General features: G+C 37.5%; 5 protein-coding genes across 10 annotated transcripts in view; 1 reads left to right on the forward strand and 4 right to left on the reverse strand.

The window, feature by feature from the left end:
• Window positions 1–6,447, forward strand: part of si:ch211-247j9.1 (rho GTPase-activating protein 24) — a 22,146-nt gene extending 15,699 nt beyond the window's left edge. Inside the window, exons 1-7 of one of the 3 annotated variants that reach the window (XM_048167138.1) lie at window positions 1–559; window positions 852–1,059; window positions 2,707–2,839; window positions 2,993–3,066; window positions 3,274–3,395; window positions 3,562–4,555; window positions 5,100–6,447. The exon at window positions 1–559 is cut by the window's left edge and continues 1,276 nt beyond it. In XM_048167138.1, the coding sequence (XP_048023095.1) occupies window positions 466–559; window positions 852–1,059; window positions 2,707–2,839; window positions 2,993–3,066; window positions 3,274–3,395; window positions 3,562–4,555; window positions 5,100–5,337 (1,863 nt within the window). In that variant the 5' untranslated portion in view covers window positions 1–465 and the 3' untranslated portion in view covers window positions 5,338–6,447. The remainder of the gene's footprint in view (window positions 560–851; window positions 1,060–2,706; window positions 2,840–2,992; window positions 3,067–3,273; window positions 3,396–3,561; window positions 4,556–5,099) is intronic. The other 2 variants (XM_048167136.1, XM_048167137.1) reach the window with 2 other exon arrangements.
• Window positions 6,448–6,883: 436 nt separating this feature from the next.
• On the reverse strand, window positions 6,884–34,093 carry mapk9 (mitogen-activated protein kinase 9). 3 transcript variants are annotated; one of them, XM_048165412.1, is made up of 12 exons: window positions 33,798–34,092; window positions 23,272–23,423; window positions 22,520–22,649; window positions 19,426–19,484; window positions 18,876–19,014; window positions 16,851–17,016; window positions 16,689–16,760; window positions 13,479–13,661; window positions 13,237–13,361; window positions 13,036–13,099; window positions 12,693–12,764; window positions 6,884–10,011 (listed from the first exon to the last, which is right to left on the reverse strand). In XM_048165412.1, the coding sequence occupies exons 2-12, from the start codon at window positions 23,385–23,387 to the stop codon at window positions 9,872–9,874; spliced, it is 1,266 nt and encodes a 421-aa protein (XP_048021369.1). In that variant the 5' UTR covers window positions 23,388–23,423; window positions 33,798–34,092; the 3' UTR covers window positions 6,884–9,871. The 3 variants fall into 3 exon arrangements, with proteins under 3 accessions (XP_048021369.1, XP_048021370.1, XP_048021371.1); XM_048165413.1 differs by lacking the exon at window positions 33,798–34,092 and adding an exon at window positions 33,521–33,774; XM_048165414.1 differs by lacking the exons at window positions 22,520–22,649; window positions 23,272–23,423 and having other exon boundaries at window positions 33,798–34,093.
• An 11,819-nt stretch (window positions 34,094–45,912) lies between these two features.
• On the reverse strand, window positions 45,913–76,012 carry gfpt2 (glutamine-fructose-6-phosphate transaminase 2). The gene is made up of 19 exons (XM_048166049.1): window positions 75,810–76,012; window positions 74,726–74,833; window positions 74,275–74,370; window positions 74,055–74,180; window positions 71,029–71,087; window positions 68,979–69,113; window positions 66,928–66,989; window positions 60,478–60,557; window positions 58,579–58,696; window positions 58,161–58,324; window positions 56,164–56,259; window positions 55,697–55,794; window positions 54,299–54,419; window positions 52,208–52,365; window positions 50,282–50,396; window positions 50,050–50,177; window positions 49,779–49,946; window positions 47,936–48,097; window positions 45,913–47,044 (listed from the first exon to the last, which is right to left on the reverse strand). Exons 1-19 carry the CDS (start codon window positions 75,814–75,816, stop codon window positions 47,000–47,002), a joined length of 2,046 nt encoding a protein of 681 aa, XP_048022006.1. The 5' UTR covers window positions 75,817–76,012; the 3' UTR covers window positions 45,913–46,999.
• Window positions 76,013–89,432: 13,420 nt separating this feature from the next.
• kiaa1191 (KIAA1191 ortholog) lies at window positions 89,433–99,409 on the reverse strand. Of its 2 annotated transcripts, none has more exons than XM_048165778.1 (9): window positions 99,221–99,409; window positions 98,595–98,716; window positions 95,900–96,008; window positions 95,505–95,698; window positions 94,456–94,567; window positions 93,916–94,040; window positions 93,674–93,777; window positions 93,428–93,588; window positions 89,433–90,431 (listed from the first exon to the last, which is right to left on the reverse strand). In XM_048165778.1, exons 3-9 carry the CDS (start codon window positions 95,925–95,927, stop codon window positions 90,220–90,222), a joined length of 936 nt encoding a protein of 311 aa, XP_048021735.1. In that variant the 5' UTR covers window positions 95,928–96,008; window positions 98,595–98,716; window positions 99,221–99,409; the 3' UTR covers window positions 89,433–90,219. The 2 variants fall into 2 exon arrangements, with proteins under 2 accessions (XP_048021735.1, XP_048021733.1); XM_048165776.1 differs by having other exon boundaries at window positions 93,407–93,588.
• Window positions 99,410–104,249: 4,840 nt separating this feature from the next.
• si:dkeyp-72g9.4 lies at window positions 104,250–113,711 on the reverse strand. Its single transcript, XM_048165468.1, is given in 4 exon segments — window positions 104,250–106,300; window positions 110,602–110,661; window positions 110,664–110,728; window positions 113,623–113,711. Coding segments are annotated over 4 exon segments (1,032 nt in total). The 3' UTR covers window positions 104,250–105,482.
• Window positions 113,712–123,537: the final 9,826 nt, after the last annotated feature.

The raw sequence follows: 123,537 nt of genomic DNA on the forward strand, positions 1-123,537 counted from the left end.
CCCTTCAACTTCTGAATTTTCAGAACTGAAACTGAAGGAACACTTTTACAGAAATGTGCTGAAAATGAGAGGTGTGCACTTGAACAATGTCTCCTCTTTCAGAATGAGGACTGTCATCTGATTTGGAATGCTGATATATCCGATAAGCACGCATATCTGAGCTAGAGGGTCAGTGTTGCACATCAGCAGGAGAGAGAGAAAGAGAGAGAGAGCTTCTCTTCAGTGCACTAAGTCTTACCTGCAGACAGGAGAGCGAGAGAGAGGGAGGAGGAAGAGCAAAGGGAAAGGAACATCCAGTTCTAGACTAAACAAGTTTTTAAAACATGAGCAAAAGGGATTTTGGTTCATTGAAGACATTCATTCTGTGCCAGTTTCGGGATTGCTACTAAAAACAAGGTGAGGTCAGGATAGCGGATGTGTGTCCCCCCAAAAAAGACAGAGGGATAAAGAGACAGATGAGAAAAGATGCCTGAAAACAAGCAGACAATCCAGCGGACTGGAAGCTATCTGTCTCACTCTGCTTACAGGAAGATAAAAAGGGTGCTGAGCTTCAGAAGACGTGAGTATTAAATATTAGGCAGGGAGAGGACACACCATCACACACAGAGGTAGATTTTGGTGCAGTGCAGCAGCAGCGTGCATTAATCCTAAAGCCATTTTTTAGCAGAACATTATTATTATTTGATGCATTTTTCTGCGGACTCAACAGAATCTTTGTTTACGCTTTTGAGGTTAACTGCATTTATAGTGAGTTCTCTCACTATTTCAGCACATATCCATTGACAAAATTAGATAACAAGCTAAAAGAGGTCTGTCGCTGACAGCTCTATACTTGTATTTTACCATCACAGGTGTGTTTGGTCAAAGGTTGGAGGAGACAGTCCTGTATGAGAGGAGGTATGGGGATCACATGGCTCCTCTGGTGGTAGAGCAGTGTGTCGATTTTATCAGAGAGCATGGGCTCACGGAGGTCGGACTCTTCAGGCAGCCCGGCCAGGCCACACTGGTTAAAGAGCTGCAGGAAGCTTTTGATGCTGGGGAGAAACCATCTTTTGACAGGTAAGAGATTGACATCAATGGGAATGAGGTACAGCAGAGATCATGTTTAAATCAGCATGATGTTGGGTTTGCTTAAGAGAGCAAGGTTTTATCGAACATAAGGCAAAGTGAACAAGCTACCTGAAATGAACTATACATGCTAGACTGTGTTTCATTCAGAATGTTTTTAAAATCCCAATTGAATTAAGCAAACCAGATGCAGAATTCACATTTGAATTTGAGGAAGTATAAGAAATAAGATGTTTTATAGGCCTTAGACAGACATATATGTATGAAGTGTCATCTATAGAAATTTGTACCTAAAGTTATGGACAATGGTGCCAGGTGGGAAAACACTTGATTTCCCAAAATGCAATTATCTGAAGAATTTCTTTTAATCGTAATTCAGTAAATTGCACATCCTAAAATTTGAATTTAACTTCATGTTGGACATTGTCAATTCAATTAAACTTATTAAGAATGTTGATTCTTCAAGTCTAAATTTTGCACACCGCTGCTACATACTAAAGTCAGCAAAAAAAAAAAAAAAAAAAAAAAAAAGAAGCATCCCCTCACTTTCAAAAGGTTTTATTTCCAGAAAATGTCTTGACATGTGTAAATATTTGTATGATCAAATAGCTCTGTAGCTCTGTCTTAGGCATCTTACAATACAGACATTATTGCCCTGGCCACATTTGTAGTCTTTATGTCGCCTTCCAGCAGGCCTGTGGCATGTTCACACAAGTGAGCAGGGACCTTGGGCATCTTTCTTCTGGTGTTTTTCAGTCAGTAGATGGGTCTCTTTAGTGTCGTAAGTTATTGTAACTGTGACATTAATTGTCGACCATCTGTAAACTGTTAGTGTCTTAAGGTCTACTGTTCCATAGATTGATGTGCAATAATTGTTTATGGTTCAATGAACAATGACAAAAACATTGTTTAAACTTTTACCAATAAAGATCTGTAAAGCTTATTTGGATTTTACAAAATTATCTTTAAAGTACAGTATCCTGAAAAAATGGATGGTTTATATGTGTACAGTTTTAGGACAAGAAAGTTAGGACTGATCTGGTTGGAACTCTGGCTAAATTATTGTCAGGGATTTTTCTAATTGTGTGTGAATATTAGTAAGTAAATTTATCTCTACTTATTACACGGCTCTGTGGAATACTTGATTCTGATTGGTCAATCGCGTCATCCAGCGGTATGTTATTCCCAGATAACAAACAGGCATGATTTTAAAACAGTTCCATCTCAGATCAATATCTCTTATCCCCATTATTATTTATGTGGCAAAATGCCATTTATCAAGTGGTGCGACTGTACCGTATCCTTTAAACGTCTGTCTAGTTCGAACTTGCCGCGTTAGCAACTGCTTTATTCGGCATCTCCGCGGAAGCTTTGCGTTTAAAGAGCTAATGAAATATTTTGATTTAGGTCAATATTTTGTATCCAATTATTTACTTGCATGCCAAGTAGCCATGTAATAAGCGGGATAATGTACATCCAGCCGGTTGATATCTCAGAATAAAGCCCTTCAGGCTGATGCAAGACCCCTCCCTGTCGGGCTTTATTCTGAGATAACAACCGGCTGGATGTACATTATCCCTTACAAATACTTGTGTGAGTGAATTTACTCTTGTAATGAATACACATTTGCTCTCTCAGCAGCACAGATGTCCACACAGTGGCATCTTTGCTGAAGCTATACCTCAGGGAACTGCCTGAACCTCTGGTGCCATTTTCCCGCTATGAAGAGTTTCTTATATGTGGCAAAAGAATCCCCTCAAACAGAGAAAAGGTATAGTTAACTATATCACTTACTTCAAAAAAGAGCACATGATGTTATTTGATCAATTTAAAAAAAAAAAAAAAAAAAAAAAAAAAGATTACATTCTGGTAATTTAAGGGCTGACAAGAATTTTGTTTCATATAATCTCATCCTGAACTTCAGGGTTTGCAAGATTTGAAGAGTCTCCTTTATGAGCTGCCTGTAGCGAACTTCAATCTTCTGAAATACATCTGCCAGTAAGATCATTTTGATTCAACCAAAGATCATCTAGAGATTTGGTTTTCAATATCTAGAGATTGGCATTTGGAGCTTTAGCCTAATTTGCCATGAAGTGTCTAGTTTTTTTTTTTTTTTTTTACTTTTATTTAAAAAAGTGTCTAGTCTTTAGTCATGTTTAGTCATGGCTCACGTCAGATAACACCGCTATGACCCATCTTTACCAGATTCTTAAACGATGTTCAATCATACTCCAATGTCAACAAGATGAGTATCCAGAACTTGGCAACTGTTTTCGGGCCAAATATTCTCCGACCTAAAGCTGAGGACCCAGAAAGTATCATTGGAGGTGAGCAACATTTAGGTCTCCATAAAAAGGGTCTGAGGCAATGGGGTGAATGGCTTGACTGAGATGAAGACACATCTTAAGTTAGTGCATGTTCTCATATGCTTGTGACGCTGTTTGCCCCATGGCTGTAGTCCATGTACTTACACGTCCCTCTTATCTACACTAGGGGCAGCAGTTGTGCAACATCTAATGTCTGAACTGATTCGTGAGCACAGCTTGCTCTTCTCCAGAGAGAACTGCAACCCTCCTGAAACGTCTCTGCAAGCTGTCCACCCCATACAAAGACACAGTAATCTTGTGGAATGGGTGCATGAACCACCTGCCCACCTGAGGGAGCCTCTGCTGAGCAAAGATCATGTGACCCTTCCAGATCAGACTGTAGCCTGTTCACGTAAACACTCTCTACCGTTAACCACAGAGAGGAGAGGGTCTTTTCAAAGCCCTTGTGAGAAAAACATTAACAATCATCTATCAGACACAGAGGACACTTCACCAACCAGCTCTACTCTGATTTATGACAACCACAGTCAACAGAGCTCAGCACAAGAATGTCTAAATACAAGACAAGTACCTATACCCTCCACCACTCCAACTGCCTGCTCTTCTATGACCAAAGTGCTAGAAGCTGGGGTTGAAATTTGTGTGCAGTCAAGGAGCTGGCCTGACATTGAAGAACCCAGCTGGAGTCCAGAAAGAGCATTAGGGGAGAGTAAAGGCAGCAGTGAAGTCCAGGATAGTACCTTATCTGTCTATGACAACATAGTTACTGAGGAGCAGGGGGAGCGAAATACAGAAGATAAAGAGGCCAAAGGTACTGCCAGCATGGCTGAGAGCAGCAGCACTTGGTCCTCCTGTGAGATTGTGCCTTTGGATGGGGGCAGTGGGAGCGGTGGAGCTGCAAGCCCATGCCATGGTTCCCCAGGACAGTTCCCCTCATTCAGAATGGACTCTGGTGAAGACGACCTTCGCCCTAACTCCCCTGCCTCATCATCTGCTCCCACAGATGCCCCTTTAAGCACCGGCAGCAGTGAAGTCTTTTTGCCAAATGCTCCGCAAGAGCCCTTAGGTTTTCCAGCCTCCCATGCCATGCAGTGCCTCATTGCAGGGCTTCGTCAACAGATGACCAGGCAAAAGGCAGAGTATGAGGCAAAAATTAACAGGTAAGATCACTTCATCAGTTATCTTTGTACCTGATACCATAGTATCAATTGTTTTGTAAGACAAAATTGCAAATCTCTGGCACTGTCACTACATTAACACAGAGGCAGAAACCCTGCTCCTGAAGAATTACTGTCTTGAAGAGTTTAGCTGTAACCATTATCAAACACACTAGAACCTGAAAAAAACATGTTTGGGATGACTTCAAAAATTACATGCAGGTGTGTTGGAGCAGGGTTGGATCTGAACGGTGCAGGAAGGTAGCTCCCCAGAAGCAGGGTTGGCTACCCCTGCAGTAATGCAGTGTTTCCCAACCCTGCTCCTGGAGGCATGCCGACAGTATACATTTTAGACTCTTCCATTTTAGATGGAGTTTTAGGTTAGGAATCTCTACTAACAAGGCGATGAGTTGAATCAGGTAGGTTTGATTAGTTTGAAAATGTGCAGTGTTGGTGTACCTCTAGGAACAGAGTTGAGAAACACTAGATTAATGAATGAGTGTGCATGAACACAATAAGTTTACCCTTTTGTCTTCTCTGTCTTTAGGCTGGAGCAGAGGAACAAGGTACTTCAGGTTGAAGTTGCAGGGCTGCACTCAACTCTGGAGCAGCAGCGGCGCTGGGTCAGTGTGGCTGAGATCAAGATGCGAAATGTAGAGCGTGCCCGTGCAGATGCTGACAGACGGAACGCCACTCTGCAACAGGAGATGGAGCAGTTCTTTGAAACATTCGGCGAGCTTAACGCAGAGGCTCGGAAAACCAGTCGCATTGTTCAGAGTTTTTGAATTCACATGCTGTTTGTGATTCACGTGCTGTGCTACAAATCCAACCTTAGCAGCCTATGAAAGGTTTCAATGTTTTAGGGCACTGTTTTCCAACTGTGGTCCTGGAGTACCCCTAACAGTACGCATTTTGGATATCTTCCTTATCTGATACCCCCCCATTTTAGAAATAAGTCTGGGAGTTTCTACAAATGAGCTATTGAGTTTACTTAGGGAGACATACAAAATATGTAATGTTGAATACTCCAAGATCAGGACTGGGAAACACCAGTTTCAGAGTAATAAAGGTGTTAAAATCAGGAGTCTGTTTCAGGGTTGTAGAAATGAGGATGCATTCCCGAGGGAAACCATTGCCCCACTTTTAAGTACAATTCTGTTGCCTGAACGACTGTACAGACCAGCATGTTCAAAATAATATTAAAAACAATTTTTTGCCATTAAAGTGTTCAAAGACAATGGAGTGACCCAAAAGTAGGATAAAGTTTAATGATGTAGACTAATGCTTTGTCTAAGCATGGATGCCATATTTGAGAAAAGAGATTCTTATGAAAACTAGTCCCTAGGGATACTCTAAGACAGGGGTGTCCAACCCTGCTCCTGAAGAGCTACCATCCTGCAGATTTCAGCTCCAACCCCAATCACACCTGAACCAGCTAATCAAGGTGTTCAGGGCAGAGATTGTATATTATAGGGAGATGAGAGGGTCTGTATCTCTTACCATTGGAGAAAGCATAACGGCTAACTTAATCATGTGCGGCACCTCTCAGCCTATTGTGTAATGGCAGTGACATCAGTGCCCGTCGTTCAAAACTCCTTCCCTGTGTACCGCCACAGCTGGAGCCTTAGCATTAGCCGTTATGCTTTTTTGGCTAAAGGTTGCAGGCTTGCCTTCCAGTGGCTTTACACAACATCTATTGTTCTATCTGTTAAACATTAATGTGGCACATTTGCTGTTGGTAATGCCGTAAATGAGTCCTACCTGTTGCAACATTCTGCCTTCTCTTAAAAAATAAATTTTTATCAAGCTAAAATCTACATATAGTTCCCAACGAAAGTATTGTTTAGTGTAAAACATACTGAAGATTAGCAAACAGGCTGTCTATTAATTAAATGATTAGCCATTTCCCCACAAAAGCTGTTTAATCAGCATAGTGAAGCCTCTCGACATCCATTCAAAAAATGGCCTCTGGTCTCCTTCCCAAGCCGTTATGCTTTTTTGGCTAAAGGTTGCAGGCTTGCCTTCCAGTGGCTTTGTTCAGGGTTGCTTGATAATTACAGACAGGTGTGTTGAAGCAGGGTTGGAACTAAAGTCTGCAGGACAGTAGCTCTCCAGAAGCAGGGTTGGACTTGGACACCCCTGGTGTAAGATAAATGAGCTCAGACTTAAAAAGTCTCTCTGCCCTGGCTGGGGGTCACTGTACATTATGTAATTGAGTCCTGTGTAGGTAACAAAATGCTCATACCTTGTACATAAACATACTGTTCATACACTGAATGTATTTGTACCATATGAAATAAAATGGGGGAAAAAAAGAGAAGACAACATGACTTTAGTTTGAGCTTTTTATTTGGCCAGTCGTAACAGATGGTTGTTTTTTTCTTTTCACAGAGAAAAGAAGTCTCACTCTATTATTTTCGATAGAGGATCCCATTTAGGTTTTGCATATGCTTCAGACAGGTTTGTAATTTGGGTAACTCCCATCATAGCCCACTGACAGGGCACCCATGTGTAGCACAACAATACAAAACACATGAAAACTAAACAGACATTACTAGCACAGAGCAGTTAGATATTTATTCCTTATACAGGATTTGATTGAGAAGATTCTGATTGATGATGACAATCATGAGAACTGTTTTCTTAGGAAGATAGTCTGAGAAGTAAATATCTAAGAAGTGAATAATTCTTCAAGTCATTACAGATTCCACCTCTAGTGATAGATTGTCAGTGACATAAACACACCGTTGTTCACAGACACACACCCTCTCCCACAAGGGAAACAGACCTAAAAGAGCAGCCCTTGAGAAAGTGTGAGCCAGTTTTGTTCATTGTCTTGAAGGTCTCAATGCCACGGAGGTCCATCACTAGTGTTCATTACAGGAATCAATGAGTCCACAACAGCAAAACTAATGTGCATGAGGCTCCGAAATGAAAATGGAACACAATGCACTATTGCGTTGTTGTAATACATTATCACTTTGCTGACAGTAAGGTGAAGCACCAAATGAGATTTCACAAGCTCAAGGAGGTTGTGTCATAGTAGCAAACATTCCAGCCTGCCGAAAAAGAAACAAAACTTGAGGTACATTACATTCAATCATTTCGTGATCTCCAGGCCAAGCTGCAGTGTTGGTGTTAGTGAGATGTGTAAGGCATGAATGTTATGGTGATGCTAAGTTAATCCTCCAGGCCTGTCCATCAGTGAAAGACCTATATGCTGATATTCATGTTTCAGTCCATCGGAAGAGCTTGGAGGACCAAAAACTTAACAATACACTCAAATTGTCCTCCTGAGGCTCTCAATTAGTCTTCTACAACAAAAGGACAGGTTTCTGCAATGTCCTCAAGTTTTGGATGAAGAGGGCTTGTGTTTTCATGCATAACAATGAATTTAGGGTACAGGGCACATCATCATACAGTTATCTACAACATTTGAACTGAACACTGGAAGAAGGAAGAAGCAGGAAGGCTGACAAAACTGATGAATGGCTGAGTGTCTATCATGAATACCAGTGTTAAAGGGTTGGTTCACGCAATAAATAAAAATGATCCCATAATTCTAGTTTATAAAGTTATAAATATGGATATTATTCTTACAAAAATGCATTGCTTCAGAAGGCCTTTATTAATCCCTTGGAGCCGTATGGATTACTTTTATGATGGATGGATGTACTTTTATGGGCTTCAAAATGTCGGTTACTATTCACTCCCATTATAAAGCTTGGAAGAGTCAGAATATTTTTCAGTATAACTCCGATCGTGTTTGAATGAAAGAAGAACGTCATATACACCTAGGATGGCTTGAGGGTGAGTAAACTATGGGATAGTTTTTTCATTTTTGGGTGAACTAAGAACAACAGTCCAAAACAGGTCTCTAAGCGCATGGTTAGCCACATTATGTCACTGAATTGCAAGTCTGCACACAGTAAACTAAGGCTGAATAGACAGATATAAAGGAAATGAAATCATATGGCCTTGATAATCCATACAATCATGAAAATTCTTCAGTGTTTCACTGAAGACATCTTCAAGAAGAGGAAAGTAAAGAAATAAAAACCTGCTGACAAGCCTGTTTTTTTTTTTTTTTTTTTTTTTTTTTTTAAAGGAACCATAAATTTGCTTAATACAACATTCTTATGGGCTTTTCAAGTTTTGGAGGAGATTAAAAAAGGCAATGGTTTGCATTAGCTCATGCAATTAAATGTACAATCTTACGAGATATGTCATGAACTTGCCGGCAGTGATTAATTACTCTTGGAATGATGAAGAACAGGGGCTTTGATTGGGATATGGCATCCAATTTGCCATCTCAGATGTAGATGCAAGTTTTTGTTCATTTTAAACAGAATATGCTCACTTTGAAACCTCTATGTGCAATTTTCTTTTAAAATCGATGTCAAGTTCCATCGACACAGTTTTGTTTTACAGTACATATGCTAAATCATATTCAGAAGCTGGAAAAATGTTTCCACAACACAAAGAATGATAATCAGAACATTTACACAAAAATCTATGTACGTATATATACACAACTACACCCTATCCAACTGAAATGCATCATTAGGTTCTCTTTTAAAATGAGTGTATGGTGACTATGTACAGAGGCAGGCACTATTGTTCAGTTTTTTTTAGATGCATTTAGGCATATTTCAGTGATATGAACTTAAATTGTCTGTCTAGTAAGTGTTCTTTGTTATCATGCAGCAATACTTGTAAGTGGAACTTGTTCCAGTTGGGCTGACTAGTTATAAATTTGCCAGAATTTATATCTGTGCTTCTTTTAGGTGATGAAATGAACAGTAATAAAAGCTACATCGCACAGAGAGAGGGGACATAAATGACAGAAATAAATCTAGATATCACACATGCTTCTGCAATAACAATAACTCCACTAGATGGACAAGATGGTAATTAATATTAGTTTATATGAAGTGAAATGTGAATGCATTAATATATAAACCTATTACCTATCTGCCCATTTATAAAGAGAGTTATTTTTAAAATCTAAAAGTAAAACTGTAAAGATGCAGTTAACATAAAAAAAAAAGGATAAAGATTTTTAGCGACAGAATTAAGTTGATGTGGGTGAGCTTTAGCCGAAACAGACATGCCTAAAAGTGAATATTGCATGAATGTTTGTTAATGTGAGATGGGACAGAGGGGAAACAAGCAAGAATGAATGATTATGAGTGTAAACTTGCAGCCGTATGAACGTGCAGCCACAGTTCTCTTCAGTCAAGACCACGGCATGGCCCACACTGGGAGGGAGAGGGATGTGATGAGCGAGAAGAAGAGGGGAGGTGGAAGTCACTTGATTCACTCCTCTAACGGCCCTGTGATTGTGTCGATGCAGGAGCTGTCAGTGTCTGAGGCCAGTGTCTGCTCCGTCGACATGGACGAGATGTCGTTAATAGAGGATGACTGGGAGGCAGTGGTGTTGCTGTTCACTGTACCATCTAATACACACACAGAGCAATGCATCAAAATTAGAGCCCAAAATAATGTGCTATCTTAAGAAATTAAATGTCTAAAATTGTTATATTTATTGAATGCAGATATTTACTATTACATTTTCCATTGTGTTGGATGGAATGATGGATTTCAAAATAGATTTTCAGTAAATGACAGCAACATCCTTAAAGGGTTAGTTCACCTAAAAATAATTAATCATTAATTATTCACCCTCATGTCGTTCCACACCCGTAAGACCTTTGTTCATCTTTTGTACACGAATAAAGTTATTTTTGATGAAATCTGAGAGTTTTTTTTTTATCCTCAATTGAAATCAATGAAATTACCACATCCAATGTCCAGAAAAGTAGTTAAAAAAACTATAGTCAACGTGACTACAGTGGTTCAAACTGAATGTTATGAAGCGACGAGAATACTTTTTGTGTGCAAAAACAGAACCAAAATAATTTATTCAACTATTTTTGCTCCTCCCTGTCAGTCTGTTACGCAGTTGGCGCAGTGCTGCGTTTCCGTGTTTACGTCCGAACGCCGGCTCCTGTGTCAGCATCACACGCATGCCTCATGCTGCTCACACAATCAGGCGTTGGCCAATACTGAGCCGCCGTTCGGATGTAGAACCTGGAAGCGCTGTAGCAAAAATAGCATAAAAAAAATATTGGCGCACAAAAAATATTCTCGTCACTTTATAATATTAACATAGAACCACTGAACACACATGAACTGTTTTAAATATGTTTTTAGTACCTTTATGGATCTTGAGAGAGGAAGTGCCATTGCTGGCTATGCAGGCGTCACTGAGCCATCGGATTTAATTAAAAAATGTCTTAATTTGTGTTCCGAAGATGAATGAAGGCCTTACGGGTGTAGAACGACATGAGGGTGAGTAATAAATGACATTATTTTCATTTTTGGGTGAACTAACCCTTTGAGAACTCTTAAAATGATCATTAAGACATTTGTTATACCATTTAGGATATTTAAGATTTTTTATGACTTTTTATTCACAAGTCATCCCAGATACATTTTACAATTCACATCTATTTTTAAAAGGTGCCCAAGAACATGTTTTCAAAAGATGTAATATAAGTCTTAGGTGTCCCCTGAATGTGTCTGTGAAGTTTCAGCTCAAAATACCCCATAGTTTTTTTTTTATTAATTTTTTTAACTGCCTATTTTGGGGCATCATTATAAACGCGCCGATTTATGCAGCGGGGCCCTTTAAATCTCGTGCTCTCCGCCCACGGAGCTCGCGCTTGCCTTAAACAACATAAACAAAGTTCACACAGCTAATATAACCCTCAAAATGGATCTTTACAAAGTGTTCGTCATGCAACATGTCTAATCGCGTAAGTAGAGTATTTAACTGGATGTTTACATTTGATTCTGCTTGAATTTGATAGTGCTCCGTGGCTAACGGCTAATGCTACACTGTTGGAGAGATTTATAAAGAATGAAGTTGTGTTTATGAATTATACAGACTGCAAGTGTTTAAAAATGAAAATAACGACAGTCTTGTCTCCGTGAATACAGTAAGCAACTATGGTAACTTTAACCACATTTAACAGTACATTAGCAACATGCTAATGAAACATTTAGAAAGACAATTTACAAATATCACCAAAAATATCATGATATCATGAATCATGTCAGTTATTATTGCTCCATCTGCCATTTTTCGCATGCTTGGTAACCTAGGCTGATGATTCAGCTGTGCACATCCATATACTGGCTGCCCTTGTCTAATGCCTTTCATAATGTTGGGAACATGGGCTGGCATATGCAAATATTGGGGGCGTACACCCCGACTGTTACGTAACAGTCGGTGTTATGTTGAGATTCGCCTGTTCTTCGGAGGTATTTTAAACAAATGAGATTTATATAAGAAGGAGGAAACAATGGAGTTTGAGACTCACTGTATGTCATTTCCATGTACTGAACTCTTGTTATTCAACTATGCCGAGGTAAATTCAATTTTTGAATCTAGGGCACCTTTAAGTGAAAGGCTTATACTATAAAACCCTGCCTTGTGTCTGCCGTAATGATGTTTATGCTCAATTTTTGTCGTTGTCAGTCTTTCTGGCTTCAGATCTTTTCTGCTTGTTCGCACATACAGGTACTGATTCTCCCATTGTGTTTGCTGGTACAGTATGGTAAGTCGGTCTCATTTTTCACTAAAACTTCTTTCACTCAGTCATCATCAAACTACACCACACCACACTAGCGTATCTATAGGGGTGGCAGCCAATGAGCATGAGGATTCTCTTAGGCTTTTAGTAAAAAAAACGTGGTTACGTCATTTCAACATGACCCGCACCAATTATAGTTAAAACGCTTTTTATAGAAAATAAAGAGTGTACACCATTTAAGTTGACTTCACAAAAACACAACTTCTTAATGTGTAAAACTACTACTGAATGTACCTTAAAATCACTAATTTGACTAAATAAGACTTATAGGTGGGAATTCTAACAAAATGGAGATATCTTTTTTGCTTAGTATGGCAAAATTTCAACAAATTTATCTGGAATCATTATTTTTTTATCTATTTACAGTCCAAAGTCAAAATACAACCCAATTTCTATCAGTTTCAGCATTAATCATTGTCAACTAGACAGAGACAGCTGGAAAAATACACAAATTTCACAGATTTGTACAAGTGACTCACCTAAACTGTCCTCTTTCAGAACTCCATTCTTGTTCCTCTCCTCCCAGTCCATTACTTCTTTATAAATCAACTCTGTAGGAAGGGAAAACCCCCAAGAAAACAAGCAAAGTTTTGTCTATTTCGTTTTACAAATCACTAATAAAGCCAACACATCCCTTCAGCAGACATTAACTTTTAAGGTCAAGACTCAAATTACCCCATTACTGTAGAATAAATGAGAAAGCAAAAGATCTTGGATAAATGTAACCAATTCCCTGCAGTGATCATTTCTGCTACAGGCATTCATTTTCTACATGAAGCTTATAGCTCAACAGGAGGTAGTGACAGCAGAGGGCATTTGTACCTTTCCACTGCTCGATGCTGTGTTCCCGCTCCTCCAACTGCTTGTCTGATATCTGCGGAGGAGGCTGAACACATAAAACAATCATTACAAATCCTAGTCTCAAAGGAGAATCTCCTTGGCATTGTACAAATGTCCCCTGTTAAACAGTTTTAACTTGACTGGAAAGGACAAAGTGACATGAAAGGATAGGGGTGCACTGACCGCATCTGCCTCGGCCGGGTCGTACCACACGTGAATATAAGGGTGACTGAGGGCCTCCTGCACAGAGATGCGGCTTTCTGGGTCGATTACCAGCATCTTGGACAGCAGGTCTCGTGCTTGACTAGCTACATTAGGAATGATTTACAGAGTCAGATGTCAAAGTAATTGTTTAGTACACCATTAAGACTGTACTCAGAGAGACAGCAAAGAAAAACAGACATGGAAGATTTAGGATGTCTTACTTTTGATCTTGTCGTGCTCAGTCTCTGACGGGAAGGCCCAATCAGGAAAAAGCTCATTTAAACTGACCCCAGGAAACTGAGGTTTGTTCATCACGTAGTTCCTTACAGTCTCCATCAAACGGTTCATAAACTCCATCGACGGGGTTCCCAGTATCTCAATCACCTTATTCCACTGGTCAATATCTGAGATTAACTCAATTAAGGAGGTCAAGGTAAAAGATTCACATGGAATTGAAACTTAGAACAGCTTGAGACCTATTCAGACACTAATTGTTTCTCATAGGGATGTAAGATATTTTCAACATTTACAAGGGGCTAGTCTGTGATTTTATTGCTGTCCGAATCCAAAATGTCAATGTTTTTCTCTCACCACCTGTGTAAACATCCCTGGCTGAATTACCTACTGTTTTTTGCCAAACACCAAGGTCGTGTGGTAATTTAATTGCCGTCCATCCACATCACTGAGTCTACAAGAAGAGATCAATTCAAAACCCACCATTTAAATCAATGCTTCACCTCAACGAAAGAAGAAAGAGGGGAAAAAAGAAATCACATAAACATTTGAAATGGGCTGGTATTGTGGCAGCAATAGCCTATATGCATGACAATTTTAAAGGTCCCATGACATGCTACTTTTTGGATGCTTTTATATAGGCCTAAGTGGTCCCTAGTACTGTATCTGAAGTCTCTTTCCCGAAATTCAGCCTTGGTGCAAAATTTCAGCCACTACAAGCCAGTCCCACAATGAGCTTTCCTCAGGACGTGCCGTTTCTGGGTCTGTAGCTTTAAATGCTAATGAGGAGGAGAGAGGCGGGGCAAGGTGGAGGGTGGGTGTGGCCTTAACCAGCTTGCGGCCACTGTACCATGTGCTAATGTTGACAGTGGATGTATCGCAATGGCTCATAGACGCGCAGACACTAGGTGTTTCTCAATGTCAAGGAAGGATCCTCGGAAGCCAGAATTTCGAGGATGCTACGTCATCGACATCCGTCGAAGGACTGTTCCAATGTCGAGGATCCTCGGAATTTCAAACAAGGACTGAGTCCTTCGTTCGAAAAATATCACATATACAGGAAAGGATGCATATGTGTATCCTTCGCGCTCTCAAATCACCCACAATCCTATGCGCGCAGCTTGTTAAAAAAATTAAAAAGAAAATTTCGGACGTTAGCGCGCAATATTCTTTCAAATGTAAGTATATTTACGTTACCAAACATTTGTTATAACTGTAGTAAATATGTCAGATAAATAATGTTTAACGTTTAAATGCCAGTACAAATTACTACGGTATTGATATTATAAATTATACAAATACAAATTACGTTATTGATGGCTAACTGAACCGGACCGTCATTTAACAATTAGCTTGGTTGCCGTCACCGGCATTTCTTTTATAAATAACTAGTTAAGTTGTCCAAAGTAATTTAACGTTAATATTATTTAGTTTAATATTATTAGTATTATTAATATTATTAGTTTGACCCAGAATCTGATCCGGATGAGGAAGTTGCAACTCAGCGGCTACAGCAGGACATCTCCGAATGGTTAGTTTAAAACATTGTGTCAGGATACGGTACTTTAGTTGGTTTATGTATGCTGTTACAGTTATTATCATGTAGCTAATGCTAGCCTACATTGTTGGCTCTTCATGTTGCTCAGATTTGTATATATATATATATATATATATATATATATATATATATATATATATATATATATATATATATATATATTTATTTTTTATCAGCTATAGACACTAACCAGCGCAACTAAATTAGTCAGACCTCTGCCGTTATTACAAATACCTTTTCGGATAGGTGCCTTTGTGGAAAATGTGCTACCATGCCAACATCATTTATTTGTTTACATATTTTATATTTCATAAATCTTAAAAGTTTTTACAATCTTATTACAATTACATCAAGCTCTGCAATCTGGAAATGTGGATATTGTGTGTGCCAACAGCAGAACGGTTATCCAAACAACAAAGAAATGTAAAACACTCGCGTTACAGTGTGTGTATTCACACACATACTTGATGCTGTCTACCTTTACATTAGCGACAGTAACTAGGCTGTATTGGCCCACGCTGAGGAAACGGTGAAATGTGTGGCGCAGACATACAAAACTATGGGAAGTTACTTTGGGAAGTTTATCGGTGCATTACCAGAGAAAATAAAATTAACCCATTGTTTCTTCATAGGCTCGGATGAAGGGACAAAAAAAATACTAAGGTGTTCATTTGTACATCCAAACACTGAGCAACTGCCATGCTTCGCTCGTTTACAAGCCATGATGTCTCTCGAGGAAAAAAAAAAAAAAAAAAAAAAAAAAAAAAAAAAAATTGTGCTCAAATCTCACGGTAGTAGCTTATTTTCATGGGCGGGCAAAGCAGAGAAAGGGGAGGTAACCTTTCCCCATATGACGACATATAGGGAAGATTCCAGATTCCTTTTCTAGCCACTTGGGGACCATATGCAGGCTAGGGGAACTCATATTAATGTTAAAAAACCTCATAAAGTGAAATTTTCATGCCATGGGACCTTTAAAATGTATTAGGCTATCGGCCTATACAATTATATACATTAAAAATATAAACCAAGCAGCTTTATGTTTACCTCATGTAAATAAGAGGTTGCATTAACTTATTTCTGCTAATTTCCATATTTTTAAAATGACATCCATCATTTTGAGATAAAATGCAAGACAGAAAACCATTTCAACTATAGCGCGTCTATCTACCTATTTTTAAACAAGAGATTTAAATAATTGATAACACTTTATTTTAAGGTGACGTAGTTACATGTTAATACATGTAATTACTATAGTTTTATTACTGACGTGCAATGCAAATTTATTTTTACAGATGTCCACGTGAGAAACAATTACCGTCTGAATAGGGCTTTATCTTTTTTCTAAAGACTAGAATAAACACTGAGATGAAAAAAATAAAGTGAATATTTAAATGACACATTAAGTATGGTGAACTTTGCTAAACCAAAACCAGATAGGAAACATCAAACGTGTAACAACTACGAGTGAACAATACTTTGCAGAACTATCCAGAGACAAGCAGTATGATGTCCAATCCGTCACACCAGGGTTTCACACACCCTAGAGTTTCATGAAAGAACTGCAGGCAGTTTGTGAAAAAAAAAGAAAAGAATACACACACTTTTATACACACATATATCCTCCTCAAGAGGATACGATCAGTGCCCTGGAATATGACGCTCCCTTTGACCATCTCACCCATGATGCATCCGACCGACCAGATATCCACTGGCAAAAACACAAACAAATATTAATAACAATTTTATTTCTATATCTCCAATGGCTTTCAAGAATATTACTGACAAAAAACAGCATTACCATTCTCCTTGTATTTCATGCCCAGGATGACCTCCGGCGCTCTATAATATCTGGTCACTACGTAGGGTGTCATCATGAAGTTAGTGCAGGCGGTTCTGGCCAGACCAAAGTCTAAAATCTTTAAAGTGCAGTCGGACTTCACTACTATGTTACTGGGCTTCAGATCCTGCGGGCAGAGATGATACAGTCTCGTGCTGTCATACTGATAGACAATCTCACACGTTGGCATATTGTAAGGTCAAATGGCTCAGAAACACAGCTGGTGATGTGTCATGTTGGATTTGGCCTTCACTTATTGAAAGAAAAGGTTTGGTACCATTCTTTGAACATGTGCTTGAAGCCTTTATTAGGATACAAATTATACAAACGATCAGAATTTGTAAAACTTCCATCTGAAAGAAGGTCCCCGAAGTTCTTAACTGTTTACAAACACTCTTTTATACCAGTGGCAGTGAGAATATTGAATGGAATTAAGTAAGGGTTTTTTTGTGAGAAATATTACATTTATTGGGTGGTTGTTTTGAATTTGTTGTACGATTAAGAAAATTGTTTGTGTCTTAACGGTGCCGTAGAACGTCTTTTTAAAAGATGTAATATAAGTCTAAGGTGTCCCCTGAATGTGTCTGTGAAGTTTCAGCTCAAAATACCCCATAGATTTTTTTTATTAATTTTTTTAACTGCCTATTTTGGGGCATCATTAAATATGAGCCGATTTAGGCTGCGGCCCCTTTAAATGCTCACGCTCTCCGCCCACGGAGCTCGCGCTTGCCTTTAACAGCATAAACAAAGTTCACACAGCTAATATAACCCTCAAAATGGATCTTTACAAAGTGTTCGTCATGCAACATGTCTAATAGCGCAAGTATGGTATTTATTTGGATGTTTACATTTGATTCTGAATGAGTTTGATAGTGCTCCGTGGCTAACGGCTAATGCTACACTGTTGGAGAGATTTATAAAGAATGAAGCTGTTTATGAATTATACAGACTGCAAGTGTTTAAAAAATGAAAATAACGACAGTCTTGTCTCCGTGAATACAGTAAGAAACGATGGTAACTTTAACCACATTTAACAGTATATTAGCAACATGCTAACGAAACATTTAGAAAGACAATTTACAAATATCACTAAAAATATCATGATATCATGGATCATGTCAGTTATTATTGCTCCATCTGCCATTTTTCGCTGTTGTCCTTGCTTGCTTACCTAGTCTGATGATTCGGCTGTGCACAGATCCAGATGTCCTGCCCTTGTCTAATGCTTGAACATGAGCTGGCATATGCAAATATTGGGGGCGTACATATTAATGATCCCGACTGTTACGTAACAGTCAGTGTTATGTTGAGATTTGCCTGTTCGTCGGAGGTCTTTTAAACAAATGAGATTTATATAAGAAGGAGGAAACAATGGAGTTTGAGATTCACTGTATGCCATTTCCATGTACTGAACTGATAGTTATTTAACTATGCCGAGGTAAATTCAATTTTTAATTCTAGGGCACCTTTAATTGTATGTGTAGAACTTTTGTGTTTTTGAGCCAAAGGAAAATTTCCACATTTGGTGGATAAAGATCGATCGATCGATCAATCAATCAAATCAATGAGTCAGAGGTTATGCTTCCATCACAAGTCAACTTGAGTACGGATGTTTTGTCTAAAGCTGTTTATTATGGTTTAGAAATTTTAAATATGGTTATTTTTCTTATAAAAACCCATCACTTCACTTCATAAGGCCATTATTAACCCTCTGGAGCTGTATGGATTATTTTTATGATGGATGAACTTTTTTGGGCTTCAAAATTCATGAGCACCATTCACTACCATTATGAAGCTTGGAAGAGCCAGGATATTTTATAATATAACTCCAACTGTGTTTGTCTGAAATAAGATAGTCATATACACCTAGGATGGCTTGAGGGTGAGTAAATTATGGGATAATTTTCCATTTTTGGGCAAACTATCCCTTTAATTGCCACATGAGTTGAAGTTACCAATAATAACCTTGCAAAGAGAACATCTCACCCTGTGAATGATGCCAGCTGAGTGTAGATGTCTGATGCCACACAGGATCTGGTAGAGCAGGTAAGACATCCTCTCATGATCCAGGTCCATGTGGATTACCTGACAAAGGCTAGCGTCCATCAGCTCCATCACCAAATACCTGAGAGAAACCAGATTCTTCAGGGTGCCTTATGTCCAGCTCAAATGATCTCTTACATTTCCTTACATGCATAGTACTGACAAGCATAAAACAACCCCAGATCCCAAGCTTAATACACTTGAGTCAGCAATGCTTTTATAAAACACAGCAATAGAAGTGCTGTTGTCAGGAGTTGTAATTAATCTTGATTTAATAACATATAATTTTCTATCCTAAAGCTGTAATTATCATATGCAGGAGTAGGACAGCGCAATTCATCAGTTCCTCTTGAGAGCGCATTGTAGTCTCAGCAAAACTATGAATGTTAATAACCACACCGAGGGCCAAAGCACCAATGTGGCCATACAAACTCAGCTTACACTAATTTACAAGGTCAGCATAAAAGCATGAATTCATAAACTGAAAACTTACAAATCCTGGAACTCTTCTAATGACTTCTGTGGTGTGAAGACGTTAAGCAAACGGATGATCTGGATGAGAAAAAGTGAAGCATGAGAAAACAAATCTGGACTAATCTACACACAATCAGCTTGACAACAAAGGCCAGCGTCTCACTACCTGATTTTTAATCATAAGCAACACAGTCCCTGGAGAACTAGCCACTATGAAATGAATAATTTAATCAAATAAGCTTACTTGTTGCTGATTAATCAATGTGAGCTAGTACTAGATGTACTAAATTCAATATACTTATCAATCCAAAGTTGAAAGATACATTTGATTTATTGTATTTGTGTATTTTCCATTATTATCAACAGTAATTACTGTTAAATTAAATGCAAATTCATACTATACAGTCTTAATGTTTTAAAATACAGATGACTGGACATTTATTTAGAACAGTGTTTCCCAACTAGTGTGCCATGACAGGTTGTCAGGTGTGCCATGGGAAATTAGCAAATGCCAAAAAATAAATAAAATAAATGCTATACAGTTAAGAATATATCATAGCTGTCAGGCGGAAACCTCGTTTAGTCAATTTTGTTTTATTTTATTTTTAAAAATCAATGCTAGTGGTCATCCTTTACGCCTGTAAGTGGGTTTTACAAATATTTAACCAATGAAAAGGATTTAAAGGTGCCCTAGAACCAGTTTTTACAAGATGTAATATAAGTCTAAGGTGTCCCCTGAATGTGTCTGAAGTTTGAGCTCAAAATAAACCCATAGTTTTGTTTTAATATTTTTTTTTTTTAACTGCCTATTTTGGGGCATCGTTAACCATGCGCCGATTCAGGCTGCGGCCCCTTTAAATCGTGCGCTCCCTGCCCCCCCGAGCTCTCGACTATAATACAGTGCATAAACAAAGTTCACACAGCTAATATAACCCTCAATGGATCTTTACAAGATGTTCGTCATGCATACTGCATGCATGCGTTGGATCATGTGAGTATAGTATAGACTGTATTTCATTTCCATGTACTGAACTCTTGTTATTCAACTATGCCAAGGTAAATTAAATTTTTGATTCTAGGGCACCTTTAAAAAAGCTTGTAAGTCCATTGGATCCTCAAACTGTCAGTCAAACCTCATAGCTCCACCTCGCCTCTATCGTGAATGAAGTGCCGCACACAGTATGAAGATCTCTGCTTATTGCAATGCAAAGGTAAATAAAGAAGTGATGTTTGAGTAAGTACAGCATTTTCTTTACTCAAGAAACACTGTCTACAACAGCTAATGTTTTATGGCTGATTAATCCGTGGGATGTTTTACTTATTAAAACTGTGCCATGCCAAAAAAGGTTGGGAAACACTGATTTAGAGGATACCAACTGCCAAGCTTATTTATTTAAATCATAATTTAAAAGCAGGATAAAAGTTACATGGTATTTAAAGCACTCCACAAAGTCATTAACGTAAAAAAATGTGTCTTAAGCAACATTCAAACTGTTTTTTTGTTTATCAAACCCATTCAAATCCCTTATTATTCAGGAATGAAGCAAGTGACTGTCTTTATGAATGGGCAACTGAATCATTCCTTCAACTGTTTTGTTCAAAAATGGCATTTATTCAGGAATATTTCTCTGAGATGTGCAGCTCCAAAAATGTAATATTTAATAATAATAATAATCATAATAATAATTATATTAATAATATTTTTTTTTACTTCATGGAGCAATATTAAAATTACAGTACCAATATTCATGGATGTCATTTTCTCAAATCACAAATGATATATTTTGGCAATTTTGGAAGGTGGCACTTTGACAATAACTGAATATTGGCATGTAGATGTCTTCAGGGCAGGCCAGGACTATGATCAAACATCACATACATTAGCACTTAGCAAAGTGTTGCATGATTTAATGGGTTTCTAGCATGTTTGGTACTTCATGGCATATTTAAATGTGTTTCAGGGAGTGAATTACAACAGCTTCCTGTTTCATGGCAAAACATCAGACTTTGTCAGTCCGCCATGGACACGCCCTTCAATGAAAACTCAAAATCTTTGCAATGTAACATTGCTAAGGCCTTAAGATTAGACTGACCAAGTATGATGTTGATCTGGTTAAATCTCAATGAGGAGTTAATCACAGTGTAAAACATGTAATTTCCTGTTGCCTGCAGGTGGCGCTATGTAACTGAATATAGTCATGTAGATGTCTTCAGGCCAGGACTCTAATAAAACATGTGAAGTTTGAGGCAGATCAGACATTGTACGCCCAAGTTACAACAACTTCCTGTTTCATGGCGAACTTTGTCAGGCCGCCACGGACATGCCTAGATCTTCACAATTTAACGCAAGGCCTTTATAACGCAAAGATTAAAGCTCTAGGAGAGTTCTGGACTACAAAAAAAAACTACAAAAATTTTCCAGAGAAAATTCAAAATATCTTACTTCCTATTGGGTTTTCAGATTTTCAGTCTACCGAATTTCATACTTGTACGTGAAAAGCAGTGCGAAAGGCGCTTGATTGAAATTTTGTAGGTGGTGCTATCGAGCCATTTTGCCACACCTAATTCTGAAACCCATATCAGACGTAAATTTTCACCACTTCTGATGCATGTGCCAAGTTTTCCAGCATGTTTAGGCCCTCAAAAATATGATTCATTTCGGAGAAGAATAATAATTGACCGAGCAATTACAATTACCATCGGTGCTCGGGCCCTAACAAAACAACAACAACTATTGATTATGAAAACCGACATCCCTAAAAAACCTGACATTTTTTACTGGGTAATGTTAGTCCAACAATTACATCTGAATTCAGCATATACCAACAGTTTATGTGGTGCTCCTGTTCTTATTTCTTAACTTCACATTGTTTTCTCGGACAAAATAGGCTGTTCAGTGACAGGCAATTGGAGAGAAATGTCAGAGGTAGTTGTTTAGACCATCACTCCTCTGACATTCTTAACCGGTAAGTGTGCCAAAAGTCTGACATTCCAGCAAAAACAGTCCGTAGGTGTGACAGCCCTGACCAAAATGGAGTTGCTTGAGTCAGTTAGTACGACGCAGCCTCAAATTGTACTTCTGAGTGGAAGAGTGCACCGTTTAGGGTACGTACATTCTTGTGATTAACACACTTGAGCAGAACCAGCTCCCTGTAGGCCCTCTTTGCATGGGTCTGGTTCTGAAAGGGCCGGCTCAGTTTCTTCACAGCAACAGGGATTTCAAGTACAGTGTCCAGAGCAGAGCTTAAATGGGGGAGGAAAAACAGGCACACTAAATAATTACAATCATCATTGTAGTTTGTTTGTTTTTTGTTTTTTTTAACACCATGCCAGCTTCTATGGCTATTTTCATGTCAAAAAAATATGGGAAAACTATATCAGGTTTTTACCATTTCTTTTTGCTAAAAACAAACTATATTTGGTTTAAATTTCTTAAAGAGAGTTTCTCACAGGGTTTAAACCAGCACAACCTAATAAAAAATGTTTCAATGATAAAGAGTTTAGACAGAAAGAACATGTTTTGTCATTGTAGTTAACATTATCATTGGTTCATATCAATATTTGTCCATGGATAATATCATATTGTATCTCAATCCCCTTTTAAATGCCCTTTTGTATGTCATTACTGTATCGTACAGTTTAGTGTCCATCTACTGCACTTGGGTAAACAAGACATGCAGCTGGCTGTAACATCTCTCTTATCACTGCAGCTATAAACCAGGGATCCAAATCTCTAATGAGACATTCAGGTCAATGACAAAACCACATGACAAATGGAGACAGGCGATGCCTAATGGGATGTGTGATGATGACATCATTAGTATGGAGGCAGATAAAACTCTGCTAATTCCAGCCGCCCACTCACCAGACGATACCCTGGGCACCAGATCCGATGGCACGGAGCTGCTGGTACCTCCTGAGCACCGTAAAGGTGGAGTCACCCACCTGCACGCTGTAAAACTGTCCCTCCCCCTCGGTCATGACTCCTCCCACTGAGTGCCGTGAGACAAATCAAACCTGAGAGAGAAGGATTGCAGTAAATGAGAGAGACGAAGAGAAGATGTGAGATGTGGCAACGATGATTGCATACTGAGCTCACTCCCCCGTGTTTACTGCACCGTGTGGGGGATGACATTGCCGATGACTCATCCAAGGAGAATCAGATATAATGCATAGCCATACTGAATGACACGGGATACCTATAGGATGCCATTAGAGAGTCAAGCCAGTGATACAGCACAGAGATAAAACCCTTGGTCCACTGAAAGGCCATTCTTAATGCATTTAAACAAACATAAAAACTACAAACAAGTGATACCTATCCTTCATACGCTTTCCTGAACTTACTAAGCAAAGCTACATCCTTATCTTCTCTAATTATCTACAGTTAATTACAGTTAGGCATTTGAACAAAACATTAGGGATGTAACAATACACAATTACTGTTTGGTACATACCTCAATTTACCAAGGTTCGGTATATTTTCGGTAAAGCGGGGGGGGGGGGCAAAATTGCTTCTTTTTTCTTTTTCATTAAACACTGGTTACTAAACTTCAAATAAAAAGAAACATCTTTAAAGTACTTATGGTGATATTGAAAATGAGGAAAATTAAGTTTTAGATTTTAGATCCATAAAATCCATATTTTAGTCAGAATTATTGCTCTCCCATATGATAGCTCTCCATCTATTTGACTATTCGCATACGTACTCTGACACTCCTTCAGTGAAGTCTGTGAAGTTTAATGGAGACTCACTTGCTGTCGGGACAGGCAAAATGGAAATGCTAACATTTCTAACATTTACAGATAAGTATACAATCCCAAGATGTAAGTTATTACATATACAGTAGGGATGTCAATTACACATTTCCATGATCGATCGTCATTTAAATTAATGATCAATTAATCATTAGGCTTAAAGGAACACTCCGCTTTCTTTTGAAAACAGGCTCATTTTCCAACTCCCCTAGAGTTAAACAGTTAAGTTTTACCGTTTTCGAATCCATTCAGCAGATCTCCGGGTCTGGCGGTACCACTTTTAGCATAGCTTAACATGGTTCATTGAATCTGATTAGACCATTAGCATCTCGTTCAAAAATGACCAAAGAGTTGTTTCGATATTTTTCCTATTTAAAACTTTACTCTTCTGTAGTTAGTTGATTTTCTTGGCCGATATGGCTAGGACCAATACTCTCATTCCGGCGTAATAATCAAGGAACTTTGCTGCCGTACCATGGTAGCAGCAGGCGCAATGATATGACACATCACGTCGCCCGTGTCTGGGGCGAAAACTTGAGCTTGAACACACCGCAAAGAGTACAGCCAATTAGTACTGCCTCTGTAAGAGGAAATAACACTCCAAAACAGCATGTGGGAGTAGTCTGTATTCATCATTCAAAAAGGAAGTCCAAGCAAACAAAGCAAACTAAAGCGCTTGCTTACCATCTTGCCCTCTTCGTCATTTGCATGCTTACATCACTTTAGTTTTTCTTCTCCTGCACTGGCTCACTAAGCTGAACAGTCAATCAGAGTGATCTCTCTCACAGATGTTCTTTGCCAAAAAGCAGTTGACAGGAACACACTGGGAAAAACTAGGCAGGCAGACTCGATGACGGCCTTTTACGAAAAGGTGTGGTATTACCTTTATAAGTGATCAAGTGCACAAATGTTAAAATTCTGTCTGATAATCAATATTGTGTTAAAAAGAAATTTCTAACAGGACAAATGGATTTGTAAAGTTCCCTTTGAGACATCCAGTGAAGACAGCCTTATGTCGTTGTGGCGAATTGCGTCAATGGACATGCCCATGGTAGACGTGGCGTAACAATGTTTTGAGAAACTATGAATCTACTCCTACTCTTCATATTCTGTCAAACGCACTGATGCAACTTCTTTATTCTTCTTTTTTGCGTCATTACCAAACAAACTCACTGTGGGAGTCTGAATCTTAAGCTTTCCTTTCATGTCCTCCCTCTCTTCTGAGAGCAAGAGCAAAAACTACATCACAGCAAGCACTGAACCTTCTGTCTTTTTAGAAGAGATGCCTTTAAATATCAGAAATATCATGCTACCTGGTAAACAGATTCTCCTCTGGGATTCAGTCTTTCTGAGGGATCCTCGATCTGCTTTTTACTGTCATTTTTTATGTAACAAAGAAAAAGTGATTTTTTGCAACTTCCATTGTAACATGTTCAACATCCCTCAGTGACTCATCAGTAAACAGAACCAAGCTGAAATGCTGTAGATAGACAACCTTCACATCAATAATAGACAAAGCTGGCACTGATATACTAAAAAGAAAAGCTTCAACTGTGAGCTGGGACTTATAAATGTTAAGCTGATTTCTTAAAGCCATTAGATCCAATTTCACCGTGGCTAAACATTATCTGTTTAAAGCAGGCCCAATAATCCAATATTGTGATGGAGCAGAGATGAAGCATCAGTGTTTGACCAGACTACTGGACTACAGACTACAAATCCAGACTACAGGAACTGATACAGGAATCAGTCAATGAAACATCAATACTGATGCATGTTTACAATCTGAACCTATAAGTTCCTCATTATCAGACACAACTCCATATATAACTATACCACTATTCATTCATGAAAATTAAAAATCCGACCGATACAGATAACTGGTTTAAATGTATTAATACTTATATTTATAATATTTTTATTCATATTTATAATCTATAATATTCATTATGGATGAAAATATCTTCTAAATGACAAGTACTGTAACTGACAAGTAATGAAGCACTTGCATTAGTCTTGAGGTGGAATCAGCAGACAGCAGAATTAGATCAGGACTTCTCAAATTTCTCTGCTTATATACCATTTACACTTGCACTGTAATGGACTAATAACAACCTGTTCATAGGTTAGACCTTGTTAAAAGAAGCAAAATAACAAGAAATGCAAAGCAACAAGCTGTGAAATATAAATAGAGATGTACCGATTGCATTTTCTTGGCCGATTTCCAATTTGTTTGTTAGTGTGACCTGCTGATACCGATTTTTGCAGCGATTTATTTTAACCTGAGCGAATGAGACGAGTGAGTGAGAGAAGGCAGGTATGTGTCACTTTGTCGTCGGAGAGAAGATTGTGAGAACGTACAGCTGACATTATTGCCTGAGCCCCTGGCAACAAGACGGATCAGCTCAGAATCGGAAAGACGTGAGACTGACCGGCCGGTTACCGATCCAGGCCGATCATGTGGGAAATCGGCTGATTCGAATCCCTGGATGGTCGATCAGTTCATCTCTAAATATAAATAGTGATTATCTATGTAATTAGAAACAGCACTATTTTGCTTGGTCATGTCACTTGATGCAATGCTTTTCTTGCTTGGTTTTGGTGGCACAAATCAAAAAGACTTGACTAGACAGACTGATAAAATCACTGCACACATCAGTTATTTGAAAAATCTTGTGCAAATAGCAAACATTAGGAGCAAAACAAGCAGGTTAATGAGAAAATAGTAGTATATTTTGTTACTAACTGAATGTTCCTGATATTCTCATCAAGTCGACGATTCATGTTTCTGCATGCAGATCCCGGTTTTGAGAAATGCAGTTATGACAATAACAGTGATTTGCTGATAACGGTAAACTGCCTTCATTTATTTTCTTAATATTTCTCTTGTGGCCCATATGTAGTGAAAAAATGAGAAATATTAAAAGGTTAGTTCACCCAAAAATGAAAATTCTGTCATTTATTACTCATTCTCATGTCGTTCCACACCCGTAAGACCTTCGTTCATCTTCGGAACACAAATGAAGATATTTTTGATAAAATCCAATGGCTCAGTGAAGCCTGCATTGCCAGCAAGATAAGTAACACTTTCAAATGCGTACTAAAGTACAAGAAAAGTACTTAACACATATTTAAAACAGTTCATGTGACTACAGTGGTTTAACCTTAATGTTATGAAGTGACGAGAATACCTTTTGTGCGCCAAAAAAACAAAATAACAACTTTATTCAACAATATCTAGTGATGGGTGATTTCAAAACACTGCTTCATGAAGCTTCAAAGCTTTACAAATCTTTTGTTTCGAATCAGTGGTTCGGAGCATGTATCAAACTGCAAAAGTCACGCCCCCCCAGTGGTGAACCGCTGAAATTTCGAAACACTTATAACGAAACGAAGCCTTGTTTACTGAAATCACATGACTTCAGCAGTTTGATACATACTCCAAACCACTGATTCGAAACAAAAGATTCGTAAAGCTTTGAAGTAGGGCTGCAACTAACGATTGTTTTGATAATCGATTAGTTGATCTTTTATTTTTCAAATAAAATCCTACTTTTATTTATTTTAATTTTTTTTGACAAAAATACTGTATTACACGTCCTGCCCATTGTACTTCAAACAAATGTGCCAACTGAATGCTATGAAAACATACAGTGCTTAATTTATTAGACTACCTGTCATAATTAAAAAAGAACACAATTATTTTAGGATTCTATCAAAAACTTGATTAAAGCTAAAAATGGTATTGCCATTTATTAGGAAAATAAACCAAAACAACTAAATAGTTTCTAAATAATATTCACACATAATATCCAAAAAAATGTCTGAAGTGTTTTACTTTTTCCTGCCTTAAAACAGTAAAATCAAAAATGTATGGATAACAACAATATATTGTAGCTTTAGAAATACTGCTGTAACTAAAGAGCTTACACATACTGATGGATTAACCATTACAGAAACATGAAAAATGATTTTAGCACCAATACTGATAGTTTAGGACAGCTGTGGAACAAACCAAACATTGGCTATCAGATGTCTAATAACCTAGCACTGTAGGCTATATAGTGTATATAGTTTAAATCTGTACTCTACATTAAAAAGATAGTAATTAAACATAATAACAACATATTTCAGCTAAATTAATATTTTTGCGCTAAATATTAATCGTCTCCCTCTCTCCCGCATTCTGTCTGTCTGAAGCAGGTGCGCGCGCCGGCGCTCATTCAGTAAAGTTTGAAGTTTAACGCAGACTGTCAGGATGAGCCTTTATGCAAAATGGAAATGCTCACATGAATTTGTAACATTTACAGATAAGGATATAGCCGTAGAATGAACGTTTTGCGCAGTGGATGCACATGCATCTGTCAAAGCGTCTGACAGGGCAAGTTATTACGCTACTGCATTAGCTCGAAACTTCTCATGTTTTGATACATTTTTGTCCATAGAAATGCGTTATTCAGTGTTGTAATTTGACGCGACTGGCGGAAGTCTTCCGTGCACAGTGGGCAGAGCCAACTAATCGATAATGAGAATCGTTGTCGATGATTTTCATTATCAATTATTAAAGATTTTATCGAATAATTGTTGCAGCCCTACTTTGAAACTTCATAACATTAAGGTTGAACCACTGTAGTCACATGAACTGTTTTAAATATGTCTTTAGTAGCTTTCTGGGCATCTGAAAGTGTTAATTATCTTGCTGGCAATGCAGGCCTCACTGAGCCATCGGATTTTATCAAAAATATCTTAATTTGTGTTCCAAAGATGAACGAAGGTCTTACGGGTGTGGAACAACATAAGGGTGAGTAATTAATGACAGAATTTTCATTTTTGGGTGAACTTACTCTTTAAACAAATTCTTTTGAAAGTCGGTGTCTGAAATAAAGCTGTTCTTAATTTTCATTGAAGCCTGATTATTGCAGTGTTCGGACATATTATAGACTGTTATTATAATTTTAATTATATAATTCATTGTATAATAGACCTAAATGTTTTTAAAACATTTTCAATGAGAAGTAGGCTTATCTTTTATTGTCATAGCAGTGCATATTATGGCAGGGCAAATGAATTGGAATATTAATTTAATAACAATAGTAGCCTAATAATATTAATAATAATTTAATATATTAATTGGAAATCATCTTTGATATTGTCAAAAGCTGATGTTTCTGATGATATCTACGGCTATTGTCGATACACAATATCATGGTCTATCAGCACAACCCTAATCTCTGCTCCAGCTAATGTATTCAGCTGATGTTGTGGTTTATGACATGAAAAAGCTTGAGCAACATGGTGCTAGAACACACTCCGTCCGCACAGACTCCACAGCCGTACGGCTCTCAGTGGTACATGAGTCAGCTTGTGCCCAGCCTGAATTACAGTCATGCTGCTAGGCCATGCTGTGCTAAATCACAGGCAAAATGGCCTGGCCTGTTTTAGCATGCTGCAGCCGACAGGACCACTAGTCTGAATTTTATCTCTGCCCGAATGCTGTTTCAGGGCCATGTTTCCACATACGGGACAAAATAGCATTTTGTCAATGCATCCCTGACCATTACAACTGAACTATATCCTGACATGGCAAATGGGCCTTGGAGAGATATGATCCAGACAAAATGGGTTGGATGTTGATAAGATAAAACTAAGTATCTGTATCTTAGGTCCATAAGCAAAATTCTCTAACTAGGTTGCTGTTAAAATACATTCATTAGGTCAGTGCTGCCAGGCTCTCTGAGATTATTTCATTGTATGGTTACAAAATAACAAATGCATATGTCAGTCAAATTAGATACAATAAGATGCATATTCTTTATAACAGTATAGTGTATGGGTGTCAAACATACGGCCCACAAAGGTGTCCAATGCGGCCCGCGGGATGACTAGATGCACTAGTCTACTGGTCATAAATCCAAACTTTTTTTTAGTTTTATTTTGGTCAATCTTTATCCCGGGCTTGCAAACAAAGTGCTTTGTAATAATTTCCCAAAATTGAATTTGTGTGGAAATATTTACGATGTCTGTGAAAAGGACATTAACACAGGCACACGCTGAATACAAAGAGGAGAACAGACGCGCCTGCAGAGAAAATACTCTACCATGCACAAGCTCACTGTTCGCCAAAAATAGGAAGAATAATATAAATATTAAATTGGGGTTGATATGAATGTATCTCTGAAGGGAAATGTCTTCAGAAAAGTTTTGATGGCTTTTCCTCTTCTCCATATAAAGTAGTAGCCTATTTATAAATACAAAGCTGCATTGTGTACAGCGGTGACCATGGGAACGCTATATCACTGCTGTTCCATATGAGCCACCTACTTTCAGAGAGTGAATTTGCATTTCATTCAGTCCGTCTGCTGATTTTGTTTTGTGCAGGTGTCTTATGTAGTATAATTTCACAAAGCTAAAGACAGACCATGCTGTTTTTGCTGTTAATCTTGAAATTATCCAATAATTTTAATTAAAAACAACTGCTCATGTGCATAACATCTTTGTTGAGATTGTGATAAAAATGCAGTGTTTGCCTCTAATATCAAAGAGCTACTTTTGAACAAATAAACAACAAATAAATTTGCTTTAAAAAAAAAAAAATCTGCAACCAGTATCAGAATCGGCCAATTTGCTTCTAAAAAAATGGAATTGGCCACGAAAAATCAAAATAGGTGCATCACTAATAAAAAAATATTTAAAAAAGCATTATTTTAAAAATCTAACAGTTTTTTGCTGTAAAAACAAATGCAGTTTTAAGGAGCAGTGTACTAGTTTTCTTGAAAATTAATTTGTTGTTTATATGTTATTAATGCAACTATCAGCGCACTGTTTTTTTGTTGTTGTTTTGTTTTTTTTTATATTAATTCGGCCCTCACGTTTATTTTTTTCCAATCCGGCCCTAAACCTAAAATGAGTTTGATACCCCTGGTATAGTGACTGATGGGCCGTGACCCGAAAATGGGTCACAGCAGGTCTATTATCACATGGCCACAGACTGCAGAGAAAAACAACCCTACAATACAAATAATAAAATGCACATTATTAGGATGAAAAAATAAATAGGCCTATCAACATTTAAAGCAGATATGTTCCCTATATTCTATATCAAACTCAACAGTATTTCAGCACAAATGCATCTGTCAGTTGGTTGAAGCTAGTCAAATTAAGTGGATACCAACATGGACAGACTGTGTGACTTGGACAATTATCTTAAAGGGATAGTTAAAAAAAAAAAAAATAAAAAAAATAAATAAATAAATAAATAATCCCATGATTTACTCACCATCAAGCAATCCAAGGTGTATATGACTACCTTCTTTTAGACGAACACAATCTGAGATATTTAAAAATATTTTGCGCATTCTTTCACATTCTGCGTACCGGAAGCTAGTTATTTGAATTTATAAACTTTCAAATATGGATATTTTTCTTAGAAAAACCATTGCTTTGCTTAAGAAGGCCTTTATTAACCCACTGGAGTTGTATGGACTACTTTTTTATGGATGGATGCATTATTTTTTATTTCAAAAAGTGGCCCCCCAATCACAACCATTATAAACATTGGAGGACTAAGGATATTTTTTAAATATATCTTTAATTGTGTTTGTTTGAAAGAAGATAGTCATATACACCTAGGGTGGCTTGAGGGTGAGTAAATCATAAATCATAAATCAATACTCACCCTCATGTCATTCCAAACCCATAAGACCTTCGTTCATCTTCAGAAAACAAAATAAGATATTTGTGATGAAATCTGAGGTTTTAAATCTCTCTCTTATCTCTTATCTCTCATAGAAAGCAATGAAATTATCACATTTAAGGTCCAGAAAAGAACTAAAGACATTATTAAAATAGTCAACGTGACTACAGTGGTTCAACCTTAATGTTATGAAGCGACGAGAATACTTTTTGAGTGCAAAAACAAAACAAAAATAACAACTTTATTCAACAATTTCCTCTCTACCCTGTAATTGTCCTATGCAGTTTACGTTGAAGACACATTGCAGAGCTTCCGTGTTCTACATCAGAACGCCGACTTCATACTGGGCGGCTCCTGCGTCAGCATCACACGCATGTGTCAACCGAAGATATTGTTGAATAAAGTCATTATTTTTGCACACAAAAAGTAGTATTCTTGTCGCATCATAACATTGAGGTCGAACCACTGTAGTCACATGGACTATTTTAATGATGACTTACCTACTTCTCTGGACTTGAATGTTTCGTTGCTTTCTATGGAAGACAAAAAACCTCTCGGATTTCATGAAAAAATACCAGTAAGACGAAGGTGAGGGTGAGTAATTAATGACAGAAATTTCATTTTTGGGTGAACTTATCCCTTAGTGGACTAAATGAATGGAGATGTCTGGCATCAACACCAGAAGGAAGACACTGACATTTTGATTAAAAATTATGAGGTCAAATTAAAAAATTAAAGCATACACATGGAACTATATAAATGGAAATAATTTACAATAAGATCAATAACATGTATTTACAAAACGGATATAATAATTCAACAGTTTCTTCTCTACCCTGTCATTCTCTTACGCTGTTTATGCTGTATAGATAGTGCGGCACTTCCAGGTTCTACGTCAGAATGCCGACTCAGTATTTGTCGACGCTGTTCACGTGAGCACCACGATGCATGCGTGTGAGCCGGCCAATAATGAGTAAAACCTGTAAGTGCAGCAGTCTATACAACATAAACAGCATAGGAGAATGACAGGGTAGAGAAGAAACCTTTGAATAAAGTCGTTATTTTTGTTTTGTTTTCGCGCACAAAAAGTATTCTCATCGCTTCATAACATTAAGGTTGAACCACCTCATGTTGACTATTTTAAGAATGTCTTTACTACTTTTCTGGACCTTGAATGTGGTAATTTTGTTGCTTTCTATGGGAGATTAAAAAAAAACAACAACTCAGATTTCATCAAAAATATCTTAATTTGTGTTCTGAAGCTGAATGAAGGTCTTATAGGTTTGGAACGACATGAGGGTGAGTAATTAATGACAGTAATTTCATCTTTGGATGAACTAAGCCTAAATGAACTTGTTTCTCTTGACTGGCAGTATATCAACACATTCCATCTGTTCATGCAACACTTCTGACCTCATTCAGATACCTGCCCACTTCTTAGATGATATATACTGAGTTGTTTGACAATTTATGAATACTAAATACAAATTTGAAGTGTAGTTTCAATGTAGCACAGAGTGCAGTGCACTAGTCAGGTCAGGCTGCTGCCAGGTTGCACTCGCTCCATCACAGCAAGCTAGTTAGTCCTCTAATAGCAAATAGCTACATCCAAGCAAAACATACACCAGTTAATCACTCACACGCATAAAACAAATGTATTTACAGTTACAGACGCTCGTCCTGGGCTCTTTTGCGTGGCTGCGAGTCACACTTGTTTCGGCCTGATCCAGCGCGAGGCCAGAGCTCTGCTGCAGATGTGTCGCGCGCTAACTCCATGTCAAACTCCCGGCAAACTGCCTCTTCGCGACAACACGATCGCAAAAACACGCGCGTTCAAGTCGCTCGTTTGTGAAAACATGAGTGCACGTGTTCATGGTCGCTAAATGAAATAATCGACTGTCTGAGGTGGGTGAATTCTCGCTAGCTCGCTGCGTGCTTACCTCCTCTTCTTCTTCTCCTCGCTTTCTCCAGTTCACTCCCATGCATACATACACACGCAGGCACGCCAGCAAACAGATCCTCTGGACCGCGGAAGTGTCGGCGTTTATCGCTTCCACATTAAACACCGTCAGCCGGGATGATGGTCAAGTCAGATTTTCCTCTCTTTTAAGAGGCTTGACAGTGAAGTCCAGAGTGTGGCATGACTGCAGGGGCGGAGGTTGGTGGGACAGTTATTTTTCGACGCCTCTCTCTCTCTCGCTCGCTCGCTCTTGCGCGCTGGGCAGGGATGACGTAATGGCGCACTCGTCAGGTCAAGTTGTAACTTTTGATGCAGCCTGAAAGTTGCAGCAGGAAGACATTTATTAAAGGGTTAGTTCACCCAAAAATGAAAATTCTGTCATTAATTACTCACCCTCATGTCGTTCTACACCCGTAAGATTTTCGTTCATCTTCGGAACACAAATTAAGATATTTTTGATAAAAGCTGATGTCTCAGTGAGGCCTGAATTGACAATTAACACTTTCAGATGCCCAGAAAGCTACTAAAGACATATTTAAAACAGTTAATGTGAGTACAGTGGCTCAACCTTAATGTTATGAAGCGACGAGAATACTTTTTGTGCGCCAAAAACAAAATAACAACTTTATTCAACAATATCTTCATGAAGCTTTATGAATCTTTTGTTTCGAATCAGTGGTTCGGAGCGTGTATCAAACTCCCAAAGTCACGTGATTTCAGTAAACGAGGCATCAGACTTGTTCGAGATGCATCGGCGCTGCGCAGACCAATCGGTGTATGACATCAAAGTACCGCGAAAGCGATTCAAAAGCATAACAAGTCGTATGCTCTCCAAACTTTCTCATGGTACTTTTATGTCATACGCTGTTGTCACGATACTGGAATTTCCAACTTCGATACGATACCTTGAAAAATATCGACATTCGATACCACTTTCGATACCATGGGGAAAACTGCCATACCGTCATACAGATAATTTGTTATTATCTCATAATTTTTTGATAATTTGGGTAATTTTGTTGTCATAGCTTACACCACAAGGAGGCTTTATTTAAATGATTGAACTACATTTACAAAAAAAGACAAGTAAACAGTCAGTAATAAAATAAGAAATAAACAAATTGCAAACAATGGCACAAATAAATACAATAGAAGAAAGAGACACGTATAGTTTTCATTGTAAAACTGAAATACAGACAGACGCTTATAGCCTAATTAAAGTTACAATAGTTTTTCAGTCAAGAGCAGCGAGTGATTTTATCTTTGTCTTTTGTTCTTTGATCAACATTACAGACAGCAGCAGGTTTATTAGGTTCCTGTCCTTTTAAGAACTTGCAGGGAGGATACAATATACTGTAACACAACATGCGTTTTTATTCTCAACTAATTACGTTCCAAAACTGACTATATTTACCTGAATACTCGGTAAGACGGGCATTTTGACGTAATTTTGTATGTATTTGGCCATTTAATCGCAATAGGCCACGAAAAAGAAGTCAATTTGGTTCTTGCGAGCTGTTTGAGTAGCTTTACGAGAGCACCACTTATATAGATCAGTGGGGCGCACGCTTAGCCTAAATGGTGCGAGCGCAAAACCTGCGTGAAAGACTAAAATTATGCGCAATACAAGCACTATTCAACTGGAGTGAATGAGACGAGTGATGGTGCATGTCCACTGGCGCGAAGCGAGCGTTTTTCGCTCATTCCTATGGAAGTTGAGCTTCATGCTCGCACGTGAGCCTGAAGCTCTCGCACTGGAGGAGGCGGGTGCGTGTCAGTTCGCCGTCAAAGAGAAGAGAGAGCGAGAACGCACAGCTGGTATCGGTGTATCGATACTGCAGAAAAGGTGTATTGGAACCGTTTCAGATATTTCAGTATTGATACATATAGAAATATCAATATTTTTGACAACACTAATGCAGTCTGCACAGCGGCGATGCATTTCGAACAAGCCTTTCGTTTTGTCATAAGTGTTTCGAAACGTTTCGAAATTTCAGTGGTTCACGGCAGTTTGATACACACTCTGAACCACTGATTCGAAACAAAAGATTTGTAAAGCTTCGAAGCTTCATGAAGCAGTCACTAGATATTGTTGAATAAAATCGTTATTTTGTTTTTTTGGCACACAAAAGTATTCTCGTTGCTTCATAACTCTAAGGTTGAACCACTGTAGACACATGAACTGTTTTAAATACATCTTTAGTAGCTTTCTGGGCATCTGAAAGTGTTAATTATCTTGCTGTCAATGGAGGCCTCACTGATTTTATCAAAAATATCTTAATTTGTGTTCTGAAGATGAACAAAGGTCTTAACAGGTGTGGAACGACATGAGGGTGAGTAATTAATGACAGAATTTTCTTTTTAAACTAACCCTTTAAATATATCATGCAAGGTGTAACCATAACCTTTAAAGACAGTATTTTAGGACACTGTGAATATGACTCTACTAAAGACATCTTTTTTTGCAAATTTATATCCACAAATGTAAGTTCACCAACAACAAACAATCTTTCTTGTTTTTTAAAAAGAATTTAAAAAGTATTTCAACACCATTTCATCTTCAGTAAATAAGAAAGCAAGCAGAATGACTTTAATTTGCAATGCATTTAATTTGTATTGATTTAGGCTATAAATAAATATTTTTTTCTTTTCCCTCCTGTCTTTATTTATCTTTTTCTGTCATAAGCAATTTATTATTGATTCAATTTTTTCTCTATATTTTTCTCTGTTGACAATGGGTGTATTGTTGTTAAATTTTGTTTATTATACACAAAAAATGTGTATTATAAACATGTCAATTTATATTTTTGTATTAATAAAAAAGTTATGTCTGCAGATGGATTAGTGTCGATATTGTGTCTCAAAGACAATTGACTCGCTGTATATTGCCTCAGCCTGTACCTTTTATGTTAAACAGCACAATGTATTTTTTCTTTAAAATATAAATCCTTATGATGACATTGTTTTCAATTTGAACAAACTTATTTTCTTCTCCTTATTCAATGAAAATAGCTTTGTGCAGTGCAGGGCCTACTTCAAAGAGCCTTAAGAACTTTTATGCTAGAGTAAAACATGTAAAACGAATAAAAACCCTATGGGGCTTTTCACTGGAAAAAGACAAAGAAACTTTGCAGAAAACATTCTGTATGGCATTCATGATGCTTTCCATGAGTACAGTACACTTTGGTCTCCCATGATTTGTTTCAAGCATCAGACACACAAATCCATGTGTTGCTGTGAGATCTATTAGTTTTGATGATTCACTAATTTTACATTTACATTACATCTTGAAGGACCAGCGCCACATCCTCTTGTACCACTGTTTGAAGAATTTATCTTCCAGAATCTGGCAGTATTCCATATCTGCAAGAAGGACTTTTCAGGATAGGAGATGGACTAAAAATGAACTCCCACACCTTACTGCCAGATTCTGGAAGATAAATTCACTGTAAACCCTTATGCTCAAAATACTTAATTGTTTTGAGTAGGACAAACTTAAATTTAACAAATTAGTTCAGTTACATTAACTGTTAAGAGTATTTAGAACTTTCTTTTTCTTTTGAGTTCACAACACTGACATATTTTAAAGGTGCAATATGTAAGAATTTTGCAGTAAAATATCCAAAAACCACTGTTATTTTGTTCACTTGAGTACTTACAATATCCCAAATGTTTGCAACTATTTGTAAATCATGAGAAAATTGCAATTTTAACTAAGGCTCTGTCCGGGACGTGTGAAGAGTTGCCTCTCAATTGCGTCATCCCCGCGTTACCCTCGGTTTCCGGTTTTATTTTGTAGAAACCATGGAAACACCAAAGATGCTTTAATATATTACATGTTTTAATAGGCAAGGGAACAACTGTTTGGTTACGTTTACAGACAGAAAACTAATTGTTATTATATAGCTCAACATGTTTAGTCTTATTGTTTAAATCTAATTTTCTTGATTTTTTTGTGAGTACCATGCTTTACCATGCCTCAGAGAAAAACACTATTTTGTGAAGTAGCTAACATAGCATAATCAGATGCAGCTTTATTTTTAGTAACAGTAATACAGCATTTTCTCCATCATACAATACATTGTAAAATTAATTGTATGTCATCTATCAACACAAGCCATCTAGCATTTATTAATATGATAATCTAAAATCGATAAGCTTACTGCAGTGTGCAACAGTGTCTCACAGCAGCCGCCGAACGAAAGCACAGAGTAATAACATTTTCAACACACTCAAATGTATCTAATATGATAAACAGAGCTGTGTTACCTCATACTCATGACCGGAAAAGCGGAAGCGGCACCGGCAACAAAAGTTCTGCTGCTCGCAGCATGTGTTGCGAAATCGCTCCAGCGGCCTCGTTCAGCTCCCACAACACTCGGTCCTGCTCTGCTTTTTATTACAGTAACGTTAATAATCGCATCCATGAATATGATTTCTTCCCGAGCCCTATCCCGATTATTTTCCACCGGCCGTTGAGCTGAAACTGTGCTGGGATTTCTATTTCCCAGCATGCTTTGCCCATGGGCATGGCACTCGAAAGGGAGAGTAAATGCTAAATATATATATATATATATATATATATATATATATATATATAATATACAGTGCCCTCCACAATTATTGGCACCCTTAGTAATTATGAGCAAAAGCAACTGTGAAAATAAATCTGCATTGTTTATCCTTTTGATCTTTCATTCAAAAAATTCACAAAATTATAACCTTTCATTTAAGGAACATAATTGAAAGTGGGGGGAAACTCACATTATGAAATAAATGTTTTTCTCCAAAACACGTTGGCCACAATTATTGGCACCCTTTTGTTCAAAACTTTTTGCAACCTCCTTTTGCCAAGATAACAGCTCTGAGTCTTCACCTATAATGCCTGATGAGTTTGGAGAACACCTGACAAGAGATCAGAGACCATTCCTTCATACAGAATCTCTACAGATCCTTCAGATTCCCAGCTCCATGTTGGTGATTCTTCTCTTCAGTTCACTCCACTCATTTTCTTTAGGGTTCAGGTCAGGGGACTGAGATGGCCATGGCAGAAGCTTCATTTTGTGCTCAGTGACACATTTTTGTGTTGGTTTTAATGTTTGTTTTTGATCATTGTCCTGATGGAAGATCCAACCATGGCCCATTATTGGAAATCTGTTGGTATTTGGTAGAATCCATGATACCATATATCTGAACAAGATGTCCAGGACTTCCAGCAGAAAAATAGGCCCACAACATTAAAGATCCAGCAGTATATTTAACCGTGGACATGGGGTACTTTTTATACCTGTGTGCACCAAACCCATCTGGTGGGTTTGCTGCCAAAAAGCTCTTTTTTTAGTTTCATCTGACCATAGAAGCCGGTCCAGTATGATGTTCCAGTTGTGTCTGACAACTGAATATACTGGAGATTGTTTCTGGATGAGAGCAGAGGATTTTTCTTGAAAACCTCCTGAACAACTTGTGGTGATGTAGGTGCTGTTTGATATTTTTTTATCGCTTTCTGAGACTCAAGACTCAACTAATCTCTGCAATTCTCCAGCTGTGATCCTTGGAGAGTCTTTGGCCACTCAAACTCTCCTCCTCACTTCACATTAGGATGATTTAGACACACGTCCTCTTCTTGGCAGATTTGTAACATCTTTAGTTGATTGGAACTTCTTAATTATTGCCCTAATAGTGGAAATGGGGATTTTCAATGCTTTAGCTATTTTCTTACAGCCACTTTCTATTTTGTGAAGCTCAACAATCTTTTGCTGCACATCAGAACTATATTCTTTGGTTTTACTCATTGTGATGAATGATTAAGGAAATTTGGCCTCTGTGTTTCCTCATGTTTATTCTCCTGTGGAACAGGAAGTCATGGCTGGACAATTTCATGTTCATGATCACCCTGGTGTGCTAAAAAATGTGAATGGGAATATACTTCAGAGATATTTTACTCATAAGAATTTCTAGGGGTGCTAATAATTGTGGGCAACATGTATTGGAGAAAAACATTTATTTCATAATGTGAGTTACTTTCAACTGTTTTTCTTCAATGAAAGGTTATAATTTTGTGAATTTTTTGAATGAAAGATCAAAAGGATAAACAATGCAGATTTATTTTCACAGCCGCCTTTGCTCATAATTACTAAGGGTGCCAATAATTGTGGAGGGCACTGTATATATATATATATATATATATATATATATATATATATATATATATATATATATATATAATTTATTTATTTATTTATTTTTTGTGCAAGATTAATGGTAAGGGAGTGATTAATGTTTTGTTGTTCTAATTTAGAAAAGTTTCTGTTAATGTGGGTTTTTGGAGAGTTACCATCATGATGACAAGTGGTGCATGCGGCTTGGTTTGAGAGCAAGTTACATGTTTTAAGTTGCTGTACTCCTTCAGTAAGTGCTACGCCATGCTATTGTTAACATGTTAGCAAATTAGCAAGTTGGCATTTTCTGAATTTTCTTATTAGGGTTTACATTGAAGTAAATAACTCATTTGATTTGGAAGACCTCAAAATAAAAAAGTTAATTAACTAAATATTTTATGTTAATTACTATCAAAGTGTATGAGTCAGCTAACTCAGTACTTCAAGTTAGGAGCAATTATACTACAAACTCAAAACTTGATAGCTCTGCTTACTTAAAATTGGGAACATAACTCATTTTTTTGAGTTAGCCCAGCTTATTTGGGTTTACAATGTTCTTCAAACAGTGGTACAAGAGGATGTGGTGCTGGTTCTTCAAGAGTCACTCTCAATCTGTCTGTCTATAAAGCCTATAAAAAAACAATGTTCATGTATTTTACAACACTTAAGCTTGAGATTCTCATTAAGGGGGGTCATTTTTTTTTTTAGGATTCTTTAGCTAACCCAAGTCTCTGAGATCCTGACTCCTTGCACTTCTGGAGACTCCAGATAGGTTGCAGTTCTGGGAAATGTTGGTGCTGGAGACTAAAGGGTTCCTGATGGTTTCACACTTAATTATTCACCTTAATTCTTAACTATTTTCTTCTCCACCTTTTTTTGTAGAGTCATTAAAAACAAATATCCCTTCCAGACATCACTTTGGCCACTACTGTATGTTATATGATATAAAATTTAATTTGACCTCCTGACGTTGACAATCATCATTTTCTGAAGGTCGATTCATTGGCAGGCATAGTTTGTGAAAAGTGCTTTATAACATTTATGCAATTATTTATTTACAATAAGTATGAATGTAATAAGGGAAAGGCAGGAAAATGAAGTTGTAATGCCCTCTGGTGTTACTGAATTTAGGCGGCTGATATGTATTATTTATTTAAATTTCTGTTGAACCATATTAAAATACATTTTATTGTAATGTTTGTGTAATCCAATCACATACTGATATTAAGATTTTTGAATTTTAAGCTACATTCATGCTATTTCATGATGTAACATACAGATGTTGATAGCAAATTAAACTGAAATCAAGGTTTCAAACCTTAACCTGCCCAAAACATACAAAACAATAACAACTACACAAAAAAACTTTACTAAATAGGATTTCACTGATGTAAAGTCATAAGATCATAAGAATCATTTTTGAGAGAAGCCACCTACTGAGGTTGAAATTGAGTCAAGTGACTCAACTGGTCTTGATATTTCATCATGAAAGAGGTACATTTTCATGAATGAGCCAGTAGGTGGGGGTCCATCCATCCATCCCCCACCCTAATTGTCTCATCAGAGGAACAGTTCTGACTCAGTCCCAGTGGAAACTGAACAAGACATGACGGAATATGATGGGAACGGAGAAATCCTGGGCAAGTATATACTTACTTTAGTAAGTGTGCTCGAAGTAAAATACTAATTTGATCTAAGAATATTAATTATTAAACTTGTAGTATGTAATAACTTTTGTGAAACATTTTTATATGCATATATTGATGGTGTCAGAGATACATTCTTCACATCACAGGTCATTGTCATCTAGGTTTTGTTCTGTTTCCTTTGAGTCCATAACATCACAGTTTGTGATGCAGATATTGACCTCAAAAAACAATGACCTCAACTGAAAAGCATGATTTACACTTTAAAAGAGGGAAAGTGGCTAGACTGCCAAATGACCTTTCTATGCTTGTTGACCTTCTGAGTGATGATAATGAACACACTGCTGAATTGGATTTGTAAGTGGCTCTCTGTACAGCATGATAAGGGAGATTGAAGAGCTTAACCAGCATCCCCAATGGTGTGGTTTCCCTCTGGTGGTTACAATCCTTTAAAAAAGACTGAGCTCTGCCAAGTACTCTTGAATCAACTAAAACCATGATAACTACTGTAAGAGAAATGTCCATGTATTTGCATGTACAATATGAATATCTATGTATCACATTGGTCAATGAAAACATACAGAATGTCTCACAAAGAGAGGGTTGCTCAACATGTCCAAAGGTTTGCTAGACATGAGAGCTGACTAGAGGGAAGTGAAAGATCCCACAATTCCCAACTGGTATTTGATAAGATTTGTGCCAAGTCAGACTGGAGCCAGTGTTGGGGAAAGTTACTTTTAAAAGTAATGCATTACAATATTGCATTACTCCCTAAAAGATAACTAAATAGTAATCCCTAACTAATTGCGTTACTTAGTTACTTTTTATGAAATGTAATGCGTTACATTACTTTTGCATTACCTTTTCTCACCTGGGCTGGGCTTGCCTGTTTGTTTGTTTTTAAAAAGTGTAAGGGCAAATGTAAATGTAAAGGCCCTTTCACATCCAAAGTGAAAAGAATAAGCCACAGGCGGAAGGAAAAGCATATTTATGCCTGTACAGTAGAGGGCGCAACTCAAACAAACCTTTCAGCTGTGCTGCCATTTTGGATTAAAGAAGAATAGGACACAGGAGAAAGAAGTTCAACACTTTCTAAATCTAATCTAAAGTAATTTTTGCTTATTATTATGGTTGAATTAGATCATTGAAGGTCAGCAGCAAAGACATTGATTAATAGAGTGAGATTAAATACATATATTTGTGTAATTTAATATAGTTTATTATGTTTGCGTAAAATTCTGAGATTGCATTTCACTGTTTTTATTCATTTTGAGGAATACTGAATGTTTTTGTGCAAGTGAGATGAGTAAATGCCTGTTCACATTTAGAACTACAATAACCACCATGTTCACACAGCTTTCTGCACTTTCTCTCAACATGAGGACAGGAGAGCTGTCAGTCAATAAATGTGAAAAAGTATATTAAATTAAGATGCATTTTGGTCGATCGGAACAACGCTACATACAGGTATAAACAGGGTCCAAAATATTTTGAGCTTGTCGACTTTCAACCACTTCCAGCGGTAGGCAAAAACACTTTCGTAGTGTAAACGCTTGTGTGATCAAATGCGTTCGAACAGCCACAAAAGACCGCCTATACTCTCCACCCACTGACATAATGCATGAACATTATGGGAGGTGGGATTTAAACTTTGTCAGCTGAAGACTCAAGTTTGGTTTTAAAGCAAAAAAACATACCAAGCACAATGTTCTCTCACCATTCCTGATTTCTAACACACACTCACAGCAATTCGGCCTAGTCTTGAGGCTATCAGAGCAGATCTATTTTTCCGTCATCTCCAGGCGCGTTGATATGTAAATTGCAGAAGCTTATTATGTCCATTAGATCGAAAGATCTGAAAATCCCTCCCCTCGAAGAAGTCAGAACAGAAGTGGTTGACAGTTGACAAAAGAGACGGATTAAAACACTAGATATAAACAGGTATGCCTCTCTCTCCTCATCTACTTGTGATCTGATTGACCAAAACGCATCAGGTGGAAACAGGGCCTAAATTGTCCACAATGGGGAGGGTTGGGGAGAGACCTGGGACCTACCCCGAAAAAAAATATCATAGCCAAGAAAATTCATGGAGGGTCTCTCGCGTATGGCGAGAGATGGCCCATAGAATCACCAAGAGTTGTATACAAATATTTCATGAATGATGAATGATGAATTTATACAAAATGAATATAAATAAACTATATTTATTCTGGGACCTATTATTACAACTTATATAAATTCATTTTAGTTCATTTAGTTAATTAACTAATTGATTAATTGACTAACTGCTCCAAACAATGCTTTCCTGTAGCTCAGTGGTTAGAGCATGGCACTAGCAATGCCAAGGTCATGGGTTTGATCCCAGGGATTGCACATACTCAGATACAAATGTATAGTATAATGCAATGAAAGTCGCTTTGGGTAAAAGCGTCTGCCAAATGCGTAAATGTAAATGTAATGCAAACTGCCCAATTTAACACATTTCCAACTAACAGTCCTCCTTCTACTCCAGCTAGTAAAACTCCAGAAAAAAACAGCTTACACAGACTAGAGAAACATGATCACAGAAAAGCTGTGTATTTATATATATTGGATAACCAGTTCAATACGGACAACCAGCCTTGTAACTTTGAGTGACTGTATAACTTGTCATCTATACAACAGGGGTCGTATTCACAAAACATCCTAGGCTAAAAGTAGCTCCTAAATTGCCGATTTAGGATAAATTCTTAAAAATAATGGGCGTGTCAGTCCTAATTTTAGGAGTCCTAAATTTTTGCTCTAAGAGTATTTCACAAAGCATTTTAGAAACTAGCTCCTAAATCTGTGAAACGTTAGGAGTAACTTAGTCAAGAGGACTCCTAATTCACTAAGACCAAATCACAAACAGTCCTAATCCATCCACAGACACTGTACACCATTGAGGGAATAGCAATAGAGCCTTGGGTGCTGAACCTTTTCTTCATAAATGCAATACATTTTGATTTATAGACTTAAATCTACAATGAGACGCCAAAAATAAATCTTTAACAAGTAAATAAATATTGTCTGATTACCTGTGCCAGTGGTTTTCATGAGTTCACATTTGCAAATGATTGAATAAAGTAAAAAAAAATAAAAAATAAGCGTATTTGGTGTGCTGTCCAACAGTCCAAGGGTATTGAGGGCTCAGAGCTTGGAATTTAGCCCAAACCCAGTTATCCCCGTATCCTCAGCCGAGAGTGAGGAGCGGGGTGGCGGAGGGATGCAGAAAACTGTCGAGTCGGCTCTTGTCTGTGTAACGTTAGGCTATATATTCATCCTCTCGAGCTGATTTGATTCGAGCCGTTTGAATGTGTTTCTCCAAAACTTTGTTTATAAAACATAATTTGTCGTATGAATTTTGCATTCTCTTGAGATACAGACATCCAAGAGGCGGTCCACAATTCACTGTATATACTAGTTTAATTAGTGACATTTAGCCTACATTTTAAACCTTTATTTGAATACGGCAACATTTTTATTAAAAATATTTATTTGAATAGGGCACCATTTGTATTTTAAAACCTTTATTTTAATATGGAAACATGACACCTCATTCTACAATATTTCTATGATTAGATCGCTGACTCCTCCCCCATCAGCCAATCACTGTGTGTATACTCCATAGCAACGAGGTCAACCCCGCCCTTACTCTTAGCTTAAGACTTCTGTCTATTCCTTAGTAAAAGTTTGTCTCAGCAGCTTTGTGAATGGGTTTTAAGAGAAAACTCTTAGCTAAGAACTTTTACTGCTATTTAGGAGAACTCTTAGTGGTAAGATAAAATGTTTTGTGAATACGGCCCCAGATCTATAATTTTATACAATTATTCCATAATATTTATTCAAATGTTTTTCAAATCTTCCAGACATCCTGTCTAAGACCATACAATTGCTACACTCTTAGAAGAAAAGTTTCTATATAGAACCTTAAAGAGGAACCCTTCAGGCACTTCATACATAGAACATTTTATGGGTTCCCATCATGGGATAATTTTATGGATTTAGTTTTAATTAATTAATTCTTTTTTTTTAAATCCATGTTTAACTAAACAGCTCATAAACATACTTTATCACTAGAGATAAAATTGAAATAACCTGTTAAATGTGACCTGGTAAACAAGTATTATGCAATCTGTGAAGACATTTCTCCTTTTATAGAACTTTTTTGGCATAAAGTGCTCTTTAAAATTGAGTCAAGAACCCTAGGGTTTTATACAGAACCACAATAATTAAAAACAAAAGGCAATAAAGTCACAAGGAATGACTGAAGTAACTGACACTGTTGCTGTTCATTTTATTTATTTAATTATTTGATTTATGATTAGTGATCATTGAAATATAAATCCCCTTTTTTTTTTTTCACAGCTGCTCTTCATGTTACAACACTCAACCCATAACTTTAAAAATATAAAACTGATTTAAAATTGATGTATATGACAACTCTGTATACCAGGAAAATGGTGTTTAAACCATCTTTGAAACTAACCACAAACATGAAAAGAAAACAAAACAAGAAACTAACTACAAAAGAAAAAGGGTTTGAAATCTCATTTCGGCACAACATATATAGATCATATAAAAATCACTGAAATCATTCATAAAAAAAACATAAAATGCATGTCTAATAACACAATGATTGTTCCCACAATGAGTGCTTCACAGTCAAAGTAAACGCAAACAGTACAGTAAATCTTCCAGTGGAACCCAGTTATTTATATTTTTTTTTTTTTCTCTAAAGCGATTGAATGCTGTTTGTCAGTTCATGTAATAAACACTTGTTGCTATCATCATATCTGTATCACAGAGAATGTGTGCAATGTAATAACGATAATGACAAATAGTGTTTCCTATCATTGAACGTGATACTTCATTTAAAAACGATTCATACTTGGATTGAACATTCATGCACTTCCAAATCTACTCATCACTTCCTTATCCACTCAACATAACGAAGATCTTTAGTTCCTGCGATTGGTGGCACGTTTCTTAGACATTGTGCAGATTAAAGTATTGCACTTTGGTTTGTCAGAAGTAAACATTTGACTTAGTTGTGATCCTCAGTTAAGAGCTGAGAGAAGGCACAGTTTAGGGGTTCCCTTCATTTGCACTTGGATGCTGAGGCACTTATGGAGCAAAAAGTATTACGTATCACTATCTTACAAGAATAAAATACCCCCCCCCCCCAATGGATCCATTCAGGTTTTGTGGCCTTTAGGGATTTGATCATAATTCATAAATACCCACACTTCTACATTCATACAGTTGCAAACACACATAAACACACACAATGGTAATTGCACTTTGGTGGTCAGTATTCTCCTCTTCTACCTTGATTAGTTCACATTTCCCGTAAGGAGCTACTCCACTGTCACAGATTTGGCCAGATTCCTTGGGCAGTCCACCTGATGGGAATGAAGCAAACATTAATATGTAACAAAAATACACAAAAATTATAATGTATTGATCATTTTCCCATCAATAGTTTAGTGTAAAATTTGGTGAATTTAAAAAATGTTATACTATAATAAAAGTCACTAAAAAGAAAATATAATAATAATAATAATAATAATAATAATAATAAAAATAAATACAATATTCTATTTCAAAAGTATTATTTTAATAAAAAAAAAAAAAAGCAAATTTTTTTTTATAGTTAATAGTGATATTTAAAAGGTAAGTTTGCTACTTTTCAACTAGCTTTTTATGGACCCGTTTCACATTTCGGGGGTTCTCAGAAGCGGAAGTGATCATAGTTGTGTAAATGCCAATAGCGGTGAATGGGATACGACAGCAAATATAATTTTGTATTTGTATTTGCTCTAATAGCAAGAAAAAAAATTTCCACGACTTTCCAAAATAGGGAAAAAATACAGAGATTGATTACAGCAGTCAGAAGAGAGAAAGATGTCAAATTCGCCATCACTCCCTCATTCATTGTGTTAGAAACACACTCGCAGCAACGCTAATTATTATTATTTTTTTAAATTTTCAATTACATTTTGTAAAAATGAAAATATGAAAGCTACTAGATTTGCAATGTTGATAACTGTGGAAATGATTCATCATAGTCCGTGAAAAGGGTCCACTGTTATATCGGTGTCTACGTTTATTTGTCAGCAAAAGTGCATGTGTGCTTTACGTCATCCATCCTTTTGACAGCTCCAGCTGTTTCTAAAAACTACAGATCGTACTTCCGCATTTTTATAGCTCATTTTCTCTGTTTTCTCTAGTAATGTAGCAAAAAAAAAAAAAAAAAAACTTGTAATAAATGATTAATAGAAATGTAAACGTACATCATATCCTCTGAGAACAGCCAGATGGAAAGACATGAGCTGCAGTGGAATGACACTGAGGATGCCCTGCAGACAGTCCACCGTTTGAGGAAGTTCAATAGTCTTATATGCCATTTTACTGATCTCTGGGTCATCTTGGCAGCATATGATGATGGGGCGGCCCTGAAAGACATTCACAAGATATTAGTCATCATTAAATGTTGGATGATTGGTGATATTTCAGAATTTGTAAAAGTACACTACAGTTCAAAAGTTTGGGGTCAGTACGATTCTTTTTTTTTTATTGTGTAATTTTTTTTATTCAGCAAGGAATTGATCAAAAGTGACAGCAAAGACATTTATAATATTACAAAAGTCTGCAAATAAATGCTTTTATTTTGAACTTTTTGTTCATCAAATAATACTGAAAAAACGTGTATTGTTTTCTACAAAAATATTTTTCAACATTAATATTTTTTTTTTTTTCAAGCAACAAATCAGAATATCAGAATGATCATATGATACTGAAGACTGGGGTAATGATGCTGAAAATTCAAAAAAAAAAAAAAAGGCACACTCACTCAGGGTCTTCAGGGTCTCCACAGACCCCAGGCAACAAAATGTAGTTTTGTGATACAATAATTGTTTTTTAAAAAACAAATGTAATTTTATTCTGTTTATTAATGTTTTTACTTCATATTTTTGCAGTTTTTGGAGGATTTCTCATATCTTTTAAATTTATATAAATGAATAAATAAATATTTTTTATACAAAAACAGCTTTTTATGTAAAATTCACCTTATAAAAGACCCACATTTCTAACTTTCATTCATGGGGATAACATGGATAATTTGACATGGTTTAGTGTTAGATACTTGCCCATCTTTTGGAAAATGCAGTTTTAAAAGTAAAAAAATGATCACTTTAACCAGTAGATGGCTGCAGAGCTCCACTATTTGCTATGTGCTATTTGACTGACTGAAAGACATCTTTTCATTAGTTTTTTTTGTTGGATTCATATCTAAATGTTATGAAATCACAATTATAACAATAAAAATTACTTTTTGTCAAAGTTTAGCATTTTTTTTTTTTACTGAAAAAAAGTGGAGTCTCATCATAATGTAACAATAGAGAAAAACAGATTTTTTTCATTACAAAAAATACTAAACCTTGACAAAAAGTAGCCTTTATTGTAATAATTGTGATTTCATAATATTTAGATATGAATCCAACTGAAAAAAACTTGTCTTTCAGTCAGTCAAATAGCACATAGTATATAGTAGAGCTCTGCAGCCATCTACTGGTAAAAATGATAGTTTTTTTACTTTTAAAACTGCATTTTCCAAAAGATGGGCAAAATTCTTACATTAAACCATGTCAAATTATCCATGTTATCCCCATGAATGAAATTTAGAAATGTGGGTCTTTTATAAAGTGAATTTTACATAAAAAGCTGTTTTTGTATAAAAACCTATTTAAAAAAATATTTTTTTAATTTATTTATATAAATTAAAAAAATAGGATAAATCCTCTAAAAACTGTACAAACATGGAGTCAAAACATTAATAAACAGAGTAAAATTACATTTGTTTTTTTAAAAAACAAGTAATTTGTTACAAAATTGCATTTTGTTGCCTGGGGTCTGTGGAGACCCCGAAGACCCTGAGTGTACTTCCCAAATGAAGACCGCATAAGGGTAAAATATTATTTCACAAGGTTACTGTTTTTATTGTATTTTTGACCAAATAAATGCAGTCTTGGTGAGCATGAGAGACTTCTTTCAAAAAAATGAAAAATCCAATTGACCGCAAACTTTTGAACAAATAGCATTTATCACATTATCACTGAGTCTGATGATTGTTACCTGTCTAGCCGTGACCTGCTGCAAGGCATTTTGGCACTTTTGGTAGCAGGCATCCTTCATAATGATCATGATGACTGGCATATGTTTGTCGATCAACGCCAAAGGGCCGTGCTTCAACTCTCCAGCCATAATGCCCTCTGAGTGCATGTACGTGATCTCTTTGATTTTCTACAGTGCACAAAGAACAAGAAAGTGTGCTTTACTACACCAGCTTCTGATTATATGCTTGGTTATAATGTTCTTCTCAGTCTATATATTGCAGTGTACTCACCAGCGCCCCCTCTAGGCAGGTGGCATAGTTGTAGCCTCGACCCATGACCAAAAGAGACTTCTGATGGTGGAGCTCATCTGCAAGGCTTTTGATAACGTCATCAACAGCCAGAACCTCCTTGATCAACTCTGAATGGAAGACAATGTCAAAGTTAATATTATCTTAAAGCACTAATGAGCTACTGCAAAAAATATACAGGCCATTATGACAATTATGCAATACACACACACACCTGGCAGTTTTTTGAGGCCGTTGATGATCTCCAGTCTTCTCTTCTGCATTGAGAGCCTGTCTTCACTCATCATAAGGCCAAACATGATCAGAGACACAAACTGACTGGTGTAAGCCTGCAGATGATTGTAACACACTCAATACATAAGCAATGTGTTGTACAAAAACATATACAACAACAATACTCCACTTCACGTCATGCCTAACAGCGCCCTTCAGCCGTGACTTATTAACAATTACAGCACCAGCCTCGAGTACCTTATTGCTTTTATAAAATGGTTACCACACAATGCAAATATTAAAGCCAAAAATATATATGTATTAATGCAACTTTCATGAAGTAAAATCACTAAATGCTTTCCTTCCGCCGGAAAAAATAGTCCCTGACCGTGAATAGCAATAGAAGTTACATCATTAGATGGCAGCAAAGACTGTCTTTATGAGTGTGTTCGTCAGCAAAGACTTTTACATTGAAAAGATAGAACTGTTTTTTGAACATGGAACAAGACACAGCTGACAAATGCTTAGACTAGCGCTGTCGGTCATGGGAAAACCCCTTAACTGTTAAAAGGACAAGATAATACATCGGATATTTAAACAGATTTTTTTCAGGACTGACCTGAAGGAAAATGCTAAATCTAAATGCAGGTAATAAATTCGCTCACTCGATCTCTTTCTCAGAATACTCTTCTACATAATACAGTAAGCTTCAATGTACAGTTTACGTTGCTAAGAGTGGTTGCTAAGGGTGTTGTGTAGTGATATACAGAACCGTTGGGTGAAGCGGTCATAGCCGTGTTTTATCGTGAATAAAACCAAAGTCCCTTTAAGACAAGTCATTTCACTCGGCGGCCATCTTTGAAACGCCTCTCAGGCATCCTGGGCATCATGCAGCTCCTACCTCTTTGAATGGGGAAACATCAAATTCTCCAAAACTGTTCGCCAACCTTACGAATCATGACAAAAAAAACTGTATTTTTCAGGCTGGATCAAGCTAATGCGCATGCGCAGACCTAAATGCGCATCTCTTCAGAGGCGCGTGTCTGACTGTTTCCATAGAAACCGGTGATTCTAACGGCCGCTGAAGTGACGCGTTGACTTTACCAGTCGGCGATTGGCTCTTGTTTAGAAGGCGGGACTTATTCTGCCATATTGCGCGTTACACTTTCTCCCATTCAAAACAATACGAGTGACACGTCTTGTGTTATTCTATAGTCTTTGATAAAACACAGCTATTGACCAATCAGAATCAAGGACAGGAACTAACCGTTTTATAAAATATAATATATGATATATATGATATATGATATAATATAATATAATTAGTGCTGTCAATTGATTAAAAATTCTAATTAATCATACATTTTTCGGTAATTAATCACAATTAATTTAATGGTTTTTAATATATTTTTATATTGTAATAATCAAATGAATGTAGAAACAACATAAAGACGGTACATTTTAAATATTTAAATAAATAAAGCTATTATCAAGACTTCACAGTTTTCACAGCATAAATGATAAATTAAATATAGATTAATCCTTATTAAAGCTACAAAAGTTATTCAGTCAAGAGCAGTGAGTAATTTTCTCTAATTATAATATAAATGATAATAATAATAAATGTTTCTTGAGGAGAAAATCAGAATATTAGAATGATTTTTGAAGAATCATGTGACACTGAAGACTGGAGTAATGATGCTGAAAATTCAGCTATGCGTCAGGAATAAATGACATTTTAAAATTAAAAAAGGAAACACATATTACTTATTTGTAATAATAGATCACAATTAATATAATATAATATAATATAATATAATATAATATAATATAATATAATATAATATAATATAATATAATATAATATAATAATGCTTTATATTATATATTGTTTATTTATTATTAGTCTAAGATGTTAATTTAGTACCTTAGTGCTGGCGACTCCAACCTCAGGCCCAGCATTGATGTGAACTCCACAGTCGGTCTCCCTGCAGATGGAGCTACCCACAGTGTTGGTGACGCCCACAGTCAGAGCCCCGCGCTGCTTACAGTAGCGTAGCGCCATCAGAGTGTCCGCTGTCTCACCTGAGCAAAATAATATCATCAATATTATCATGAACTACTATTTTTATCAGCAGCATTGACATGCATGTGTTAGTTCATCAACAGCATTAATAGTATTATACAACATTAAAGGTGCAATAGGTGATTCTCTACAGAAGCATTTTTTTTGTTATACTGGTTGAAAGTCCCCTTATATCCTGATAGCAATCACTATGTTAAATGGTCTAAATGTATTTTTATAAATATATATTGTCTGTGGAAGGCGTAGGACAATAAAATGTTTATCCTATTGTTATATTCTGTCCGAATTAAATAATACAATTACCCACCTGTCTATCAGCATATGTTTTTACATTCCCTCACAGCATATGCCATCAGCGCGTTTTATGCTATGCAAACAGATACTCAGTCAAGAGCACAGGAAACAAACAGCAGCCACCTTTTACAGTTCCTATTGAACTGTAAAATAACACGCTTATGCTGCGTTCATGAGGATCTACCATAATTAAGAGATGGCAACCCGAGCTGTTCAGTCAGACTTGGAATTATGCGTATCCATGTCAACAGTATCAACACCGAAATGAATCTGCAGCAGTCAGGTACAAGCTCTCTAAGTTAAGTTCATTATTATTGTAATGTTATGTGCTTTAAGACATGAGGTAATGCTTTCAATGCTAGCAGGCTAACGTTAGCATTTCCCAGATCTCCTACTGCACCTTTAATATACTATACTATACTATACTACACTATAATATATAACAGCAATATACTGTATAACATTAATAGTATTTTACTTTGCTCAATATAATCAATGAGTTTTATTAAAGGATTAGTTCACTTTCAAAAGAAAAAATTCCTGATAATTTACTCACCCCCATGTCATCCAAGTTGTTCATGTCTTTCTTTCTTCAGTCGAAAAGAAATTCAATGAATGTCCTTCAATGACCTCCAAACGGTTGAAGGTCAAAATTACAGTTTCAGTGCAGCTTCAAAGGGCTTTAAACGATACCAGATGAGGAATAAGGGTCTTATCTAGTGAAACGATCAGTCATTTTCGAAAAAAAATGTAAATGTATATGCTTTATATAAACAAATGATCGCCTTACACGTGCTTCCACCAAAACTGCACTTCTGTATTCTTCAAAAAGCTTACGCTGTATGTCCTACACCTTCTCTATTCTACTTACGGAAAAAAGACAGAACTGGCACTGCGTTCGTTCCGTAAGTACAATATTCTTCTTTTTGAAGAATACGGAAATACGGTTTTGGCGGAAACACGATCATTTGTTTACATAAAGCATATACATTTACATTTTTTTTTCGAAAATGACCGATCGTTTCGCTAGATAAGACCTTTATTCCTCATCTGGTATCGTTTAAAGCCCTTTGAAGCTGCACTGAAACTGTAATTTTGATCTTCAACCGTCTGGAGGTCATTGAAGTCCACTATAAGGAGAATAATCCTGGAATGTTTTCATCAAAAACCTTAATTTCTTTTCGACTGAAGAAAGAAAGACATGAACATCTTGGATGACATGGGGGTGAGTAAATTATCGTGAAAATTTTTTTTGAAAGTGAACTAATTCTTTAATGTGTCACAACTAGAAGAATATTTTATTGCTCCAAGGATCTTTTAGCAGAGAACTGAGTTCTCGGAAATGTTTGCGCTCTGACTTTTGATTGCAGTTTGAGACATCTGAAACCTCTTATGAAATTCATGGGTTTTTTTTTATTGGAAGAAAAAAGGAGGTAAGATACTCTTCATTTAATCTTATTAGCATATGGGAGAAACAACTTAGATATCTGTGTTTTTTTCTGTGCTGTGGGCATCTGGAGATTATATCACCTCACGCGCTTATTGTGTAATTCAGTGACATATCAGTTCAAAGGTCATTATTATCAACCCTTTTTGGAATATAAATCATGAAACTGGGGGTAAAGAGCTGCACTTTACCCGACTGGCTGATGAAAAAACAGACGTCGTCTCTGAAAACTGGCGTGATGCGGTCTAGGAAATCACTGGCCAACTCGACCATAACAGGAAGCTCAGTCAACTCCTCAAGGATCTGACGTGTCTGCAGAGAGAATTAGAGATAATGCTGTGATCATGTGCTCAAGTAAGGGAAAGGAACAGCCAGCTGGTCATTGAAATAAACCTCTTAAAGAAGTCCTTCAATATGAAATCGGACAGCAGTCAAATATACAGTTTAACGATCAATGTACAGTAAAAAATAACTGACACACTTAGGCTTACATATATATTTGAAAATGCATCTTTTTCTCAATGTTTTGGCCTTCCGTCCACACTGAGTTTGCATTTTGTCCTGTGAAAATTGAGCTTTTTGAAGACGCTCTCCCAAGTGGCTACATTTGAAAATGCCGTTTTCGCATTGTAGTGTGGACTATAAAAATGGACTATTAACGCACGTTGAACATGAACTCCTTGCACAACTTCTTCCGCATTCTACTTATTACTACTTGGGAGTTTCCAGTAACAGCTTTCAGCGCACCTACATTACTCATGAGAATGCAGATAATTACTACGTTTTATGGCTGTCAATCAATTAAAACTCTGCGTTAACATGAATTATCTTGAACCTGCTGAAATGTTCCTATAAATATATTTTCTTTCCAACTGTGCATTCTAAATAATAAATAAATATAACCCGCAGCAGTCAAGTGCTCGTCTTCTCAACAACAGTGTTTTTCTCTAACTGATCATATTTCATACCTGTTGAGTTTACATTTTTAAATGACTTTGAAAAGAATTGCTTGTGTGCGTTGGTGCTCTTATTCCAGTCTTTCAAAATAATTTCATGAATTAACGTGCGGTACATGCCTTAAATAGACCGTAAATAAATGAGTTTTATAAATAAATGACTGTATATTCATTTAAACATTGTAGTTAAAAATAAATCTATATTAAAAAATAAATGTTTTCCTATGGCAAAACATGAGGGCAACTTTGTTTTAGACCATACATGGAATTGCGATTTGTAAGAGTTAGTGGTGGGATATTTTGCTAATAAAATGATTGTACCAGAAGAATAGCATAAGAACTTTACTACTGTATGTTTGGTCTCTCGGTATCATCTCAGTGAGTTTTTACGCATGTGCAGTAAAATGATTTATACGGTTTACAGCGTTTCAGTGTGGATGATGAACTTTTGGAAAAAGCTAGAGTGGATAGACAGCGTTTTGAAACAAAAGCAGAGAGTTTCATTTCCTTGTAATGAAAATGGATAACCATATAGCAAATATACAAAAAACAAATCTAATTTTGTCATCATTTTCCTCTATGAATACAATAAAATGTCCTCCATTATGCTCCGGACAAAAATTCAAAACTCACTGCCACTCCCGCATGGTAACTGGTTCCACAGCCAATCATGATCAAGCGTCTGCATCTCTTGATCTCCTTCAGATGGTCGGACAGGCCACCAAGAAGAACTGTGCACAAAAATAGACATGCTAACTGATCCAAAACACAAAGAAAATCAGGCTCAAATTCTCTGGTTATAAGATTCTGTGCAACCAAACACATCTGCTGCATTATTTGTTAAATAACTATTAGTTAAAGGTGAAATACATAATTTCCCATTTGTAGGCTGATTTCCAGGAAAAGTGTTGTTTGAGGCGGGATGGTTATAATTTTTGCAATTCCATTTGATGATGTTAATAATGCAGAAATTATACACTTCACCTTTGGCTGTAATTCTACGACATCAAATCAGGCAGCACTTTCAGGGATGTGCTACAAGAAGTAGCCTAATTTAATTTGACGTGGATATTCTGGCAAAGTGGAAGGTCATGTTGTACCTATGTTGCTGTCAAAGCAGATTCTGCCTCTCATGGTGTTATAGACAGATTCAGGCTGCTCAAAGATCTCCTTCTGCATGAAAGCCTTGAAGTTACCTGAAAGTATGAAATGGTGTTAGCACAAAAACAAAACTTGCTGAATTACAAAAGTCAAATTAGGGTTCATCCTAAACCCCGGTAAACAGAATCCTGGGTTATCTTGCTTCATGTTTCATACTGCTCATAATTTACCCAGGGTAAATCCTGGGTATTCATAAGCTGACGATTTACAATGTACATTCCTAAACCTGGGTTAACGTTCTTATTTGCAAATTTGTGGAGTCAGTGTCACTGATTGGACGAACGCTGCACGCAATATGTCTACACAAAGGCTCTAACATTGCGCATCCTCATATTATATACTGCCGACTGTACTATCAAGTTTATCCTGAACTGACTTTTCGGACTATAGAGGTAAAATTGACAGTCTCAGTCTCTTCACTCAAATTGTCACATATTCTGTCGCCATTTGACATTTTTCACCTCAAGAGTTGAAGCTACTGTCAATGACCCACACTGACGAATAAAAGTGTAAGAAAACATAATGGAGATATAATTAATTTTGAAGTTTTATTAAGTGTTAACGATGAGATTATGTGGTTTTTGTAATCAATTAACACTGCTGTTATTTTTTACAGGATGGACAAAATTTGTCACCAAAAAAGTCATTCGAGTTAAACAAAATTTCAGTTTTATCGAATGACACTTTTGGTTATACCAAATGACGATATTTTCAAACAATGCTAACAGGCTGATATCTAGCTAGCTTGCAAAAGGACAATCAAACATTTTATATTTAGTACAAGTTTTTAAAACATTTTCCATGTTTTATAGCGGTTGTACCAAATGACCTTAAGTTTCGGGACATGCGTATGAGCAAGTGAAAACATGAATTATCAAATAGTTAAAAGAGCGTTAATTCACGACCATGTGGTCCTTTGCAGGTGTCTGAATGATGTCACATCCTGTCACATGATATTGACCGCATGACTTGATCCAAAATGGTCTCTTTATATTGGTTACTCCGAATGACATCAATGAAATAAATTTTTCCGGACATTCTTTCTCATTACAAAGCAATGACTTCTACACATAATTTTAATACTATTTTGCACTAAGTTGAAATTTGATGTTAGAAAATCATGCCAGAATAAAAAAAAAAAAAAAAAAAAAAAAAAAAAAAAAAATATATATATATATATATATATATATATATATATATATATATATATATATATATATATATATATATATATATATATATATATATATATATATATATATATATATATATATATATAAAACATTTTAAGTTATTTTAATCACAAATTAAATTGCTGTATTGGCCGTTGGACAACCAAATGACCTTTTGACACTTCAAAATCTTTAAAATACCTTTATATGTAGCAAAATATAATTAAAACCTTTTGGATTAAAAAAAAGAGATCTAGTTGTACTACTCCCTACATACTTTGGATTTCATATCTTTGTTTTTTATTATTATTAAGGCCTTTGGACAAAAAAATGACCCATCACGTCACTGACCCTTATACAATGCGCAGCGTTTCTGTGACTGTCTAAATCATGAGGGACACGACTGATTGTCTGTTGGAACTATTTTCATTGGCGAAATACAGCGAAACAGACGATTTGGTTTCTTAAATCTTAAAAAGGTCATGGGTTCGATTTGAAGGGAATGCAAGGACTTATAGAAATGTATATACCTAACATGAAACATAAGTAACTTTGGATACAAGTGAATGCCAAATGCATAAATTTAAATGCAGATATCTGTTGCAGATATCTGTTGTTCATATTTTCACCTGTTTGTTATTGAATTTTATGCTTTATTTCTTTCTTCAATTTTAATTTTCTATTATTTACTAATCATTTTTCGAATTATTCAGTGGTAGGGTGTTTTTAAACATTGTTTCGATGGTGTTAGTGCGATCTGGGACCTTTCATGATCTGCTGGAGCTCCATCTGTAGGGTCTGAATGACACGGACATGGTCTTCCCCTGCTCTACGCTTAACACGGTGCACAGACAACTTCCCCTCCACCACCACGGCGACGTCATCGTCCTCCAGATAAATCACCTTGTTGGTGTGCTCAATGATTGCACTGAGAGAGAAAAATAAAAGTAATCATGGTTTACTTTACTTTTACAGTCACAATCACGTTTGTAATGAGGTTTTGTGGCCAGCATGGTGCATTGCTGAACTGCCATCACCATTTCTGTGATGGCAGTTTTCATTGGCTTCTTAATGAGAATATTATGTAATGTAAATATTATATTATATATTAATATTAATTCATAATGTAAATATTATGTCAATGCTCTAGATTCTACAGTGTAATATTTGTATGTATGTTACCTAGCATCAGAAGCAAAGTAAAACTCCACCGCCAATCGTTTGTGGACTGAGTGCAAGGCATTGGTGCTGCCTTCTTGGTTCAGTAAGTTTTTCTCCCGTTCATCTTTCCTGGAATCACCTTAAGAAAAATGGAAATAAAATCACGCGTATTAACATCTAAAAATACATTTGGTGAAATATTAACAGAGAATTATTGCTCAAAGCAACACACAAAGTCAGGTGATTTAATATTATACAAGTTGACCATTTCTGTTATCATACAGTTAAAATATTAATTAAAAATAACTTAAACTGAGATTGAAAAATAGATGTTCTTTAAATGTTTAAAACCAATTGAAATATTCACTAGACAACAGTGCGTTTTATTCTTCCACTGTATAATCATCCTTTTATAGCATGTCACATGCTCACATAAAAGGATAGTATCTTAGCATTACAGTTATCGCAAACAGATGATGGCGACTGCCATCATAAAATACCATATTTCAAGTCAGGCTTCAGCTGGATGCCACACGTCTTTCCAATACCTCGTCCCAAAATGTGCCAGAGGTCAAAATGACTGCAATACTGCCTTTTGTCTTTTTCTGAAGCACATACTTTGTTTTTGTGGCAAAACAATGTGGCCAAAATTTGTGGCAAGAGTTTAGGTAGGGTCTTTTCTGTTCTAGCATGACAATGACCACATTTGGGATGAACTGGACTGATTTTCAGTGTCTAAATAGGATCCAACAAGAACACGCAAGGAGATTTCAGGAGTAAAAATATAAAAACAACATAAAGACATAAACGAGACCAAACCAAGAACTGAGTGAACAGAAGGCTTAAATACACAGACTGAGTAATCAACTTAAAACAGAACAGGTGCGTAAATTAGGAACTATGGAAGCTAATGAGCACAGGGAACCAGAAGATACCAAAAGAACCAAAACAGACATAGAACTACATGTTACAGAAATATCATTACAATTTACAATATCTGTTTTCTATATTAATATATTTAAAATGTAATTTATTTATTGCATATGATGGCAAAGCTGAATTTTCAGTATCACATGATCCTTCAGACATCATTGTAATATGCTGATTTGCTGCTCAAGAAAAATTTGTTCTTATTATTATCAATGTTGAAAACAGTTGTGCTGCTTAATATTTTTTGTGGGAACCTATTTTTTCAGGATTATTTGATGAATAGAAAGTTCACAAGAACAGCATTTATTTGATATAGAAATATTAGGGCTTTTCACACTGCGCGTAACCCTTACACGTATCTTGGTTCTAAACACTGCTTTTAATCCCGGGTAAAGGAACGTTTCACACTTGTAATGTAGAAGCAGGGTTAGCACCGCTTTTTACCCGGGTTTATATAACCCTGCTCAGGAGCGTTAACCCCACATTGCGGTGCCAAACTTGTACAGCGTGAAATGATGCAGTGTTAGAATATTACAGCTAGTTGCTTAGCAACAGACAACCAATCGCATACTAATATTTGCCTGCTTTGGACAGTCACAGAAACACTGGACATTGTATATAAACAGTAAATTCAGTGTTTGAGAGTCAAATGCTGACAGAAAATGCAACAATTTGACTGAACCTTTATAGTCTGAAATGTCCATTCAGTATAAACTCGATAGTACAGTTGGCAATATGAGGATGCGCAATGCTAGAGCTATGTAAACAGGTCGTTTGTGCGTTTATCCAATCAATGACAATGACAGAAAAAAAAATAGTTTTGTAATGAAACGTTCAACAAGCACATACAGTACATTCAGTATGGGTGTGGTGTTCAGGTGTTTACAAATTTATATAGTATAAGACAACAATCTCACTTCCAAGTACCAGAACTGGTTTGGGGAGTTGTAAAAGTGGATGAAAAGAAAGGATGACGTGGGCTGGACTTACCACAGTTGTACTGGACAGGGATCTGCTCGGTAGAAAGCTCATACTGACTGCGCACACCAATGAGCAGCGGGCTGCCTCTCCTGTTTGAAACAAGATGAGAAAGAGGGATATATTTTTGCTATTGACTGCTTATGCAAAGCATAATTTGTGTGTAAAAAAGGACAAAGGCACCTAATCTCCTTTTACTAAGAAAAAACTGACACCACATAAAAAACAATTCTTTCATTGTTTCTATGGCACAACAGCACACCTGCAGGACTTTGCCCTGGTTTCAATGTACAGTAGCATTGCTCTTCCATTGGCTGAGTGAACGGTGTTAGCGTAGCCCTGCTGTAAATAAGATACCTGTGTTCACTCTTTCTCTATTTCATCATATCCTTGTTTAGGTCCACCCCCTCACCCCTGTTTGAGGAAATATTTCAGTCCTGTCCTTTACATGCACCACCTATCTTGCTTGGCGCAGCCACAGTCCCTTATGCTGACGTGCCAAATGGGCTCACACTGGAGCGTTTTCTCAGTGCTTGCTTTGTTTGAACTGGTTGGGCAGTTGCATTTCAGTGTGCACAACAAGCCAAATGTTCACTATTCCATTAAGTTTGGATTCTAACTCCACACCTGGTTAAAAGTTTTGTCAATGAACCATGGACAACAAAATACCGATATTCAAAACTCAGTAGTACTGACCTAATTTAGAGGTGTCACGTGTAGTGAAATGATAATCAAATGAAGGTGAGACAGGAAGAATGAGAATTTGGAAGTAATGTGCTAACGTTAATCCATTGGAAAGGATTCTTTGGGATGGATTCTACACAGAGTAATAAACTTGGAATTTAGAATTTAAGACTAACTAGAGTTAGTTTTATTATTTATACACTATTAAAGGGTTAGTTCACCCAAAAATGAAAATTATGTCATTAATGACTCACCCTCATGTCGTTCCAAACCCGTAAGACCTCCTTTCATCTTCGGAACACAGTTTAAGATATTTTAGATTTAGTCAGAGAGCTTTCTGTCCATCCATTGAAAATGTATGTGCGGTATACTGTCCATGTCCAGAAACGTAATAAAAACGTCATCAAAGTAGTCCATGTGACATCAGTGGGTTAGTTAGAAGTTTTTGAAGCATCAAAAATACATTTTGGTCCAAAAACTTTATTCAGCTTGTATTCTCTTGTATTCGTTTTTGTTATTTTTGGACCAAAATGTATTTTCGATGCTTCAAAAACTTCTAACTAACCCACTAGTATACCGCACATACATTTTCAATGGATGGACAGAAAGCTCTCGGACTAAATCTAAAATATTTTAAACTGTGTTCCGAAGATGAAAGGAGGTCTTACGGGTTTGGAACGACATGAGGGTGAGTCATTAATGACATAATTTTCATTTTTGGGTGAACTAACCCTTTAAGTATTTATTAAAATTAGCGTTTACTTAATTTTTTTAAGTTCAATTTAATTTCTCTACTTATTTTATTTCAGTTAGTTGCCAAAACAATATTTCTAATATTTTCATTTAGGTTTTTTAAATTTAAGACTTCATCTAATATTTATATTTTAGGCATCGCCTCCAGGCAGCTATTTTGGGCATCCAAGACCATGTGCCATCTACTTGAATGGGGAAATCTTGAAATCTCAAAAACTGCTTGCCACACTCATATTTAAATCAGCAACAAAATCTGGCATAAACTGTCCCATAAATGTTCTTTCTTATGCTCGAAAAGCTTAAATATCAGGTTGGTCCAGCCACTGCGCATGTGTAGTCATAACAGTGCATCTCAGGAGTCAGGACACTGACTGTTTCTATGGCAACCAGAGATTCAAATGTAAGCTGCAGTAATGCGATGAATGTTCTAACTGGTGATTGGCTCTTGAAGGTGGAACTTATTCGCCATATAGAGTGCAACAGTGCCTGCCCACTTTTTTAAGCTGCGCGGGTTCCATAAATATTTTTTCCATTCACTTCTTCCATAGGGGTCTAAAAAAAGTTATGCCATATAAGCCATGAACCAAGCCAATCAGCTACGAGGTGAATAATAACATTACAAAGGTTGATTTGAAGCAAAAAAGTATTTGAAAATCGGACAAAATACAAAGGTACAAGACTGTGCAATTAACGGCTTTAGTGAGGGAAAGAACTACAATCCCACGAAGCACTGCGAACAGCATTATTAAATTATGCTGAAAAAATTGAGAAATTAGGGCTGCTCGAATATGGCAAAATTCACAATCACAATTATTCTGGTCAATATTGAAAACATGGTTATTTAACACAATTATTGGTGGGTGATATATGATCAAAGACTTATTTCATGATATGAGTAACTTTAAATATCAGTGAAATTTCACAGTTATCGATATTTCAGCAAAAACTATGCTGTTAATGTAAGTGAAAAAAGTCCTCAAAAAAGTTACAGAAGACAAGTAAACAGTCAGCAATACAATAAGAACAAAGAAACTAAATTACAAACAAAACCGACAAAAAAATTTAAACAGAACAAAAATACAAATGAAAAATGAACAGTGCTTTAGGTTTTTCAATAAGATGTACTAACAGTGGTATTCAGATAAGTAATGGTGCTTTATGTAACGTTATCTAGTGTACGTGATGAATCCCGCTTGACATTTGTGTTGGCTACTGTATACAGGCCACCAGGGTACAACACAGACTTTATCAAAGAATTTGCTGATTTTCTCTTTAGTTAGTACTGGCTGCGGATAAAGTCCTTATTGTTGGTGATTTTAATATCCATGTAGATAATGAAAAAGACGCCTTAGGATTAGCATTTACAGACATTCTAAACTCTATTGGAGTTGGACAACACATGTCAGGACCCACTAATTGTCGTAATCACACTTTAGATCTAATATTGTCACATGGAATCGAATCGATTCTGCAGCAGAGCGATGACATCTCAGATCATTATCTAGTCTCATGTATATTTCATTTAGCCAAGGCTGCAAAGCCGACTCCCGGTTACAAATATGGTTAATGGAATGCATAGCTGATATAAAAAATTGGATGACTAGAAATTTCCTGAGAGATTCTAATTATTGGACCAAAAACCTCTGCACATAATAACCTAGAATACAGTCTAACACTTGATGGATGTTCTGTTAAGTCTTTGTCGTCATTTAGGAACCTGGGTGTGCTCTTTGATACCAATCTTTCATTTGAAAGCCACATTTCTAACATCTGTAAAACCGCATTCTTCCATCTTAAAAATATATCTAAATTACAGCATATGCTCTCAATGAAAAATGCAGTTAGTTCATGCGTTCATGACCTCAAGGCTAGATGCTTTACTACTATAATGCTTTACTGGGTGGTTGCCCTGCCCGCCTAATAAACAAACTCCAGCTGGTCCAAAACACTGCATTGGCTCTCTATTAAACATCGTATAAATTTTAAAATCTTGCTAATTACTTACAAAGTACTAAATGGTTTAGCTCCCCAGTACTTGAGCGAGCTCTTAACACATCATACTCCTTCACGTCTATTGCGATCTCAAAATTCTGGCCAGTTGATAATGCCTAGAATACCAAAATAAACTGCAGGTGGTAGATCCTTTTCCTTTTTAGCTCCTAAACTTTGGAACAGTCTTCCTAGCATTGTTCGGGAAGCAGACACACTCTGTCAGTTTAAATCTAGACTAAAAACACATCTCTTTAACCTGGCATACACATAACACATTATCTACTTCTATAATTCAAATGTAAATTGTTAGGCTGCATAAATTAGATCAGTCAGAACGAGAACATTTTTCATAACACCTGATGTACTCACTACATCGTAAGAAGAATGGCGTCTATGCTAATATTAGTCTCTCTCTGTTTATCCTGAGGTTTACCGTAGTCTGCCAGATACAGGCCGTATCCAGATGAGATGAAGCCTAGACACGACGACAACGCATCCCTGAAGTGTCAACTAAACTATCCCTGCGAAGGCCTCCTTCCCTTTCCCTATGTATAGATGAAATGTTATCAAAATGGTTCCAGTTCGCGTGGATCCGCGGAAACGACTAATAATTTTGTATTTTGCGGGCCAGACAAGTAATTTGGCGGTGTCACTTTGTAAAAAAGACTAAGCATCTGTACACATACACATTCAAACGCGCATACCTATAGACTAAACACGTAAATGAATGGCAAGAACGCATTACAAGTCTTCTGTTTTCAGTTAATAGGTGTCATTTAAGTGGCCCCTAACTTAATAATTAACGATTTTTATAACGGAAGTGATTCAATCAAAACCTTTAGCTCGATAATAACTTTTTCCTAGAGCTGCTGTAAAGCCAAAATAATCTCTGTCCATTTATTTTCCTATTATCACTGTGAAGCTGCTTTGAAACAATCTGTATTTTAAAAAGTGCTATATAAATGAAGATGACTTGACTTGACTAATGACTGCAGCAGATTTATTAGGCTGCTGTCACTTTAAGAGCTGCACAGATCCAATATACTGTTACACACGCATTTTCGTTCTCAACTGTTTACATTCATTTAAGACATAAAAGACTGTGTTTACAAGGATACTTACTTAATGAGCTTTTTATAACACTGTTTAATATCAAGCACATCCCGTAGTTTAGCAACAGTAGACTGCATTTTACAACACTCACTTATTCGGCTGATTTGGATGTGTTATTTTTTATTTTTATTTTTTTAAGTTTATTGCAAAATATGCATATACATTGAAATATTGAATTATTTTGAGAGCATAGAGAGACCGACTCGATTATGTCATTCGTAGTGTTCCATGGGAGTGGGTGGGATCTTTTGGCACGTTTTGATGGTTTTGACTCTGATTGGTGGAATTTTCTGTACATCATCATGGGCAATGTAGTTTTTCACTAGAAAGAATTCCGCTGTTAAACAATTATTTTAAAACTAAGTTGAAATGATGTGAGCTGACGGTTTCAACAGAAGCAAATACTATCAGTTAACAACCTTGTAGCTCACAATGAGGCTGTTTTTAAAGCTTTATAAGTTATTGTAAAAAAATCAATTTCCTTATGGAGAAAATTAATGGAGTTTCTATTTCTGGATCCTGACTGTTGCACTCTATTCGCATTGTACTTTCTCCCATTAGTAATATGAGTGCACTTGATATATCTAAAGTCTTTTGTACTACTGCTGTAGATGGTTGCTAGGGTGCTCTGGATGGTTGCTGGGAGGCCTCAAGAAGGTATCATTGGGTCTATGAAAAATGTGAAAAAGACTGTACAAATGTTTTTTTAGGGCTATAAAAGTTAAAATGTGTTTTTTAGTCCACACAATAAAAGTCAATGGGGTCAGTGTTGTTTTAGGGTGCATTCACACTAGAACTTCTGGTGTGCACACAGGTTCGATTGACGTCAGTTCGGATCATTTGGATGATGTGAACGCTTTCTTCCTGAGGAGGGAGTGCACCCATGAATCGTACTTGAGTCCACGTTTTTTGTGTTCTCACTCACTTTCCTGACAAGCGAAACTGACGCACTGCAAGCAGAGAGAATGTATATCTCATTTATGGTCGCCTTCAGCAGAAACAGACTTTGGTTTTCTTTAGAACATTTGCAGTACATTCGCAGCAGATTGAAAAAGAAGGTTCAAAAACCAAAATATAAAAGTGCTAAAAGTGCATTCTCCTGCATCGTCGTTTCCAGCCAAGCTTTGATGATGCAAACGCACTGCGGTTCGGACCCAAATAATATAATGTGAACACAATCCAGCGGGGGCAATCAAACTTGGGTTCAGACCAGGCAATTAAACCAAGTGTGAAAGCACCATTAGAACCCACTGACTTTCATTTATTTTAAGAAGTGGTTCTCTCTTCGTATTTGGGGGTCCTTGGCATCAAAGAGTTTGAAAAGTCCTTGGCAAACACCACTCACAAATATTCCAAGCAACATCCCCCCTCTAAAGTTCCATGAATAACCTTTCCAAAAAGTCTCTTACTTGTAGATGGTGCAAAAACAACAACAGCATTTTAGTGTCTACGGAGAAAACCACATTGATGGGTCTTGCAACATGGCTTGTCTTAAAATGTTCCCTTCATAGCAGGACAGAATTGACCAAAACCAACAACACATTCGTTCACAATCAGCGCTGGGCAGATGGGAATAATTAACTTTGGTCTTGGCCTCATTCGACTCCAAATTATATATACAGGGTCAGAGTACCAACCAAGCGTGGTGAAATAACCCTTAATAAACACCTTTGTTATATCCCTGATTCCTGGACAGCCACAGCTTTTTAAGGATCCTAGTTCCTTGTCTTTAAATGCGCAAACACTAAGTGAACATCATAAATCTTTTCTGGCGACAACAAATTGTAACCCTCTGGCTCCTGTTCACTGGCACGAAGAGAAATAATCAGAAGGAGCTCATCTCAGAAGATGGAAAGAGCAAGAAAGGAATGAGGAAACCTGAGTGTGTTACAGTTCAGAGAAACCATAGCTCTTGCTGACCTGGTGGCAATGGCCTCTCCTGGGAAATGAATGCTTTTGAAAACCAGAGCGAATGCCCCTTCCTGAGGGAAGATAGAGAAAAAACAGTGAATGAGACAAATGTTCATTGGTGAGGCACAGGAACAGCTATGATACAGATCTAAATGGAAACATCATCATTCTGTTGAACGGGCAAAGGTAGGGTCTCGCGTTTCTTCGTCAGCCCACCTCTGTAGCGCAGCTGAGGATCAGGCCTGGAGCGGAGGCCCAGTGAGGTGGAGGGGCATGGGGGAGCTGAGAGGAACAGAGCCCCACAGTGAGGGTTGAACTAAGGGGAATAGGGGCCCTCTCTGTGTGCTGAGGGAACTTATATTTGCCCCTACCTCTTCAATGAGCCTTTCCTGACTCACTGCCCAAAGAAAAGCACACACACATACACAGACTCCAGTCCACACATTTTTAACACACTCATACACAACTCACATTTTATGTCTACGTGCTTCAACACACGCAGCCTTTACTAAATTGCTCTATATACACAGTTTGTTCCCAGAAGACACGTTTTATTACACACACATACATAATAGCTGTATATAACATTTATAGAACTAAATATAAGTTTGAGGTCAGTGCAATTTTTTATGTTTTTGAAAGTCTCTCAACTTCTTTAAAAAACAAAAAAATATTCACTGCATTTAATCAAAAATAAAGTAAAAATAGTAATATCCTGAAATATTATTTTACAAAATACTTTTTCATACCATTAGGATTTTAGATTTTTTACATTGTGACATTTTCATGACAATTAAACACATCAGTAATACAGCAAAAGACATTTTTAAAATTAAAATCAGAATAAAGGCAGTAGAAAAATGCAATCCCGATGTATAAAAATATGTAATATATTAATTTAACAATAATTTAAATCATATATAATTAATTTGCATTTTGTAATAAAGAGAATTTTGGGAAAACTGTCATGAAAATAATATTACAATGCACAAATCTGAAAAATATGCCTCATTTACTTTCTACAGCACATTATTACTTATTTCCTGCTAGTGATTTTGCTGTAAAACCTTTTTTATTTTTTATCAGGAATCTTTGTTGTAAGTGTCCATGTCTTTGCGAAGTTAAATGCACAAAGCGCCTAAGCCTGTTTTCAATTAGTCTCCGAATAAGACTGGTTTCTCTTTTCTCGTCCCTTTCAAAGCAGGTCAGTTAATGTCCTTTAGCTGAAGAGGTTGCTTAGAAACTTGCAGCCGCCCCTTAAGCAAGACATCAATGTTATCATCTTTTTATCTCTCTGCCTTCCATCACTAAGATGGCTGCCAAAGCTGTTTAGATAGAGAGTAATCAAAATTTAGAGTAATCAATTTACAGAAGATGCCATAAAACAGGCAGAGTACCATAGATATGGTAAAAACGGGGAATGTCACACAGTCGTTATGCTGATAGGAAGGTAGGGTGTTTTATAAACCAATGATAAAGTAGATTCCTGTCAGGAATATCTCAAAGAGCACCTCCCTCGCTCTTACAACGTCACTGAACAATGTTTGGATAGAGCTGAACTTCCCAGAAGTGAATATTATGGCCATGAGAGTCGTCCAAAGGTACTGACAATGACTCATAAAACAAGGTCTGGCTGTCCACATTTAAAAATCTAGGTAATATTAATCACTTGGAGACGAGGAAGAGCTGTACGATTATGTGCTGATAAATGTTAATATTGGTTATATAACCGACAGTCAAGACCAAACTTTGACTGCGTGATCAAGATGAAGATGCTTACAAAGAAAAAAAAACATTAAAACAGTCCTTATTTACTTGATGTATCAGTGAGAATATGACTACAAATATCATGGTGAAAATCATGTAACTACCCCTTAAACAGAGCAGAACTTCTGAACTTCTTTTCTTTGTTTTTAAGAGGGCTGAAAATGAGTAAGAACTGGCCTTTAACTTTCACAATCCGAGCAAGGGATTCCCAGAGGCATGAGTAAGACCACCCCTTCACCCCAACACACACACACACACACACACACACACACACACACACTCGTGATGCTTACCAGCTGCTGAATGACGCGCTCCACTAGGGTGGAGAAGGACACATAATCGTTCTCGCGGTTGTCATAGAGATACTTGATCAACTTAGGGATGACCTCTGTGTCTGTGTCCGACTCAAACTCATAGCCTTTGGAAACCTATCAATGGGTTGGGATGGAAAAGCCATGGTTACAGACACAAGCAGCGGCAAAACAAAACATGTTTTTCTTTTGTGAAATAGGGGCAGAATGAAAAAATCAGAGATGAATGAAAGTGAAAGGGAGAGAGAAAAAGAGAGAGATAAATACTAAACTTTATATTGGTTTTAAACACTTCCTCATTGCTTATAAATCTTGTTTTATGGGATACTGTGTGCAATGAACTACTGTGAGATTGTACAAACAATAAATGACATGATGTGTACCACTAAAATGAGAAAGACACAATCTGTAAAACAGATTCATTTGAAAAGATAAAATGACAATTATGTCATGAACAATCACATATTTTCTACACTTTGTCCTATTATGCATCTTGCCTTAAGGTCCACACCTAACAAGAGATTATGACGCAAGAAGTTATGATGCAAGAAGACCAGGCATGCAGCATTTTCTCTTTATGTCTCGACTATGCGCATGCTCTGTATACTGTGTGGTCACATTTATCGCTGTTATGCAAATTTTCGTAAGCAGAATCCAGCCATTTAAAAAGGAATCTGCACGATTAAAAATCACGCTTGAGGGCGAAAGATTTCCCCATACAGAATATTCAACAGGTTCAAGTTGGTCATCATGGGAATTCGTTGAGTTGACCAAAAGAAAGCTGCTTGGTTTGAGAGTGACTTCTGTGTGAGTGCAAGACCATTGACAATAAATAAAGGAAATTTCATGAAATTTTGCAGAAATGTGATTGCACCTTTAAAATCATTGTGAAATCAAAACATTTTCCTGGGCTTAAAGGATTAGTTCACTTAAGAATTAAAATTTCTTGATCATTTTCTCACCCCCATGTCATCCAAGATGTTCATGTCTTTCTTTCTTCAGTTGAAAAGTAATTAAGGTTTTTGAGGAAAACATTCCAGGATTTGGATACAACGGATTGAAGGTCCAAACTGCAGTTTATAATGCAGGGCTCCACATGATCCCAGCTGAGAAATAACGGTCTTGTCTAGCGAAATGATCAGTCATTTTGTAAAAAAATGAAATAAAAATGTATATACTTTTTAACGACAAATGCTCATCTTGCACTGCTCTGCGCCACACATTACGCAATCACGTTGGAAAGGTCATGCGTCACATACCGCGGTAGGGCATTGTTTTACCTTTTTTTTTTGTAAAGAGCGTTAGACTTAGTCTTTGCATGTTAGCTTTGTCTAACTGGATTGGTATTTCCGCTTATGATAAGTGTGACCCTTCCAACGTGATTATGTGATGCATGGTGCATAGCAGAACAGTGCAAGATGAGTATTTGTGGATGAGTAAAAAGTATATACATTTTTATTTTTATTTTCGAAAATGACCCATCATTTTGCTAGATAAGACCCTTATTCCTCAGCTGAGATCGTGTAGAGCCCTTTGAAGCTGCAATGAAACTGCAATTTGGACCTTCAACCCGTTGTACCCCAGTGAAGTCTATATGGAGAAACATCCTGGAATGTTTTCCACAGAAACCTTAATTTCTTTTCAACTGAAGAAAGAAAGATATAAATATCTCGGATGACATGAGGGTGAGTAAACTATCAGGAAATTTTAATCCTGAAGTGAACTAATCCTTTAATTTGAACATTTCATCTGTGCATGTTATCTCAAAAGAAAAATATTTATAATCTTTCATTAAAATGTATTATTAGCATTCTCTGAAACGACTTTCCTTCTCCACTGATGTCAATTACAGGCTATGTGGGTTACTAGATATTTTGGCATTGATTAAGCAAACTGGTTCTATTCTTTTCTGGTATGTAGTGCCTCCTTTTTACATTCAAAATGATCCCTGCCCTGTATTTCTTCTCATTAAAGTTGAATGGATTTCACAGCAATGGCTCCAGTAAAGAGGTCTTTAAAACCAGGTACTCACCAGGTACTTTTTCAGCTCCTTGTAATTTGTGATAATGCCGTTGTGGATGACAACAAACTCTGGAGAGAAACGTAAAAAGAAGGATGAATAAATTAAAGAGAACTTGGGTTAAAATACATAAGGAAACAAATTAAACAGGGGTACCCATTCCTGTTCATGGTGTGCCACCTTCCTATCTGATAATCTTGAAAATCCTGAAAATCTTGATTAGCTGGTTCAGGTGTGTTTAATTACTAAATACTTTTTTTTTTAATTATTAAAAAATGTAGCAAAGTGGAGTTGGCAAAACTAGAAAGGCTTCTGAGGTTAAAGCATGTTATGCACTTTTGTAAGCGTACTAATGTAACAATAGCAAGCAGGGCCACATTCCTCTTTATGACCTCCTCACAAACAAAGCATGCTGTCAGATTCAGCATACAAAATTTAACAGTTGATACACAACAATGGCTGTCATTTTCACAAGTCATTAATGAATGTTTCTATTTCAATGTGAAACAGACTTGAAGAATGGCTGTTTGACAAACAACAATTTGTCCTCATTAAATGCACAATACTGATCAAAAGTTTAGATACACCCACATTTTCTCATGATCTTAAAGACCTGCAAGCTTATACTTTAATGCTACACAACAATGTAATTGTCGACCAGTTTGTAGTTTAACAATTTACTTCAGAAAAATGTAAATATAAATTCTCTCTATGCAAGAATTTACTTTTTTTTCATCGATGAATTGGACCAAAAAGTGAAGAAAAAGCATCCAACATGCTCAGCATACATGTGAACTCATTCAATAATATTGGAAAAGCATCCCAGGATGCATCTAATGAAGTTGGTTGAGAGAATGTTGAGTGTTCAGTGCTTAAGGTAAAAGGTATAAAATAAAAAAAAGTAATGTAATTCACATACTTTGATTTTAGTTATTTGAGGTTTTTTTATTTATTTATTTTAACTTTTTTATGCTATTGATTTTTGTATTGTTTTGCCTTTGAAAGTATAGTGAAGAGTAGACATGAAGCAAAGTGGGAGCGGGAGAGAGAGAGGTAGCTCTAGTTTTGATTACTTTTAGGGCTGCACGATTAATCGCATGAGATTGTCATGCGTGTCTCGTCAGTAAAGCCGGTTCTGTGATTAGCGGTAAATGTCCATCACCTGCTTTCAAATGAAGCGGCACTTAATATACAGAGCCGTAGTTCACGGACAAGCTACGCAATAACGCGTTCATAATCGAAGGCGATTCATCTGCGATTATGAACGCGATATTGCGTAGCTTGTCCGCGAACTACGGCTCTGTATATTAAGTGCCGCTCCATTTGAAAGCAGGTGATGGACATTTACCGCTAATCACAGAACCGGCTTTACTGACGAGACACGCATGACAATCTCATGCGATTAATCGTGCAGCCCTAATTACTTTAATATTAATAAAATTTAACTTTAAATCATGATGAATAAATACCCTTCACCCAAGTTTTAAAGGTGCCCTCGATTGAAAAATTGAATTTATCTTGGCATAGTTAAATAACAAGAGTTCAGTACATGGAAATGACATACAGTGAGTCTCAAACTCCATTGTTTCCTCCTTCTTATATAAATCTCATTTGTTTAAAAGACCTCCGGAAAACAGGCGAATCTCAACATAACACCGACTGTTGCGTAACAGTCGGGGTGTACGCCCCCAATATTTGCATATGCCAGCCCGCGTTCCCAACATTATCATTATGAAAGGCATTAGACAAGGGCAGAACGTCTGGATGTGCAGAGCTGAATCATCAGACTAGGTAAGCAAACAAGAACAACAGCGAAAAATGGCAGATGGAGCAATAATAACTGACATGATCCATGATATCATGACATTTTTAGTGATATTTGTGAATTGTCTTTCTAAATGTTTCATTAGCATGTTGCTAATGTACTGTTAAATGTGGTTAAAGTTAAAATCGTTTCTTACTGTATTCACGGAGATAAGAGAGCCGTCGCTATTTTCATTTTTAAACACTTGCAGTCTGTATAATTCATAAACACAACTTCATTCTTTATAAATCTCTCCAACAGTGTGTAATGTTAGCTTTAGCCATGCAGCACAGCCTCAAACTCATTCAGAATCAATGTAAACAATATAACAGTATACAATACTCACATAATCCGACGCATGCATGACGAACACTTTGTAAAGATCCATTTTGAGGGTTATATTAGCTGTGTAAACTTTGTTAAGGCACTGTTTAAGGCAAGCGCGAGCTCTGTGGGCGTGGAGCACAGGATTTAAAGGGGCCACAGCATAAATCGGCGCATTTATAATGATGCCCCAAAATAGGCAGTTAAAAAAATTAATTTAAAAAAAAATCGATGGGGTATTTTGAGCTGAAACTTCACAGACACATTCAGGGGACACCTTAGACTTATATTACATCTTTTAAAAACATGATCTAGGGCACCTTTAAGAATTTAATAAGTTTTACAATTTTTAAAATAAAAGTTATTACACAATTCATCAGAAATATTTTGGAATGCACTATTTGTGTCACAAATCGAATGTAGGTAACTTTGTGACAATGATCATCTACACTGCTTTGTACAGATGTTCATCTAACCTAAGATGCTCTTTGGATCATTCTCAAATCAAATTGGATAACATGCTCATCAGGTAAAATATAAAAGGAACAAAAAAAACTTCTTTATGAATTACAGGAGAAAGCTGATCCAGAATTAGTAGCGCAGCAAACTGTGTGGCAAGAGGAACCTCCTGCTGTCTTGTTTCAACCTCCTACTTGTGGTGTTTATTTTCTGAGGTGAACTTTCACATCTGAACCATCATTCACAGCATTACGGCTTTCACTAGCCTTTCATTTACAAACAAAACCTAATAGCTTTAAAGCCTGTTTCGGCTGCCAAGTCCTCTTTTCTGGATAAAGAGCACATAAACTGACGGCAACCACAGATGGTTTACTAATGACCGGATATAAACCAGATGACCATCACAAGGTCAGCTAATTTGTGTTGTCTACCATCTCGCTCGATGTCTTACCGTTGTTCTTGTCGGATCGTTGAGGGTGGCTGTTGAGAGAACTGGGCTCTCCATGCGTGGCCCAGCGAGTGTGTGCAATGCCAAAGTGTGTGTCTAGTTCCGCCTCAAATTCGATGGAGTTGTTCTCTGATGATACAAACAAGAAAAATTAAAAAATTAATCACTATAAACGCACTTTAAAGAGAAAAGATAAGATTGACAGTAAAGCGGGTTAACGTACTGTAGATCTCTTCATCAAGAGCTTTCACCTTCCCCGTCTTCTTATAGAGGCTGATATTAGCTGCGTGATCTTTTCCTGGGCCATCTACTGCAACACCTGAACAAAAAATAAATAAATAAACACAATACACAATTTCCATCAAAGAACAACATCATTTATGGTCACTACCTCTCTTTGTCTCTGTTTTACAGTCTTGATAAAAACAGAATGAGTGCATAAGATGAGAAAGAAGGGCCTGAGCATGTTAAAAAAAACAAAAACAAGATTAACTGCACAATAATCCCCTTCACACAAATATCAACTGACTGCTTCAGCTAAAAGAACTGACACTCCAGGTTCTCTGCGCTGCCAAAATACAAGAAACGAGGCCACTGTTCAGTTCTTGTGCCGTATCTGTTACCTGCGGAACACACTGACATTACCCTCGCAGAGGTGGGAGTGGCAGTCTTACCTGCAGAGTCATAACCCCTGTACTCCAGCCTTTGAAGTCCCTTTATGAGGGTCTGAATGATATCCCTCCTCGTCCGTGGCACTCTGTAATTCAGGTAGGCGAAAATTCCTGCCAAATACAAGGTAACGAGGCTTAGAGACCTTATGATATTAACAGAGTGGAGGATTAACTAAACGATGCTTGTTGGCAGAAAGACAAATGGAAATGAAAGAAACAAAGATAGATACATAGATAGATAATTTGTAACATTTAACATATATTAACTTTAAAAATCAAACAACAAACTACAGTTAAATTATAAATACTTTACATGTGATTTAGTATATTGGTGTCAGCACATCAAAATGACTGTATTGGCACTTCTTTAAAACACGACAAAAAATTAAAACATCAAAATGTAAAACTTTTAATTTGAGATTATCACAAAGTGCATCACTGTACTTTAAGAAATACAGTCTTGAAAAAATGTGAAAATGTACTCTTTAAGTATGTCTAAGCTGCCTTTTATTTAATTAATTTTATATTATTTCTTTTTAAATATACTTATTATTTTTAATAATGGTAGACACAGTGATAAAGCTCATTTAACACATTTGCCACGTCGATCTGACAGTGGTGGATCCTGATAGTATATTTAATCACGTGTCTTAAAACGCAGTTTGTGCTACCTATACACACTTCTTGTGCGTCACATGCATATCGAAACCAAAAAAAAAAAAAAAGAAAACGCAACATATTTAGCCATTGTAGGTGCGTTCGATCGTAACGCTTTTGATATCCTGAAATGCTATCTAGGTAGGCAGTTCACTAGGTTGAGTCGCCACTGCTGTCGCACTGCAAACCGGATCTATCTGTCACATTAACTGTCAGCTCGAGTGAATGATGACAAGACCTGCCAAATATTTACACTGAAATGATGACGCTGGCATTCGGCTATTCATGTTCATACACTGGTACTAATAATTTAATAGAGACAATAACAACATGAAAACTGACTGTATGAGAAGACATGTATCTTATCAAAGCGATTCATATACAGAATTCCCATTCCTGTACAGTAATAATGATAAAAAGCTGAACTTACCGCACATCGTTCAAGTGTATTCTTTCAAGCTGAAGGTAGTTTTGAGGTTCTGGTGGTGAAGCGGAGCAGAGCAAGTCGCAATATGATCCAAAGACTTCGAGGAAGAATTACTTACAGCCGCCACGACTTATAACTTAGAACCTGCTCCACCTCTGGTTACCAAGGCAACTTCAGCCCCGCCCACGCTGACAGGACTGAGAGTTTAATTCTTGCTTGATACTAAGGATTGCTGTTTTTGATCATGTTTTTGTTTGTAAATCTAGTTTTTCATATATTTATTACAGACTATTAATTGTGAATACGCTCGACACAGACTGTGTGCTCTGCCACGTATAGAAAATTTGTTTATTCAAATTATACCTTTAAAATGGAGGAACGAAGCAAAGATTTAAAGGGGTCATGAACTGCATTTTTTATCATGTTCTCTGAGGTCCACTTATAATGTTATCAAGATTTTTACATTAAAAAACATTGTAATTTAGAAGAAATAAGCTATTTTCTATCCTGTTTTTGACCCTCTCTTTCGAACACTCAGTTTTGATGGGTGTGCCATTTGAAGACTTGGAAGTAAACACCCACTGCTATGATTGGGTAACACATTAAAATAAAACATATTAAACCTATTAAAATAATTTTCAATGTTCCCGCTATTACACATGTGGAATTGTTTTGAAAACTTGAAATGTTGAAAAATATCTTGCTATATAATTGAAACATTTGTCAACAATGTGAAACATTTATGTGTATTAAATATGCTTTATAAATCTTGGTTGTGGCAAATAAACTTTAAGTACTTGGAGTTACCACAGTTATAATTGACAAAGGATGACTTACAGTGTTTTGTGTAGAATAATGAATGAATGTACCATTGTAATTTCCTATAGGCTATTTATAGTTCAACCTTTTCAATAAAATGAAAATCATATACATTGTCATTTGCAGTGTCCTGTTTTAAATAAAATGTGTTGTAATGTCTTACTGATGACAAAACAAAAGATGTCGCTCACTGAAGCTTTTATTTCAGGATTACAGTGATTGACTAAGATAAAAAACAAAATCAGTGTTCCTTTTAGGGGTGTCGCAATATACCGGTGATGACGATAATCGTGATATTAAAGCATGAAATATCGATATCGTGTTAATTTAGGGTGTAACAATATATCGGTATAGGTGATAACCACAATGGTGTGTGAACTCTCAAGTACGATGTCAGAAAAAGTAATTTGCTCTGGTCCCCTTCCTGTTCATCAGAGTGATGAGATAGTTAGCAGATTATCATCACTCAATGGCTGGCTGTCTAAGTGGTGTCCGCTGAATAATATAGGTTTCATAGACAAAAGTTTTTCGGGCAGACCTGACCTGTTGAAAAGACATGGTATTCATCCATCCTGGGGTAGTGCCACTCTTCTCTCTAGTAATATGGCACATAGTCTTAGAGCTGAAACATGACAAACTGGGGCCCAGGTCAGGAAGCAGATATACTGGCTAAACCGTCTGCTAGCCCTCTCATGTCACAGAAGTCAGATAAATCCCAAAACATAGAAATCCTTTCACCTAGATATTATCACATAGAGACTGTGTCTGTACCCCGAATTAGTAAATACAAAAGACTTCCAAACCCATTTAAGGGTAAAAATTTAATTGATGTTCAACAAATAAAAAATAGAGATAATACTGATAAACAAATGATAAAGCTTGGATTGTTGAATATTAGATCCCTTTCTTCAAAAGCACTAATTGTAAATTATATTTTCACAGACAATAAACTAGATTTGCTGTGTTTGACAGAAACCTGGTTAAAACCAGACGATTACATTACTTTAAATGAGTCCTCAAGGTTACGATTATCGACACAATCCTCGTCAGAAAGGCAAAGAGGGAGGTGTTGCTGTAATTTATAGTGACATCTTCAGTATTACTCAAAAGTCATTCAAATATAATTCCTTTGAAGTGATAGTGCTTTATGTAACGTTATGTAAGCTGACATTTGTGCTGGCTACTGTATACAGGCCACTAGGGCACCATACAGATTTTATCAAAGAATTTGCTGGTTTTCTATCGGAGTTAGTACTAGCTGCAGATAAAGTCCTTGCTGTTGGTGATATTAATATCTATGTAGATAATGATAATGATGCATTGGGATTGGCATTTATAGACATTCTAAACTCTATTGGAGTTAGACAACACGTGTCAGGACCCACTCATTGTCGTAATCATACTTTAGATCTAATATTGTCACATGGAATCGATATTGATGCCGTTGAAATTCTGCAGCAGAGCGATGACATCTCAGATCATTATTTAGTCTTGTGTATACTACTTTTAGCCAAGACTGCAAAACTGCCACCCAGCCATAAATATGGTAGAACCATCACTTCTACAACTAAAGATCACTTTATAAATAACCTTCCTGATCAGTTTCATCACCTTAACATACCAGATAGCTTAGAAGACCTCAATGTTGCAACAGAAACTACTGACTATTGTTTTTTCCAGCACATTAGATGCAGATGCTCCTCTGCACTTAAAAAAGATTAAGGAAACTAATCCAATGCCATGGTACAACGAGAGCACTCTTAAGAGAGCTGCCAGAAAAATGGAGCACAGCTGGACGAAAACAAAAGTAGTTTTTTGCATTTTGTGGAGAGAGAGAATGATTGAGTACAAAAAGACCTTAAAAAAATGCTAGATCTCTTACAACAAACATACACTTTATTTGATACAGTGGTTAAATGAACAAGAAATAGAGTTCCAACTTCTGATGTTTTCAAACAGCATAGCAGCAATGACTTTATGAACTTCTTTACTTGCAAGACTGACAATATTAGAGAGAAAATTACAACCATGTAACCGTCTACTACAGTATTTCATCAGACAGTGCACTGTAGTGTCTGTGAGGAAAAATTTAATTAATTCGTTGCTATAGGAGAGGAAGAATTCTCTAAACATATTAAATCATCAAAATCAACAACATGTACGTTAGACCCTATACCGACTAAGCTATTGAAAGAGATGGTTCCAGAGGTCATAGATCCTCTTCCTAATATCGTTAATTCATCTTTATCACTAGGATACGTACCGAAAAAGTTTCAGATGGCTATTATTAAACCTCTTATTAAAAAACCACAACTTGATCCTAAAGAATTAGTCAATTACAGGCCGATCTTGAATCTACCTTTTCTGTCAAAAATACTAGAAAACTGACTGTTATCAGTTTGTAGTAGTAAACGAAGAGATGTCATATTGATCACAAGTTCAATATGGAGTACAGCAAGGCTCAGTACTAGGACCATTGCTTTTCGCTCTGTATATGCTACCCTTGGGAGATATCATTAGGAAGCATGGCGTTAGTTTTCACTGTTACGCTGATGATACTCAGCTCTATATTTCTTCGCTCCCTGAAGCAAAATTTACCAATTCACAAAATTAACGGAATGCATAGCTGTCATAAAAAATTGGATGACCATTAATTTCTTACTACTAAATTCAGAAAAAACAGAGATTCTAATATTTGGACCAAAAATTTCTTCATGTAATAAACTAGAATACTGTCTAACACTTGAGCGCTGCTCTGTTAAGTCTTCGTCGTTAGTTAGGAACCTGGGTGTGCTCTTTGATACCAATCTTTCATTTGAAGGCCATGTTTCTAGCATCTGTAAAACTGCATTCGTCCATCTTAAAAATATATCTAAACTACTATGACAATTGCAGAACGGTGACCTTCATGACCTCAAGGCTAGATTACTGTAACACTCTACTGGGTGGTTGTACTGCCCGGCTGTTAAACAAACTACAGCTGGTCCAAAACGCAGCAGCTAGAGTTCTTACTAGAACCAGGAAGTATGACCATATTAGCCTGGTTCTGTCAACACTGCATTGGCTCCCTAATAATCCTATAAATCTTGCTACTTACCTAAAAAGCAGTTTAGCTCCCCAGTACCTGAGCGAGCTCTTAATGCATTATAGTGTATTGCGATCTCAGAATTTTGGACAGTTGATAATACCTAGAATATCAAAATCAACTGCAGGCGGTAGATCCTTTTCCTATTTAGGACCGGAAGCAGACAGAGAAGCAGACACACTCTGTCAGTTTAAGTCTAGACTAAAAACACATTTGTTTAAACTTGCATACATATAAACCATTATCTACTTCTATAGTTCAAATCACATAAATTGTTAGGCTGCATAGACAGGTCAGCCGGAACCGAGAACACTTCCCATAACACCTGATGTACTCTCTACATCATAAGAAGAATGGCGTCTACGCTAATATTTGTCTCTTTCTATTTATCCCAAGTTTTGCCGCAGCTTGCCAAATCCAGGCCGTATCCAGATGAAATAAAGGACCTGAGCCTAAACGTGATGATAACAAAGCGCTGACGTTTCAACCCACTTCCCTTTCCTTTCTATGTATAGATAAATCGTTGTCAAAATTATTCCAGTTCGCATAGATCCACGGACACAAAAATTTTCTGTATTATGCGGACCAGTAAAGTAATTTGGCAAATTTTGCGCACATACACACTCAAACATATAGACTAAACACGTAATTAAACGGCAAGAATGCATTAGGGGTATTCAGTTTTCAGTAGGAAAGGTGTTGTTTAAGTGGCTCCTTAAGTAATAATTAACAATTTTTACAACGGAAGTGATCGAATCAAAAAAACAACTTAAGCTCGATAAGAATCCTATCGTCACTGTGAAGCTGCTTTGAAACAATATTTATTGTGAAAAGCACTATAAAATATTGTCAAGTCATCTTCATTTATATAGTGCTTTTCACAATACATATTGTTTCAAAGCACTATATAAATGAAGATGACTTGACAATATTTTAAATGCATAGGACACTTATGAGAAATACTCCAGTGCCAGTACCTGGTTGACCTGGCAGTATTGCACCTTAACACTGACACCTGTCAGTATGGGAGTTTTTCGGCTTCCAAGAAAACAGCTCCTTAGATAGCCCAATCTGCAGGATTTGCCTGGCTACAGTCAGTGCGAAGGGTGGCAACACCACCAACCTTTTTACCCACCTCCGTGTTGATCACCCTGCGGATTATGCCATTTTACAGAGAGTAAGTTGCGATTATTTTACTAGTCATGGAATGGGAAATGTTAATTAACCTGTTAACAGCATTTTCTGTGTTCATATATTTAAATAAAGGGTGCTTCTTTTAATAAGTACCACGTTTTCTTTACTCGTCAGTGCCTCAATGGCTGTTCTGCAAGTCTTCCAGGAGAAGACGCTCAAGCACCTAGATGAGAAGGTCCCCGATCCAGAAATCTTCAAAGAGCTTCGCAGCTCCACCAACCAAGTCACGAAGATGACGGTACAGTCCATTGGTCATACCATGGGTAGCCTAGTCGTGCTAAACAGGCACTGTGGTTAACCATGACAGATATGAAGGTTGCAGAGAAGGCCGTCATCCTGAACTCCCCTGTCAGCCCTGCTGGGCAGTCAAGGGCCATCAAACACTTCATTCCAAAGCTGGTCGGAGAGCCTCCTTCCTCGCGCATCCAGTCAGTCTTACTTTAGACCACGTGCTACGGCTACTCCAAAACCTCGTTCTCAGCCAGAGTTTTTGGGAGGCCAAAGGACTCTTGGCCTTCACGTCATGCGCTTCCTAAGTGTCAGGGACCCTGTCCATCGGCTCAGGACACTTGTCTTGTTCCTGATGGGCCCAAAATTAAAGGGAGTCTGAAGTTCAGCACCAGAGATGGTCCGACTGCAAAGGCTGCCCGTTCGGATACTGCTCTGCCTGTTCCATTTGCCTCCCTGCCTGTCGCAGAAGGGCAGAGATTTACAACATCCTCGCCAAGGGAGCCATGGAGGTTGTGCCTCTCGAGGAGTGCAGGTTTGGTTTTAACAGCCACTATTATCTGTTCCCCAAGAAAGACGGCGAACTTTGCCCAATTCTAGACCCCATTGCGGCCTCTAAAGCGCTCTTTCAAAATGTTCGAGCACTGAAGTCCTATTTCAGCACTCTAAAGTTCAACTAATTGCATTTAATATAAATTTAAACTATAATACTTTTTTTTTAATTGCAATTAAAAAGCATTACATTCAATTTGCACTTAAATAGATAGTTTGCCCATAAATTATGTCATAATTTACCCACCCTCATGTTGTTCCAAACCTTATGACTTTCTTCCTTCAGTGGAACATAAAAGAAAAGGGACTTTGTCACAATGCAATATAAAATGACTCTCATCAGACTTTTGTTACAAACTTGGAAGCACAGAATTTCCTGGAATGTCTTTGTATGCCATAGAATTAAGGCTTGAATCGAACATTATTTAGGAATTGAATTGTGTTTACTAGAAATGGTTGTCATTTCCCTGTTTGTATAACAAAAAACGAGAACATGGTCTTTCTCTTGAAAAGGACCACTTTTACCTATAGCCACACTGGAAAACAAAGTCGATATTTTGTGACAGGAGTAAATGTCATTCATTTTAGGATTAATCCTGCTGGCTTCTAGTGCTTAAATGCATTTGAAACACTGTCTGTCTGTTTTTTTTTTCTCGACCATGTCAAGTCTAATCTTAAGGACCGTATTACACAGAACTTTGATTTCAGTGTTAAAGTTTCCACTTTTTAACAATTGTTCCTGTTGCAGCTAAACACTGTAAAGCCTCTCTTGTCTAGACATCTGTGTCACATTAAGCTAAATAAGACATGGGCCCTGTGTGGTCACCCTGTGGGGGTCTATTGTGAAGATTTGTGGATCCATCCCACCACAGTGACTCCCAAAGGACCTCAAACTCATGAATTTACTCAAGCCATACAAGGTGAGCAGAACTGAGGTGAGATTATTTCTACAGGCAGAAGCTGAAAGATTGATAGATTTTAATCTTTTGGTTTCAGGCCAATGGTTAAGAGATTTCAGTTATTGAATTAGGCAAGATCAGATAAATAGGTACTACCTGGAAAATGTATAGGGACACCCTTCTAAATAATGGGTTTGGATTCTCCAACTAATTCCAGTGAAAACAATCAATGTTACGCCATACAATGAAGTTCTAGGGAATTATGTGCTTCTGACTTTGTGGCAAGAGTTTTCTGTTCCAGCACAAGAATGTCCCATACAGAATCCCTCTGTTTATGGAGGCAGTGAAACCAGACCTCACTGATCCTCACGTCCATGATTTAATATTTAGAGGAAGAGTGGAAGCTGTAAAGATGGACCAGCTCACCATTTGCGCTTATTGATATCCACTTATACTATATTCTGTATCATCCAAGATGATGTAAACTGATTCATAAACTGAAGGAGGGAGGACTGTTTTGAATCAGTTGTAAATTACAAACAGATGTATTTAAGTAACAATAGATATTGCTCTCTCATGTAAGAAAATGAGGTCCACTATTTCATAGTTGTAGTTTTAAGCCATGTCAGAATCCTATAATTTATCAAATCAAAACATAAATAAGCAAAAACAAGTTGTTAATATTTAAAAATGTGGCATGAATTACAGTAAATACTTTAATTGTGTACATGCCGTCAGAGATGCCCAGTGTCATGAGTGGGTAGTCAGTGACCACTAGAAGGGTGGTACAGATGACAAACAGTCACACCCTCAAATAATTCTCAAACTAAGCCAAAGTGCAGTTCCAGTGGCTGCTGTGTTGCAATTGCTTTTAGCACCCAGCTAACCGTTATCAGTTTATTCTAATCTTACTACCTTATTTTACTGTTTATTATATTGTATGTCAATCTGGCATCAGTTCAGAAGATACAAAATAATGCATTAAATGGGGAATAGTTTATGAAACCTCTTTATTTAATGTTTAACAGATCAGTAGTTCATGGACATTCATGTGTGAAATGAAAAAAAAAAGTGATATGATAAGCTTCATACAATGTTTGTTAATTATCTAACAAAGAACATTATGAATGTTATTATGCAGCACTACCATTGAATACATAAAAAGTCTTGAAAATCCAAAGGAATTTTCGAAAATATGGTCATTAATGTTCCATGGCACACTGAACCCCTGTGGGTGAGTTAGATTTTTCCATCACTTCAAACCTTTGAGGTAAATGATGTCGTGCAAAGCAGCACAGCAGCTGAGATCATTTGGACTTTCTAGTCCAGACAAACAGACTTTGACTTGCTGCCGTCACTAATACCAATGTTTAGAAAGATTGCCAGATTTATTTTTCTACTTTGAGTGGTGATGGTAGTAATACATAATATAATATAAATATAATATAATCACTATGTTCATTCAATCATAAACAAAAGTTAAACACAAACACAAGAACATATTGAAATCAAATAAAAAAAAGCCATTTCTGATTAATTATGTGTTGATTTTTTTTTTAACTCACCTAAACATTATTTATAAAGTACTTGAATATAGGACTCCATAAATTAGTCTCCAGAATATGTACATGCAAAATTCAACTATTTTACAAATCAATACAACTACTTTTTCTGCACTTTAATGCCTAGAAAAACAGAATTTTGCATTATGACACAAAGATTTCCTCTTTGATTGCTCATTTATAGCAGTTTAATGTCATTCTATGGAGGTTTTCCCCACTCTATGTATTTCCTGAATGGATTTAATAGTTCACTGATCACAAACTTGGATTGGCGTCAGTATTACATTTGGCCTCTGCAGTGCAAACGATTAAATCAAGAGCTGTGGTACCGGACCACTGAGTTTGGATTTGACTTCTCTTGCTCAGTGCCAATCAAACTGAAAGGCTCAATGCTCAGAGCGTCTGCATGTGACATTGGAATGTACATCAAGTGATTTAACTTCACAAGATCCTCTCATTAATGCATATTATCCAATTATAGCACACGCTGAGTGCTCATTAATGGAAATTACTATTAGTTCCATTTTTCCACAAGTCGTTCAGGTTGACTATCAAAGGTGCTTACTAATGTGAATTCATGCAAACAGAGGGAAAACATTTTGAAATATGTAATTCTAATAAAAAGTCACTTCCTTGTGCAAAAAGATGAACTTATTAACAGAAAACAGCTTATAAACAAAACCATAACTAATACATATATAGTAACTGTAAGAAATGAATATAATTTTAACTGTGAAATATTGAAAAAAACGTTATGGGCAAAAACAAAACAAAAAACTGTTAATAGGTTAACAATAAGTTCCCTTATTTACAGGTAAAAACTATAAAAGATCTAGCCAGACATTTCATGTGATTTTACTGTAAAATACTGTTAAATGTATAGTTTTTAGAAGTAAAAAAAAGGCAATTATGTTTCTTAATAGTTTTTGTTAGATCTTCTGTTATTTAATGAATGTTTATTGCATTATTTTAGTGTCACGTGCACAGTGGCGTGCACGGAGGGGGCTTGAGGCCCTGCCCCTTTGATCACAAAAGTGAAAATGCCCTTTGTGGTCGCATGGCGTTCCCATTTCTCCTCCCCCGGAATGCGATTTCTACCTAGGGAGACTCACAACCACCAGCCCCTCCACTCCAATCATTCTTCAAATATGAACTGAATACATTGAGGCATTAAATCTCAAATTATTCTCAGCTAAGTGAGCACTTGTATTTTACTCTTTGGATAGTCCAATAAAACCATATGGCATGCCTTTTTGATCCCACTCTATATTAAGTGTCTTCAACTACTACAGTATGTACTAACATTACAATTAATCATTAATGATGCAATGCACTAACTGTGTACCTTTATGTTTTTTTTTTTTACATTGTACTTGGAAAAACAACAACAACAACAACAACAACAAAAAAAAAAAAAAAAAACTGCATGTAAATACATGTGTAATTAATTTTTTTGTAATTTCACCTGTAATTAAATGGCTTACCCTTCCCTTACACCTTAACCCACCTTAAACAAATACTCAAAACCTGTCCCTAATCTAAACCATATATATCCCAGGAGCAAAAGCGTTTTGCAATACAGGAACACAATAAGTACATTGTACTTAACGATAATTTCCTTTATGTAAGTACTTGATAGTTAAAAAGTGATTAATTTACTGAGGAGGAAATTGTGAAGGCAAATCCTAATGATCTGTATTATGACATACTTCCTTATTGGAGTTTGGACACAGACATTATCTTACAGAGTCAATGTACAAATTAAATACATTTCAAAAGTAAAATTTGGCCACAAATGTTACCAGTGGGATTAATTACCAAAAAACAAACAAACATAAAAACCCTAAAAACAAAACATTGAATTATTGGCATTAAAGGGTTAGTTCACCCAAAAATGAAATTTCTTTCATTAGGTAGGCTTACTCACCCTCATGTCGTCCCAAACCCGTGAGACCTTCGCTCATCTTCGGAACACAAATTAAGTTATTTTTGATGAAATCTGAGGGTTTCTGATCCACACATAGGCAGCAACATCATTGTACCTTTTTGAGGTCCTGAAAGGTATTAAAGACATCGTTAAAATATTCCATGTGAGTGGTTCAACCTTAATGTTATGAAGCAATGACAATACATTTTTCTGTGCAAAAAACAAAACACAAATTACGACTTTATTTAATAATTTGAACTGTTGTTATACGCAGTTGACGTAGTGAACGCAGTGCAGGATTCCGTGTTCTAAGTCCGAATGCCGGCACAATATTGGCTGACGCTGTACACGTGAGCAGCACGACGCATACATGTGATGCTTGCTGACGCAGGAGCTGGCCAATAATGAGTCAGCATTCAGACGTAGAACACAAAACCCTGTACTGCGTTCACTACATCATCTGCATATGACAACAGTTCAAATTGTTATAGAAAGTCATAATTTTTTGTTTTGTTTTGTCAAAAGTATTGTCATTGCTTCATAAGGTTGAACCACTGTAGTCACGATGACTATTTTAACAGTCATTACCTTTCAGGACCTCAAAATGTGGTTCCATGTGTGGTTCAGGAACCCTCTGATTTCATCAAAAATATCTTAATTTGTGTTCCGAAGATCTTGCGGGTTTGGGACAACATGAGGGTGAGTAGGCCTACCGAATGACAGAAATTTCATTTTTGATGAACTAACCCTTTAATTGTGGTAGTCTCTGGACCAATATTAGCATGCACCTTATTCCTGAGGAGCCTACTATGCTTTGAATTATGGGTTGCACTTCGGGTTTGAGGAACTTCCATTCAAAAAGACTGGATGAATGAATCACTTCAAATCATAAGATTGTCCTACTAATAAAGCTTATGTCAGTTTGACTGAATCCATCAAATTTCCTTCATGTTTTATTTTCAGATATCATGAGAATAACGTAATGCTTGGTATTTTAAAATGACGTTATAACAAGAATATCTATGGTAAGAGCTTTTTTCAGTCGCTTCATTATTTTCCTCATGATTGTTTTCTTTTTTCCCTTTGCATTCTGCTGTAATAGTATGAAAAAGGACAATACTGCACATTTGTGGTCTGTTCTCCCGATTTAATTTACAATATATCACATTAATAATTCACTGAAATGCACAAAGAATCTCACGTTTTTTTCTCCTCAAATCCTCACGTGTCTTTCCAGGTTTGTTTTCACAGGTAAATTCAATTTATTATCTGTCAAAATGATGGAAATCACTTTGAAATAGTATCACGCAATGCTAAAGTTAATGAAAATTTTTGATTAAAGCAACATATGTTGTATAATACAGATATTACAACAGTGATATTTAACCCATCTATTATAGCTGTGGAAAGACTTGCGCTTTTGGGGTTATTCATGGTCTGTTGAAAGTACCTTATTGATGCTTTTACACTTTTAAATGTCCTTTTAATGTTCAATGGTTGATAGGGGAGTAGAATAATGACATCTCATTGAACTTTTTTTTTTAAACATTGCGTTCATAGAGCGAGCCTTTCACTGATTGTTTACATCTTAACGGAAGTTACACCCACGATTCGCGCAAAGAGTAATGGGGCATAGGAATAAGGTGGATAAGTTCATTTTGTTAATAATATTAAGATGTTATCATAGCATAGTTATCAATATTATCATTATATTTAGTGCTTTCTAGCTTTAATAACTTTGTATTAAAAATTAAAGTAACTTCCCCCCCCCCCAAATACTCACTGAACCCAGTTCAAAAAGCCTTTCTGATCTCATCGTAAGTGTATGTTATCATAAACATGATTGTGCTCTTGAATCACAGCATAGCAGACTGTGGCTGTTTTATGAGTAACATCAGCAATGCAATAAAACTATATACGAACATGACACAGAGCGTTATCCATGAGCTCTGAAGCCATGTCCACATGTTGTGGTGAGACTGTGATCTCATAGCTCTATCACAGTGACTCACATGAAACAGAGGCCCTCACACTCTCAGCTGGGTGGACCGCCAAGCTACATATTAAATCCAGACATCCCAATGGGAATGCCAAACGTAGGAAATGACCTACGATGTGTCAGCATGCAAAAGTACAACGTCACAGAGGGATTACAAAAGGGTTCTGGGAGAAGGTGAATATCTGTATGTGTGTGTGAGAGAGAAAGTGTGCTATTGGGTGGAGGCTGGTGGGGGCTGGACTTCCAGGAAAGCGTGTTTACTATGGCAGCATTAGATGTGAGGAGACTGCCAATGAAGCAGCCGAGAAACACACAGAAAACACTGAAGAATGAAGCAGATGGTGGATGTTAGTAATGTAGTAGTGTGTGTGTGTGTAATGCTGTGTAAAGCATTAAAGAATATTGATCACTTATGTTGGAAGATGACATCTTCGTTTCAAAGATAATCTTTCGCATTTCAGTTTTCCAAAATCACAAACTGAAACTCACAAGACTCTTCCATTCAGATAGGGACGCCCCAAATTTAGTAATCCTTTTAATTCTCTGCTTTTATTGTCATTTTTATTTCTTATGCATCTGTTGTGATTATTTTATTATTATTTTAATTACTTTTTTATGTATAGGACTTTAAATTACAATTGTGTATGAAATGTGCTATATAAATAAACTTGCCTTGCCAAAGTTTACTTCTATGATGATATATCCGAAATGAGTTGCTACACAAAATGAAAGTTTATTTCTGTGATGACATATCTTAGATGATTTGCTACACTAAAAGACAATTTTGGGAGGCTACTGCCACCTAGTGGCAGATAAAAATATTACAAGAGGGAGGGAAGGGAACGGAACATGTCACAAGAATAGTACAAAAATATTTGTTCTGTTAATATTTGTTCAGTTTAATGATATTTTCCATCACCTAACCCAACCGATCACAGAAACATGCAAAACACTAGATTTGAATAAAAACATTTTATATATTAAAAAAATGTTTTGAATATATAAGCCTTTTTAACTAGTGAGGACCAGTAAAATGTCCTTACTAGTCAGTTGTCATAATATTTCACTATAAGTGAGGATATTTGTGTAGCCAAACCTGTACCCACACACAGAGAAAGTTAGTAAGATTTTATACTGTTTTTGAAAGACAATTTTGCATCATTTTAAACCAAGGTTTTTTTGTTTGTTTTTTTAAATTCAACTTTTGAAAAGATTACAAAAGAAAAATGTGCGTACAAAGTAAAAGCCAATGTGTAAGAACTTGTATGTGCCCATATGAGATTTATTTGAACTCATTGTATTATTACATTAACCAAAAAAGTTAAACAGGGAAATGTAGGAAAGAAAATCAAGAGTAAAAATGCCGTTTAAGTCCATTTATTTATTCATGTATTAACAGATCCAACAAGATCAAAGTACATACATTCAATCTTTTTGGAAAATTAAACAATTTTAAACTTGTAACAAAAATATAAGAAATTCTCTGTCCAGAGCTGTTACATTAAATAAGATTTTAGCCAAAGTTTTTTTAGTCTTCAGTCAATTTAGTGCCTTCATTTGTCAAGACCGTCATCGACACAACCGTATCACAACAACGTCATAATACACAACAGCAAAGACTTAAAGAATTAAGTTATCACTGAACCCATTGTGTATTGATGATATTACACAGGAAATCACAACATGATTACGGAATATAGAGCAACTGCTCTAGAGCAGACAAAAAAAGTTCTCTAACCTGTTGCTATGTGATGGAACGAAAAATCCAACACATAAAAACACTGCTTTTGTTCATCATAGCATTAAAGTAAGCCATGAATAATTACACCACAGTATTTCCAAAAACATCAAGGCACGCACACCCTCACACATACTAGCTTAAAGTAACACTTTAAAGGATAAATTAAAAGGCAAAGCAAAGAGGAGGCTAACAAAAGACAATGGCACTAACAAAAGTGCTCATACACACTCACACAACATCGGAGGACGAACATTTACTTTAGTCACTAGCAAAATGATGCGCCTGTGAAGAGGAAAAGCAATTGCTACTGCAGTGACCCAACAGCAAAACAGCACGAGGGAAATAGAGAGGGTAGACCAGCTACAGGTTCACTATGTGTACAGATGAGGTGGATGTAGGGAGTTCTCTCAGAATCCAGAGGGTGTCAGGACGTTCATGTCTCTGTGTTTGAGTTTATGAGGTCGGGTCACCTGTCTCTTCCCCTCCATGGTGGGGATCTCCATCTTGGGGGGAGCTTTGAAGTTGGTGGGGTCCTCGGCCAAGCGGGTGGCCTGAGCCTTCATCACTTCCATAGGGGTGGGTTTCTGAGCTCCCTTATAGGACTGCAGGGCAAAGCCGCCTGTGAACACACAGGAATGACTTTGGGTGTGTTTACACAGATTAGAGGGTGAAGTCCGATGAACTTCCAACATCTGAAGCACTGCATGTGTAAAAAGCTGACTGCAGAGCTCTACACATTTTTATACAGTGGTTAGTTCTGGTCCTTGAACTTGATTGGTCAAGCAGTGTTAATATAGAGTTAGTCTCAGTCTGCAGTGGTTAGTTCAAATTAGAGTCTTCTCAGGTCCTAAGATCTGTACCTGACCCGAATCGGCTCGTATCGTGTTCTTACTCGAACACAACATGCATAAATTCATTTTTTAAAAAGAAAAACCAGACTCGAGAAAGACCTGATAAGTCTGACCTGACTGCATGTAGCCTATTTTTCGAACCTGACTGGACCAGAACGTAAATGGCATTGACGTGTGCACAGCCTGCAGCCCTGCTGTCAGTCAGGAAAAATCCCGGAGTCCTGCTGACTGATTGGCTGCTGCTCCATTAGGCTACTTTGATTCATTTATTTAGTTTTATACTCTATATTATTGCCTGCCCGATGGATACAAGTTATTTCTGAGTTTGGCTTTCAATTGTGACCGGTGGATAGGAAAAATAAACATGATAGCTTGATAAAAATTAAATAATAGATTCACTGTGAAAGTATTTACCTCATCTCCAGCAAACAAGTGTAGTGAAGTGAGTGGGTTTTCCTGATGGATCTCATTGCTATAAGATTGATTTCTGTGTGCGAGGTTACAAATGTTTGTTCCTTTTCTATGTGCGTTTCACAAAAATGTACTTTAGACAAATGCACAAGCACACACTGAAGTGCTGAAATGTCAATCACTCATCACCGTATAACCTCATTACATCATATAACATTGTTTAAATAACACCATGTTATTTACCTAACCGTAAGATATTATTCGGGTCTTCTCGGGTAAATTACCAAGACCCAAGGCCACTAATAACGTACCCAACCCGTGTCTGAGGCACTCGTTGAATTTTTGAACCCCAACCCACTCAGGTCTCGGGTCAGACCTTGGGTTTTCAGATCCATAGAGACCTCTAGTACATATAGATGAAAGGACTTAGATAAAACATAAGAAGCTGGCTGGTCTAAATGATGTAAAATGGCACAAAAATGATGTGATATACACTACTGTTCAAAAGTTTGGGGTCCGTAAGATTTTTTTTTTTTTAGGGATGCACAGAATGTTTGGCAACCAAAATTATTTGGACAAAAAAAGCAAAAACGAAGCACTTTCGGTGTTTGGCCGAATAAGTGCAAATACTGAATACATTTTACTGAACGCGATCAAATAGCAACCAGCCTAGAGTGAGGGGCACGCAACATGTTGGCAGTGTGGAGGTGTTTTAAGTGTCAGAGAAAGTCTAAAGAGAGAGAGAGCGCACTTCTGTTGCATGCTCTTGATTTATTGATCATTCACTCAGCACATGTGTCATTTGTATTAAAACTAAATGGTATGTACAAGTAAAAACATGAACTGTTACATGATTTACGTATAACGAGTGGTTCTCTACATTAGACGGTACAGTAATCACATGACGTTTTTAATAAGTTTTCTGTGAGCAAACATCCGAAACGCGTGCCCATAAAGCCGCCTCTCAGACTGAGTGCAAATAGCATATTAAATCATGTTCTCTTTTATGTCTTCTTGCGCTTGAACGACAAATAAATTCACACAAAATTAAGTCAAAATGACCGTACAGACAAGTATCCTTGTAAAACATTGTCAGTTATGTCTTAAAGGTGCCCTAGAATTGACATTTTACAAGATGTAATAAGTCTAAGGTGTCCCCAGAATGTGTCTATGAAGTTTCAGCTCAAAATACCCCATAGATTTTTTATTACACCATGTTTTAACTGCCTATTTTGGGGTGGAATTAAAAATGCTCTGATTTGGAAGAGTTATTATTGATCCATCTGCCATTTTCGCTATTGTCATTGCTTGTATGCTTCACAATACCTGCAGAACTTCTGATGATTCGGCTGTGCAGCTCCACGACATTAATACTGCCTTGAACATGGGCTGGTATATGCAAAAGTTGGGGGCGTACATATTAATGACCCCGACTGTTGCGTCACAGTCGGTGTTATGTTGAGATTCGCCTGTTTTTCCATGGTGTTTTTCACACACAAGATTTACATATGAAGGAGGAAACAATGGTGTTTGAGGCTATGTCATTTCCATGTACAGAACTCTTATTCAACTAGGCCAAGGTAAATTAAATTTTCAATTCTAGGGCACCTTTAAGTGAACGTAGACAGTTGAGAAAGAAAACGCGTGTGTAACAGTACTTTAGATACGTGCAGCTCTTAAAAGTGACAGCAGCTTAATAAACCTACTGCTGTCTTCGTCCTCAATGGTAATCTAACAACAAAAGAGAGAAAATCACTCACTGCTCTTGACTAGTTAAACTAAATAATATTTAAAGCAGGGCTTAAGATATTAAAGCTATTAAATTAAAGATAAAATATGATAGAGCAATAATATGAACAGTGAAAGTAACAGTAGCCCATACAATACATTTTAACAGGCATAATTAGGAAAATAACAGAAGGAAATATCTATTAGCTAAGCCAACTAATTTGATTCATATTCTTTTGGTTTCTCTGCCCATTTTTTTTAAAATTAAAAATGCAATGAAAATACAGGTATTGGTACTCAGTATCTAGTACTAAAAATAAAAGTATTGTGGATAAAGTGGTATCGGTGCATCCCTACTTTAAATTATGAGTATATTGTAGATAAACTAACATGGTTGGGAGCAATGTGCTGGATTGACAAAAACCACCAAAATCTACTATTATTTTTCCCCTTGTGATGTAGGAATGATAAAATGGGAATATCTGATCAACTCATGCTGCTAGAATGGATTATTTGAATGCAAGTGGGGTCATTAGGATAATTTTGATGTTTAAAGAGTATACAGAAAGGATTTTCTACATGTAAAGTGCATCGTGTGGTTTACCTGTTGCGGCTGGATCTGTACCTGGGTCAGTGGTGGACTTGCTGACTTGAGGCCTAGGTCCATATGCACCCCAGCGCTCTACAGGTCCATCACCTGAAGCCAGATCTACACTGGAGCTGGAGCTTGTGCTCATCTCAGAGCCTGTGAGAGAAGCGGTGGAGCCCTGACTAGTGAACCAGCCCCTGCCAAACACACACACACAAAATTAGCACCCACAAAATGATTAATGCAAAACAAAGGGTGTGAAGCTTCTGACTCGCTCAGCACCTGCGTCTCTGCTTGGGTGAGGATTGAGGGGTCCCAGAAGGCGTTGACTGACCAGATGATGGCTGTTTCTCTTCTTTGGCATCCACGCTCTGCATTTGAAGCTTCTACAACATCCAATACAAACAATTTATGCTTTACAAAAAAAAAAGAAAAAAAAAAAGAAAAAAAAACTGTTTTGGAGATGTCAGACCAAAATCTATCCTTTGACATTAGGAGTTGATGTTAGAAGGACCTCTGCCTACATGCATTGACTCTGCCAGACGATGGTATCGGGTCTCCTCTGCATTCAGGCCTTTGTGTGGAGTGTATCCTGTGTCAGTCAGTCCTGCCTGCTTCTCAAACTTGTGCATGCTCTCCTGGGTCTGCTCTGTAACGCAACACAACAGGTCCAATTAAGACCACTATTTTTTTTTTTTTTACTAAACAGAAGTTAAAGGGTTAGTTCACCCAAAAATAAAATTCTGTCATTAATTACTCACCCTCATGTTGTTCCAAAACTGTAATATGTAATGTAATGAACTTGCGTTCATCTTCAGAACACAAATTAAGATATTTTGGGAAAAAAAAAAAAAAAAAAAAAAATTGGAGAGCTTTCTGTCTCTCTATTGTCAGCTACGCAACTACCACTTTAATGCTTAAATTTAAAAAATTTGTAAAACTAATCCTTACGAGTTTGGAACAACATGAGGATGAGTAAATGATGACAGAATTTTTATTTTTGGGTGAACTAACCCTTTAACACAGAAATATGATGCATGAGGCAGTCATAATAACATTCTTACTGATTATGAGGGAGTTCATGACAGACGAAGCCTTGGCTTTCACCACAGGGACTGGATGTCTAGTGGATTCAAAGGTAGCACTTTGTTTTACCCCTCCTTCTGACTCATCCTCCTAAATATATACAGGAGATATCAGAAGAATTCATATATATATATATTCATATATATATATATATATATATATATATATATATATATATATATATATATATAAAAAATTGTACACAAATATTTTGTACAATTGTACACATTAAATGTTTCTTGAGCAGCAGATCAGCATATTATAATTATTTCTGAAGGATCATGTGACACTGAAGACTGGAGTAATGATGCTGAAAATTCAGCTTTGCATCACAGGAATAAATTACTTTGTGAAATATATTTCACAATATTACTGTTTTTACTGTATTTTTAATTAAATAAATGTAGCCTTGGTGAACAGACGAAACTTCTTTTAAAAACATTAAAAATCTTAGTGGTTCCAAACTTTTGGACTGTATATGTATATATGTATATATATATATATATATATATAAAAAAAATAATGTGTGTGTGTGTGTGCATTTTATTTGGTTATTGATCCATATTTTAATTGTAATGTCTGAAAACAATTTTAACATCTTTATGCATAGCCCATATTTTAATGATTTATGTTGAATATGCACTTGAATAGGCACCGTTATCTGGACAATTTGCAAATTAAGCATTTATGTCAGTGACAAATTTACATTAAATGTTTTATATATATATATATATATTTTTTTTTTTTTTATTAAAAGATAACAAAAATAAATTGTAAAAATGAACACTGGAAATTAATATATAATAAAAAAAAAAAAAAAAAAAATTGTGAGAATCACTGACCAACATCAAAACACACAGCAATGATTTTGTATTGAATTGTACTTAATAGTTTCTCAATCAAGGCAGGGCAAGTTAAAACTGAGATATAAATGAATAGACATTGTACAACCAAATGGTTTACTGTGACCTTCAATTTGCATGTTCCTGCGGGCAAATCGGTCAAAGAATAAGCAATGCACACAAACCTCAGCAAGTCGTGCAAACTTCCTCTCCGGTATAACAGGTCGCCTCCACAGGTTGTTAATATTAATGTCAGTTGGAGGTGGAGACATTGGCCGCTCAAGATTATCATCATAGCTGAGAGCTCGACGGGTCATCCCGACGGGGATGGACATCCCTCCGAGGAGTCCCTCTGAGGAACCTGGACCTGCTTCCAGGGCTGAGGTAAAAGAGCAAAGCAACAACATCTGAACAAACAGACACTATTTAATAAATTAAAAAGGAGAAACTGCTGTGATATATCTATTAAACTTATTGAAAATGTTGGTTAATGTGTGTTAATATACTTTGACAAACCTTTAAAAAGTTCACTTTATGCACTGTAATGTGTAACATTAACAGGTTTAAATCTCTCCTTTACCTGGAAGGTCTCCAGGTCTGGAAACCATGGCTACTGAATGAAGTGGTTCTGTTAGACCAAAAAGTGAAGACAGCCTGGACAAACCCAATCTAAGGAGACTGGATCAAAACTACAGAGGAAATCAAGAGAAAGAAACAAGTTACATATTAACCAAGCATTATTTGATTTTAAGGCCAAAGAACCATCCAACAGACTTAGATTAATCATTAAAGAGACACAGTTCTGCAATACTCTGGTACGGTGTTCAATTGAGCCTCTGCATCACTGTAAAGTGACCAACACAACAACATCACTGATGAATGAGTGGCTGAAATTCCAAGACCCCTGATATTATATTAATACAATTTATTACATTACATTTATTTTTATCATTGTATATAATTGAATAGCATACAATTATGTATGTAATTTATACAAGTTCTATTGTGCAGCACTTTATTTGACAAAAATAAAAATGCAATGTTTTGTTGTAAATGAAATATTATATTTTAAAACTTATTAAATTTTTAAAGTTTTATGAATTCATTTCAAACAAACAAACAAACAAGTAATGATTACATTCATTCTCAACATCTGGCAAACATGTGGAATGCAATACTTTGCCCATTAATGTTATGATATTTGACATGATATTTGACAATGACATGATATTTTTGTGTCCAAGTGCATTATTTCCTTTTAAAATAATTTGATAAATTTGTGACATATATCGCTTTATTCTATAAAACTTATTTAGTTTGAATTAATTCTTAGTACTTTTAAACAATACACTTTACAATAAGGTTCATTAGTTAAACATTAGTTCATGTATTAACTAACATGAACTAACCATGAGCAATACATCTGTTACTGTATTTACTAATCTTCGTTAATGTTAGTTAATGAAAATACAGTTGTTCATTGTTTGTTCATGTTAGTTCACAGTGCATTAACTAATGTTAACAAGATTTTAATAATGTGTTGAAATTAACATCAACAAAGATTAATAAATTCTGTATAAGTGCAGTTCATCATTAGTTAATGTTAACTAATATAGTTAATTAATGTTATGAACCTTATAGTAAAGTGCAACCATTTTGTTTTATCCCAAACCTACAAAATGTCAGGTGGTGCAACTGTACGAACAAATGAACAGATGAGAAAACTATTTAAAAAGGTGCTTTAAAAATATATATATATAATGGGATAATTTTAGGTTTGAAACCTTTCAAATAAACAAATGTTATAAATATCAATAGTTTTAAAGCTGTTGAGATAATTGAAAAACTTTTGTCAAGCAATTTGTATATTGTCAAATGTCAGGGTAGCACAACTGCAAACATGGCTCTTTTATTACGAATTGACACGGTAATAACAGTAATCATACTAGTTTTGAAAATATTTTGTTTTTTAAAAGCTTGTTTGAAGCTGTAATTAGCAAGGACCCATGAACTGAATTCTGGGGAAAAAAAATGTATATAGACTAATATGCGGGGGGGGGGGGGGGGGGGCATATCGCTTAACTCTATTCACACAATTTCCAAAATATTTGCATGTGGTGTCCACTATTTAACAGGGGCATTTCCTCCGAGGAGGAAAGGGAGGCAGTGCCTCCTCAAAAAAGAAAATAATCGATATTACAAAAATAAGACAACACAAATGTTACAAAATTTGACATTAAAAAGTGTAAAAGTCACTCTTTTTTTTAAAGAAACACTGACAAACAGCGACACCTGCAGGTAAAGTTACAGAGGGGAGTCTGTGCCTCCCTTCAGCTCATAGAGACAAAGCAGAGCCCCCAAAGTTTGCGGTGGGTTCAGTGGGGGGTAATTGAGAATGAATGGGGGAAAGTCATGTTCTCGTCGAATCGGCCTGAATTAAGACAGTGATGGCATTAATGGGAAGACTAATTAAAAATTAAGTAAACAACTGTCACTTAGATATCACCGCTTTGTGTCATGTCAAAATCAAACTCGAAATGGCCTGAAAAAATTATGACTCAGGGTTTTTTTAATGAGCAATCAGCGTGGTGAAATTAAAGGTACATCTTCATGTCTGTGACCACTGACCAGTGTGTACAAGCTTGATGACTGCTGAAAATAAATTGACTATTAAAAAGAAAAGCTGAATATTAGTTAATAATAATATAATATATATTTTTTAAATTGTTACTGCCTTTAGTTATTATTTGGGGATAATGTAAAAATGAGTAAAAACACTAATTCGATTAAATGTATATTTGGTTTTAATAAATAGAACATTACATAGTGTAAAAATAACAAAATATAATGGTATTTGGTCTCTCTTTTTACATAATGTTAACTTAAAATTGTGTAAGGGGGACATAAATGAGGACTTTGCATCCTCAATTTAAAACACCACTGCTATTTAACCATATGTTAACTCTTACCATGCCCAAGATAATGATACCTTATTTAAGACACTATTTATATCTTCCTTACCATGACTTTTTCAATGACAACGCCTTTGCATAAAGCTATCTGCTAAATGAATAAATGTAGCTCATGTGGAGGAGGTACTATGAATATAAATATGCCTTTAATTAAGCATTATAAACATCAAACTTCTTAAAAACAAACGTCTTTTCTAGCTGAGTGCATATACACATATGTTTTGATATCAAAAGCATTTTTTTTTTCATATCTGCACACGCGTGTTTTATTATATTAAATGAAATGTGGCGATGATCTCTTACCAGCGAAGGGCGGCTGAAGCACCACTGCTAGAGCACAGGTTGATCTTGCTGACAAGCTGCAGTTTGCTCAATCAGCATTGTGGGACACCAGGACAAGCACAGCCAGTATAAGGCAGAAAAAGCTGGAGAAGAACCAAGAATGTCTTAAAAACATGAGGAACGTATGACTAACCAAGATAAACCTTGTCTGAAAAGATACCACATGTGATCTGAACGCGGTCTATAATACTGTTATTTAAGTGATAGTGCAACACTGAGCAGCAGTGTCGTGAGAATCAGTGCATGATGGGAAGTGGGAATAGGATTACACTGTCCGAATGATGTTATGTAATGATGTTCACTTTCCCAGAACTGATATCCGCTACGTCAATAGCCAACGCACTAGCGTTAAACACAACAACCCGCTTTTGTTATTAAATGTTATTTCGATTAATTTTGAAAGTAGAAAGGGAACAATACCTGAAACAATGAATAACACCTAGCATTTTAACAAATACGACAATATTTGTTGAATGGTATGTAAATGAGAGGACTAGCTGTTCAATCCAGTTTCGGCGACCTGAAACCGGTTTGAGGGATGCGCTCGCGCTGGCGAGCTAAAGAGCGCGGAAATCAGTTGTTTTTACCTGCTGAAGTGTTCCCGCGCCTCCTCTACAGCAGCTAACAGTCCAGCCGAGGTACTGAGGACACTTTTAACCGAATGGTTAAATTACACATCACATATGTTTGACAAGAGTTGGCCTTTGTATCTGCCATAACTTCCCCTTCCTTTAGGTCTCTGACAATAACCAACCACCAGACAGCACAACTGGAGCTGCAGTCCCCAAATCTCGCGATACTTTGGTTTGTTATTACCACAGCAACTGCTGCAGTACTTCAACTAGCCGTACGGGGCAGTAAAAGACCTAAATACATAGATACTATGCCAGATAATTCACCCAAACATAAATATGAGTTATTAACATTTACTTACCTTCATGACGTAGTAAGGTAGTATTGTACTTTTTCGGCATTACATGACTTTTTCTACAATACAATACAATACAATACAATACAATACAATACAATACAATACAATACAATACAATACCTTCAACAGTAAGCTGCATGAAGAGACAAACACTGAACTCTGTTTTTGCTTTTAATGAATTAGAAGATTGTTACTCTATATGAAGACTTCAGATGCAAAATCCTCGAAGTGCCGTCTGAAATTTTCTTCTAAAACAAGCATTTTTATCAAGCTCGTATGTTTAGGTTCAGTAATTTCACTTAAATTGCAATTAGTAGGTCATTTTCATTGCCATTAAAGTGAAATAACTGAACATAAACATATGAGCTTGATAAAAATGCTCATTTTAGAAGAAAATTTCAGATTGCATCTGAAGTCTTCATATGAGCATATCATCACCAAAATTCAGTAATGGCACCAAACTAGACAAATTGTGTGTGATTCTTCAGTGATTAGTTAATAAGAAGCTTTCCTTTCCATTGGCATCTGGCTTCACGCGCAGCCTCTGGAATTACAGAGCCTCATGCACTCACATAAGGACCCTCAAGGAACCACGTGAAGCCACAAGTAAGTACTAGGTCCCCCGACAGGGCTGTGGTGAGTAGTGCAGGGGGCCCTATAGCACCTTGAATGGAGGGTGTTGTGTAGTGTGTTTGGTGGGGGGTGTGACACAGTGATTAACACAAGGGGGATGGGATGGTTATTCTCTATAATCAAATGAGCTTGAAAGGTTTATAGCACCCTACCAGACTCTGGACCCCATTTAGATTTGTAGTTTTAGTTTTAGCACCTGCTATAAACCTAAGTAAAATAAATAAATAAATAACAACACATTAAAAATGACAAAGAACACGCATTTCTTAAAATTATGCCATAACATAATAAAACAGTTCAGAAATTTACAAAGAACATTAATAATTACAAATATATTTAATGGCATAATAAAATAACAGAACTAATATGGAATGATCCTTGTGTTGTTGCCTTCTCTCTTATCTGAGTGAGCTTCGCAGTACATTTAGGGGATTTTTCCTCTTCTACAGCTCCTATACACTATGGGGTTCCTCAGTGGTCCGTTCTATCACCATTGCTGTTCGCTCTTTATATGCTTCCTCTGGGCTCAATTTTTTCAGAAATGCATTGCTAAGCTGATGATACCCAGTTTTATTTACCTATAAACTTAAAAAGAAATGTAACTGGTAATTTGGACTGCTTTGAGGAAATTAAAACCTTGATGGCTAGTAACTTTTTTTGCATCTTAATAAATCCAAAACCAAAATGCTGATCCTAGGCTCTGCTTACCCTGTTGCAAAATGCTGGTGAGGTATGTTTTGAAGCAGGGTGGCTGATTTATGCTGGTCCTTAGTTGGCCATGAGCTGGTTTAAGCTGGTCCTGAGCTGGAGCTAGTTGCTTAGGACCAGCACTTGACCAGCTTAAACCAGCTCGTGACCAACTAAGGACCAGCTTAAACCAGCTCAAACCAGCTCCCATGTGTCAAAACATACCTAACCAGCATATGCTGTTTTTTTTTTGTTTTTTTTTTCAACAGGGTAGCTCTGCCTCAGTTTTTTTTATTTTAAGCTCAGTTAAAGGTGCCCTAGAATTAAATATTGAATTTATATTGGTATAGTTGAATAACAAGAGTTCAGTACATGGACAAGACATACACTGAGTTTCAAACTCCATTGTTTCGTCCTTCTTATATAAATCTCATTTGTTTAAAAGACCTCCGAAGAACAGGCGAATCTCAACATAACACCGACTGTTATGTAACAGTCGGGATCATTAATATGTACGCCCCCAATATTTGCATATGCCAGCCCATGATCGAGGCATTACACAAGGGCAAAACGTCTGGATGTGCACAGCTGAATCATCAGACTAGATAAGCAAGCATGAACAATAGCGAAAAATGGCAGATGGAGCAATAATAACTGACATGATCCATGATAACATGATATTTTTAGTGATATTTGTGAATTGTCTTTCTAAATGTTTCGTTAGCATGTTGCTAATGTACTGTTAAATGTGGTTAAAGTTACCATCGTTTCTTACTGTATTCACGGAGACAAGAGCCGTCGCTATTTTCATTTTTAAACACTTGCAGTCTGTATAATGCATAAACACAACTTCATTCTTTATAAATCTCTCAAACAGTTTGTAATGTTAGCTTTAGCCACGCAGCACAGCCTCAAACTCATTCAGAATCAAATGTAATACATCCAAATAAATAATATACTCACATGATCCGATCCATGCACGCAGCATGCATGACGAACATCTTGAAAAGATCCATTTTGAGGGTTATATTAGCTGTGTAAACTGTGTTTATGCTGTTTAAGGCAAGCGCGAGCTTGCACCTTTAAAGTGTTGTTAACCCAAAAATGAAAATTCTGTCATTAATTACTCACCCTCATGCCGTCCCAAACCCACAGGACCTTCAAATGAAGAACACAAATGAAGATGTTTTTGATGAAATCTGAGAGCTTTCTGTCCCTCCATTGGGAGCATGGCAACTCACACATTCAAGGTTCAGAAAGGTAGTAAAGACATCATTAAAGTAATCCATGTGACTCCAGTGATTTAACCTCAATTTTATAAAGTGACGCGAGTGCTTTGTTTGCACAAAAAACATAATTTGCCACTTTATTTATGAAAATATTGACCTGCAATCCAGTAGGGGGAGCACCACAATGCAAGCGTGTTGTGTTGACTCAAGACAAGAAGTTGTTCCGTGAGCAGGCTTTGGATAATGTTATTTTGTAAATATAAAAGTAAATTCTGTTTTTTTTTTCCCCCAAACAAAGCACTCATGTCCCTTCATAGAATTGAGGTCTTACAGGTGTGGAACGACATGAGGGTGAGTAATTAATGACAAAATGTTCATTTTTGGGTGAACTAACCCTTTATGATCCCTATTATAAGGGAAGCATCACAGGAGATTCTGGAGAAAATAATTGTACTTTAATTGTATTCTGTATTGCAGTACTACCGCAGATGTATTGCATTATTATTTTGGTACTATACTTCAGCTCATGTTCCTTATTAGTGGGTGAACAATCCAACTACTTCAACTGTATTGCAGTAATACTGCAGTGAATTGCAACTTTATTTTAGTAATACTTCAGCTGTACTGCAGATGTATTGCAGTTTTATTTTACTAGTACTTTAGATGTATTGCAGTAATACTGCAGTTGTACTCCAGTAAAACTTCAGACATCTTATAGGCTATACTGCAATATTGCATTTTTTTTGTGTCCAAAAAACAGCATTTTTCTATATGTAACACTGTAAAACTGTAGTATTACTTCTAAAAAACCAGCAGTAATCTTTTGTAAGGTCCCATGTAAAAAACCTTAGTGTCTTGTTCAACACCTTATTATTTTAAAAAGCAAATCAATGTAGACCTTAGGGGGAGCTTTTTTCATCTTAGGGCTATCACTTTCTTATCCAGGAAGAACTTGGAAAGCCTTATTACATCAAGGCTTGACTACTGCAATACATTTTTTGTCGGTCTACGTCTACGTTAATCATCTCTTGGCCGGTTACAGCTGGTGCAAAATGCTGTTGCTAGAATCCTAACAGGGACAAAAAAGACGGAGCACATTACCCTGGTCCTTGCCTCCTTTAATTGAAGTTTTACTGATTTTAAGATTCTGTTGTTTGTATAAGGCTTTTTCTGGGCTAGGATGGGTTCATCTTCTGTTAGTCCTGTTCTAAATACAAATCTTAGGGAAATTGAGCTTTTGCGGTTATAGCCCCAAGCCCCAAGTCTCATGTTACACGTTAGGTCATCTGTTCCTTTACTATAACTCTTGAATTTTATAATTGATTGATGTTGTGTGGATTTGTTGGTTTATTGAATCTGTGCAGCTGTAATGGATTCCTGAGTTGTGGTTTGTTTTGTCATGTGTTATCTTGCTATATTTTTGTTTTGTATTGGTTTTGCACATATTTTAGGACTGTTTCCTGGGTTTGTATTTGTTTCTATGGTTTCTTTTTTTATTTGATTATCATGTGCACCTGTTGTTCATTTAATTGATTAGTTTGCCTGGCTATTTAAGTCCCGTGTTTCCTTCAGTGCACTCTCTGTTCTGATTTAACCGTTGTTATGTTCCAGTATCTTAAGTGTTTTATTTTGAGTTTTTGGTTAATAAAATAAATACTGCTGCATTTAGATCCATTTTATCACCTTTATTGCAACCAAAGCTGGCAGCACTTTGGAACAATGTGTTTTGTATTTAAATGTGCTTTAAAAATAAATTTTTAATTTATTGCACTGGTAAGGACAGATTTGCCGCAGCATTGTCATACTATTAAAAGAAGCAGCTCACTGTTGTGTTTTAGCAGTTTACAATAAGTTAGTTAAAAATACTAATAAAAATAATTAGCATTAAACACAATAGTAATGAGTGGTCACATTATAGGCTGCTAAACCATAATGCTCATTGGCTTTTTCTGTTGATCAATAAAATTGATTTAAATGTATTGATATAAATAATAGGTTATAAAAGTCATCAGTTTAACAGGTTTTGTCTGATCAATATTATAACTAATGGAATAGACTACTAATTGTCTGAGAAGACTCAGTGTAATTTTTAATCTAGCTGATGGAAGAGAGAAAAAAACCCACAAAATTCATACATAAAACACAGACATTTTATTAATTTAAAAAAGTGGAAAAAAAAGTACAAGGTTGCTGAAAATTTACAAACAACAGATTTTCTTTTCTCATATAGTGTAATATACAGTTTCTCTCAAATCATTACATCCATAATAATAATTTAAAGAAATTTCTTATGCATGAATACAAAATAATTTACAAATTCACATGCAACCGTACTAGTTAATCTTTTAACAGTAAGACAATCTCAAAGTACTGAAACACCAAATTAATGGAGAGGAAACAAGATTTTCTGGGTGTGTACAACAGTCTAACAAGATAATAGTGCAGTTCTACGTTGGCCTTTTGCCATACATCTGAATATCAAAATGATGTGGTTAGATTTTTTCATTTTATGGTCTGTTGTTGAACGAAGGTGATTCCTTGTCAAGGACATTTAATCATTTATCCTCTAACCAGACTACCCAGTTCACTCTACAGCTCCATTTTTAAACTGCAAAACAAGGGCCTGAAAACAAACATAATGGCTGTTTTCAACATGATCTTATGTTATTTTGCCTTTGTTGTAAGAAGATGGAATTATCAGCTTGTTGTGTAAATACCAATATATTAAAGTGAACTAAGAAGCTTTTGAGACATTGTATAGTAATAATAGTTGGACATAATACCTCTTAGAAAGGCACCCTAAACCAAGTCAGATCTTTTGCTGAAACTTTTTCCCAAAAATTTTGGATATGCCATCAAATGATCAATAATTTTTCAAGGAAGCATGGCATATTCATTCTGCATAACAGTAGCTGCCTAATATGCAAATTTGCTAAACCCCTGGTGTTCAGAAAAGTCCCAGCCAAATATTGTTCTGGACACAGTGAGATTCCTATCTGTGAATATTATGCATTGCTGTACCTTTTATCCTTTAAACTACATTGTGTTGCTTATATTAGAACTGCATTTGGGATGATACATTTTAAGTCTTTAAATCTCACTAAACAATTTTAAAGGCATCCAACAATCATTGCATTTATTGATCACGACTGGACATTACTGGACTGACTCAGTCTTATCATTGACATTCATGGTAACTCTACACTATGGTGTGGTATCGACATGGCACCATCTATAGGGTTACGGGTTTAAAATACACCAAAAATGTATATGCATATAAACCTGAAGTGCAAAGTCATAATTCCAAAATAATCCACGTTACTCTACGTGATGTTTAGCCTCACGGAAAGAGATTTTAGCAGAAGCAGATTACTTCTCGGCAATGGCGGGCAGCATGCACGCACGAATGCGGGCTTCCTTCCACGCGCTGCGGCATTCTGCGATCCAGTGGGACACTATGGTCTGTTTGTCCATGCAGCGACTGCTCTTTCCCCTCCAACCAGCAGGGGCGCAGTCGAGCTTGTTGGGAATGCCACTGCGTGCAGCCAGGCCACCGTCGTCCAGCTTCTTCCTGCTGAGCGGCGACCGCTGTAGGACTGTCGCTGCAGTGACTGTCTCAGCCAGGCAAAGCTCAGGGCAGCTGCTCTTGCGCTGGGCTTCAGGTGCCGAGGAACAGCGCGGGAAGGTGTCGCTGCGTGGCCGGCGTGGAGGAATACTCCCCCTTCTGGTGGAGAGAGCTAGAGCACCTCTGTGGCTGTAGAGGTACTCAAGCGGATCTGCAGGGCTGGGGACGTCACCTCCGCATTCGTTGTCCGCCTCTGGGGCGGCTTGGGCCTGCAGGGGTTCTGATGGAGCAGATCTGGTGGTCTCTTTCTCTTTATGGGCTTGTTCATCTGTCTGGTCATTGCTTGTGGAGGCGTGGGGCTGCGGAGGCTGCAGATGCTGGCGCAGGCGGTGCAGTCGTAGGCAGGGCTTTGGGGAATCCAAAGGGCCGATGGAGAGGATGTCACAGTCGGGCTCATGCAGAGGGAAGGTAGGCCGGGCCAGATGGCAGATGGAGAGGAAGTAGTCCTGTGTGGTGGTGTGTTGGCTGTTGGTCTGGTTCAGGTCCTGCACCAGCTCCTCATAGCCCTCCCTGATGGTGGGGAGGCCCCGTTTTGCCAGTAATCTGGACCTGGGACGCATGACTGTAAAAGCAGAAATAGTGCGTCATTAAATAGATATGTAAATGATAGGAAAGAAAAATGACACATAGTATTTTATGATAAAATTTTACAATAAGGTCCAATTAGATGCTTTTATTGGATCTTATTGTTTTAAGCGAGACATTTGCTACAGTATTTATTAAACCTTTTTTAATAAAAATATTACTGTTCATTGTTAGCTCAGGTCCATTAAATAATATTGACAGATACAACTTTTGAATTTAATGTGTTAGTAAGTGTTAAAATTATTATTAACTAACTTATTGTTCATGTTAACTAATGTAACTAACTAATGTTAACTATTTGATGTAAAGTGTTACCAATTAGGCTACTTTAAAGGATTAGTTCACTTCAGAATTAAAATTTCCTGATAATTTACTCAACCCCATGTCATCCAAGATGTTTATGTCTTTCTTTCTTCAGTCGAAAAAAAATAAGGTTTTTGAGGAAAACATTCCAGGGTTTTTCTCCATATAGTGGACTTCAACAGTTAACACCGGGTTGAAGGTCCAAATTGCAGTTTCAGTGCAGCTTCAAAGGGCTCTATATGATCCCATCCGAGGAATAAGGGTCTTGTCTAGCGAAACAGTTGGTCATTTTCTAAAAAAAAATACAATTTATATACTTTTTAACCACAAATGCTCATCTTGCACTGCTCTGCGATGCGCCACGCATTACGTCATCAAGTTGGAAAGGTCACACGTGACGTAGGCGAAAGTACCGATCCAATGTCTACAAAGCGAACGTTAACAGATTAAGTCAAATGGCCTTTACAACGATGTCAGATGATTTTGAAGTTGGAGGAGAAAATGAGATGGAGTTTTCCAACCTACTGCGGTACTTCCGCCTATGTCACGTGTTACCTTTCCAACGTGATTACGTAATGTGTTGCACATCGCAGAGCAAGACGAGCATTTGTGGTTAAAGTATATAAATTTGTTTAGAAAATAGCCAATCGTTTCGCTAGAAAAGACCCTTATTCCTCGGCTGGGATCATGTGGAGCCCTTTGAAGCTGAACTGAAACTGCAATTTGGACCTTCAACCTGTTGGAATTTGGACCTCGTACCCCGGTGAAGTTCATATATGGAGAGAAATCCTGGAATGTTTTCCTCAAAAACCTTAATTTCTTTTCGATCGAAGAAAGAAAGACATAAACATCTTGAATGACTTTCATATCTCAGTTGTTTCGACATAAGCAATGAGATTACATGGAGAACAAATGGAGATTTTGAGCTTAAAGGTGTGGTCATTAGCAAAATCCGTAGGCAAAAACAGTCTATTCACACAGTTCACACAGAAGTCACTTTCAACCAAGCAGCTTTCTGTTGGTAAACGTGGCAAATCCACATGACCAGCTTAAACCCGTTGCAAAATCTGTTCTCTGATCGCATTGATTCCAATATAAATGACCCAATTTTGCCTGTGAAAGTTGCTAAATGATAAATGTGACCTCTAAATCTCTTGGTTGAAAACATTAAGGTTTGTTATGTTGTACATGAAGTATTATTCTTCAATCAAATCAGCTGTGGACTCAGTAGGCAGCATAGGGCGGCAATGTTCAGCAAAGAGCGCTGCCCCCACACATCATGTCACAGGCATGCCATTTCTCATCTCAAACTGTTCCAGTGAAATCACAAAATAAAATGCAACCAAATACACAGCCGTTACTGATATACATCTGCTGACAAACAGAACTGATGTGATTCACTAGAATACATTTAAAAATATGAAATATTTTAATATGTTTTTATAAGTATTATGTAATTCTATATACAATATAATTATTTAAATAACTATAAACCCATTTGTATATGAAATGCTCAAGACAGGAATCACTCATGTAATGTTAACTGAAATGATCCTAATCAAATTCAAATTATCTGGTCTATGATATCCACATTATTATTATTCTCCTCTTACTGTTTTTGTTTCTCTAAAGGCATTTTAGACAATTTCAGACAAAGTCGATTCAAGAAACAACTGAAACATCTGAATAATACAATTTTCTCAAGGGAACCATAACAACATATATTTACAATTCGCAGCATATCATTTGGTTTAAAATAAGGTTACATTAAGGCATTAACTAATAATAAGCAATACATTTGTTACGGTATATATTAATCTTTTTTTAGTTAATAAAAGTACATTGTTAAATCAGGCCATTAAATAGTACTAGCAGATACAACCTTTAATTTTAATAATGTATTAGTAAATGTTGAAATTTAACATCAAGATAAAGATAAAGATGAATATTTTTCATTGTTAGTTCATAACTAGTATGTAGTTAACCAATGTCAACAAATTACACATTATTGTTTAATGTTACCAATCAATCTTACAGACATATCAGATTCACCAGCATAAACACATACTCTCACTCACAGACCTCTTGTTGACTTTGACACTAATAACCCACATTATTTCTGTATTCATATATGAATTAAACAGCATCATTTCAGAAGTTATTACCTGCTCAATCCTTCCTTAATGATGCTCTGTACAGTAAATGCCAGAAATCAATGTATATAATGGAAGGGATTGGTTACAGGAATATGTGCAAGCCCAGTCTCCATGGCAACGCCTCTTCCCATCACATCCCAGGCTGTGCTCAGATTTCATAGCAATTGGAGAGCACACACATAAACACATACACACACACACACACACACAAACACTGTGAAGCAGCTCCTCCCCACCCCCTTCTGCCCCATGCCCAAATCATCTGAACACCCCTCTTTATTGTGGCAGACCAATGTAAACAACCCAGCACCAATTCCCACCCATCCCTATTTTCAACTAATTTTTGTTGCCTAAACACGCTTGGATTTTCCCAGCTCTCAAATTCATGAAGGAAAAAAAGAACTGCAATATACTCCAAGATCAAAGCAGATCTGTCTTACACAGCCCATTAGGAGGGACATCTGACGTGGGTCGCCGTTTCTGACAACAATTGACGAAATTCAAAGAATCTCTGGCCCTAATCCTCATGAATCAAAGTCTAAAATAAAATCGGAATTATGGGATTGAGTTGGTTTGTATTGAGGCCAGCGGTGTGTGCGGCGTCCCACCTGAGAGGGGTTTCTCCGGCTGCCTGGCGTTGCTGTGGATCTCTTCTTCCTCCACTCCTCTCGTCTCGTCTCCTCTTTCCTGTTGCTGCCTTCGCCCTGCTTCAGCTTAGAGGCTCCAACTGCTGGTACACACAAAAAATAATGATTTTCTTCCCTGTCTCCCTCCCTCCCTCTTTCTCTCTTGCCTGTTTGCTTGCTCGCCCTCTCCTGTGCGCCTCACTCTCTCTCCTCCCTTGGTCAGTGCTAAAAATAGCACCTTCATTCCCGTCCCTGTGGCTGTGAAGAATCATTTGCAAATGGATTTTACTGATGGTGGGGAGAAAGAAACAGGAGAGGGGAAGAAGTTCGGAGGACAGTATGAGGAAAAAAAAAGAGAGAAAAATAACCTCCTAAATCATACCCCTAAATGAGTGATAGATAATTAACAGAATGAGATCGACACATTTATTAAAATAACCCTAAAGTTAAAAAGGTTAAATTAATAGTAGTTAAATATAAAGTGTGATTACACATTCCTGATACCAAGTCAGCAGTCTTATCATTCATGATTTAATTTTCCGATATCCTGCATTGCTCTCTCATGGTTGCTTTTTTATGAGGAGGAAATAAGCAAGTCAATTTATCATTAATTTTAGAGATATGCTTCTATTTTTTGACCTTGGTTCACTCAATGGTGCTCTTATCTTGAGTGAAGAGTGTTTGTACAGCTATACATAGCTCCGTCTGCAGGTATATTGAGCCCTCCGTGACCTTTCATCATGTTTACGTTGTTGTCATACATTGAAAGGGCTGTAAACTTGTGAGCGTCAATAATATAACACACAAAACAACTGTATAGGGGTCGGTTCCGCACATATGTATTTAGACTGTAAGTATGCAATGGAAAATGCAAGAAATATACATCTTTCTCAAGTCAAACTGACTTTGTATTTTCCTAGTTAATTTTTCTGCCTATGAACATACACTCTCAGAAAAAAGGTACAAAAGCTATCACTGGAACGTTATCCTTTAAAAAGGTTCTAATATGTACCATTTAGATACTAATATGTACACTTTTGGTACTAATATGTACCTTTGAGGTACTAATATGAACACCTTAGGTACAAAGGTGTACCTTTTAAAAGGGTACCGCCCCAGTGACAGCTTTTGTACCTTTTTTTTCTTGATACACATGATAAATAAACATTTTATTGATGTGCAAAGTCTGTTACCTGTGATGGTAGATTGCTGTTCTGTATATTCCACGTTTGTTCTGTGAACCGTTGCAGTTATCGGATGATACCGTCAACATAAGCTTCATAAGAAGTTGACTGTAAACTGTGTCTTAAAAGTGTTTGTCTGACAAGGAAGGGTGTGAGAAAAAGAGAGAGGGAGTGAAAGGGAGGGACATGTGAGAGGGAGGAGGTTGTTTTGAAGGTGGAGCAGTTTGGAAATAAGCACATATAGACCAGCCCTGTTAAATTCAATATAATCCCTTTCTATTTATCTTACTTCTGGTCAGAGGTCAAATAAGAAGATTTTCAGTCTGCTCTGACCGAATTCACTCCAGTTATTTTAGTATCACTGAGATATTATATTATAGTTTTTCCTTTATTAATATTATGAATATGTTTTATTTTTATATTTTTCCATTTTCATTTTAGCTTTAGTACATTTGTTGTGTGGACTATCTGTCACATGTATGTTCTGTTTTTCCCTTGTGTTTGCCTGAGTTCTAGTTTGTTTCCTAGGTAACTAATCAGTTAATCATTCTGTTCAGGTGTTTTGTATTGTATTGTTAATGATTTCTCCCACAGTGTTTAGAAGTCCTGTGTTCTTTCAGCTCCTGGATGATCTTTTATATTAGTTGTTACTTTTCCTCCAGTGTATCTCTTATATGTTTGTAATATAGCCTATTCTCAGTATTCTTCGTCTTTATGAGCTTTATATAGGGCTGCACGATATATCGCATGAGATTGTCACACGCATTTCGTCAGTAAAGCCGGTTCCCTGATTACCGCTAAATCGGCATCACCTGCTTTCAAATGGAGCGGCATTTAATAGACAGAGCCGTAGATCACTGACAAGCCATGCAATATCGCATTCATTATCGAAGGCGATTCATCTGCGATATGAACATGATATTGCGTGGCTTGTCAGTGATCTACGGCTCTGTCTATTAAATGCCGCTCCATTTGAAAGCAGGTGATGGCGATTTCGCGGTAATCAGGGAACCGGCTTTACTGACGAAATGCGCGTGACAATCTCATGCGATATATCGTGCAGCCCTAGCTTTATACACAGCAAAAACTAGTTAAACTACATGAAAATGAGAAATGTTGTCTTAGCAGTTAGCTGAAATAAAATACGTTTAAACATTTAATTGTATTTTATTTCAGTTAATGCTTATTTTATTTCAATTAACAAACATGTTTTTTTTTTTTATGGTTTTAATTTTAGATAACCCTGACTTAAGGATGAACTGACCAAATGGGCCAGCCAGGTGCACCGATACCTAATTTATTGAAAATGTTAGTTTAATTATATTTAATAATTTAATTAATTATCAAAGATTTGAACATAGAGCTCTATGAACACATGTAATGTCCTCTTAAATACTCCACCCAAAAAAGAAAAAAAAAAACTCTCATTTACTCACCCTCATGCCCAGATGTCTTTGACTTTCTTTCTTCAGATATAGAGATTTCTAGAAAAATAATGGTAAAAATAATCCAAATAATGCAAGTATATGGAACCCCCAAAAGTTGACGCTTCAAAAACAACACTATGAGCCCTATTTTAACAATCTAAGCGTATGGTCTGAAGCGAATGGCGCAAGTGCACTTTTGCTAGTTTAACGATGGGAAAAATGGTCAACACGCCCGGCACGTGGTCTAAAAGGGTTGTCTCTATTCTCTTAATGAGTAATGGGTGCATAACGTTCAATAAACCAATCAGAGTCTCATCTCCCATTCCCTTTAAAAGCCAGTTACGCTCACGCCATGGCAGATTCGCTATTTACATGGCGGAATTCGCAAGCGGAACAACTAATTGCAGTACGGATCTGCTCGTGCGCAAGGTTAAAGCACGTTAAAGCAGTCTATTTTAGTTGCCTCAAAACAGCAACGCGCCAACAATGTTGTTCACCTTGTTTTCAGGGCAGCGTTTCCCAAAAGCATCGTATGCTTAAGTTGATCATAGCTCCATTGCCATCAATCGAGCTACGATCAACTTAGGCTTACGATGCTTTTGGGAAACGCTACCCAGACCAGCATGCCCATGGGCGCACAAATGGACGCAAATGCATTTTCTATTTAGGGCCCTGGTCGGCAAATGCGCAAGGTTAAAGCGCTGGAGCAGACTATCTACGGGAAAAGCCGGGTTCCACCAAAGCATTTTATCTTTATGCACACAATAATAATCTTTTACATTATAATCTTTTTATTTTTAATATTTGGCATGTTTTTGTGCTGCTTTGCATCCCTGTGTGTGTAATAAGCAGAGTGTACGCGCACCTATAGGCGCATATCGCTCTTTAAATAAAAAAAAATATTGCTTAAAAAAACTTTAGACCAGGTTTCAGTTGGTCAATGGTGCAGTTTATTTCAGTTGCCTCAAAATAGCAAGACGCCAACAATGCGCCTGAACACACCTCGTTTTCAGACCAGCATGCCCATGGGCGTACAAATAGGTGCAAATGCATTTGCTATTTAAACAACGTGACACAGGACATGAAAATTAAAACTGCGTCAGGCTGAAACTGGCAAAAAAACACTTGCGTCGCACCTGGCGCCGCATTTTGCCATGTGTATGATAGGGCCCTTAAACAATGAGGCGCAGGATGTGAAAATGATAACTGCGTCGGGCTGAAACTAGCAAAAAGCACTTGCGTTGCACCTGGTGCCGCATTGCGCCAAAGGTATAGGGCCCAAATTGTATATCAGTGGCCTGTTGCACAAAGCCGGTTTCAGTTGCTACCCAGGTAAGTTTGAATTTAACTTGAGCAAACTTTGTTTTTTTGGGGCTCAAGAAGGTGGATTGGTTTTTAGCGGGTTTCATCACCATGGTAACTTACGCTACACGGCTAACCTGCTCTGGAGCAGCAGTGTTTATTCCTGCCTTGAAAATGCGTTTAATTTCATGATATTTTTCATAATGATCTCTTGCATCAACTTAAAAATGCTGCCTTCGGAGGACACATTCCAAGGTAGGAAGGCATCAAGGCATGTCCGAATCCAATGTTAGCTCCTGACATATCTTCATCTGAGTTATTTTTGATGGCATTGTCAGCATAGATGTATCCTTCACTGCCTTTGATATCCCACAATCCTATGCCTTCCATTTGGTGACAGTTTAGCTAGAAATACAAAGATAGCATCTGAAAGTTGCGGTTTCTGGTCAGTTCGTGTGTACGTCTTTGACCGTTTTCGCTCTATTTTGCTGTAGATCATTAAACTGTTACGGTGTCTCAGAAGTCTGTCTGAAATCATGAGGTACCTTCATGCACAAACGCTACCAACAAAGTCATTGCCTGATAAGGCAGCGAGGCAACAAGTCAGCTGCCTAAGTTTTCAGACGCAGCCCTTATTTAGCTGGTTCAGTTTGATCAGGGTTGGAGCTGAATTTTGAAGGAATATAGATCTCCAGAAACAGGATTGACAGGAATTCATACGACCCTGAAGCAAACAGGTATGTGTAAGAAAATACAAAAATGTGAAACTTTTTAAATTATACACCATTGCTTCCAGCCAAATGTCATTAACACGGGTTCAGTGTCAGCACATTGTGAAGTGTAATGTAAGTGTGTTGTAAAATTCATGAAAGAAATGACTTCTTGTCTTCTTGCCTTATATGGACTCACAGAGATAGATTTTCTTAATCTTTGTGTTAATCTAAAGAGAGTAAATGATGAGAGAATTTTCAACTGCTAAACATCCTAAATTGGTCAAACTTGAGCAAACTGATTAGAGCTAAATCAACATACCCATTTAAAAATCACTACTTTCAGTCAAACCTGCATCAAAATGATCTTGAAATTGTTTAAAATAATGATCTGTGAGTTCTTTCAGTGAACGCTCACTACGTCGGAGTGTTCATTTATGAGTACTTCCAAATGTTGTTTAGGCAGATATGGAATGAGAAAAATTGCTAAGAGAATGAGGATTAGGAAAAGATAATTCCAATAATAAGACTGAAAGAGAATAATATTCAGAAAGACTGGGGGACAGAGTCTTCTGTGCTAAGTAGGTCGACCTGAGCCAGATGAGGGAAGAACAAAATGAGAGACAAGAGGGAATACAGAACTATGGAGCTTTATAATAAGGACTGTAATAGCACGGGCAGTGAGTGCTGAAAGACAGAAAACCATGGTAACATGTACGAATCATGCTACAAACTGAACTGTGTTGCCCTCAGTGAACTGCAGTCACATCGAGCTGATATATATATATTCTCATACTCATAGCCATCTTGTACAGTGTCAGCAATGAAGAGATTCACATGTTCCTTTCATTTCCAGCACAGAACTGAGTCATGTATGACTGATCCATCTCCAGGAGACCAAGATCACTTTTAAAATCACCATGAAATCAAAATGGACAATTCTATTTTTATTTTTTTTGGAATATTGCAGTATTTATTATAAATTATTTATCTGTGCACAACATTATTTTTAAAAAAAAATTAATGTGCCCTCATCATTTTTAATCAAAATAACATCTCCCACTTGCAGCATCATCTTTTCTCTGATGAATGGCACGAGGGCTGGACAACCTGTCAATCACTTGACATCACAGCAAACCACAACCATCCAATCAATTCCTGATAGACTGTCACGTAATGCGCAGAGACGAGAAGGTAAGATCCAAGCGCAGCTTTTAATAGGACAATCCAAAATCGTATTCCAGAAACAGGCAAGGGTCAAACTCCACAGAATGGTCCACATTAAACAGAAAACCAGGAATACAAAGTGCACGTAACACAAATTAACAATCCACAAACAAAGGCAGAAACAACTCAGTATAAATAGACAGACACTAATGACAAAACTCAAGACAGCTGGTGCAATGAAGGGATAATGAGTCCAGGAAGTGGTTATGGGAAATGAAGTCCAAAAGTGAAAACAAGAGTCTGGGTTGGAGTGCCCTCTAGTGGCTGATTAGGGCACTCCCACCTTTCTTTTTCACTTTTAAAATACCTTCTTCACTATTTAGAGACATTTATAAATATAATATTTTTGTATGTTGCTTCCCCTGAACGGTGCGAACAATGCGTCACTATTAAACACTACTGTGTGTTTGAACAGCCAAATTCAGCATTATTGGCTCAACCAATGATGTGAGTTTGGGGGCGGGAATATCTGTTTATTGGACCAATGGTAAACATTAGAATGGGAAACTTGTTTGAAAATAGTCAGTGATTTTTTTTTTTTTTTTTGGAAACACTAGTGGCTCAGAAGCTATGTGCACTGATGTTTGTTTATTGAGCCAAGGTGCACAAGTTCACATTGTTTACCACCAATAAATATTATTTTAGTTTTATAAAACAAATTATGGAACAGTTCTCTTCAAAAGAAAGTGTTTAATTGGAATATTTGTCATCTGATGTTAATAATGATCTGTTTGGCCATCATAACATGCCTATATCAAATACTAGCCTCTGGTACTTCTTGGAATAGTCACCTGTATTTATTTTAATAATCACAATCCATTATGAACAATATCTCAAAACAAACTTTCAATGACCCATGTGTGATTAATCTGCACTGGTTATCTTAAGCTTAGTTTACAAATAGTGTTTAAAGTACTGTTTGTAAAGTGCAAGGCTGACTTAAAATTTGTAAAAATTGGTGTCTTATATTAACAATTAAGGTATTAACAATATTATTTGTACATAAATGCATGTTTGAAAAAATAACTGTTTTGGCATTAAGCTTGTGATTGCAAGGCATTTATTTATTTGAACTTTTATATCTAGCTATCCGAAAGTACGTCTTCAAATATTATAAAGTAAACAATAAATTAATTATCGTATAGATAAATATTAACCTACTGTACTAAGATTTCACCTATGAGCTCATTTATTATTATTATTTTTTTTAAATTTCATTGATGTCTGACGTATGCCAGAGTGTTTAAAATTAAATCTGAAGAGCCTGTATACTCAGATGTCATATTAAACATGACACAGCAGGACATTTCGGTGCACCATGAACTGGAAAAACTGGTTTTTGAGTAACTGTGTTTTTGAGTCACAGGCAGAATAGCGACCCACTGTGAGATCCTTTGAGAAGATGACCTTTCTCATTCACCATCAGCACTGACAGCATGTTTAACGAGATCAGGGGTTACTAAAGATGTTTTGCTCTCAGACAACATGATACCTTCATCGTCTTTCTGTTCGTGACTGCTGCATCATTTCCCTGTCTCTTTAATAAATGAAGCGTGCAGCATGTGATCTGGCATCAAAGGCTTTGATGGAGCTACATATGGCAAGCCAAAAATAACTCATCCTCCTTTGATATTTTGCTAGTTATTTTTGAAAAACATTTTTTTAAACTGTTGAATGAGTAATTTGCTGTGTCTCCTGATTATCTAGACAGCATTTTGGGGCTTATGCTGCTCACTAGTTTTGAGACATTATATTAGACAATAGTTTTCATATACAGGTGTCACCTGCCCTGGTTGTCTTAACAACAGCTGATAATGTTAAACTTCTTTGTAATGTCTCATGAAACATCTAACAGTCATGTGTTCAAATCAATATTTTTTACTAGTAATTATTTTTGTGGTACTTCTCCAACTCCAAAGATCATTATAAATATTCAAGATAAATTTTCTTATGTATAAAGTTATCTGACATTATTATTATTTTAATGAGCTCCCTCCCAACCATTCTTTCACAGTTTGAGCCTGATGAATCTTGGCTTTGTCATCCTGGAATATGGCCATGATACATCTTCCTACATGGTTGTTTAAGAAATGAAAAGCTACACACTTGATCAATTAGGGTTAAAAGAACTGTTGCCAAACACATAACATGCTAGAAACATAATAATCACAGCAATAATGATCCAGACATAGACTGTTAAGTATTTGCCTATTTAAACCCAGACAGAAACTCTTTTTTTTTTTTTTTTGGCCGGGCAGTGTAAATTCCCATGAGTATCACAGATGATTAAAGTGATTAATATGAGTAACCACCAGAATTCACATACTGTAGATATGTACACTCGCATCTGCCAGCACCTTAAAGAGCAAAAATTAGCTGAGCAATGCCAAATTGCCTCTCCCTAAATCATTCATTTTAATTACATGATTTTTAAAAATAAAAAAGCCCAAAAGGCCGTAAAACGTCCATGGCAAATACTGAATAAATTAATAGATGAATAGATAATAGATTAATAGATGATAAATTAATAGATAATCTTATACAAAAACTAACTGATTTATGGGTGTTACAGTACAGAAGGGACAGAGATCGACTTGAACAGGTATATGAGCTTTATTGAGAACCAGTATGAGCTGTGGCCGAAGTGCAGGTGAGTAAGCAGTGCAGTAGAGTAGTTTCTTGAAATGGAGGATGATAACAGAGTTCTTTTGTGGTTAACAGGTACCGGAGACCTTGGAGCTGGAGACGCTGGAGACACTGGAGGTTGGGAGCACTCACACGGAGAGAAGAGAACACACGAGGAGATTCTTGGAAGCAGGTAAGTAGATCGCGGGGAGTCCTTAAGGTAAGCATACAGGTAAGGTTAATGCAAACGAAACCGGACATCGAGTGGTGTGTGTGAGTGCTCTTTATGCTGACTGTAATGAGGTGCTGATGAGGTGCAGGTGCCGGTGATCAGTATCCTGGTGATTGGGTGCGCTGTGGTTGGTGAGCGGTGGAGCCTGACGTGTCTGTGACAGTACCCCCCCTCCACGGCCTGCTCCTGAGGGCCGAGGACCCCGGCGTCGAGGTGGCCGTCCTCTTGCACGTGGGGCAGGTCTGTCAGGGTGATTTGCGTGGAAGGTAAGTAGCAGATTGGGATCGAGGATGTCGTTCCTGGGGACCCAAGAGCGTTCTTCAGGGCCATATCCCCTCCCAGTCCACCAAGTATTCCAACTGGCCACCACGGCGCCGTGAGTCCAAGATGTCCCGTACTTCATAGGTGGCTCCGTCTTCCACGATGAGTGGAAGGGGGGGTTCGGCGGCTGCCACGTCAGGCCCTGTGGAGAGAGGAACAGAGGGATGGTGAGGCTTGAGGAAGCGGCCAATTTCCTGGATCTTCCTCTCTGTCTGCTCGTTCAACTGTGGATGGTAGCCGGATGATAGACTTACGGTCACACCTAGGAGCGAGTGGAAGGCTTTCCACACTCGGGAGATGAACTGAGGTCCTCTGTCTGAGACGATATCTTCTGGTATTCCGAAGTACCTGAACACGTGATTGAACATAAGTTCGGCTGTTTCCATGGCAGTGGGTAACCCTCTCAGTGGAACTAGACGACATGACTCGGAGAAACGGTCGATGATTACTAGAATGCAGGTGCAGCCCTCTGATGTGGGTAGATCCGTTACAAAGTCCACTCCTAGGTGTGACCAGGGTCGGTTAGGAACGGGCAGAGGATGGAGCTTGCCGGATGGGAGATGGCGAGGGCTCTTGGAAATGGCGCACTCCCTGCAGCCCTGCACGTACCTTCTGACATCGGATGCCATACTCGGCCACCAGAAGCGTTTCCTTAGCAACGAGAGGGTTTCATTGACCCCGGGTGGCCAGTGCAGAGTGAAGAGTGGGCTGTGTGGATAAGTGGAGTGCGTCGTGCTCGGGTGATGTATAGCAAGCCAGGTGGGCAACCCGCGGCGGAGGGTTAGTGGAGGCATTGGAGGAGGGAATGGTCTCTTCCGACCAGGAAATGGGACTAGGGAGGATGGATTCAGCTAGGGAGGATGGATTCAGGTTCAGCGGTGGTCTCTTCAGGAGCGTGAAGTCGAGAGAGAGCGTCTGCTTTGACATTTTTTGATCCAGGACGATAGGAAATGGTGAAGTCAAATCGGGAGAAGAATAAGGCCCAGCGTGCTTGTCTAGGGTTTAATCTTTTGGCGGCTCGTAAATATTCCAGATTCTTATGGTCTGTCAGCACAAGGAACTGATGTTTGGCTCCCTCCAACCAATGCCTCCACTCTTCTAGAGCCAACTTCACGGCTAGGAGTTCCCTGTTTCCTATGTCGTAGTTGACCTCCGCCGGGTTTAGCTTGCGGGAGAAGAAGGCGCATGGATGGAGTCTACTTGGTGTCCCCTGCTGCTGAGACAAAACGGCTCCCACTCCTGTGGTGGAGGCGTCTACCTCCACGACGAAAGGGAGGTCCGGGTTAGGGTGGACGAGGAGGGGAGCGGTGGTGAAGGCTTCTTTGAGGCTTTCGAAGGCGTTGGTGGCAGCTGGTGTCCAGGACAGAGACTTGGGCTGGTTACGGAGCAGGTTGGTGAGTGGATGGGTTATGGAGCTGTAATTCTTGATAAATCGTCGATAGAAATTGGCAAAGCCGAGGAAACGTTGGAGTTCTTTTATGGATGTTGGGATTGGCCAGGTCTTGATGGCATCCACCTTCCCCTCGTCCATCCGGATGCCACTGTGATCAATGATGTACCCGAGGAAGTGAACAGAAGATTGATGAAATGAGCACTTTTCTGCCTTGAGGAAGAGATGGAACTGGCGAAGTCGTTGGAGGACCTCCGCAACGTGGTGGTGATGTTCGGCCAGGCTCCGGGAGTATATCAGGATGTTGTCGATATAAACTAGTACGAACTTGTGGAGGAACTCCCGGAGCACCTCATCCTGGAATACGGAGGGGGCGTTGACCAGGCCATACGGCATAACAAGATATTCATAGTGGCCGGTGGGCGTGATGAAGGTGGTCTTCCACTCGTCCCCCTCGCGTATCCGGATGAGGTTGTACGCGCTGCGGAGGTCCAGCTTCGTGAACACAGTGGCACCACGGAGATTTTCCAGGGCCACTGGGACGAGAGGAAGGGGGTAACGGAACTTGATGGTGATCTTGTTAAGGGAGCGGTAGTCGATGCAGGGCCTTAAGCCTCCGTCCTTTTTTGCCACAAAGAAGAAGCTCGAAGCAGCAGGGGAAGTAGACGGGCGGATGTATCCTTGAGCAAGGGCCTCTTTGATGTATTCCTCCATGGCCTTCTCCTCCGGGATGGAAAGGGGATAGATCTTACCCCTTGGCACTGGCTCACCCGGAAGCAGATCGATGGCACAGTCCCATGGCCAGTGTGGAGGCAGCTTGGAGGCTTTCTGCGGGCAGAAGACGTCACTGAAGGGGGCATAGCACTCTGGGATTTCGGTGGAACGTTTCTCAACTGGACTCTCGATGGAGGTGGTACAGATGTTTAGATCATGAGAGGATGATACTCGAGGAACTGGAAGGTCAGAGAAACACCTTGAGAAACAGGCTTCGCCCCACTTCAGGATCTCGCCTGTTCTCCAGGAGATGGAAGGGTTGTGCTGCTCCAACCAGGGGCGCCCTAGAACCACGTCAGAGGTGGATTCCTCCAGAACCAGCAGATGGATGTTTTCCTGATGAAGAATGCCGACACGTAACTGAATGGGACCCACACATCGGCGCACACATCTTCGGCTCAGAGGTTTTCCCGTGATTGAGTTGATCTGATAGACAGTCGGAGAGGGCGAGGTCTTAAGTTTGAGCTGCCTGCAGAGGGCGCCGGAGATGAAGTTGCCGGCTGACCCTGAATCGAGGAGCGCCACCACTGGAAGGGAAATACCGGCAGCAGTAAGGTTGACAACAGTGGTGAGTGGTTTCATCTTATTGAGTGAAGGAATAATGGCACTCACCATCGGTCGTGGGGGACGAGTTGGGCACGCTGAGATGATGTGCCGAAATCATGGCGTGCCCCCTATTCAGCATTCATCCATTATTCTTCTTCAGCTGCCCTTACCACGGTTGATGGCGTGGAGAAAAAGGGCTATACTAAGCTTCCCCCTCTGGAAGTGGCAGTCGCTGTGCATCTCTGCCCACCCGTGGCCCTTGGATTGAAGACTAAATCTGCCCATGCAGAACGACATCTGCTCTCCCAGCCAGATAGTTTGCCGCAAGAGGCCAGGCTGGTTCCACCCTTCACACTATGGCGGTCCTCCAAGTTTAACAGGCCAAGCTTCTCCGTGCCATGGATGAGAGTGGTCCTGACCCGGCAGCCTTCAAGGAGCTGCGCAGTGCAACCAACCTCACCCTGTGCTCCACTAAGTCTACAGCCCAAGTGATTGATCATGCCATGGCCAATTTGGTGGTCCTTGAGAGCCACCTTTGGTTAAACTTAACAGAGATCAAGGACACTGACTAGACAGCCCTCCTTGACTCCCCTGTCTTTCCCTCGGGCTTGGTTGCACAGTGGACGGCTTCGCTGAGCATTTCACAGCGGCCCAGAAGACATCACAAGTGATACGCCACGAGTTCCACTGCTGCTTCGAGTCACGCTAAGTCATTGTCGACTCAGCAGCAAGCCAAGCCAGCTCCCGCCCCTGCTTAGCCCCAACAAAAGGCAGAACCTGAGGTGAAGCAGAGCTTCCGTTCAGTTCCAGGCTTTGGAGTCGTTATGTTTGCAGATGGTACTGGGTCCGCCCCACAAGTGGTTTGTGATCCCAGACCTTTTTGCACTGTTATAGCGAGTCAAATAAAAAAACAAACACCTTCACAGAAAGAGCATTCCTCCTCCTCATTATCCTGCACAAGCATCAGCCCCCCACCATGGTGTGGCAGGTTGCCACCTGCAGCTCTTCAACCCCTCGCTGCCCGGAGTCAGGCTTGGAAAGCATGTCAAATTGCCCCCCCCCACTACTTCAGGGGTGTGACTCACACTTTAGTCTCGGACTTCAACACTCATGTCCTCTGAGCTGAAGTACAAGCTCTGCTAACAAAGGGTGCTGTGGAGGAAGTCCCCATGGCACACAGAGAGTCAGGTTTTTACAGCCGCTACTTTTGCATCCCCAAGAATAATGGCAGCCTCATTCTGATCCTCAATTTGAGATGTCTGAACTGCACTCTAAGACGGCAGGTCAGAATGATAACTTTGAAACAAATCCTCTTACAGATCTGCCCAGGGGATTAGTTTTTATCAGTGGATCTGTTTTTATCAGTGGGGGTTATCATATCCAGATAACCCCCTATCACAGACCGTTTTTGAGATTCACTTTCGACGGGGTGGTTTTTACAGTCCTACCATTCGGACTGGCCCTAGCTCTGCGCACCTTAACGAAATGTGTGGATGCAGCCCTCTCCCCCCTGCGATGGATGGGAGTACACATCCTGAATTACCTCGATGATTGATTGCTCTTAGCAAAATTGAAGGAGGAATTATGTGCGCACAGATCTCTGCTCCTCAGCAACTTGAAAAAATTCTGGGTTTCATGATCAATCTAAGCAAAAGCTCACTGTCCCCCAGCCAATGCATCTCATTTGGGCCTGAATTGCCAGAATGCTCCCTGAAAATTCAGAGACTAGCTGCGTCATTCAAAGTTGGGGACAACCTCCCCCTGAATATGTTTCAGAAGCTACTGGGCCTCATGGCAGCCTCCTCAGTAGTTCTCTTGGACCTGTTACATATGCAGCCACTACAACGCTGGTTGAAGGCCTGTGTCCCATCTTGAGCGTGGCACGAGGGTCGCCTCATTCTCAGGGTGACCTACGGTTGTAAGTCCTGGTCCCCTGGAAATCACCCCATCTGTATCAGTTGGGAGTAGAACTGGGCTCGGTTTCCAGAGGGAAAGTAGTCGTGACGGACTCCTCCAAGACGGGATGGTGCGCCTTATGTGACGGCAGGCTGGCCTTTGGCTCCTGGACAGAGCCAATGACGAGCTGGCATATCAACTGCCTATAAATGATGGCAGTACTTCTGGTCATGAACACAATCTCTGAGGCTAGGGCACCTTCTACTAGGTGCCTTTATGTCCAAAAATTATCCTTTTTTTCAGGCTGGTGCTCAGTCCAGAATGTAGAACCTCTTGTGAGATCGCTTCTATTCTCTCATTCCTATAGGAGCTGTTGGAAAGCGAATGCACCCTGTCCACGCTCAAGGTATACAGCTATTGCAGTGTACCATGCTCCTATAGCTGGCCAGTCGGTTGGGAAGCAAGACCTGGTGGTCAAGTTTTTCAGAGGGGCCA

Source organism: Megalobrama amblycephala, linkage group LG18 (assembly GCF_018812025.1).
Source record: "Megalobrama amblycephala isolate DHTTF-2021 linkage group LG18, ASM1881202v1, whole genome shotgun sequence".
NCBI classification, from domain to species: Eukaryota; Metazoa; Chordata; class Actinopteri; order Cypriniformes; family Xenocyprididae; genus Megalobrama; species Megalobrama amblycephala.

Coding starts and splice junctions, on each gene's coding strand:
- mapk9 (XM_048165412.1), bottom strand. CDS start 23,387: ATGACCGAGGGGGAGGGACAGTTTTACAGCGTGCAGGTGGGTGACTCC. Junction 17,017..18,875: donor CAGCTGGCATCATTCACAGG/GTGAGATGTTCT, acceptor CTCTGCCCGCAG/GATCTGAAGCCCAGTAACAT. Junction 12,765..13,035: donor CAGCATCGAGCAGTGGAAAG/GTACAAATGCCC, acceptor CCCTTCCTACAG/AGTTGATTTATAAAGAAGTA.
- kiaa1191 (XM_048165776.1), bottom strand. CDS start 95,927: ATGGTTTCCAGACCTGGAGACCTTCCAG. Junction 94,041..94,455: donor CATGAACTCCCTCATAATCA/GTAAGAATGTTA, acceptor GTTGCGTTACAG/AGCAGACCCAGGAGAGCATG. Junction 90,432..93,406: donor TACAGATCCAGCCGCAACAG/GTAAACCACACG, acceptor GTGTGTTCACAG/GCGGCTTTGCCCTGCAGTCC.
- gfpt2 (XM_048166049.1), bottom strand. Junction 66,990..68,978: donor AGCGCGTCATTCAGCAGCTG/GTAAGCATCACG, acceptor ATCTTCCCTCAG/GAAGGGGCATTCGCTCTGGT. Junction 58,325..58,578: donor TACTTTGCTTCTGATGCTAG/GTAACATACATA, acceptor TTTCTCTCTCAG/TGCAATCATTGAGCACACCA.